The 144,179-nt window shown below is 35.4% G+C and overlaps 1 long non-coding RNA gene across 1 annotated transcript; it reads right to left on the reverse strand.

Moving 5' to 3' along the window:
* Positions 1–12,216: 12,216 nt before the first annotated feature.
* On the reverse strand, positions 12,217–51,656 carry LOC125118672 (uncharacterized). Its single transcript, XR_007132869.1, has 3 exons — positions 51,602–51,656; positions 16,952–17,123; positions 12,217–15,271 (listed from the first exon to the last, which is right to left on the reverse strand). It is a non-coding gene; the product is annotated as an uncharacterized LOC125118672 (long non-coding RNA).
* Between the last annotated feature and the right edge of the window lie 92,523 nt (positions 51,657–144,179).

Below are 144,179 nucleotides of genomic sequence, written 5' to 3' on the forward strand. Positions count from 1 at the left end.
TTCAATCCCTGGCTTCACTCAGTGGATTAAAGATCTGGTGTTGCTATTAGCTGTGGCATAGGCTGGCAGCTGTAGCTCTGATTCTATCCCTAGCCTGGGAACTTCCATATGCTGTAGGTGTGGCTCTAAAAAGAAAAAAAAAAAAAAAGATTAAGAACCAATGTTCCAGATTCCTATTACTCTGTACTAGGATCACTGCAGTAACCTTTAGGATTAATAGGCTTACTCTCTAAATTTGGCTAATCCAGAAGATGAATCTTTAAATATTCTCATCCATCCAACATTCATTCACTTAACAAGCATTTACTGGGTATCTCCTATGTGGCAAATACTATTCCATGTGCTGGAATCACATTGGTAAACAATATAGAAAAAGTTCCTCCTCTCATGGAGTTTACATTTTTGTGGACAAAGAAAAATAAAAGAATCTATTGTTAAACAAAGAATCAAGGAATTACCAGTTAGGTATATTTGCTTCTCACATAATTAAATGGGGAAGATTTCATAGTTATTAGTGGCTATTAAGTTGGTTATTATTTCAGAAAAGATGGTCATTGAAAGCCTGTCTAAGAACACAACAGCTCTAAATGACAAGAAGAAACCAGCTATGTATAACCAGGGACAAGCATTCCAAACAGAGGAGCACATTAATGCAAAGGCCTAACAATTGTAATGAGCTTGGTACTTTGTAGGAACAAAAGAAAACAAAAGGCCAGTTTTGCTAAAGCACAGTGAGCAAGAGGGAAAATTGCCAGTGAAGTCAAAAGGATAAGCAGAGCTACATAATTTGGGACTTTAGAAACTAGAACAGGAAGCTTGGATTAGGACTAAGCATAATGGAAACTTAAGCACAAGAGAAAGAATCTGGTTTCTATTGTGTAAAGAATAAACGCATTTTGATAAAAGAAGAAGAGCAGCAACTAAAGGAGTCCAGGTGGGAGGGAGACTGTGGAGTTCAAGATGCTTGTCTCTGCAAAACCTACACTATTGTCCTCTTATGTCCTCAGTTGTAGTCGTACTAACTTTACCTGTGTTTTATCTATCTCATCTCATTCTTTCATGTGTTACCTCCTTTACTCTTCAAAACAACTCCACAGCATTAAATACATTACACAAAAACTAAAAAAGACACTGAGAATCATTGAGATTTATTTTGAAACAATCAAATAACATATTAAGTTGGTTATTATTTCTAAGATGTGTTCTTTAAATTACATCATAGCTAAACCCTTAGGACAGACCCTGCCCTCTATTTTATTTGTACCCAATAGTGTTACTAATACATATATTAGGCACTATGATAAAATATAAAGTTTGGGTTTTTGACATAATTAATTTATAAAAAAATAACATTCAAAATGTTGTTTTAGACTTGTGGTTGCCAAGGGGGAGAGGGTAAGAGGAAGGCTGGAGTAGGAGGTTGAAGTTAGCAGATATAAACTATTATACATGGAGGGGATAAACAACAAGGTTCTATGTATAGCACAGGAGAACTATATTCAATGTCCTATGATAAACCATAATGGAAAAAGAATATTTTTAAAAAAGAGTGTGTATGTATAACTGAATCACTCTGCTGTATAGCAGAAATTAATACAACATGGTAAATCAACTATACTTAAAAATGCTGTTTTATCCAGATCCACCTCTTAGAGTATTGACAATAAAAACAGAAATAAACAAATGGGACCTACTAAAACTTCAAAGTTTCTGCACAGCAAAGGAAACCCTAAAAAAAACAAAAAGACAACCCACAGAATGGGAGAAAATCTTTGCAAGAGAATCAACTGACAAGGGATTCATCTCCAAAATTTATAAACAACTTCTGCAGCTCCATACCAAAAAAACAAACCACCCCATCAAAAAGTGGGCAGAAGATCTAAACAGACAGTTCTCCAGAGAAGACATACAGATGGCTGAGAAACACATGAAAAGATGTTCAACATCACTCATCATTAGAGAAGTGCAAATCAAAACCACTATGAGGTACCATCTTACACTAGCCAGAATGGCCATCATCAAAAAGTCTACAAACAATAAGTGCTGGAGAGGGGGTGGAGAAAAAGGAACCCTAGTACACTGTTGGAGGGATTATAAATTGGTGCAACCACTGTGGAAAGCAGTATGGAGATTCCTCAGAAAACTAAACATAGAACTACCATTTGATCCAGCAATCCCATTCCTGGGCATTGATCCAGAGAAAACCACAACTCGCAAAGACACATGAACTCTGATGTTCACTGCAGCATTATTTACAATAGCCAAAACATGGAAACAACCTAAATGTCCATCGACAGAGGAGTGGATCCAGAAGATGTGGTACATATACACAGTGGAATATTACTCAGCCATTGAAAAGAACGAAATACCAGCATTTTTAGCAATATGGATGGACCTAGAAACTATCATGCTAAGTGAAGTCAGCCAGACAATGAGACACCAACATCAAATGCTTTCACTGACATGTGGAATCTGAAAAAAGGACAGATGGAACTTCTTTGCAGAACAGATGCTGACTCACAGACATTGAAAAACTTATGGTCTCTAGAGGAGACAGTTCGGGGGGTGGGGGGATGTGCTTGGGCTGTGGGATGGAAATCCTGTGAAATCAGATTGTTGTGATCATTATACAACTACAGATGTGATAAATTCATTTGAGTAATAAAAAATTAAAATAAAATAAAATAAAAAATGCCGTTTTATCTTAAAAATGCTAATGGACAAATTGTAAAAAGGAAACAATTTTTAAACAATATTAATCCATGTCATTTTGTAAATAAGCAATTGTTGTACATCATGAATTATGATTATAATTATATGGAAATTGCCTTCAGCTAATCAATAAGCAGGATTAAAATTAAAATATTTTGAGTGTCATCCTGATCTAGCTATGATAACTAGTTTGTATTACTTCTTATCCTAATTCTTTTCTTAAATGCCATCTCTTCAAATTTATTCCTTATATGCCTTTTAATCCTTTTTTATTTCAAACATTAGTGTCCAACCTTGTCTCTATTCATATATTTTAAAAACTATTTTAGCTATCAGAAAAGTTTAAATATTATGTGCCTTTATGGTATATTAAATACTAAAAAATGATGAAAGAAAGCAATATGAGATTCTTATACTATGCTGATTCTTAGCAGAAGATTTTATAAAATTTGCGATTGCAGAAATTTAAGTTCACCAAACACATTTAATTTTACTTATATCAAATTTCTACTTTATCTTTTTATAAAGAAAATAACATTAAAAGGCCTTGACAAATATAAAGCTTAAAATGTCCTTAAAGCATCAGGGAGAAAGTTAGTTGGTTTTTGTTTTTGTTTTTTTGGGTTTTTTTTTTTTTTTTTGCTTTTGAGGGCCACACCTGTGGCATATGGAAGTTTCCAGGGTAGGGGTCAAATCAGAGCTTCAGTTGCCAGCCACAGCCAAAGCACAGCAACAAAGGATCCAAGCTGTATCTGCGACCACAGCTCACAGCAGCACCGGATCGCCGCCAGCCCACTGAGTGAGACCAGGGATCAAACCCACATCCTCATGGATACTAGTCAAGTTCACTACCATTGAGCCACAACGGAAACTCCCAAGAGAAAAGTCAGTTTTATGTAGGTAATACTAACACATTATCTTGAATGTACAGAGGAAAGTTGCCAAAACAAGTGAAAATTCCATCAAAACCACAACAAACCTGAACATTCCTGACTCCCACACTCAAACCAGCTACTTCAGATAAAATTCAAATCAAGGTACAGTTATGCTGAACTTGTGATTATCAGAAAAAACCAAGTCAAACCAGTGAAAACCATTTCTCACCTCCCTCACTTTCCAGCTTCTTTTTTCCCACTTTTTGAGCCGCCCCCATGGCATATGGAAGTTCCCTGGCCAGAGATTGAATCCAAGCCAGAGCTGTGACCCACACCACAGCTAGATTAATTATATAATCCAGAAACCCCACTTCTGAATATTTATCTGAAATAATTGAAGTCGAGATCTCAATGAGATATTAGCATCCCCATGTTCAGTGTGGTACTATTCAAAATAGCTAATTTGTAGAAACAGAAAAACAAATTTTAAAGTATGTGATATATACACACAATGAAGTAACACATAGCCTTAAAAAGGAAAAAAATTCTGACACATGTTATAATATGAATGAACCTGGAGAACATTATGCTAAATGAAATAAATCAGTTACAGAAGGCAAATATTGCATGATTCCATTTACATGAGCTATCAAAATATTAAAAAATATTCACATTTGTAGAATCAAACTGTAAAATGGTGGTTTCCAGGGGCTGAGGAGAGGGGAAAATGGGGAGTCATAATCAATAGGTATAAAGTTTAGTAAGATGAATAAACTCCACTGCTGTCTGCTGTACAACATAGTGACTATAGTTAAAACTTGACTAAAGTTAAGTGTATTTAGCACTTAGATACATGTTGTGTTCTTACCACAATATAATCTAAAAAATTAATTAGGCATGTATGAAAATTGACCATTCCCAGAATTCCATTCCTAGAGCACATGGGGTTTAGTTCTACTTTTTACTTATTTCATTATAGTTCCTAGTTCATACTCCTGTTTTGCCAATCAGGTGAAAGGTTTCAGCCATTATGATTTGTCTCAACACTCACAATATCCCTGTGAAACATAAACAATTAGGATCCTAAACTATAGATTAGGAAATCAAGGCTACTTCCTCCTCCTGTAAAGAAGACAGCTGTAATATGAATCTACTATCTCCAACTCCAAAGTCATTTTTTACTCATATGAAAATATGCCAGCAGTCCTTGTGTTAAGTAATTTTACCCCAGGTGGAGAGAGGGCCTACTTTTGCTTATGAAGTTCCTTAATATCCTCAACCAGTGGGTCTAGAGGTTATTAAATGTTATCCAAAGTTTCAGTGGTGGATCAATATAACAGTGTCTTATACCAGATTCAAGAAAAAAAGTTAGAAAATTATATGTATGTAAGCTTCAGAAACTGTGCTTCATCACCTGCTCAATTATTCTCAATTGAAAAGGTTGATTTAACTACTTTTCAAGATACACTTGTGATGAGGCTATGACAAATGAATTATAAATAGAAGGGCACCCTCTTAAATGAATAAAGAAATCCAAATTGAACAACAAAAAATTCAATTATGTCAATTGATGGGAACTTTTCTTAAAAATCATATGTTATGTACTAAATACAAGCTCAGTTTTTAAAGCAACTTCTTGATAAAGATTAAGTGTCAAGACATTATTTTTGCCTTAAAAATACCAGTACATTCACATATACGCATGTAAAACAGTGATGACTCTTAGACAATATTAATCAATGTCATTTGTTTTTTTTTTTAAAAAGAAATGGGTACATGTCATGATTATAAATTTATGCAAACTGCCTTTGGCTAATAAACAAGGAGAATTAAAATAAAAATGTGCTGAGTGTCAACTGGATCAATGCTAACTAATTTGTATAGATTTAAATTATATCTATCTACCTCAGGCAATCACCGATTTCTTTAATAACTGTGTTGGAACATACTTTTAAGCAATTAGAACTCAATTGCTATCGAATAGCTTAGATTTTAAAATGGCATTTAAAAATTACATGTTTGAACATTTAGAAGAAATTAAAATCCTATTTATTTCTGACTGCTTATTATATAGGTCAAAGAATATCTTCTGAGTTTAATTTCAATAATTTCATGTGATATTTTCCAACATTCTTCAAATTTCTGGGTTTTAAGTATGATGGTTAAAATAAAAACTTTGTTGGAGTTCCTGTTGGGGCGCGGCAGAAATGAAGCTGACTAGTATCCATGAGGATGCAGGTTAGATCCCTGGCCTTGCTCAGTGGATTAAGCATCCAGCATTTCCGTGAGCTGTGGTATAGGTAGCAGATGTGGCTCAGATCTGGCTTTGCTGTTGCTGTGGTGAAGCCAGAAGCTGTAGCTCCAATTCGACCCCTAGCCTGGGAACCTCCATATGCCGCAGTTGTGGCCCTAAAAATACAAAATAAATAAATAAATATATAAATAAATAAAACCTTTGGTAAAAAAACATATAAGCAGGATTTTTTTTTTTTATCATTTATTTATGTATATATTTTTTCTACTGTACAGCATGGTGACCCAGTTACACATACATGTATACATTCTTTTTTCTCACATTACGTGTTCCATCATAAGTGACTAGACAGATTTCCCAGTGCTACACAGCAGGATCCCATTGCTAATCCATCCCTAAGGCAACATTCTTCATCTATTTACCTCAAGCTCGCAGTACCTCCCACTCTCCCCCCTTCCCCCTTGGCAACCACAAGTCTATTCTCCAAGTCCATGATTTTCTTTTCTGTGGAAAGTTTCCTTTGTGCTGTATATTAGATTCCAGATACAAGTGATATAATATGGTATTTGTCTTTTTCTGACTTACTTCACTCAGGATGAGAGGCTCTAGTTCCATCCATGTTGCTGCAAATGGCATTATTTTGTTCTTTTTTTAATGGCGGAGTAGTGTTCCATTGTGTATATTATCACATCTTCCTAATCCAGTCATCTATCAGTGGACATTTGGGTTGATTCCATGTCTTGGCTATTGTGAATAGTGCTGCAATGAACACGCAGGTGCATGTGTCTCTTTTAAGTAGAGTTTTGTCCGGATATATGCCCAAGAGTGGGGTTGCTGGGTCATATGGTAGTTCTATGCATAGTTTTCTAAGGTACCTCCCTACTGGTCTCCATAGTGGTTGTACCAGCTTACATTCCCACCAACAGTGCAGGAGGGTTCCCTTTTCTCCACACCCCCTCCAGCACTTGTTATTGGTGGACTTATGAATGATGGTCATTCTGACTGGGGTGAGGTGATATCTCATGGTAGTTTAGATTTGCATTTCTCTAATAATCAGGGATGCTGAGCATCGTTTCATGTGCTTGTTTGCCATCTGTATATCTTCCTTGGAGAAATGTCTCTTCAGGTCCTTTGCCCATTTTTCCACTGGGTTGTTGGCTTTTTTGCTGTTGAGTTGTATAAGTTGTTTGTATATTTTAGAGATTAGGTCCTTGTCCATTGCATCATTTGAAACTATTTTCTCCCATTCTGTAAGTTGTCTTTTTGGTTTCTTTTTGGTTCCCTTTGTTGTGCAAAAGCTTGTCATTTTGATTCGGTCCCATTGGTTTATTTTTGCTCTTGTTTCTGTTGCTTTGGGAGACTGACCTGAGAAAGCATTTCTAAGGTTGATGTCAGAGAATGTTCTAATCAAATAAAAAGTGACCAGCTTATGTATTTAGTCTTAATTTGAAAACTGCTAAGCTCAAATGAAAGAATTCTTTTGACTAAGAAAGGTCTGGGTTAATTTTTTTCTCTAAGTTTCTGGCAAAAATCATAAGATTATGTCCTATAATATGCGTAGGGAAAGAGGTCTTCTATTTAGACCATGTTCTATGCTACAGTCAAGTCAATTTCAGAAAAATCACTTAAATCTGTACTGATCATATCCAGCTAGAGATCAGACCTAAATGGTTTGGAAAGTTCAGGCTCTTATGTAATATGAAAAATATCTCTCCCTCTTCTTTATATGTTCTTTCAAGGCCAGCATTTTTATGCCTTAATTTGAGAGGATGACTAATAGGACATGCTCTTCTTCCACATAAATCCATGAAGAAATAATGAAACCAGATCTTGAAACATGATCCCTTATAGTGCTCCACAAATCTGTGGTGAGAGATGACCATGAAATTTTGTTTGTATCAAAAAGAAATTCTCATTCAAAATGTAATTTAAAAACCAAGAGTATGAGATTTTCACTTCTTGAAATGGCAAGTAGATAACAAACAAAAGTTTTTAAGTTGTTTCTCAAAAAACATCAAAGGGACAACATGACAGTCATGAAAATAAAGGAAAAATTAAAAGCCTGGAAAGGTTAACTAAACTTCCAAAGCTGTATTGCCTTGATGACATTTTCTAATATAGAAAAAAATCTGAGAAATTAAGCTGCAGTTTGGGTAATCTCATAGGGCAACAGGAAAAAAACAAAGTCCAGGGCCTTTCTAATGTAGGAATCTGACAGTCTGCTCATTGAGAAAAAAAATATGCTTAGGTATACGCAGAATGAATGACAAAAATGATAAAAAGAGACAGAAAGGAGGCATTAGAATTATTTTGTTATGATAAGGTATTTGCACTACCCATGAAATTGTATACTGTTACATGAAAATGGACTAGATTCATTTTAAATATATATTGCAAATTCTAGAGAAACAACTTATAAAAGCAATAATGTACAATTGATATGCTAGGCTAAAAAAAAAGAAAATAGGATCATAAAACATGCTCAATTAGAACCACAAAAGGCAGAAAAGGAGTGAAAGGCAAAATTAGGAACAAAATACAAGCAAATATGGTAGGTATTAATCCAACTATATCAATAATTACTTTGAACATCAATGGTCTAAATGCACCATTTAAAAGAGATTGTTAGACACTGAAAACAATCTTATGGTTATCAAAGGGGAAGGGGAGAGAGATAAATTAGGAGTTTGGGATTAAAAGACACACACTACTATATATAAAATAGATAAATAACAAGGACCTATTGTAGAGCACAAGGAACTATAGTCCATATCTTGTAATAACCTATAATGGAAAAGAATCTGAAAAAGAATTCATACACTCACACACGTGTATATATATATATCTGAATCACTTTGCTGAACACTTGAAGCTAACACAATTGTAAATCAACTATACTTCTATTAAAAAAAAAAGAGACTGCCAGAGAGGATAAAAGAATAAGACTGAGCTGTGTACCAGAAGCCTACTTTAAATATAAAGATACATACAGATTAAAAGTAAATGGATGGAGCAAAATACATCATGTTAACACTAATCAATAGAAAGCAGGAATAGGTATATTAATTTTAGGCAGAGCATAGTTCAGAGTAAGGAAATTTATCAGCAATAAAGAGGGACATTTTGTAATGATAAAGGGTCAATTCTCCAATAAGACATAACAATCTTAACATGTGTGCCCCTAACAACATAGCATGAAAATAAATGAGGCAAAACTGATAGAACTCCAAGGAGAAATAGATGAATCCACCATTATAGTTGGTGACTTTCAACATCCCTCTTAGAAATGGGCAGACTCAGCAGGCAAAAGTCAGTAAGGATATAGTTGAATTCAACAACACAATCATTCAACTGTATATAATAGACATCTTCAGATTATTTCATCCAACAACAACAGAATACAAATTCTTCTCAAGCTCACATAGAACATTTGTCAAGACAGACCACATTCTGCACCATAAAACAACTTCGCAAATTAATTAATTATTCTTTATAGGAATGCACCTGTCCCATATGGAGGTTTCTGGGTTATAGGTCAAATTGGAGCTGCAGCTGCTGGCCTTCACCATAGCCACAGCAGTGCCAGATCCAAGTCATGTCTGTGACCTACACCAGACTCACATCAATGCCAGATCCTTTAACCCACTGAACAAGGCCAGGGATCAAATCTCCATCCTCATGGATACTAATCAGATTCTTAACCTGCTGAGCCACAACAGGAACTCCCAACTCAACCAATTTAAAAGATTGATCATACAATGTCTGCTCACAGACCACAATGGAATTAAACTAGAAATCAGTAACAGAAAGATAGCCAGAAAATCCAACAAACTTGAAGATTAAACAACATGGTTCTAAATAACATATGGGTCAAAGAAGATATTTCAAGAGAAATTTAAAAGTATTTTAAATTAAATGAAAATTAAAAACTACTTAAAATTTGTGTGATCCAGTGAAAGGAGTGTTTAGAGGGAAATCTGTAGCCTTGAATAAATATATTATAAAATAAGAGGTCTAAAATTATCCTCTAAGCTTCCTTTTAGTAAACCAGAAAAAGAAGAGCAAATTAAATCCAAAGTAAACAGCAGAAAAGTGGAAAAGTGAAACCAATCAGGAGTTCCTCTGTGGCTCAGCAGGCTAAGGACCTGGAATTGTCACTGCAGCTGCTCAGGTTGCTGTTGTGTTGCTGGTTTGATCCCTGACCTTGGAACTTCCACATGCCATGGGTGCAGAAAAAAAACAAAAAAAAAGTGAAACCAATCAAGAAAAACAGAAAAACAACAAAACTGAAAAGATCAATAAAATCCATAAACCTCTAGCCAGGCCAACTAAGAGAGAGAGAAAACACATTAATAATATCAGAAATGAAAAAAAAAAGGACCTCACGAGAAAGAGTCAACAGACATTAAAAGTATAATCAAGGAATACCATGAACAACACTGTGCCCTCAAATTTGATAACTTAAATGAAACGGACCACTTCCTTGAAAGAAACAATCTGTATTAACTTACTCAATAAGAAATAGAATAACCTGAAGTGAAGTTAGTTTATTCACACAAGAAGAAATAGTCTGAATAGGCCTGTATTTATTAAACAAATTGAATCAATAATAAATAATCTTCCAAAACAGAAAGAACCAGGCCCAGATAGGTTCACTGGTGAATTCTACCAAACATTTAAGTAAGTTATATCTATTCACTATAATCTTTTCCAGAAGACAGAAGCAGAGGGAATAATTCCTAACTCAATAAATGATGCTGGAATAAGATACACACACACACAAAGAATCTCGACACAGACCTTACACCACTTATAAAAATTAACTCCAAATGGATCACAGACTTAAATGTAAAATGCTAAACTATAAGAGTCCTAGAAGATAACACAGGAGAAATCTAGATGACACTGAATATGGTAAGGACTTTTTAGATACAACATCAAAAGCATGATCTACGTAAGAAAGAAGTGATAAACTTCACTTCATGACAAGTACGAAGTTCTGCTCTGTCAAAGACAATGTCAATAGCATGAAATGACAACCCCTGGACTGGGAGAAAATATTTGCAAAAGACACATCTGATAAAGGACTTTCATCAAAATATACAAAGAATTTTAAAAACTCAACAATAAGAAAATAAACTACCTGATTAAAAAATGGGCCAAAGACCTTAACAGAACCTCTCACCCTCATAGATGGAAAATAAGCATACGAATAGATGCTAAATATAGTATATCATCAGGGAAATGCAAATTAGAACAAGATAGTACTACAAACTCACTAGAATGGCCAAAATCTAGAACACTGACAACATTAAATACTGGCAAGGATATGAAGCAACATGAATTGTCATCCATTGTTTCTAGGAATGCAAAGTGTACCACCACTCTGAAAGACAGTTTTATAGTTCCTTATCAAATTAGACATACTCTTATGTAAGACATACTCTTACGATCATGCTACGACGCCCCTTGGTATTTACCCAAATGAAGTGAAAACTTATATCCATACAAAACCCACACATGGACATTTACAGCAACTTCATTCATAATTGCCAACATTTGGAAGCAACCAAGACACCCTTCAGTTGGTGAACTGATAAATGAACTGTGGCATGTCCAGACAATGGGATATTTTCAGCATTAAAAAGAAATGACCTATTAAGCCACTACAAGCTATGGAGGAAAATTTCCTGCATATTACTAAGTGAAAAAATCTGAAAAAGGTACATACTACATTATTCCAACTGTATAACATTCTGGAAAAGGCAAAACTATAGAGACAGTAAAAAGATTTGTTTTTGCCAGGGTTAGGGAAGAGGGGTGTGTAAATAATCAATGGCAATCAGAGTACTCTGTACAATAGTAAGATGGTAGATACATGTCATTATATATTTCTTAAAATCCATAGAATGTACAACACCAAGAGAGAACTCTTGTGTAAAGTATGGACTTTGGGTGATCATGATTTATTAATCTATGCTCATTTATTGCACAAAATGAATCATTGTCATGTGGGATGTTGATATGAGGAGGCTGTGTGTGGGGAGGCTATTTATAAACTCTCTGTACTTCCCACTCAATTTTGCTATGAACCTAAAACTATTGTAAAAATAAAGTGTATTCATTTAAAAAGATTACATTATTTTTAAAAAAGATTATACGTGAAGAAATATTTGTAAGGCTAACTTTTTTCCTGTAATAAGCAATGTGCTTATAGCTAGTTAGTAAGTAATCCAACTAACTCCCCTCCAAAATGAAGGAATAAAACATATTCATGTTCAAAAAAACAATGTAGGAATTGATTTTTCTGGATATAGAAGAAATACGCTGCATTTTGATAATATTTACTTATTGCATTTTTATTGTAATTTCAACAGATAAGACTGACAAACAGCATCTTAATAAAATGTTCAGATTATACACACATGTTGTAAAATATAAGCGAGAACAAACTGAATAAGTAGATAGCCCACAAACAAAACCACAAAATTTTCAGCTATTGGAATTGGCATATGCTATGGGAGCTTCATATGTGTAACAGAAATGAAATCCAAGCTGGAAAGTATGTATGAGAAACAGAATTCTAAAAAGTGATGAAATAAGTATGGAAAAAAAACTAAGTAGCTATTTTAAAAATTTAGATAAAATAAATGAAATTAAAAATTCAATGGATAGTCAGGCATACCTTGGAGATATTGTGGGTTCAGTTCCAGACTGCTTCAATAAAGTAAACCACACAATTTTTTTGGTTTCCCAGTGCATGTAAAATTATGTTTACACTCTACTGCAGTCTATCAAGTATGCAATAGCATTATGTCTAAAACAATGCATACACCTTAATTAAAAATACTTTATTGCTATCACCTGACCATCATCTGTCAAGGCAGGGTTGCCACAAACCTTCTACTTGTAAAAAACACATTATCTGCAAAATGCAATAAAGCAAGATGTGATAAAAAGAAGTATGCCTATAGATAGATACAACTGAAGATAGAGTTAATTATTAAGAAAATAATCCATACTTCAGTCAAAAATGACAAAATAGATAGAAAATATAGAAGAGGAGACATGGAGATAAAATGAGAAGACCTAACTTATATTTTGTTGCTGTCTCAGAATGAGAGAAAAATAATGGAGCAGGGACAACTTTTAGGACATAATGACAAATATCCAAAACTTAGGAAAGACAGTGATCTACAGCAAGAAATCCACATCAACGCACACACACAAACGTTCATAGAACCATTTTAACAGGCTCAAACAGAAAACATCACAAATGTCCATCAAAAGTAGAATGCGTAAACAATTGAGGTATATACAGTTAGTGGGTACTACAAAGCAATACAAATGAATAGATATCTACTTCAAGCCATAACCATTAAGGATCTTGTAAACACAATGCAAATGAGAAAGACAACCATACAATGTGATTAAACTTGCACAAAGTTCAAGCAAACAAAACTTACTTGTGTATAGAAGACGAAATTACAAAGTAAAGTAAGTAGGTATTTTAGCCAGCAAATGGGGTTCAAATCCTTCTCTCTGACCTCTTCCATTGCCACATCTCTGACTTTCACTTTTAGAGACCTATTACACTTTTGGTTTTTTGAGTTTTTTTTTTTTTTTTTTTTTGGTTTTTCAGGGCCACGCTTGCAACAATTGGAAGTTCCCAGGATAGGAGTCAAATCAGAGCTGCAGCTGCAGTCCTATGCCACAGCCACAGCAATACAGGATCTGAGCCATGTCTGTGACTTACACCATAGCTTAAGGCAATGACAGATCCTTAACCCACTGAGTGAGGCCAGGGATCAAACCCGTATCCTCATGGTTACTAGTTAGGTTTGAAACCTACTGAGTCACAACCAGAACTCCCTATTCCACTTTCAGGGAGCCTTCTGATTACACTGGGCCCGCCTGGGCAATTTAGGATAATGTCTTTATCTTAAGGTCATGAGATTAGCAAACTTAACTTCATCTGCAATTTTAATTCTGCTATGCCATTTAACATATTTATAGGTTCTAGGGGTTAGGATGTGGTTATTTCTGGGAGGGCTGTTATTAATCAACAAGTTACATTATTTATTTAAGTTCTGAAATACATTTTTATGTTACTAAGTCTCTTTTCACCTAAAGTCACATTTTGACTTGGAACAGATATTTATGTCACTAAGTCTCTTTACAATTCACCTAAAGCCACATCTTGAAGTTAAATTCATATTTGAAATTGATATAAAATATAATGCCAAATTTCATTATCATTCTTCCAGTGGTTTTACACATTTACTATGCCAATGTGGAAATTAAGTTAAATAATTTTCTCTTCCAGCTCAAAGCCAAATATAAAATCAAATTAAATATGTAGATATTTTGTAAAAGCATAGTGAAAATCTGGCATAGGTATAATACATACTGATATTATTATGATTCCTTAATTATAATCAAATTCTATATAGACAGTCATTGAACCAATTCAATAAAGAGTTTTACTATGAAAAATGAAAGCAGTGGGACATAGGTATATACCTACATACATACATACATACAAATACACACAATCCAATGCTTATTAGTTTATAAATCTCCCTACATCCGCTATTCTCAAACAGCTGAAGTTCTTCTAGTCTTACTAAAATGAGTTAGAAAGTAACGGCCACATTATAATTTAAGACTCTAAGTTTAGAATCAGTTTGTTTCCCACGTTTACTATGAATAATCATTGCAATAGCACTTAAGAACCCATCTCATTTGATAGTTCCAATCAAACAGATTTTATCAAAAGCCTTTTTCCACAAAGTTTATGATTCTTCATAATAATATGAACTGCATCTCTGATTACTGATGAGACATCTCTAATATTATCCTACATAAAAATATTAGTGCAACCCTAAATCTGAAATTCCTGATATTCCCAAATCCTTAACTAGCATTTAAAAAAATCTCCCTTTTAATATACTTGTACCTCATTTAAAACTTTATCACCTCTCAAACAAAAATATCAGTTTGTAGTTGACTTAGAACTCCAATTTGATAATGATTTTCCTCTTGAACTTAGTTTGAATCTCACATAAAAAAATTGCAAAGATCAGCAATTTAAATACACATTTTAGGTGAAAAATTCCATTTCTAGACCTTGTATTTAACTGTCATTCATGCTTTACTAAGTCATGTACAGAAAACAACAAATAAAGATGCATGTTTCCATGGATGATGGCAACAAGTGTGCCATGTTCTATTGTTTGCAGTCTGGGTTGGTGTATTAGGCTGCTTGGGCTGCCATAACAAAATACCTTAGAATGGGTGGCTTCAACAGCAGAAATTTATCTTCTTGTGGTTCTGGAAGCTAAAAGTCCCAGATCAAGATGCCAGCATGATCAGTTTCTGCTGAGAGCTCTCTTCCTGGCTTGTTGATGGCTGCCTATTCAGGCCTTTCCTTGATATGTGCAAGCAAAAGGGTGGATGCAAGGAAAATTATTATATATAATTTATATAATGTATAAATTCTTATATATAATTTATAAATTATTTATAATATAAAAGGGGAAGAGCTCCCATTATGGCAGAGTGGAAACGAAGCCGACTAGTATCCATGAGGATGTGGGTTTGACCCCTGCCCTCACTCAGTGGGTCGAGGGTTCTGCGTTTCTGTGGCTGTGGTGTAGACCAGCAGCTGGAGATCTAATTCGATCCCCTAGCCTAGGAACTTACATATGTCATGGGCGCAGCCCTAAAAAAGCAAAAAAAAAAAAAAGGCAGGGTAGGGAAGGATGGAGAACAAGTGCATGCCTGCTAGCTTTCTGGTGTCTCTTTCTTATGAGGACACTAATCCTATCAAGATCAGGGCCTCACCATTATGAACTCATTTAACTTTACTTCCTCAGAGGCCCCATCTCTAAATACAGTCACACTGGGCTTAGGGCTTCAGCATGTGAATTTTGGAGGACACAACATTCAGGGCATTAACAGTCAGCCTAAATGGCCATATGTAATGGTAACACATCTTCTAGCATAACCTGGGAGTCTTTTGGAATTATGGCAGGCCCAGGATTCTCTTAAAGTGATCCTGAAACACTGATTCATTAAGTCAGTTGTAGGCATAGTTTGTTAGTAAAGTATATCTCAATAGAGGGTCTCATCCAGAGAAAAAGGCTTCTGAAGATATGTCTCTCCCGTAGGCCTTTCCTTCTGGCATGCAATCTATGACAAAGACAAGTCACCAAAAAAGAAGGTGACACACTGTTATGTGGAGAGTCTCCAAGTCCATCAAATTTGTTCAAATTGTATTGGCCTGAGTCACCAGAGTACACAGCATTTTGTGGTCACATTAGTAAACTTTTAAGATGGGTGTGATACACAGAAATTCTCATTCTAACAGGATAATTGCTGTTTCTGGAGACCAGCAAGTGAAGGAAATAGGCACCAGGACAGAGGTCTGAGGAGCTGGTACTGCCTGGGTCCAAGAGGCTTAGCTGCTGCCGTCAGTTTTGAAGATAAGGATCTAGGGTGGTTTGAGATGAACTTCAGATTTATCCTGGATATAAAAAGAGGTCTTCAGATATGTTTTCTATAGTCAAGACCAAGCCTTTCTTTTGGCAGGGATGTGTGACATTAGAACTACCATATGTACAAAGCCCTGGGCAGAAGTCCCACTAAACTCCTACTGTAATGTGTCATCATCAGGCTTAAGGGAAGCTGGGGCTTCAAGTTTGTAACAGGAAGTGTACCAGCTTAAGGACTCATAGGCCCCTGTTACAAGCTCCATTTTACAGCTGAAGTGCAAATGGCAAGGAGAGAAGGAAAACTTTCCCAAAGCACTATTTTTATCTTTCCAGAATCTTCAGGGAGTTGTGCTGTGATCTGCTTTGTCCGCCAATCAAGAAAGCCTAAAGACTACCTGAAGGTAAACTGTAGGGAATTTTTGAGTGTCTATGTGGGGCTTATTGACAACATTCATTACATTTTTGTATCATACAATTATAAGAAAAATGAACGTAAAATATTAAATAAAATATTTTTTATTAAACCTAAGGACAATCTATACTGCCTCCACTGTGAACCTAGAGCATAATCTGATCTTATATAAGTACATATGGAAGGAAAGGAGGATTGAGACCTTAAGTCACTGGTTGATTTTTCCATGAGTAGTTTTCTTGCCATGGTGAGATGGAAGGGAATTTGGTCCAGATTCTGAGACTGTGGAGTTACTCAGCCTGCAGTTGGATTCCTTACCACGGGGAGGCACTGTTAAGCTGTGGCAGTGCTCTGGACTCCACTTTTCAAGGATGCTGGAAAAAGAACCTGTTAAGTACTCTGTTGGGAGCCCAAGGAGCACAACTGCAAACAGTATGCTGCACCCCCACCCCCCAAATAAACCAAAATCAGCAACATCTGGGAGGCAGGTCCCAACAGAAGGCCCTTGGAATCCTTGTGTATTGTCCCACATATAAATAATCACTTAGCACTCATGGATAGTTCTAGGCACTGGAGGTTTGTCTGAACAAAACATACCACAAGTCCTGACCTTATGAAGCTTCCATTTATCAGGACAAACTTCTGAACCTAGATTTAGCTTTAAGAAAAATAACTCAAACACATATTAGAAGTAGGCAGTGGATTTTAGGGCCGACGTTCACAAATTAGGGTTAGGAAAGTGGGTGGAACTGGGCCATAGCTGCAGGGTTTAGGAAAAGAGGTACAAGTTCATTGAGGTTGGCTTGAGAAACATCTAGAGTCTCAGAAGCATCAAGTTCTAAGGGATGGACTGTCAGGTAAGAACAAGATCAAAAGCTGAGTATGTACATAATACAGATACACAAGATGCAGTTGGTGGGATGAGGAGGCAGAGCCAGAATAGAGCCTGAGAGAAAATACTGGAAAATAGTTTTTGTTTAATTAGCTATGGCCTTACCATAAGCGGGGAGTGGGGTGGGGGGATGTCATGAAGAAAATCTTGCTCATTTATGCAAGTACAATATTTGTGATTACATTTTATGTTAAAACTGAGCAGCTGCAGAAAAAGAATCTGACTTAGGATCCCACACTTTGAAATGTTCCCAGAGCAAGTTCTAGCCTTAACTGTTCACCTTTATTTGTTCTTTGTTTTGAATTGGATGACTATATTGACAGGAAGGTCCTGTACTTTCTTTATCATAGGACTTACCACGGGTTCCTTTAATTATCAGCCTCCCTTCCTAAACTATAAGTTCTAAAAGAAAAACTGCTTTGATGTCATTGTCCTTATATTCATGGCTGGCACACATCACAGCGCCTGACTTCATATTAGGCAGGGCCACCTTATATAGCTGTACAGGTTGTGCACTGCCCAACTCCAGGGGCACCATACTCATAAATATGATGTGAATGGCACCCCTGAAGTCATAGAGTTCACAGCCTCACAAGCATTTATGGTGGCCCTGGACCTCATCAATGTTTATTAAATTAATGAAAATATTTTTACTGCTTATGATTTGTTGTCAAATGTCAGATAAATACGCCAGCTGGTGACACACATAAGAGTACATGGCAAGGACAATGTCACACTGTATAATAAATAAAATGGATTTCTATTTTAATCTTATACTAAAAGAGATGCCTTTGAAAATTTGTGATTACTGAGTGAAGTGACAGAACAAGAACACTTCATTTCAAAAGCTCAAAGTTCTAGTTTGAGAATAAGTAGAATCCAGTTTTCTGTGAAATGTATGATTTTAAAAATTAGAACTTCTAATATAGTTAAATGAGCAAGCTAGGAGATTCATTTACTTAGATGAACAAAAAGCCTGGGGAACAAAATTTATTATATTTTAATAGAATTTGATCTCCCTAAAACATCCTTACAAGGTAATTTTTATAGTTATATATACTTTGACAATATGGCCACCATTCTTTTCCCCACATTACACAGGCTACAAAGATAATGTAAAATACTTCATTCATCTAATGAACTTCAAGTTCCCTTTAACAGAAAGAAAATAGCAATGAGGACAAAGTGATAAATGTCCATATGTAATCTTACAAACCATAAACTAGATGAAGTGACTGAAAACATAATCATTTCTATCTGTGCATGAAGTTTGGAAATTTTGATATCTTACCACTTTGGGCTATGATTTCTGGCTCCTTTGATAATTCTAAGTTCATGCAAAATGTTAGCTGAGATATGTGTATCTTTTAAAACAATATCCAGAATTAGTATATTAATTTAATCCAGTAATGCTTATGAATGTTTAAATCTTTCCAAAATAAACCTTCATGATCTTTTCCAAAATTGTGATTATGAAATGTAATGAGAATAAACTGAAGTTATTTTATTCATAAACACAATATCTGTTAGAACAACTTGACATGGGGAGCTCTTGAAATGTGGTGGCCTCAACTGGCCTATTTGGTGTTGAAGAGAAGTCAAAATATGACTGTAACATTGCATGAAACATTTTCTTTAGTGAATAAATGATGAATGTTATTATGGCTCTAAAATTTCATTTAAAGTACGTGCCTTTTTCAACACAAGTAGAGTGAAATTTAATTACTAAAGCAATACAAGTAACTGGGAATGAAAAAACTTGATCTCATAGCAAGGATCACTTGAGGCACTGGTGAAAAATTTAGACTTCAGCAATCAAATCCAGAACAAAATCTCAAATGGATGCTGCTGTGATAGGAATGCGATTATCAGGCAAGCTTTTAGGACATTACTGTACATGCTAAATCTTCAGAATTACTGACTTAAGAGAACATTTTTCAAGTTCATTTAATAGTTTTATTTATTTCACATGGCCTGGGAGGTTGACACACCTGCTTTTCAAACGTGAAAATTCTAAGGCAGCCATGTGTACTTAAAATTAGACTCAGGTTTAGCTTTATTTAACTTGCAGTTAGATATGTTTGCTAAAATGATTGAATTCAATTTCCAAATGAAGGGTCAGGGTTTCAGGTCCTAGGAAGGGTCTGAGGTTTTACTCTGCTTGCAAGCTAACAAGTTAGCCTGCCAGAGTTTCATGGATGCTGGGAGATAGGGAACTGATGGGTCAGAGACCTCGAGATGGGGAGGCTATTCTGGCTTATCTGGGTGGGCCTGTTCTAATTCCAGGATCCTTAAAGTGAAAAAACTTTCCTGGCTGGGGTCTGAGAAAGGGATGTGAGAATGGAATCAGGGCCAGAGAGAGGTTACTTTAATGGCTTTGAAAATGGAGGAAGGGGATCATGAGCCCAGGAATGAGTTCAGACTTTAGAAGCTGCGAAAGGCAAGGAAATTAATTCTTCCCTTGAGTGCTCAGAAAGAGCACAGCCCTACTGACACCTCGATGTTAGCTCAGTCAGACCTTGGTTGATCTTCTGACATCTAGAACTCTAAGATAAGAAATGTGTGTTATTTTAAGTGACTAACTCTATGGTAATTTTTAAATTGCAACAATAGCAAATGAATACAGGCAGTACCCAGACTGTCAGCATTTGGGTAACAGTTCCCCCAAATTCTAGTTCCCACAAGGCAAAGTGGGGAAAGCTAAGTGATACTTACACACTGGGTGGCCTTCAGTAGAGGAATCCTGAGTTTAGGAAACCTGTATGCCTGCCCCTAGCTCCAGAGAAACACACTATCTGTATCTCAAGGTCATGTGCTCTATGGCATCCTTGAAAATATTGTCTGAAAAGATTGTCTGTGTCTCATTTGCAAGATATGCAGAAACACAAGCAACCCATAGAGAACCGCTCCCCAACACAAGGTACTATCCAATTCATTACTCAAGCATTGCTGAAATATCAGAGTTTTCATCATTCAAAATGAGGGACATGGTGATCTCTTGTATAACAATAGGTGGTAAAATTGATAAAGATTGATAATAACTGTATAAGAAATGTCTGCTAATGTGATCTTCAAAAAATAAAATTCGTTATTCTAAAACCAAAATTAATATGAGGCTATGCTGTGTTTGTTATATTTATAATGTTAAACAGACACATACAAATATACCATCATTACTGAAACTGATAGAGGGAAGGCAATTAGTATTGCCAGTCTGGAATTTTATGGCCGCAAACCACTTTCCTACTTGAAACAATTGCTTTTATTATGGAGTTTTTTTTTAAATAATGTGAAGTTTTTGAATAGTCTCACTACCATTTTATAGCAAAAGCAGACTGTGCTTTTTTATATAAGATTTATTTTTCTGTACAATTAAAAATATATTTTTATTGAAATTTAGGTTAAAGTGATCAAAGTTGCAAAGGATATGAATTGTGTTTTCCAGTAAAAGCAGCTGAAAATATCAGTGTATGATAAACTTTTATGTTCTTCTCATGTTGATAGGATAAATTAAACCTAATAATTCATTTAAAGGAACTACTTTACATCCTGTAGATATTATTAAATGAAATAGTACCTGTAAATGAAGATATATTCTCAACAGAGGTAGGAAATACACTGGGTCGTGCAGTTTGCCTCATCAACATTATAGTCACCATAGTTACCACTATGATCCCTAAGTTACAAGGTGCTCCATTCTGCTCAGTTTAGCCAATGTTTGTGAAACTCCTTCTAACAAAATATATTCCCTTATCATCCAGGTTTGCTCGTGGGGATGTCCAGGCAGCTCCATGCCCTCTATGAATTTAGGAGAAAACTTTCACTTGTCACTTAGTCTCTCTGAAGACTAAAATATTTCTCAAGAGAGCAATTTAAGGATTGACCCTTTCTCACTTTAGAAAAGATTAAGGGGGTTGTGTTTCTGAAATTTATTTCTGATACCCGACCCCACTGCCACCATGCTGGTTAAGCCGAAACTCAAAACTACCCCTTGGTACTCTGCTTTGTGTTGTTCCCGCTGTGACTGCAGAGCCCATTTCTGCAGTTTTGAGCTGCTCCATGTGAGGATTTACTAATGAAGAGCGCTATCAGGAGACTGCATGGCTCAAAGTAGAAGGAAGAAAGAAGTTTAGAGAAGGAGGAAGGGACTGTTCTGTGGGAACCCACCCATGAGCCTCTATATTATAATATTACAGCCTCTATCTTTGTACCCCAGCCATAAAGACGAAAGCTACTTTCTGCACTTACTACCTCTCTGACACCTCAGGTTCCCCTTTCAGCCTTTTCAGTTTTCTAATTATTTAAAAATAATGATTCTTTATTTTAAATTCTTTCTTTTAAAGTAAGCGGTCTACTTCTGTGTTCTGACTTGATCCCAACTTCTACAATTTCCCTATTCATATGAAACATCCCAGAGTTCACCGTGGGTGGGAACGCATAAAATCTTGGGGGAAATGGGCTCCAGGCTAGAGCTCTTCCACAGTCCACAGATTACTTCATGCTTGATACAAGGGGGTCACATGTTCAGTAAACATAAACTGAATACCGACTGCTTCTCAGGCATGATGTTTAATGAAAGGTGGAATTTGTTCCCAAGCAATTCACATCTAGAATAGTGATCAAGGCAAATCTAACAAGGCTATAAAATATAGTAATGTTAAGTTGTTGAGAAAAGCAAAAAGAGTCATGATATGAATACAGGAGACACCTAAAATGATAGAAAGCACCACCAGAGACTTCCCACGGAGTGCGGCCAGGACATAATCAGGCAAAAGATGAGCAGAAGCAATTTCTGGGAGAAAGAACCATGCATGCCTAAGCCAGGAGGTTTGCAAAAGCATTACCACTGAGAGACCTGAAAATCATTTCGCACAGGCTATGAGCTATAAGGCTTTTCTAAAGATGAGTCTGGAGGAGTGGGCAGAGACCAGATTATGAGGGGGCTTTTCTGTCTTCCATGGAAGTTTGGTTTCAAATGGACACTATTAAAGACATTCAAGACAACTATGACTCCATTTTACTAATGCTGTTTCAATGAAACTTTTAAACAAAGTACTGTATATACCGAAAAGTATACAAATAATATAAATCTCAGATTGTCAAAAACTGAACATGCCAATATAACCAGAACCCACAGAAATAAATCAGACATTACCAGTATATCCAGAAGATCTCTCCTATACCAAAACCTAGTCATTGTCACCACCAAAGGAACCATTATCTTAACTTCTAAAACCATGGATTAGCTTAGCTTCCTTTTGAATTTCGTGAAAGTTAAATGAAGCAGTATGAAATTCTGTTTCTGGCCTCCTTGGCTCAACATTGCTAGTGAGATTTGTCCATGTTTTATTTATTCATTCTCATTGCTATGTAGTCTTCTATTGTATGAATATTCCACTATTTATTTACATTCTCTTGTTGATGGACAATTAAGTTTTTTCCAGTTTTTAATTATTTTTAAAAAACTGCTATGAAAACTTTGGTCCATGTCTTTTTGGTGGATTCGTGTACACATTTCCACTGGGTGTCTACCAAATAAGTGGACTTTGTGAGTATACATATGTTCAGCTTCAGTACATATTGCCAAAGAAGTTGTAGTAGTTCACATTTCCACTAGCTGTGTTTACTCCACACACTTGCCAAAGTTGCCATTGTCATTACTTTGCATTTTAGCCATTTGACAGGTCTTTAGTTATATCCTATTGTGGTTTTAATATGTGTTTCCCAGATGAATAATAAGGCTGGGCACATTTTTATGTTTTACTGGCTATTTGATTACTTGAATATCCTTCTTTATGAAATGACTAGTCAGGAGTTTCTTATTTGCGAGTATTTTTTTTAATCCATAGATTATTTTGAAGTGTTGTACTTGTCCAAATATTTGGTGATTTTCTAGATATATTATTGTTACTGATTTCTAATTGAATTGCATTGTGATTATAAAATGTAACTTGTATGATTTTCATCCTTTGAAATTTATTGAAACTTCTTGTATGGATCAGAATATATCCAAGTGCATGTTCCATTTGCATTTCTTAAAATGTGTGTTTTCAGGAAAGGAAATCATAAAGAAAACAAAAAGACAACCTACAGAATGTGAAAAAAAATTGCAAACATTGTGAGTGACAAGGCCTTAATCTCCAAAATATACAAACAGCTCACACAACTCAATAACCAAAAAACAAACAACCCAGTCAAAAATTGGGCAGAAGATCTAAATAGACATGTCCACAAAGAAGACATACAGATGGCCAACGGGCACATGAGAAGATGCTCAGCATTGCTATTAATTAGAGAAATGTAAATCAAAACAACATTGAGGTATCACCTCACACCAGTTTGAATAGCCATCACCAAGATGTCTATTAAAAACAAATACTGGAGAGGGTACGGAGAAAAGGGAACCTCCTACACTGTTGGTGGGAATGTAAATTGGTGCAGCCACTATGGAGAACAGTATGGCATTTTCTTAAAAAACTAAAAATAGGCATTCCCTTGTGGCACAGTGGGTTAAGGATCTGGCATTGTCAATACAGCAGATCAGGTCACTGCTGTGATACAGCTTTTATCCCTGGCCCAGGAACATCCATATGCCACAGGGGTAACCAAAACAAAACAAACAAACAAACAAACAAAAAACAACTAAAAATAGAGCTACCATATGGTCAAGCAATCCCATTCCTGGATGTATATCTTGAGAAGACAAAAACTCTAATTCAAAATATACAAGCACCCCAATGTTCACTGCAGCACTATTTAGAATAGACAAGATGTGGAAGCAACCTACACGTCCACTGATAGCTGAGTGGATAAAAAAAATCTGACATATATATATATATATAATATTTTATATATATATATTTTATATATACTCAGCCATAAAAAGAATGAAATTAAGACATTTGCAACAACATGAATGGACCTAGAGATTATTATGCTAAGTGAAGTAAGTCAGAGAAAGACAAATATCACGAGATCACTTATATATGTAATCTAAAAAATGATACAAGTGAATTTATTTACAAAACAGAAACAGACTCACTTCAAAAGAAACTTATGGTTATCAAATGGAAAAGTAAGGAGGGGTGAATTAGAAGTTTGTGATTAACAGGTACATACCACTATATATAAAATAAGTAAATGATAAGCAGTACAGGGAATTATATGTTATATAATTTATGCAATATCTTGTAATAACTATAATGGAAAATAATCTTAAAAAGAGTTTATATATATGTAATTTATATATATATATACATATATATATATGTGTATATATATATATATATATATATATATATATATAAAGTTCACTTTGCTGTACACCTGAAACTAACACATTGTAAATTAACTATACTTCAATTTTTTTTTTTTTTAAGGACCGCTCCCACGGCACATGGAGGTTCCCAGGCTTGGGGTCCAATTGGAGCTGTAGCTGCCAGCCTATGCCACAGCCACAGCAATGCAGGATCCAAGCTGCCTCTGTGACCTATGCCGCAGCTCACGACAATGCCAGATCCTTAACCCCCTGAGCGAGGCCAGGAATTGAACCCGCAACCTGATGGTTCCTAGTCGGATTTGTTTTTGCTGCGCGACAGGAACTCCTTCAATTTTTTTGTTTAAATGTGTGTTTTATGGTTTCTGGCTGTAATGTACAAAAATATCGATTAGGAAAAATTTGTTCATAGTGTTTGTCATAGATCAGGTTATCCAAAACCAGATCCTGAGAAGTTTTCAATGTAAATTATTTATTAGATATCAATATCTATGAATAGGGTTAGAGGTGGGTTAAGATTATGCAAAAGGAGAAGTTAGATTGTACTGCAATCCCAACAAAGACTTGGACAATCCCAAAGTACTGCTTGGAATGTACATGTCTCATCAAGATTGTCTCTGGTGGACTGAAAAGACTCAATCAGCCATTAAATGTAGAACCCTTCCATGATCAATTCTTGGATATGGGCTACCTAGGATAACAGATATGCTCTTAGAGTTTCTGTAGCCAAGGTGAAATATGAGGGAGCTAAAACCTGAGGAAACAAGTCTTTCCTTGAATGGGCACTTGGGTGTTGAATCCTTGCATCTGCCAGTGTTGTTTAAATCTGCATGCATTCTTACTGATTTTTTATTTTACTTGTGTTAAGTGTTTATTTCATGTGTTTTGAAGTTCTGTTGCTAGGTATATACTACTTGATGAATTGGCCCCTTTATCATTATAAATTTAAGTTTTTAATCTCTAGTAATGCTTATTTTCTTGGGATTTACTTTGTGAATAAAGCCACAACGTCTTTCTCATATCTAAAGATTGTGTGGTACAGAATAGGAGAAAATCTTTGCAAATGAAGCAACTGACAAGGGACTAATCTCCAAAATATACAAATACTTCATACAGCTTTATATTAAAAAATAAAACAGGAGTTCCCATTACGGCTAAGTGGGTTAAAAACCAATATAAACTCCATGAGGATGTGGGTTTGATCCCCCGTCTCATTCAGTGGGTTAAGGATACAGTGTGGCCACAAGCTGAGGCATAGGTTGCAGATGCAGCTTAGATCCAGCATTCCTGTGGCTGTGGCATAGGCCTGTAGCTGCAGGTCCAATTTGACCCCTAGCTTGGGATCTTTCATATGCCACAAGTGCGGTCTTGAAAACAAAACAAAACAGAAAAAAAAACAATAAAAAATGGTCAGAAGATCTAAATAGACCTTTCTCCAAATGGATGGAGATGGACAGCCAAAAAGCACATGAAAACATACTCGCTATCACTAATTATTAGAGAAATGCAAGTCGAAATTACAATGAGCTATCATCTTACACTAGTTGAAATGGTCATTATAAAAAGTCTACAAATGATAAGTTCTGTAGAGGGTGAGGAGAAAAGGAATCCTCCTATACTGTTTGTTGGAATGTAAATTGGAGCAGTCACTATACAGAACAACATGAAGGTTCCTTAAAAAACTAAATTTAGAACTACCATATTATCCAACAGTTCCACTCCTAGGCATATATTCAGAGAAAACTCTAATTCAAAGGGATACACACACCCCAATGTTCATTTCAGCATTATTTATGATAGCCAACAGATGGGAGCAACCTAAATGTCCATCAACAAAGGACTGGACAAAGATGTGGAGCATATATTCGATGGAATATTACTCAGCCATAAAAACACATGAAATAATGCTATTTGCAACAATGTGGATGGACCTAGAAATTATCATACCAAGTGAATTAAGTCAGAAAAGACAAATATCATATGAGATCACTATGTAGAACTAATAAAGAATGATAGAAGTGAACTTGTTAGAATCAAACTCAAAGATTTTGAAACCAAACTTATGGTTGCCAAATGGAAAATGATGGGGAAAGGTATAAAATAAGAGAATGGAAATGACACAAACTACTGTATAGAAAATAGATGAGTAACAAGGACCTACTGTACAGCATGGGGAAACCTACTCAATACTCTGTACTGAACTATAGGGGAAAAGAATCTGAAAAGGAATGGATATATGTATGTGTATAACTGATTCACATTGCTGTACACCTGAAACCAACACAGGAATATAAATCAATTATACTCCAATGAAATTTAATTTTAAAATATTGTATAGTGTACCTTTTTCAGTTTTTATTTCAACTAGTTTTTGTCTTCAAATTTAAAATACGTTGTTTGAAAATATGTAGTTTTGTCTTGCTTTCTTAGTCTGAAAATTGATCTTTTGAGTTTTTAGACCATTAATAGTTAATGTAATGATTGATATGGTTGAATTTTAAGTCTACCATTTTACTATTTTTTCTACATATTCTATATATTAATTCCTCCTTTCTTTTTTTCTCTTTTTTTGGATTAGTCAAATATTTTCTTAGTGATCCATATGTCTCCTCTACTGGTATGTCTAAATGCTTACTTTAGTAATAAGTTATAGTCTATATTAAATTAAGAGTATAAAAAACTTATAGTAGTATAATTCCATTTATAACCTCTTTAATACATTGGCCTGATAATTTTTTTTTTGCTATACTAGACTTTGTATACGAAAAATTGTAAAAGCTCTGGCAGCTATTATCTTTTTCTGGGAGAGTTAAGCATATTTCACAGAGGAAGAAAGAATAAAAGCATATTACCCTAATCCAATCACAGGCTGAATTTACTGACAACAAGACTGTTCTTTTTTGAGGTTCCATCTTTCTCTGTTTTATATTAATTTTTTTTATTTTTTAGGGCCACACCCATGGCATATGGAAATCCCCAGGCTAGGGGTTCAGTTGGAGCTGCAGTTTCTGGACTACACCACAGCCATAGCCATAGCAATGCCAGATCTGAGCCGCATCTGCAACCTACACTGTAGCTCATGGCAATGCTGAATCTTTGAACCCACTGAGTAAGGCCAGGAATTGAACCCACATCCTCATGGATACTAGCTGGATTCTTAACCTGCTGAACCACAACAGGAACTCTCTACATTAATTTTTAAAGAGTAGCCCAGTGGGGATCCCAAAGTAGAAGCTAGTGGGTTTACTAGTGTGGGCTGCCCCTTTTATAAGATATGAACAAATATCTAAGTGAAACACTGTCAAGTATTGGGGGTCATTGCTCTGTCCCACTTTTCACCAGGATCTCAGCTCCATAAATACTGGCTGCTTTGTCAGTCCCAGACTCCAATTTTTGTTTCTCAAATCATAAGTTGCCAAACTCTCTGTTGGCTTCTCTGCTTCTTTTGTGTGTGTGTGTGTGGTGGGGTGGGGAGGTGGGGAGGTGAGGTTGTAGCCTGAACTTCAGGATTTTTATTTTTCCCCCAGCTTTATTGAGGCATAACTGACAGTTAAAATTCAATGTGTTTTTCTCTGCTTCTTCATTATAACTTTCTGACAGAATTTTCAGTCTTTTGCATAGTGCCAAGAAGTGGCAGATGTCCAAGGAGGGATAGGAGCTTGTAAAATGCTGAGTTACCACTCTGTACTTCCTCTTGCTCAGTGATCTTAGCTACTTAATGAATATTTCTCATGAATTTTTTTAATTTTTTCCCTGGTTGTTATCAGTGGCAACATTAGTCTTCCACAATTGCTCTATCACAGATAAAAGTGGAAGCTCATATTGCATTTTTAAAGATCTCCCTCGTGTTACTATAGAAAATGAATTTAGGGGAAACCAACTTGGAATAATAGGCAATAACCTGGGTGACAACCGGTAATGGATAGAGCTATAATACAAGCAGCATGGCTAGAAAAATTCATTAAAATTATTTAATGAATGATTAGAACATGTAATTTTCATGGTTTGGTATGGGTAGAAGAAAGAGAGTCTCTGGGAGCCTTGTAGGATTCTTGCATGAACACTGGGGTACATTCAGGTTTTTCACTATGGTAAATAATATTTCACATCTGGGGGTGACAATTACTGTTTTAAGTATGGAACTTGCTATGTTTGAGTTGTCAATAGGATATCTAGGTGGACATGGCCAATTGACAGTGGATTGAGAATTCAGAAAAGAAACTTTGACTAGAAATAGATTTTATTTATTTATTTATCTTGTTTTTTAGGGCTACACCCAGATATAGAAAGATAATGGGGAGACCAGAGTATGTCAGTATCATTTTAACATACAAAGTAGATTAAAATACCCAGGAGGAGCACCTACAAAGAAGGAAACAGATCAGCCTCAGATATAACTAACTTGCTTTGGAACCCCTTGGAAGAAAATAAAATGAAATAAAACCACAAGCATCAATTTCATGGTTTTACTTCTCTTAATTTTCTCATATTGCTGTCCTTCTCCATTACAGATTTCGATGACTGTTCCCCAAAATGTAGAACACCCTTTTTTTAATGAAAAGAGGAAAAAAAATCTCAAAAGTGATGTGAGTCAAAGGAAAAGGGAAGAGTTTCCCATGGTTCTCTATTTTAAACAAAATAAACTGGCTGATATCACTTGGATAAACCATTACATCCCCATATTACAAGCCATGCTTATGACTTGGATTGACAGGGAAAATCAAACACTCTAGAAAACACACTACCATAATTTCAGGAGATTCATTTTAAAAAAGCAAAACTAAGTTAATAGAAATTTCATGAAATATATAGAAAGCAATAATGGCAAATATAGTAAGAATGTGTGACATTATAAAAAAGTGTATTGGTAACAAAAAAAATTAAAACTTTTTGGTAAATAACAATATAGACTGCATCCCTCAGTGGAGCCAACAACCTCAACCATGTGCTGTGAATTGCTTGATGAAAAATAAATTCTATTTTAATTCTATTCATAAGGACATGTGGTAATTCTACACAGTACAAAGATGAAAGAAACTACCATTTCTAAAAAAAGATAAAAGTATTCAATCAAATTAGTAGGTGATAAATAGTATGGAAATATATATAGTATACTGTGGATCTCTTTGTTAACCAATTACCTTCTTTTGATAATATAATCTTCATTTTCCTTTAGACAACAAATCTGCCCACCTACCCATTTCTGGAATATGGTGGGCTTATATTGGCCCTAGAGACAAGCAAATGTCCTAGGCTGGCCTGCCAGTGTACTGCATCTTCTCTGCCACAGCTTCTGATTCAGGAATGCTCAAGTAACCAGAAATAAGAGTCAATTACATTGTTTCTCTGGAATATTAGGGAAGAATTATTTCTAGGGAGGCTGCAAAATGGAAGTACGTAAGCCTGGTTTCACTTGTGTTCATCTTGTCATGGCCCCTATGCATTCCAATTACCCAGGACAGTCCTAGTTCACACCTGTTGTCCCAGCATACTTAGCAATAACATCGTCCGGGTTTGGGTTAACAAATAATATAATAACTTTATTATCTGAAGGAAACATACCTATGAATAAATTTTAAATGTAAGAAAGCAAGCCTGGGAGATAAAAAACAACCAGCAGATTCTTGACAGCATCATTCTTGCCTCCCTGAGCCAGGTATACCTGAGAATAAGTCTACCCTTAGATTATGCTGTTGTGTGTGTGTGAATAAATAAGTAACTCATTTTAGAATGTGGCTTAAATTGAACTTCTGACACTTGCAATGGAAACAGGACTAATTATTATTATATGCTATGCTAGAAGTTTGCTTAATGACAGGACAAGGTGTACATTTAACACAGAGATTCACTTACTCTTATCCCCAAGAATAAGAGTCAGAATCTTCTTTATTCTTAATTTCTTTACAAGAAAGTTCTTACAAGAGCCTAGAAACACTAACCATTCTTCTGATATAAAAATCACTAAATTCGGGAAGTTTCCATCATGGCGCAGTAGAAACGAATCCAACTAAGAACCATGAGGTTGCGGGTTCGATCCCTGGCCTCGCTCAGTGGGTTAAGGATCCAGCGTTGCCATGAGCTGTCATGTAGGTCAGATGCAGCTTGGATCTGACATTGCTGTGGCTCTGGTATAGGCCAGAAGCTACAGCTCCGATTAGACCCCTAAGCCTGGGAACCTCCATATGCCATAGGTGCAGTGCAGCCCTAAAAAGACAAAAAAAAAAAAAAAAGAAAAAAGAAAAAACCCACCACTAAATTCAAGTTTAAGGGTATTATTTATTTTTAGTGATTTTCAGCAATCTTCTGCCTGAAATATCACTCTGTCTTTCATTATTAAAAACCTATACTCATCTTTAAAGATTTATAAAATAAACTTTATCTCCTCAAGGATGCCTATTTCAACAGCCAGGTGGGAGAACATGAACTCCTCTGTGCCTCCAAGAATCAGAGTTCTATGATCTCTATCATAACACTTACCATGTTATTTTTTAAATCAGCTTTATTAAGATATGGTTTGCATATATTAAAATTTACCCATTATAAGCATATAGTTCTGACAATACACATACAGTTTTGACAAATGCATAGAGTCATATAAGTACCACCACAATAAATATATAGCACATATCCATCTCCCCAAAGTTTCCTCTGGCCTCTCTGCATTCCATCTCCTTCTTCCACCCCAGTCCCTAGCAGACACTGATCTCTATTTCAGGATGCCTTTTTCCTTCTCTAGACTTCAGATAAATTGAATGAGAAACTACATAGGCTTTTGTGTCTGGATTCTTTCACTTAGCATAATGCTATTTAGTGTTATCCATGTTGTTAAATGCAGTGATATTTTTTGTTCTGAATGATATTCTTTTGTATGGATATATTATATTTTATCTCTTTACCTACTGATTCAATGATGGACTATTGGGTTGTTTCCAGTTTGGGTGTGCTTTACAGAAAAGTAGTTTGCACACTTGAATATGACTTAATTTTTCATTGCTGAATACCTCATATATGGTACAAAAATGTACCATATTAATAGTAGGGAACACCGAATACAGAGGTATACGGGAACTATCAGTATTATATTCAGAACGTTTATGTAAACTGTTCTAAAGTAAAACATTCATTTAACAAAATGGGTCAAAGATTCAGACATACACTAAATAACATTTAATGTATGTGTATATGTATATATATATACACACACACACACATATATATGTGTGTATATGTATACTTGTATATATACACTTGTATATATACATGCATATGTACACTTGTATCAGAAGAATGACTAGTGTCTCTAGGTTCTAGAAAGAAAGAGAGAAACTTTCTTTACAAACTGCTGGACTCCATTAGCTGAAATTTTGGTAAGAATTTTTGCATCTAGATGTATGATAAATATTAATCTCCAGTTTTCTTTCTTGTAATATCTTTTTCTCATTTTAGTAACAAGGTAAATGTGCTATGGTTTCAACCAAAGAATCTTCATTATATCCTTGAGAAGATAAGGGCCTCTTTTCACTTAAAATTTACCATAAAAAAAAACCACATAGCAAACAATGTAATACAATAACTTCCCCCAAATACCAACTTGTGTAACAAACTTTGTGTAACATCTTACATCAATTTAACCTGAAGGAAAGTGCAAAAGTTAAGCTGCATAGGTCACTGGCAGTATATAAATTATCCACAGAAGGACTTAGACCACTTGTTTTGTTTTGTGTTTCCTCGTTGCTCTTTGCTTGTGTTCACCCTGCTTCTTCCCTGTTCTTTTTATCATCCATTACCTTCTAAATATTACCAATCTTACATGTAAATTGAAAAAATCATCATGTAATTATTATTTTTAAGGAACTCTTTTTGTTATATCCTCTTTGCAATAGGGAGATTAAAGAGAAAAAAAGAAGAAGAGACCTATTCAAATAATTGATAGTACATCTGTTGGTTACAATAGTATCCAGTTATTTCAACTGTGAGTTTTGACTATAGCTATGTCAAATCTATACTACTGGGTGAAGACTGGAAGGGGGCATAAGAAAATCTAAAAATCTGCTGAGGTTCAGTGTGCTGGGAGTTAACACCATTTATATTTTCTCTATTATTATAACCTTGCCTAATAAATGTATACAAGAAAAAATTGAAAAAATATCCTACAGTTTACAAGTGATTTCATCTTTAATCTAGTTTGTTCTTTTCTAATGATGTTTTTGGCTCATTCCCTTGTTTTCACATCATTTTAAAAAATATCAGTTATAAGGTTAACTATTCTTAACACTTCTTTGATAATTGCATTGACATGAGTCAACAATATGCTTGGACTGATGAAACAACTGTGCACTGACAATGATTGGGTAAATCAAATAAGGTTTATTTATCATGAAAGGAAATCAGTGCAGAGTAAATGGCCAAATTACCTGAGCTCTAAATCCTTACTAGGCAAATGCACACTAAGGATGAGAATATAAAAATGACAGTAGGTCCCTTCAGACATTACGGAAGTCTACAATTGCCTGTTCTGTGCGGGGTTTTATATACAAAACTTGAACTAAATCTGAATGTAGTTGTGTCTGGATATGTAAGGGTTATAGACCCACTGAGGTCAGGAGTTCCTCATCAAACTTGTGTAATACACAGCAAGTTCAAAGAGACCACTGTAGTACAGGATACTCAGGAATAGACATCTCTGCTACTCCCAAACTCCAGAGAATAATTATAGCCATGCCCGAGAATATCCCTCAATTTCATATGCTATGTAATTAAAATAAGGATCAGTTATCTCTGTGTGACATGAACCTGTTCTTAGACCTTATCAAGTATACATCCTCAAATATATTATCTCAGAGTACCCCAATATCAATATTTTTAATTTTTCCTAGGTCAATCCTCAGACTTCATGTTCTAAAAGTTTTTCCTCCCACTAAACTGCTTGATAATAATTCACTTTCTCAATTTCATGATAGTCAATTAGAACAGTTACAGTTTCAAGTAAGCTGAGATAACCAGTTAACATGTGACTTACAAAGACTTCCAGAAACATAAACAAAGGAATGTCAGGTTTCTCTTGAGTACTAAAGCTTCAGCTTATGAAAATGTTGAGATTTACATTTGGTTTTTTAAACAACTAAGCATAACACAAGGACAACCAGTTTTGCTTTTAGTTCACCCAGGGATAGATTCACCCAAGATAAGAAACTCATGCATCAGTTCATACAAAGGATTATTTGGAAAAAAAATGTTTAAATCAATAAGTTTCAAAATATTCTTAGAGCAATTGTCAGTGAGGTAGAAAATCTGAATGAGTAGATGCTGAAAAGTATATAAATATGCATAATCAAAAAGCTTTCAATAATTAATTATAGCAGAGCTGATTAGAATAAAATATTTTTCTTTCTATATAAATTTTATCTTCCTATGTGCATGATTCAGGAGAGATTGTTGAATGGGAATACATAAAATAAAGAAAAACCACCGTAGGAAATGTGAATGTAATTAATTCATGTAAGAAAAAAAAGTAACTTAAAAAAACAGGCACATGAAAAAATGCTCAACATCACTAATAATTAGAGAATTGCAAATCAAAACTACTATAAGGTATCATCTCACACCTGTCAGAATGGCCATCTTTAACAAGTCAACAAATAACAAATGCTGGAGAGGGTGGGGAGAAAAGGGAACCCTCCTACACTGTTGGTGGGAATGTAAATTGGTATAAACACTATGGAAAACAGTATGGAGGTACCTCAGAAAACTAAATATAGAACTACCATATGACCCAGCAACCCCACTCTTGGGCATATATATAGCCAGACAAAACTTTCGCTGAAAATGATACATGTACCCATATGTTCACTGCAGCACTATCCACAATAGCCAAGACATGGCAACAACCTAATTGTTCATCAACAGATTAAGAAGATATGGTATATATACACAACGGAATACTACTCAGCCATCAAAAGAACAAAATAATGCCATTTGTAGCAACATGGATGGAACTAGAGACTTTCATAGTAAGTGAAGTAAGTCAGAAAGAGAAAGACAAATACCATATGATATCACTTATATCTGGAATCTAATATACAGCACAAATGAATCTTTCATAGAGAAGAAATTCATGGACTTGGAGAATAGACTTGTGGTTGCCAAGGAGGGATGGGGAGGGAGTTTGCGGTTAATAGATGCAAACTATTGCATTTGGAGTGGATAAACAATGACATCCTGCTGTATAGCACAGAGAACAGTATCTAGTCACTTGTGAGGATAATGTGAGAAAAAGAATCTGTATATGTATGTGTGACTGGGTCACTAAGCTGTACAGGAGAAATTGACAGAACATTAAACCAACTCTAATGGAAAAAATAAATATTTAAAAAGAAGAAAAGCTGGTATTGCAAATATACACAAATAAAAATAAATAAAAATGCAAAAAAACCCCAAGAATTCATGTAAAGTTTTGCTTATCACAGTAGACGCTCAAAAGATGTATTTTCATGAGCTAGGATTATCAAATAAAATATTCTATAGTCTGTCGATTAAGTTGACATCAGGTTGGGAATGTGGAAAAGCAACAGTTGAAACTGCTGAAGTCTTATCTGACCACAGTGGAAAGAATGTCTTGCACAGTAAAGGATTTTGATTAGAGGAGTTATGAGGTTAGAGTATTTGGGAAATTCATCTTAGAAAAAAGGTTTTTATTTAATTAGTGAGAAGTAGAGAGGCCAAAAAGAAAAGAACTACACATGATTAAGCCCTTGTCTATCTTGTCTTGAGAACTGAAAAGTGACAAGCATTAGGAAACTTACAGATACAAGAGGAAGCACTTTAGGAAGTGTACATAGAAAATATGGAAAAATGTAAGATCCTGCCAAGGTTGCCTGAAAACAGGCAATATTGAGGCCATGGAGTCAGTGAAAATGTATAGGAAAAAAAGTATATCTGCATATCTGCTGAAATGTTAAAAATGCTGCCTCAAAGTACCTCAAAGTTGTTATCTTTTTAAATATTGCATCATTCTAAGTGTAATGTAGGTCTTCATATTTTTATATTTTATCAGTAGGACTTGTGTATATTTTAATGAATCTTATAACTTGTCTCTTCAGTCAAATGGACATTATATTAGACAAGTTAATTATGAGAGAACTAAAATGCTTCTTCCTTGAGACTTACATTCCTTAGTGCTTTTAAATAATTGAAAAGCATGTTTTCAATATTAATGGCATTTCTTTATAAAAGCCAAAAGCAAATCAAGTTGCAAAAGCCTCAAAAGGAACCAGTGGACAAAAACCATAAATGACTTGGTCAAATTGAACTCCTGGTTGTTCCTGGGATGTTATTAAATTAAATTAGTCCAAGGAAAGAACAAAAGTCAAATCCAATTAAATCAGCAAATATTTCTTAAGTGTTTGTTTTGTACCAGACCCTGTACTGAGCACTAATAACTTCTATAATGTAGAACATTCATTCAGAAATGAGTTGTACTAAAGCAATATTCTGCAAAAGATGCCACTTAACAAGTTTGCTGTTTTGAGTCTCAGATTAAGAACTGCCTTAGCAAGGTAGGAAGTACAGGTCCAGATCCAAAGGTGCCCACCTTCACACTCAACTAAACTATACTTAATTCCTTTATGACTTATAAGACACTGCTAGCATGTACCACAGCTCACTACATTAATTTTTACTATGACCAAATATAAGAAATATTATTTATTCCAAAGTTTTTTAAAAGTGTGAACATAAGGATGAATAATTTTTTAAAAACTTGCCTATGTAACACATACTGTACACTTAACCTTAGAAGTAAACTCTACACTATGGTTTGTTAACACTGACTTTTCTAATACACCATGTTATCTTCCTGACTATATTGAGTGCTTAATATATGCCACATCATTAGTGAAAGAGGAATATGGAATATCCTGAAACAAGTATACTTATAATTGTCTCTCTTTAGTTCTTACCAATTATTTCTCTCATTAGCTATCTCAGTTCAGTTGCTCCTCTTCTCTAGTTTCAAAAAGGCTTTGAATTAGGATATTTATTTATTTTAATAAATATTAAAATATGCAAAAGTTGTACTTTCTACAAATGCAATTTTTCATGTCGACTTTTAAAATAAAATGATAATCAATGGTACTATTAATAAGGCTTTACTTGTCTATATTATGCTCTGCACAATCCTTGCTCCAGTTCATGACCATGGAATGAATTCATCCTACAAATATCATAGCATAGTTGCTATGCTGTGTTGTATCTTCATCTGCTTATGTAATATGTTTTGTATGTTCTAATCAAGATCCTTTGATAAGATTGTTTTTATCATACTCTAATTTGGGGGATAAAGTTTCAACTGCAGACTGAATCCTGGGTAAAAACAGATAAGCAGATATACAGAAATGTGAATGTTACCATACTTCTTGGGTACCATAATGTAATATTCCCTCTGGCTATCAGAGCTTGGGTGTTCTCTATTTTTCTGTTTCAATTCCAATATTATGTGAGCCTTGCTATTTCAAAAAAGAACCCACATACCTCTAGGTAAAGATGGCTGAGTATGTACATTTATCTCTGTTCCCTCCTGAAACTCCATTAAAATGACAGTAAAGGAATTGAAAATTCTATAAACCCAGAGAGAAATTGAGAATGGGAGAGGGGATAACAAAAGATAAGAAATGGCATCAAATTTTTGAAAGGGAAAGGCAGAAGAAAGTTATACCTCATTAAAGGAAGCTAAGGAAGGTAAAGCCTAAGTGTTATAGAGGGATATATTGATGAGCAACAAGTTTATTTGCAGCATGTTGGAGGATATAGGACTGGGCACTAAGAGCTAGTGCAGAGGACTGAGGTAAAGCAGTCAGGTGAATACCCCAATCATAAAACTTTCAGATGCTAGAGGCTTTTCTGTGGAGAAAACAAATATCAGAGAATATACATTCTTAGAAGATAGGAAAGGCATGTAACTTGAACCTGAGAGATGCCTACAGACTACAGATTGAGAAATATAGCTGCTGCTATGAGGGTCTCAAAATACCACCCAAATACTATCAAACAGGAAACTAGACTTTTCTGGAGAAACTGAATATACACAAATACAATGCTAACTGATGAGGAAAACACAGTTCCTCACCTAATTACTCCAGAACTCTGTCCAGTAAACCAAATCTGGCCTGAAGCCTGTTCTGTATATAAACCTTTACTGGAGATCAGTCACGTCCATTCATTGGCAACTGTCTATGGCTGTTCTCATATTACAACAGTATAGTTGGAGTGGTTGTAACAGAGAACATGCTGCCCGTGAGACCTAAAATATTTCTCTTTGGTACTTCTCTGAAAATGTTCGCCAACTGCTCTAGAGGAAAGCTCTTTCAATAGTTCCCGGGTATAACAAAATAACAACTGATTTTGTTTAATGCCTTAATATAAAGAGATGAACAAGGATCACCATACATCAGAAACAATTTTCTAACACAGAATATGTAGATTAAAAACAAACTACCTGATTGAAAAAAAGAAAAACTTACCACAAAAAAAGCAAGATGTAAGTGATACAAGAAGAAAACTAAAATTAAAATGCTATCTATATAACATTGTGCTAAAATAAGAGGTGGCATTTCATGAATTAAAGAAGTAGAAGTTGAGCAAAAGGAATATCAGAAAATAATAAAGAGTTAAAAGTTTTAAATCTGATAGCTATATAGTAAGAGTATTGCTTATCATTCTAAATGTAATAGTTTACATCTACCAACATCAAACTCCCTCTCCACCCCACTCAACACTGTAAATCAACAATACCCTAATAAATAAAAAAAAAAAACTGATGGCTAAAGTAAGACAATAGCTTTTAGTAGATATTGTTTTCTCTCCAAAATCTTTTTTTATGTATTTTCTCTTTCACTATTTAGGCTGGGATATAGGCAAGGTCTCCATGCAAGAAAACTCCTTTGTTCTCATCTTCTTGCCCTTCATTTCCTGCTCTACTCTGTCTACCTTCTTCCTTTTTTCCTGTCTACAAAACAGAGTAGGGTCCTCATTTTAAGAATTGTACCCAAAGAAGATGGAAAAAGCCTCTAACCTGATGACATCACTGAGCTTGTTTCAGTTTTGGACTGCCTAGACCCAGACCTCATGCACCATGAGACAGAAAAGGAAAAAGAAAGAAAAACAATTTTTGTTTAAGCTACTTTGTTATTTTATTTTATTTTATTTTATTTTATTTTATTTTATTTTATTTTATTTTATTTTATTTGTCTTTTTGCCTTTTCTAGGGCCGCTCCTGCGGCATATGAAGGTTCCCAGGCTAGGGGTCTAATCAGAGTTGTAGCTGCCGGCCTATGCCAAAGCCACAGCAACACAGGATCCAAGCCATGTCTGCAACCTACACCACAGCTCAGGGCAATGCCAGATCCTTAACCCACTGACAAGGTCAGGGATGGAATCCGCAACCTCATAGTTCCTAGTCGGATTCGTTAACCACTGAGCCACAAAGGGAACTCCCTAGCTAATTTGTTATTTTTAAAAGAAATGAAGAATGGGTTCCTAAATCATAGATACAGGCTAGAAAAGAAAGTCAAGTAATCTTCTAAAAAGCAAAAGAGAAATACCATGACATGGAAAAGAGAGGGCAAGAAGCTAAGAAAGTTCAAGGATCAATGAGGCTGCTCGATATCTGTTGAATGGGTGTACTACAAAGAAAGAAGTGGGGAAAGTGGGAGATAAATTATTAAAGAAATAAACCAGGGAACATCCCACCTGAAGGGTATGGTCTTTCAAATGAAAGAAGTATTTGACTGCCCAGAATAGTAAATGAAAATTTCCATAACATCAAAAATTAAATGAAATAAACAGAAAATTCTAAGCGTATGAAACCAGAGAAATAGTAATAAGGCTGGAACCACGCTTTTCAACAACACCTAATAATGTCATCAAAATGTTAAAAAATTATTTTAAACTATGAATTTTATACAATATGAACATTAAATCATTTTTACAGTTGATTTAACAAATAGTATGTACCAAGTTAATTACACTAAAGCTGCAAACAAATAATTTTAAAAGTCTGCTCTCATAAAGATTTTATTTTAGTGGGCAGAATATAATCAGTAAACAAAATACTTAAGTAAAGCACAGAGAATATCATAGGATGACAGATAATAGAAAAATCAATCAGGGAATTGAGATTGAGTGGTTTGAGGAATGGTGTGCAGGTTTTCAGGATGTAAATTTATTGTTCAGGAAGACTGTTCTGAGAAGATTACGCTTAATCAAGGATTTGAAGTAAGTGATAGTGGCATGAACCCTGAGGTGGGAACATGTCAGAAATGTTCCATCAAGTACAAAGAGGCTGGTATGGCCTAAGAAGGGTAAGCCAGAGGGAAAGGTGTTAGCAGACAAGACCAAGAGCAGATCATGCAGGGCACTGTAGGCTACGGGTGGGATTTTGGCTTTTACTCTGAGTAAAATGCGAAGCCTCTGAAAACTTTTGAACAGAAAGACATATTGTGACTTAGGTTTTAAAAGGATTACCCAGCTGCTTTTTTTGAGAAGTGACTGGAACAGAACAAGGACAGAAACAAGTAGAAGGTGATCAGAATAGTCAAGGTGAAAAATAACAGTGGCTTGTTTGTATCAGAACACTAACCAGTGGGGATGGCATGACATGGTCAGATTCAAGATCTCTTTAGAAGGCCAGTGGGGTTTGTTTATGGATGGATTGCATGTGGAGCATTAAGACAGAGTGAGAGGAGTCCTACATGTATGAACAATGAGAAGAGTGGAATTGTCTTTTAATGAATTAGTGGGGAGCACATTTAGAAAAGGCAGATTAATGATATACCCAGATATGTGAGGATTAGAATAGTCTACCTCCTGGAAGATGTGCTAGAGCAAAGGGGAAGAAGTAAAGTGAGAAAGATGGAAATAGGAAATTAGTAAAAAGGAGATTCAAAGTCCCAGAATGACACGAAGCAGAAGCATTTGAGAGCAATAGTTGAACCCAAAGAGAAAGGCTAGACAACTGAGGGAGAAAGGAATCTGGGAAAATAAAATGTAATCTATCAAAGTACTGAGAATTATGTTTGATCCCTAGGAGTAAAAAATGAGCAATAGACTCTTGAAAAATCTGTTGAAGCATTTTGGAGAAAAATACTGATATATATTCAGAAAAACAAGCAAATGTAATAACAAGGCCATTATCGGTGTCAGAAAAAAAAAAGTGATATGAGAAAGGATGTTAAAATATACTACTTGATTTAGTTGACAATGTTTTGATTAATTTTATTGAGAAAACGTGAAAAGTATAAACTTCCCATTTCCACCACATTGTGTCCTGTCTACTGCTCTTTTATCATCTGTAGTCCTGTATCATGTATTTCCTCAACTAGAATGTAAGTGTCATGAGAAGACAAGGTTTTGTCTTATAAGTTCCCAGAGCCTAGAAAATACTCAGTACATAGTAGGTGCCCAGAAAATACTTACTGAAAAAAAAATGAGTAAAGAAGATGTTAGGAAAGCTTAAATGTTAATAAAGTGATGCTGGAAATGTCTTAATGTGATAAATTAAGAAACAGTGTAAGCATATTAATTAGAAATTTGAAGACAAATTCTAGAGAGAATATGGAAATGGATTAAAAGTGCTGTTTCTGGGGAATGTGACTGCAATGAGAGGTGCATAAGGAAATGAGAATGGGAGAAAAATGAGAACACAGTTTTCATTAAAATATATATTTGATTTTAATGATATGCGTGCATTAACTTCTAAAAATAAAATGAATTTGGAATTTTTTTAATTTAAAATTTACAAGAGTCTAAGTAAGTTGTTAGATCTATAATTATCTACAATCTTCCAACATGGAAAGTTTTCTCCTTTTTTTTTCCCATGAAAATTCAATTAAAATAATAACAGTAGAATAATCAAGAATTTATACCATTAAGATCTAATTGTTTCATGCTGTAAAATTCTATGGCTATTCATTTAGGATACAACATAATTACTAGGCAAAAGTGTGTAATCGTATGTGTTTATTTTCATATTAGATTGAGTTTCAATCAAATTTATTGGAATTTTTGGTTCCTAAAATTATTCCTTGATACAAGAATTCACTTAGAATTTTGTAGCTTTCAAGCCCTTTTAAATGCAATACCTAATTAGATTAGACTCTTTGACCAATCGTAGGGAGACAGTGTAATAATATTTTGTCACACGGGATTTTGAGTAAGAAACAAGTCTAGCGTTAAGGCTTGCACTTTAAGCAACTTAACATTGCTGTCTTTGTTCCAGATTCATCATTAATAACATGACCATAATACATGTATATTTCTGTTGTAGGGATTAGATGAGAAAATGTATCAAAGAGCACACAGTAGTTATGCACAGAAAACATGTGACAAGTAATATCAAAGAAATTTTTTCAAAAGTTGATAAAGAATGTAATACATACAAATGATAGATGAGGACACTGAATCTCAGAAGTTGTATTTGGTCCATCCTAATGATCTCCCATGGCTAAAGGAAAGCCATATTGTTTTCACTCTTACTGAGCTGTTCCTGTCGTTACAAACCTCTTACAGAAATTTCAATCTAATGGAAAGAATAAGTTTTGACACTCACAAGAGGTTGAAACGTGCTGTGTGGGTCAAATAATTTGGTCCACAGAACTGTTTTATCCAGTTTGTTATTATGTTTGTGTAATTTTTAACTCCTTTGGATGAAACCTATTAGTCTCATATTTACCACAGTCCCATTATCCACTTGAATGCTGACTTGACCTTTCTGTCATCTGTCTGGGCTCTGAAGTCATTTAAAATCGTCGCTTACGCTCAAGCAACAGCCCACTTTTATTCTTCTAACTCCGATGCCACTGCTCTTTTATGCCTGTTACATAAGATACATTGGAAAAGTATGCTGCTTTCAAGCCTTCTTGTACCCAAAACTGACAGAAATATTTAAGATATGGGCCAGGAATTTTTATCACATAGATAAATCAATAACTTGAATTACCACTAAGTGAAATTAAGCCTGAGGGAAACTTGTTCCCAAAATACTATCAAAATCTTGACCTCATGATATTATTTTCGTTACAGATTGTGGTAGTTTGGTAATGAAAGGCAGCTGTGCTACAATGCTGAGGAAAGCAGAATATAAAACACTTTACCAAATTATCTGCAAATGTTTCTCTTAGTTGTGTGTGGCACTGCTCTGATGTTCATGATACTAACAGTATTTATCAAGAATTCATTACATGTGCTAAATACGTCACATAAATCCTCTCATTTAATCTTCTTAACAATCTGAAGAGGCACACACACGAGTGCTATTAGTCCCATTTTAGAGATGAGAAAACTAATGCTTACACAAGCTAAAAAACCTGCATATAATCGTACAGTTGACACGAGCCTCAGTCATTTGAATTCCAAGCCTGTACTTTAACTACTGTGCTAACTTGAAAATATAACAGACATTGTTTGGAGATGTCTATTGTTCACAGTTTCTACAAGTCCAATTTAATGTTTTACTCAGTTGTGAAATGACTAAAGTTACTCTGTGAAAAACGTATCTAGAGAAAATAATATCCTATGCTACTTAGTTGAAGGATTATCATCTGTCAACAGCTGTGAAGGATCAGGGTTACTATATTGAGGACTTGCTACAAGATAATGGAACCAATGTAACAAAGAGCTGCAGCTTAAGAGTCAACTTAGTACCTAAAACCATTATATGTGAAACAAAACAACATCCTACTGTTACACACAATCCTGCTACCCTTGGACTATTTCTTGCAGTGATACCCAAATAATAGAACTGAAAATGCTTTCAGGTTCCCCAGGCTTTTCTGAATAAAAAGCCTAAGGAAAACTGCACTGTGGCTTTTGCAAAAAATAAATTAACTTTTTATTTTTAATGTCCACCCAGAAAAGATAGATTTATTGCAGTAGAGAAAGATTATCAGGAAAATATTCCCTCTTTTTTTAAATTGCTTTAATTATTTTTTAATTGTTATTTCCCCATATTCCCTTTCTTATTGGCAAAATATGTCCATAAAGCCTTCTTTCAGTGCATTCTTGTCATATATATATATATATAGAGAGAGAGAGAGAGAGAGAGAGAGAGAGAGAGAGAGACTTTATTTTAATAAGGAATTCAGGAGCCCACATTTTCATCCTAGTACTGCCACCAAACAGCTGTGGGAATGGCAGGTGTCTCTGGGAATTCCTAGACATCAGTTTTCTCCACTTTTAATTACAAGGTGACTTTGATACCTCTTGGATTCTGTCAATCTCTAAAGGTCAAAGATTCTAATTCCTATAAGAGAACCATCAAAATGATTTAGTAAATCATGATAAAATGATAGAGTAGTTTTTACCTCAGGTTAGAATAAGTTAATCAGGACTCTGGAAGGCTGGGGAGGATATCATTAAAGATTTATTTGAATCATTAAAAATACAAATAAATTAGGAGTTCCCGTCATGGCACAGCAGAAACAAATCTAACTAGGAACCATGAGGTTGACAGTTTGATCCCTGGCCTTGCTCAGTGGGTTAAGGATCTGGCATTGCCTTAAGCTGTGGTGTAGGCCACAGATGTGGGTCGGATCTGGCATTGCTGTGGCTGTGGCTGTGGCACAGGCTGGCAGCTGCAGCTCCAATTCGACCTCTAGCCAAAGAACCTCCATATGCTGTGTGTGCGGCCCTACCAAGCAAAATAATAATAATAATAATAATTAAAGTATAAAAGACATTCTCAGATGGTCCATCCACACGCCCTGCATGGATACGGATATCCAATGCTGTACATGGCTAGGGCTTCCTACCTCAAGCATGTTGGTCTTTCCAACCAAGGACTTCTGACAACTGGAGTATGCCAGACAGAGGAGATGGAGAGTTAATACCTTCAGAGATATATATGGAGAGAGGATAAACATCCCAATATCTTCATTCATTGGTGGGACAATTATGAAATGTGTTCTATACAGGCTCTTAGAGGGTACTCAGGGAACTTAAGAACTACTTTCCCATAAGAGTACGCCACTCATTAATACATTCTTCACTGGATTTCCTCCTTTGCTTGTTTCCCTTCCCCATGCTCTCTCTGCCTTTCCTAGGATCACATCCCAAATGAATCATTTCTACCCACATCTTTATCTCAGGATTTACACTGAGGTCAACTTCATCTAAGATACATGCTCTGAAAGGCAGTCCTTAATTCCTTAAATGTTGGACAATGTGAGAGAAAAGTAATGTTTCAGATCCAAGGTATAAATCATTAATGGCTGCTAAAACCAGTGTATGAAAGTTTGGTGAGTAGCAAGATATTTACATCATTCTAAACTATCTCCTGCAATGCAATGATCAAATGAAAAGGAGAAAATAGTAACTGTACAATGAAGACATGGCAAACACCACCTTGAGGATGGTAGGTATAACAATGTCCCTCCAAAGATGTCTATGTCCTAATTCCCAGAACCTCTGTGTGTACCTTATATGACAAAGGGGATTTTGCAGATGTGATTAAAGTTAAGAACCTAGAGAAGGGAGATTATACTTGACCCTTGAACAACATAGGAGTTAGGAGTGCTGACCCTTTGCACAGTTTAAAATTCAAAAAAATTTGGAGTTCCCGTAGTGGTCCGCAGATAACGAACCCAACTAGTATCTGTGAGGACATGGGTTTGATCCCTGGCCTTGCTCAGTGGGTTAAGGATCCGTCATTGCAGTGAGCTGTGGTGTATGTCACAGATGCAGCTTGGATCCAGCATCACTGTGGCTGTGGTGTAGGCCAGCAGTTGCAGCTCCAGTTGAACCCCTAGCCTGGGAACCTCCATATGCTGCAGGTGCAGCCCTAAAAAGACAAAAAATAAAATGAAATAAAGTTTAAAAAAATCAAGTATAGCTTAACAGTCAATCCTCCATATCTGTGGTTCTCCATCTGCAGATTCAACCAACTGTGATTCATACAGCACTGCAGTAAATACTTACTAAAAAAAAAAATCCATATATAAGTGGACCTGCTCAGTTCAAACCTGTGTTTTTTGAGGCTCCGCTATGTGTTGGATTATCCAGGGTACATTCAATCTAATCATACAAATCCTTAAAAGTGGAGAATCTTTCCCAACTATAAGAAGGAGATATGACTATAGAAAAAAGAACAGAGAGATGCAATGCTGCTGGCTTTGAAGATAAAGAATGGGACCCTAAACCCTTTGGAAGGAAAATCGCCCTACCAACACCTGACTCTTAATATACAGAGTTGCAATATAATAAATGTGTATTGTTTTAAGGTACTTATGATGTTAAAACAGCAGTAAAAAAACAAACATATTAAGCGACCAAAGTCAGAAAAAGCAGGTGTGGAAAAAAATCAACATCATGTGAACCCCAATGTGATATTACTACTATGGTCCTTGTGTTATAAAAGTCATAATGTGAATCTAATCGTAAGAAAACAATGACAAACCCAAATCTAGGTACATTCTATAAAATGGCTGATCTGTACTCATCCAAAAAAAAAAACAAAAAAAAAACCCAAGGTATTAAAAGACAAGGAAAGATGGAAACTTTTTCATGTTAAAGGAGAGAAAAAGACTTTATAACTTTATGTAACATATGATCTAGGGGTTGATTTTTCTACACAGGATATTATAGGGACTATTGGTGAAATATGAGTAAGGTCACCAGAGGAACTAATACTGTACCAGTGGTAATTTCTTTTTTGATAATTATAATTGTGAGTGTCCTTTACCCCTAAATATTTAAGTTTTTATATCTACTATATGAATACAGAAAGAAAGAGTACATGACAATATTTGGGGATTAAAGGATATACAATAATTCTCTGTACTATTGTTGCAATTTATATATCTGAATCTATGTCAAAAATTTTTTAAATAAATTTTTAGATATATTGATTATAAAAATACATGAGATAATATATAATGAATATTTAGAGGTAATCAAGATGTCTGCTAACCCTAAATTGTCCTTCTACAAATATTTAGTACCTGCATGTACCACATTCACTTCTGTATTAGAAATATAACTATGAAAAAAAAATATCAAAAACCTCAGCCTTTATTAAACTTACATTTTGTGAGATATTATGTTGTCAGTGCACTGAGCAAGTCATTTATTCAAGTGAACAAATCTCAGGTTCTCAATCACATATTCAGTAGTTTTTAATATTCTTCCAATGAAAATGGAAAGAAATGTTTTGGCCTGAATATTGTCCCTCAACCCGATTCCCACAGTTGTGATCTGTATTTGAATCATTCAAAAATATTTCTGGAAATCCAGAGTTCCCATTGTGGCTCAGTGGTTAATGAATCTGACTAGGAACCGTGAGGTTGCGGGTTCGATCACTGGCCTTGCTCAGTGGGTTAAGGATCTGGTGTTGCCATGAGCTGTGGTGTAATTCACAGACAGGGCTCAGATCCTGCATTGCTGTGGCTCTGGTGTAGGCCAGCAGCTGTAGCTCCGATTCGACCCCTAGCCTGGGAACCTCCATATGCCGTGGGAGCGGTCCTAGAAAAGGCAAAAAGACAAATATATATATATTTTTTTCTGGAAATCCAAATTGTGATCTTTTTTTTCAAATTGATTAAAGTAAGAGTATATGTTTTATCATGGTGTTTTCTGCCTTGCATCAAACAGCTAACCCCCAAGTGCATTTGTTCTTCTTCTTTTTAATGGCTGCACCCATAGCATATGGAAGTTCCTGGGCCAGGGATTGAATCTGAGCCACTGCTGTGACAATGCTGGCTCCTTTAACCCATTACACTGGGCCAGGCATTGAACCCCCACCTATGCAGTGACCCAAGCCACTGCAGTCAGATTCTTAACCCACTGGACCAGAGTGGGAACTCCCAAAGGCATTTGTTTCTAATTCTATAATGTATTATATATATCCTGGATTTTTAAAATTAATGTTATTATTAGTTTAGTATTGTTACTTTATTATTACTATCTTTCATTGTGGAAAAAATTGCCTCACCATCATGTATAGTTTAAATATTATCCACTTGGTTAAGGAAAAAAAAAAAACAATGCAAATATAATTTTTAAAATGTATTTTTGGGGAAAAGTCATTGCTAGGTATGGAAGAAGCATCCACAACAAAACCAGTGTTACAGAGGGTTCAGAAAAGAAATTGTGAAATTAAGGAAATTATAAGAATAGGTTTTTAAAAGGCCAAGCATACCACAGAAAAGTTAGCTATATATATGTATGACTGGGTTACTATGCTATACAGCCAGAAATTGACACAGCACTGTAAATCAACTATACTTTAAAAAACATTAGATGTGTGAAGCACAAAGTAACTGTGGACAGAAGAAATGAACATGGGCTCTAATAGGTAATGAAAAATGCTTATGCCATTCCTGCCAGGTTACTGCTGAAACCGTTGCTGCCTTCTTTGGACTATGGATGGAGGAGCAGAAGCTATTGCACTTAAACACCAGACAAGCACCTAATGTCTCTACTTACAGAGTGCTTGCATATAAATGTGTATTTAGGGGTAAGTGTGGTAGGGTACTGATTTCTCTAGAAAGAAATATGCAACTTCCTACTGTTGACACAAAGGTGAATGCCATTTCTCTGTCCACATCGTCTCCCACAGGACACAAATCTATCTAAATCCTCAGAGTGACATCATCAGAGCCATTATCATCACTGCCACGATTTGGGAGAGATTTGACAGTCACTGTGTTCAGCCCTTTACATGTATATCTTTGTATTATAAAGCTGAAGAGGACACCAACTTCCATTTTTTTTTTTTTTTTTTTTTTTTGCTTTTTAGGGCCGCACCCATGGCATACAGGGGTTTCCAGGCTAGGGGCTGAGTAGGAGCTATAGCCACTGGCCTATGCCACAGCCATAGCAACATGGGATCTGAGCCATGTCTGTGACCTACACCACAGCTAATGGCAACGCCAGGTCCTTAACCCGCTGAGCGAGGCCAGGGATCAAACCCGCAACCTCAGATTAGTTTCTGCTGTGTCACAATGGGAACTCCACCATCTTCAGTTTTGAGCAGAGAAACCTGACCTGCAGAGAAATTAAATAATTTACCCAGTGTCACACATCTACTGAGAGCCAGAGTCAAGAGCCAAACAGGCATCTAAGAGGTATAAAGAGATTCTTCATACACTGCCCTTCAACAACAGTGTGTTCTGAAGGTATTAGAGGAAATGGACCAGGTGAATCTCTAAGCCACTGATCTGGAGCCCTGGCATACCAAGCCTTGAGTTGGGCCTGTATATGAGTTCCACATCACGTGAGACAGTAAATTTGCTTATTGTCTTCCTTCATTTGCATTTTATGCAAGGTTTTTAATCACCTGCAGCTGAAGATAATTACTCTTCCTAGATTTCCCTCATCATCCTTTCTTGCCTTCCCTCAACTCTTCCTTCTCTGTAGAGATGAAAATGTAGATATGGTCTGGACATCCAGTCAGGGTTACCCAGAATAATTTTGATTTCTTTTACCCATGTTTCAATTCCCTTGTGTATTAATAGCACATAGTAATATTTTACAGCATTGGAGCATGTTCTTCACTTACTATGGACACCATCTGCTCCTGCTCCCATCGCCAATCTGCATGCTGCTCTCTATAATACAATGCGCATGGTTCACTTTCAATATTGTCATTATTCCCTTCTTATTTTATTCTCTGCAACATGGTAAGATTTTACAATGTTTTATCATTCTACTAGCACATCTTGAAAAATGAGAAACTCCTTTGAGTAAGAGCATATAAAGTTTTAATGCTTTTAAAATTTTTATTTTATTTTGATTTCTTGGCTGACATTATCTTACTGGGTTTTATTATAGACTTTAGTCTTATTCAGTGCTGACACACATTGCAGTGTGGAGACTTTTCATTGCAGAATCCTAGTTAACGACAGAAACTCACCATACATTTCATTAAAGGATTACAAACATTTGCATGCTTCATATAGTTCACTAACTTTTCCAGGTTTCTTCATAAACACATAAAATGTTTACAGACAGATCTTTCAAAGGATTTTGGTTGTGGGGTGATTTTTTTCCCTAAATTTTCATAACATCTTATAAACATATAATTTTCTATATTTGGTAAACAAAGTAGAAATATATGGGCTGTTATGCAAGTAGTAGAGTCATGCCAGACAACTGTGTAACTTTTAAAGCAAAATCACACCACCTACCTACTACTAACACCTTATAAGTAAATAAAAGTATTATTTTTTCATACTCAGCAAACACTGAAAATTAATTTCAAATTATTTATGAACAAAAGCATGCACTGATAACTCAAACCCTGAGTAATTAGATGACAATTCTGCAAAAAGCAACCCTCAAACTATTTTCTCTTTGTGAAACTTCATTCTGACAAAGATAATGATTGATCAAATTCTTCTCTTCAAAGGTGAATTCTAACAACACAATTGTTATACAGTGAGGCTACACCACCTATTCGAAATTCTAAGCTCAAGATCCAAACATGATTTTAAAGAATTATTGTATAGTGTACCTCGACCATAGGGTATTTACAACTTCTTGCTTGATTTTTAAATAGCCTTTCTGATCTCCCTGTGAGAGTTTAAAACCTTTAGAAAGCGAGCTGTGAAGGCGGTGCTTCTCGGCTCTTCCCAGCAGACTATGGTTTTCAAAGTGTGGCCCCCAGAGAGTGTCATCAGTGTTTCCTGGAAACTTGTCAGATATGGAAATTCTCTGACCCCATTTCAGACCTATTGAATTTGAAGCTAGAGGATGGAGCCCAACAACTTGTATTTTAACAAGTCTTCTAGGGATTATGACGCACCTTCAAATTTGAGAACCTCTGATGTTAGACAACTTAATTAGTCTTTGTCCATTGTCTTGAATTCCAAATCTGTTTAACTCCGAAAAGCTGTTAGAAATCTGCAGTCTGCATTCAACTTGAGGTATTGCTGACTAGTTAGATTTTGATTATAGTTTATTGAGTTTTAGAGTATTCTTAGTAAATGTCATCCCTATCCTTAATTACGTGTATTATTTAATTGCTTCTTATAACTGCCGGCAAGAATCAGTCTCAAAATTTCCTTTTAGAACTTTTAAATTATCCATATGTTGCATATTCGCTTGTGCTGCTACATAAATGGAATAAACACACAGCAGATAAATCTGCCTTTTCTCCCTACCGCCTATTTCTTAAAGGCAAATTCATCTGCCATTTTTCTACAAAAAATAATTCAAAACTGCTTTGCGTTACAAGTTACTTTTACTTTGCTTCTCACCATATTCCTAATTGCCCAACAGTGCAGGATTTGGAGTGATGTTACCACATTTTGAACCTCAGCCAGGCTGCCCACTTGAGCTCTGAACAGTAAATTCTTTTTAATCAGGTTTTGCTCCTTGATTTCAGTCCATAGTATTCTACATTCTGAGAGCCTCACATATTTTCATCGAATTACCAGTTTTAACATTATAGACATTGATTTTACTTTTCCCGGAATGATTTGATCATAGTAACAATTTATGAGTGTAGAATTAAGGACAAATTGCCTCTCAAAGCCACAAATTAATATAGTCATACCTATTGAATTTAGGCATGTTTAGAGAACTTGAAATCAAGTATGTATAGATTCACAAGGTTAATGTACTTTACTTCTTATTGGAGACTTCTACTTCCATAAATAGCTACTTGCTAGTAAGGGGTGTCATGTGCTACTTACTAGTAAGAGGTGTCATGTGTTTCAAAAGTCCATATTTTCTTTTTTCTTCATATCCTGAATAAAAGAGAAATCAAAAGAGTAGCAAACTTGGAATCCAAATATCTGATTGTTCTTCCATATTGTATACACATGTTTAAGTACACACACACTCAAAGAAAATTTTGCAAAATACTGCCACCCTGGAATTTCCTTTAAATGCTTAGTCACTTATATTAACTCACTGCTTACAAAAGAATTTAACCAAAAATAAATAAACATTGGCATGGACAAGAAAATCATAAGGACATTGATACAGTCTGTAGTTTCTTTTTTTTTTAGATTTACCTTCAAGGTTCTCACACATTTCTTAATCAAATAAGGTAGAGGGATGCTGTCAAATTAAACTTGTTAGGAATTATTCAGCTAACTTACACTTAACTCAATTACACCTGCATTACTACTGAGTAGTGAAATGACCTGTTACTTTTGCTAATAAAAGAGGGGACACTTTCAATTCAAAATGTAATGGAGTTAAATTTCATGAGCAGGAAAGTATAAAATAATTATTAGAGAAATGCAAATCAAAGCTGCTATGAAGTACCACCTCACACCAGTCAGAATGGCCATCATTAGTAAGTCTACAAATAACAAATCACAGAGAGGGTGTGGAGAAAAAAGTGTACCCTCCTATAATGTTGGTGAGAATGTAAATTGGTACAATCACTATGGAAAACAGTATGGAGGTACCTCAGAAAACTAAATATACAACTACCATTTGATCTAGCAGTCCCACTTCTGGGCATATATCCAGACAAAACTTTCATTGAAAAAGATATATGCAACCCCTATGTTAATTTCAGCCCTATTCACAATGGCCAAGACATGTCAACAACCTAAATGTCCATCCACAGATGAATGGATTAAGAAGATTTGGTACATATACACAATGGAATACTACCCAGCCATAAAAAGAACAAAATAATGCCCTTTGCAGCAATAAGGATGGAACTAGAGATTCTCATACTAAGTGAAGTCAGAAAGAGAAAGACAAATACCGTACGATATCACTTATATTTGGAATCTAATACATGGCACAAATGAACCTATCTATAGAAAAGAAAAAAACTCACAGACATGGAGAACATACTTGTGGTTGCCAAGGGAGAGGGGAAGGGAGTGAGATAGACTGGGAGTTTGGGGTTAGTAGATGCAAACTATTGCATTTGGAGTGGATAGGCAATGAGGTCCTGCTGGGTGGCACAGGGAAATCTATCTAATCACTTGTGATGGAACATGATGGAAGATATAATGAGAAAAAGAATAGTATATGTATATATAACTGTGTCACTTTGCTGTACAGAAGAAATTGACAGAACACTGTAAATCAACTATAATAAAAATAATAAAATGACATTTATGTTTATGTATTATACTTATATTTTTATATTTTATAAAGTGACATGCACACATGACTAACATATATTACATATCAAACACCTGAAACTTAGGAGTAAAGGGTCCTTTTATAATTTTTTTAGTTTTTCCCCAAACACATTCATCCTTAGACATTAATTTATCCCTTACATGATTCTCTCACCCAATATTTATTATTGATCCTTAAAACTTGGACATGAATTCCATGTGTAGTACTGACTAGTTAGTCATCACTATTTAAAAATAGAATAAAAACAAGGAAAAGTATCACTTTAAGATGGAACCAGTGAAAACACGTAGAATAAGTTTAGAAATGTCTTAATGGTATTAACATGATGCTATGTCTTTTTACCTTTGTTTCTAAATGAGATAAACTTCATTTTAAATTATAAAAAAGGAAACTGAATACAAAAGAAAACTTGTTTCATGTCAAATAGATGATTCTTTTCTATAGGAATTATCATATCCTGAAAGAGTCCTCTAAACTTAATAGATCATGGAAAACAGAAAGAGGCTGGAGTTATGTATTTTTTAACTGTGCTTCAATTAAGATGATATTGATCCACTCCTTGCTGTGAAAGATGAGACTGCTAGTGTTGATTTTCTCCCACATATCCATGATATCTATATTATTCTTATATTATAATGATTTATAAATTTTACGTTTTTCCTGTAACTATAACTCCCACAATTTGGTATTAATTTCATGATAAAGTGATTTAATAATTGTATTTATTTATCCACTTCTTTTCAGGAATCTTCATTTTAATCTTTTCAACTGTCCGAATTTCAAAATTGTAATGAGATGCAAACTATCTCCCCAATACATAACAGAACAAAAAGGACTTACAGGTATTCTACTTAGGTGTTTTATGATTGAAACAGCTGCTTGATATTGAAATGATCCCTTGTACCTAACAATACATTTTTCAGTTAAAACTTCCTTCAGAAATGTGTGGGCACTGGTCTGAATTTTTCTTCTTCAAAGTGATTTAATTTTTCTCCCTGGATGACAAAAAACTTATTTTTTATGCTTCCATTTCAATCATTTAACCAGGATATGTGTTTCCTAGAATATGGTGCTTTTTTCCAACTTTAGATTGTTCTTTCATTTCAGGGGGAAAAAATTATATATTTAAATCCTTGTTAATTTGGATTCTCTACTTTGGTATAGAAATTATTTTTATTTCGAATCATAGTTATCTACCTTCTCTGTACAGCAAAGGAAATCATAAAAAAAAGACAACCTACAGAATGGGAGAAAATAGTCGTAAACAAAGCAAACAACAAAGACTTAATCTCCAAAACATACAAACTCATACAACTCAACAACAACAAAAAAAAACAATTGGAAAATGGGCAGAAGATCTAAACAGACATTTCTCCAAAGACGACAGATAGTCAAAAAGCACATGAAAAGATGCTAAACATCACTAATAATTAGAGATATGCATATAAAGATTACAATGAGGCACCACCTCAAACCAGTCAGAAAGGCCGTCATCAGAAAGTCTACGAAAAATAAATGGTGGAGAGGGCATGGAGAAAGGGAACTCTCCTACATGTTGGTGGGAATGTAAATTGGTACAACCACTATTGAAAACAGTATGGAGGTTCCTCAGAAAACTGAATATAGAACTAACAAACCATCTAGCAATCCCACTCCTGTGCATATATCTGGACAAAACTATAATTCAAAAATATACATGCACCCCTATGTTCATAGCAGCACTATTCACAAAAGCCAAGTCTTGGAAACAACCTAAATGTTCATAGAAAGATGAAATGATAAAGAAGTGGTATGTATATGCAATGGAATACTACTCAGCCATAAAAAATAATGGAAGAGTGCCATTCACAGCAGCATGGATGCAACTAGAGATTACCATACTAAGTAAATTAAGTCAGAAAAAGAAGGACAAATATAATATGATTTCATTTATATGTGAGATCTAAAATATGGCACAAAGGAACCTATCTACAAAACAGAAACAGACTCATAGGCATAGGGAACAGACTTGTGGTTGCCAGGATGGGGAGGGAAGCGGGATGGACTAGAAGTTTGGGGTTAGTAGATGCAAACTATTACATTTAGAATGGATAAGCAATGAGGTCCTACTTTACAGCGCAAGGAACTATATCCAACCTCCTGTGATACACCATGATGGAAGATAATATATAAAAAAGACTGTATATACATGAGTAGAAATTTGCATATTATAATCAACTATACTTTAATAAAAATAAAAATAAAAAAGTTGTCTACTCTCTACATCTACTAGGTTTTCTGTAATTGTTGTAATCTTTTTGTAGTTTTATCTGCATTGACTAGGATTCTTTCAGCCACCCCTCCATGTTAGTAATTTCATTTTTCAGTCATTTTGATTTTCTCCCTTTAGGATAGTTATTCTTAATTTAATATGTTCTGTTTGGTTCCCAATATGTTTATTTTTTTATGATCTGCAACCTTTATTTATTTATTTATTTATCTTTTTAGGGCTGCAACTGTGGCATGTGGAAGTTCACAGGCTAGGGCTTGAGTCAGAGCTGCAGTTGCCAGCCTACATCACAGTCACAGCAACATGGGATTCAAGCCATGTCTGTGACATTTACCACCACAGCTCAGGGCAACACCAGATCCTTAACCCACTGAGCAAGGCCAGGGATTGAAACCATGTCCTCATGGATACTAGCCAGGTTCATTAACACTGAGCCACAACAGGAACTCCTGCTACCTCAATTTTAATCATGTATTATTTAATCATCTCATCTCTGAGATCTAGTTTTTTGAATACATAAATTTATAATGTAAAACATACATGGGGAATGATATTCCCTCCTTGGGTTATGGTTTATTCTAAGTTGGTTAACTTATTTCTTGTGTCACCTCTTTCCTGCCTTTCTTCCTTCCTTTTCTTCCTTTTTCCCCATGGTTACCATGCCATTTCTTTTCATCTTTTTAGTACTCAGTTTCTCTAGATGTGTTTTTTTTTCCTAGTATTGTATAGGTGACTTCTTGTCTGTCTCTGCTCTCACCATGCCAAAGACATATCTATTCAACTTTGAGCAGCTGCAGTCACAAGACAGGTTATATTCTGCCTTCTCACATCACTCTACCCCTTACCTCCTCCTGCTACCATAACTTGAGATCATAGAAGAGGAAGAAAAGTTTAATTCCTCCAGTGATCTGCTTTTGTTAAAATTACTCAGCCTCCACTCACTCTTGGGAGAGTTTGTTAAATGATGCCTTGTTAGGGTCCACTCCTAGAAGACAAAACTTATCAAAGATAAGCAAAGCTGGACATCTGTTAAAGCAGTAAAAACATATTTATTATCTACTGACAGTAGGGAAAAGAGCTGAGCTCAATTCTGATTTGTGCAAGGGTGACTGGGTCTTTTAAATAGAGATTGAGGGAGAGGGAAGGGGAACAAATGAAGGTGGAGGCAGGCACAGGTAAAATCACAGAAGTAAAATTATAAAGGGTTAGTAAGTGAAAATGTGTGAGGGCCTCTTTAATTGTTACCTGGCACTTATGAAAGTGAGGATTCTACCCTCCTACAGAGGCTGGGAGACAGAGTCCCTATCCTTCCTAATGGTCACATTTCAAAGAAATGATTTTCAGGTCACTGATAAAGATACTTCTGAGGCATAGGAGACATATATACATTGCCAAGGGATAGAGGAAGGAATCACAACCACATATCCTTTTTAGTAAATGTTCTAAGAGAAGTAGGTCAGGGGCCTACCTTTAGGTATTGGCTAGGACAATCCATTAATTCATTTGACAGCCCTGAGATTTCTAAGACTAAAACTCAAAAGGGGGGTTGGGTCATTCCAGGAACCACCTTGGGCTGCTAGAAGCCAGGGTTAGGGTTGGCCAAGTCTTTTAGTTTGGGGATTTGGATGGAGGGCTGTGCTCAGTGTTTTTGCAGTTCTCAAACTTCAGAATTCAAACTGCTCTCAGTTTAGCAAGGCCTGGAAATTTCATTCCCATTAAGAAGGGTCAGCTCTCTGTTTCTCTTTCCTCTCCTTGAGGAGCATTTTTCCTAAGTCCATAGTCACAAGATGGTCACAATAAGAATACTCACTTTCTTTATTTCCAATCTGGGGAAAAATATTTCCCAGAATAGTTTTCAACTTACCAGTGTATATAGAGTGCCTTCAGGATGGCGGATGGGTTTCTGGAATAAAAGTTGTCCCCCTCAGAGCTGACCCAGAATTCTCTTTTTCTTTCTTTGGCTAGCACTGGATTATGCCTCAGATAATACTGAAATTTACCTGATTCTTGTTCTCCCAGAAAACAATGCTTAAGAAACCCTCTATACTTTTGGGGCCCTAGAAATGGCTAACTGCAAAGTACCAAGCAGCCTTTGACTTTCAAAGGTAAGACTCACCTTCATAAAGACTTTCCTTAACAACACTCCTGTTTTATAGAAACCCAGGTTTTCTCTTGGTTGAGAAGGTCCTCTCTCATACATGTTTCCCCATTGCAAAAGGGTGAATACAATTGTCTTAGTTCATTTTGCCTTTCACATTCTCAACTTATACATAATACTATTTGTAACTTTCTGTTCTTAAGGTTTTGTATTTTACCTTAAATATTTCAGGGAAAGATTATGTGCAGAGGTAACCTGGAAATCTAGTTGTAACATTTGAATTGTTATGTTCTACACTGGCAAACAACCTTTGAAGATGCAATGTCAACCAGCCAGGCAACCCTAACTGTTAGCCTGGACCATGTGCTCTTAATACATACTTAAATCTTGTTAATGATGAGTCACTCAGGCATTCAATTATTAGAAATAAAAAAATACACTGATGTAACGCAGTGAGTGTCATAAATGAAGGGGCAGGAGGACTTGGGGAGAGAGCAATGAGTATCATCAATGAAGGGGTTTCTTTCCCATATATTATGAGAAGCGTGATTCACATTTGTCTCCTCTCCTCTCCCCCAGCTTATCTTGCTCCTACTGCAGTGGCTTGCTCAATGTAAGTACCACAAACATATTTCTAGCTCAGATATTCCCCATTTGTTGTTCAGCTCCTGGAATTCTCTCCCCTGGATATCTACAGAGCTGTGCTCTCTGAATTTCTATACCCAGTTTAGAAAGACATTTCCTTATGTCATAAAGAAAATAGAGATATTTCCTTACCATCAAAATCCCTTTCTCATTTACCCTGACTTTTTATCTATTCCATAGTAGGCTCTAAACGAATGTTTGTTGAATGAATACTTCTTTTGTACTTACCATCTGTCTTTTCATCTCCATTAAAACTTCTTGAAGTCAAATAAAGGACACTGGGGTGATTATGCATTTAAATTGGAGTAGTATTTCTGTATCCTATAAACCCAATTAAAAGAAAAACTCTAGAAACTAAAAGTGATATGTAGTGAGGATCTATTCTTAAGGATGATTTAAAGCTTACACCAAAAATCTAATTTTAACCCTACGCAACTTTTATATAATGACAGAAAATCTGGGTTTGTAGGAAAGTATTTAGGTAGATAAGAATTTGATAGAGGGTTCTAGTCAGTCTGGCTTTCTCTATTTAACATATTTATTTCTCCTTATGGAATTATTAATATTTTAAGATTAACAAATCATCAATAAAATGAAAAGGCAAGCTACTGAATGGGAGAAAATATTTTAAAATCACAAATTTGACAAGGAGTTAATATCCTAAATTTATAAAGAACTCATATAGCTCAATAGCAAAAAAAAAAAAAATCCAATATTTAAAATGTACAAAAGATCTGACACCTTTTTAGATATTTTTCTAAAGAAGGCATACAGGAGTTCCCGTTGTGGCGCAGTGGTTAATGAATCTGACTAGGAACCATGAAGTTGAGGGTTCAATCCCTGCCCTTGCTCAGTGGGTTAACGATCCGGTGTTGCCTTGAGCTGTGGTGTAGGTTGCAGACACAGGCCAGCAGCTACAGCTCTGATTTGACCCCTAGCCTGGGAACCTCCATATGCCGCAGGAGCGGCCCAAGAAATGGCAAAAAGACAAAAAAAAAGAAGGCATATAATGGCCAACAAGTACATGAAAAGATGCTTGACATCAATAATCACCGGAAAAATGTAAATAAGAAGCACAATGAGATATTAACTTCATGGTCTTTAGAACGGCCATTCTCAAAAAGACAAGAAATAACAAGCGTTGGCAAGGATGTGTAGAAAGGGAAACCCTTATGCACTGCTGGGAATATAATCTGATGCAGCCACTATGGAAGAAAGTATGGAGATTCCCCCAAAATTAAAAACAGAACTACCATATGATCTAGCAGTTTTGTTCCTGGATATTTATCTGAAGAAAATGAAAACACTACATCAAAAAGATATATGTACTCCACGTTCACTGTGGTACCATTTACACTAGCAAAGACATGGAAACAAAGTAAGTGTTCACTGATGGATGAATAGATAAGGAAAGTGTGGTATATCCATATAATCAAGTATTATTCTGCCATTAAAAAAAAATGAAATCTTGCCATTTGTGACAACATGGATGGACCTTGAGGGCATTATACTAAGTGAAGTAAGTCAAAGACAAATATTATATCACTTATATGTGTAATCTAAAACAAAACCAAAAGTAAACAAACAAAAAAAACTCATATATAAAGAGAACAGAATGGTGTTAGCCAGAGGCAGGGAGTAGAGAGTGGGAGAAATGGGCAAAGGGGGTCCAAAGGTACAAACTTCCAATTATAAAATAAGTAAATTACGGGTATGTAGCGTATAGCACAGTGACTATAGTTAATAATACTGTAGTGCATAATTGAAAGTTGCTAAGAGAGTAAATCTTAAAAGTTCTCACCATAAGAAAAAAAAAGTTGTAATTAAGTTTATGGATAGTAACTAGATTTATTGTGGTGATCATTTCACAATGTATACAAAGATCAGATCATTATGTTGTACACCTGAGACTAAACTAATACAATGTATAGTATAATATCAATTATACCTCAACTTTAAAGTAAATAAATAAATAAAGGACAAAGGACAACAATAAACATTTTGAGAAGTAGGGTTGTTCAGCTTTCATGGCATTTCATCCCAAAATAACACTCTGGGGTATCTCATAATCACAGACATCCTTGATTAACTCAGCAGTGGGCAATGCCAAAGATTTGGCACTGCAACATCACTAAAAGGGATGTTGTAAGCTGTCCTCCCTCATTCTACATTTACAGAGAACTGTCTATGATTTAAAGTTTATAGCCAAAATCTAATTTTAACCACATATAACTTTCAGAAAATAACAGAAAATCTTTGTTTCTAGGAGAATATCCAGAAAGCCAAAAGTGTGATAGAGAATTCCATTCAGTCTCTTTTTCTCTATTTAACATATTCATTTTTCCTTCTGATATTATTGGTATTTTAAGATAACTTTTTTCTAAATCTAGGAAAAAAATCATAGTGAATGTCAACTAATTTTTGGAGAGAAGAAAAAGTAGGTGACATTTTTCTTTCTTCAAAGACAGAAAGACATGATCACTCATATTAAGTGTAATACATTTCTAATCACAGTTTTCCTTGATGTAGGCTACCTGATGCAACTAAATTTCTTTTATTTATTTATTTCATTGGCCATGGCGTGCAGTTGCTTGATGTGGAATCACAGTTCTCAGGGATTGAACCTAGGTTGCAGCAGTAAAAGGCCTGAGTCCTAACCACTAGACATCAGGGAACTTCCATTAAGACCATTTTTAAACTTTATGGTAAATTTCACATATTTTATGAGGAGTAAAAATGCATCATAAAAAAGTTTTACTAACAGAACACTTGCCAAGATAAAATTGTTGAATGATTCCTTGTAATTTCAATGTTGCTATCAGTATTAACTGAACTCCTGAAATCTAAGAAGCAAGGAAGATTTTGAAACAGCAGTGCGTCCGTTTTAAAGGACATAATTTTAATTTTTCTCTGAACAAGTCTGTTGTAGGAATTAATGAGGACATTTGTAATGCAATTTGTTCTTCCTCAGAGAAGGTATTATCTCTTAAAGGAGCAAGAATAAGATGTAACTCTATTCATTAGTTCCAATTCTCACAAAAGTTGTGAGAACTCTCTAGACAAGGGCTTACAGAAAGAACATTACATGGATAAAAGATTTTATATCCCAAAGTGATTGAGGATATAATACAGGCTATAATTTTCATCCCTTAATAGGACTTGTCATTCAGGAATATAAATTCTATACAAATATGAACTAACTAAAACTTTTAAGCTACTCTTAGGGGATCCTCAAGTGCTTTGGCCTTTGTTTAGAGCTATGCAAACTAATGATATTAAGGTAAGAGAAAAATCCATGGCTACTTACTATGCAGCTGCCAAATATGGTCTCCATTATGTTTTATTAACTTTAAGGAGGCACAGCTTATATACTATAAAATTCATCCATTTAATATGTATGATTCCATGATTTTAGTAAATTAACAGTGTTGTATCCAATCATTTGTGATAGAACATGATGGAAGATAATATGATAATATAACTGGTTCATGTTGCTGTACAGCATTAATTGACAAAACATTATAAATCAACTATACTTCAATAAAAAAAAGTTTAAAAAATGCTATATAACCATCTCCATATTCAATGTTAGACATTTCTATAACTCAAGGTTTACTTCATTCCCATTCACAATTAACCCCCACTCCCATTCCCAGTCTAAGGTAACCATTGACCTGTTTTCTGTCTCTGTCAAATTGTTCTTTAAATATTTTATATAAATTCAATTATACAACATGTAATCTTTTGCACCTGCCTTCTTTTACTTAGCATGATGTGTTTGAGGTTCATTCATGTTGCATGTAAGAGTAGTTTCTTCCTTTTCATTGTTGAGTTTCATTGTTCCATTACATGAATATACTACACATCTGTCTTTTCACCGGTCTGTGGACATTTGAGTTATTTCCAGTTGTTGCTATTATGACTAATGTTTTGAACACCTACTTATATATCTTTGTGCAGATTTTCATTTCCCCTGGGTAGATCCTTAGGAGTGCAACTGCTAGGGTATATGGTAAGTTTATGTTTAACTTTTTAAGAAATTATTTTCCAAAAACTGGAAACCACCAATCACAAAGGTTCCGGTTTCTGTAAATAGTATTTTCTGACTTTCGTGCTATATGCATTCTAGAAGGTGTGAAGTATTATTTTGTTGTGATTTTAATTTTTATTTTCCTAATGAGTAACGATGATAAGCACCTTTTCATCAGCCCATTTGTATTCTTTGGTGAAATGTCTATACAATGTTTTTGCCCATCTTCAAATGGGTTATTTGTCTTGGTATTAAGTTCTAAGATTAGATATATAAATACAAGTCCCTTATCAGATATATGATTTTCAAATATTTTCTCCCAGCCTGTAGCTTGTCTTTTCATTTTTTCAATGGTCTCTTTTGAAGCAATAAAGTTTTGATTTTATGAAGACCAATTTATGATTTCTTTTTCTTTTATGGATTAAGCTTTTACTGTTGTATTGAGAACTCTACCTAATTTAAGGTCAAACATTTTTTCTATGTTTCAGAGCTTAATAATTTTAGCTCTGAAATTTAGATATATGTTTCATCTTGAATGAATTTTTATACATGGTGTGAAGTTCATTCTTGGCATGGGGATATTCAATTTTCCCAGCCCTGTTTATTGAAAATATTTTTCTTTCTCAGTGAAATGTCTTGACATCTTTGTTAAAAATCAATTAGCCATGAATCTAACAGTTTATTTCTGAAATCTCACTTATATTCCAATGGTCTATATGTCTAGCCTTATGCTAGTACCACACAGTTTTGTTTTTTTTTTTTTTTTAAGGCTGCATGTGTCACAGGAATGCCAGATCTGGGATCTGAGCCGCAACTGCAAACTACACCACAGCTTACAGCAATGCCAGATCCTTAACCCACTGAGCAAGGATTGAACCCATATCCTCACAGATACTATATTGGGTTCTTAACCTGCTGAGCCACAACAGGAATTCCAACACAGTCTTGATTACTGCTGTCTTGTAGTAAGTTTTGAAATAGAGAAGTGCGAGTCCTCCAACTTTGTTCTTTTTCAGTAATGTTTTGGCTATTCAGGATCTCTCACATTTCCAAATGAGTTTTAGAATTAGCTTGTCAAGTTCTAAAATGATTCCTGCTGAGAGAGTCATAAAGACTTCACTGAATTTGTAGATCAATTTGGGGAGAATTGCCATTTTTACCATATAGAATATTATCATCCTTGAATGTGAACTGTCTTTCAATTGACTCAGATATTCTTTGTTTTTATTTTTTTATTTGTTTTTTAGGGCCATGCCCATGGCATGTGGAAGTTCCCAGGCTAGGGTCGAAACGGAGCTACACCTGCCGCCCTGCACCACAGCCATAGCACCACAGGATCTGAGCCACGTCTGCGACCTACACCACAACTCATGGCAATGCTGGATCCCTTACCCAAAGAGCAAGGCCAGGGACCAAATTCACCTCTTCATGGATACTAGTCAGGCTCCTTACTGCTGAGCCACAATGGGAACTGCCTGATTCAGATATTCTCTCTGCAGTGTGTATGGTTTTTGGTCTACAAGTCTTGTGCTTTTTTTGTTAAAATTTATTTCTATGTATTTTATTAACTTTGATAATATTGTGAATGGAATCATTTTCTTAATTTCATTTTGTGTTGTTTGTTATTAGTATATAGCAATACACTTCAGGTTTTTATTGAATCTTATATCTGACCGCCTTGCCATTCTCATTTCTTAGTTCTAGAAGTTTTTTGTTGACTCCTTTGGGTTCTATAGAGAGAAAATATTTTCTACATAGACAATTATGTTACTTGTGAATAAACATAGCTTTTTAGCTTTACTTCTGTTCCAATCTGATTTTGTTTTGTTTTGTTTTGTTTCACCTTATTGCATTAGCTAAAACTTCTAGTGCAAAGAAATGATGAGAACAAGCATCTTGTTCTGTATCTCCTCTTAGAGAGAGGGCATTTTATCTTTTACAATTAAGGATTATGTTAGCTATGGGGTTTTCATAGATGCCCTTTATCTCCCTTATTGTTTGAAGCCGCCATGGCACATAAAATATATATTCTTGTCTAGACTTACTTTTCTCTCTTGCCCTTAAAATCATCTGTCAGTGCCAGCCCAGGCAGTTATCATGGGCTTTTTGAAAACATGGGTAGATATTTGATGAGAAGGAAAAGGGATGTTGCTACAAGGCCAATGGAAAAGATTACTAAAGCCCAAATGTTTTTTTTAATATATTTTGGTATATATCACTGTAACAACTTGCTATATTACAAAATCTGAATGATTTGTTAAGAACTTGGGGCTTTTTAGAACACTATCCATAGCATTGTATTTAGTCATGTGCCTCAACTAACACTTCATTGAATATTACATAAGCTGGATTTACTTAGCTTTTTCCAAAATTTATAGTTATAAGTATTATTTTAAGATATATAAAAAACATTTATTATTATAAAGCTGAAAAACAAGGCACATATGTACAAAAACAAGTATAACTTCATTTACATTTGTAAAACTAGGACCCTTAATACACACAGAGACATACACACATGCATAATAAATATCTATAATAATTTTTTGTGTTATTCTTTATAACTATGCTTAAAATGTATAATTTATTTTAAATGGCTTTAAATGACTTAACACTTTAAAAAAATCAAACAAGATATAAGTACATACTGTGAAAATTAAATAGACAGTGCTAGTTGTTTATATTACCCTGACTCTCATACTTTTCTTGTGAAGACAAACTCTTTTATTCAAGATACCCATGTATACTTTAAGAATGCATACATCCCAAGGCTCCTTTGCAGCTCAATGAGCCCTTGTGGCTTACCTCCCACAAACAAGACAAAAGCAGAAGTTACTGGGTGGGTTTCCAAGAAATTACTTCCTAGATAAAAAGAAAGAGTCTCAGAGAGGAGGCAAATTTGCCCTACAATTTCACTCATTTTTCTGCTGCTTGGAATGTAAACTAAATTTGGTGAGGTAGCCATCTTCATACTGACAAAAACTAAGCCTGCACTTCAAGAGATGCAGAGCAGGGAGGAAAAAGCATCTCAGTTCCTTGAGCAGATGCACTGGCTTTTGCTTGCCATTAATCAGCTCCTGTTTTGTGAAAACAAAGAAGCAAATCTACTTACAAGAAATAAAATCTTGCCTGCCCTATCAGTAAACAAAGGATCATTATAGTCACCTCCAAGCCAGTGAGCCCTGAGGGAGCTCAGGAAGAAAACAAAGAATACCTGCCATCTTGCAGCCACCAGACTGCAGCCACTCCCTATGGTGTACCCTGAGGGAACTCAGAATGTGGAAACACAGGACACTGGCCCCAGAGAGCTGAGGTGCATATCAAAGGAATGATTTCAGTGAGCCCAGACTCTTGGATCTTCCCACAACTAGAAAAGAACTAAATTCCTTAATTTGAGATACCTGGTTTCTTTCAGTAACAGTATTTTTTTGTTCCTACTATTTGCCCTTTGTTACAAAACCCATATATTCTAGTGCCTCCCCTGACCCCCTTGCCTCCTGGGAAAGGTTTCCTCAGGGTTACCTGAGATGCTGCCTCCCAGGCTTAAGTCCTCATCTTTCCCCAAATAAAACTTAACTCTCGACTTTTAGGTTGTACATGTATTTTTTTTTTTAGTGGACATACTTCAGATTTGGTTAAGGAACCATACTAAACTTCTGTTACATGCAATTGAATATTCTCCTTAAATAAGACACCTTCCGTCAACTGGCCCTCGGTACCCCAGTCTCCCTTCCCAGAAATAACTGCAACTATGTGTTATTACTGTAGTCTTCCAAAGAAATTTTATGCATTTTATTTCATTTTAAAGTGATGATAAGAATTTTATTTATATCTTCAAATTCATGATGCATTTTGAGGACACTGGATTACCTCCCAGAAATGTTTAATATAACTTAAATCTTATTTACTTTCTATATAAAATTTAAAATGGAAATATATCAGGCAATTATATCTTGATTTGGAATATGATCAATGAGTTTCCTAGTATTTTTTAAGTCTTCCTTTTTTAATCTAAAAGGAAGGCCTAGTGAACAACTCAGAAGAGAGTTAACAACACAGAGAACTTTTTTCAAGACCAAAATCTTTGGGAAGAAAAATTTAGTACTAAGGACTTGAAGAAAATATACTAATTCTGTAATATTTAAAACTTTAAAACATTCTAGAAACAAAGATTTCTGCTACCGGCTATGCAAAATACCTGTGTGTCAGACTAACCTTCCAACAAACTATACAAGCTAGATAAAATATATAGAAAGCAATTTTATGAAAGCATCAAAGAACAATCAAGACAGACAAAGAGGAATCAAGATCCAGGAAACAAGAGACAAGGAAAGAGACTGGACATGCATTTACTACTATTTTTCCTCTAGAGGACTTTGCTTATCTTCTTTGGGTCTCAAGGCCTAATCAAACTGCGGTGGCAACTTGCATTAGTCTCACTAGGATGAAGAGGCAAACAGTGGAGTTCAGACCTACAAAGACAATCAATACTCCAGATGCCAAGACCCCAGAATTTGAGAATATCAAAGAATTCTAATCCATAAGGTTGTTGATCTGCACTCAACTTTTCCTTGAGAAATGAGTGGAGTGAGAGTCCTTAAAAACCAATGAAAAAGCAGAGGCAAAGATGATGTCAAGCATATATGTGGGCACTCTCACAGTGCTTGGGAGACAAATATGGGAGTCTAGGGCCTCTGAAATGTTATACCCTAAGAATAAGGCAAACAAATGTAAATCAAAATTTCCAAAGCTTAAAATACAGCCTTGAGTCATAATGATATATGATGAGATTGAGATTGAAACAGGAGATAGATGTGTCCCAGGCTGAACAAATGTAATCTGTTCCCTGTGAACAGATACCTTCAAGATAAAAGCTGCATCCTGCTTGGATAAAAGATAGAGACCATCTATTTTTCACTCTTGAGGTCAAGGAGATCCCTGGAACTACACACTCACAGAAAGGTTCCTCAGGGGTCAGAGAAAGGAGGGGCATCAGACCATAGTACATCCTCTTAACCTCCCAGAGACCCTTGTGCTAAAATCCATCCTTAGGGCAGGGCCCTGAGGCAGGTCCAAGCAAGATGAAGAAAGAAGACAGACTAGGAAGCCAAGAAGGACTGCCCTCATCCAAGTGATTTAATCCACTTCCAAAGTGTATGTAGCTCTCTCTCTCTGTTGCTTTTTCCATCTCTTTCTCTCTATCCCCCTCCACCATACCCCCCAGCCTGCCTGTGCGTTCTTTGCACCTATCTTCTTTCTTATTTCTTTATAAACCTTGCCTGTGCAATTTCCACACCTATCTTCTCTCTCTTCTATCTTTAAATAAATACTTATTTGCCTCACTACCCTCAGTCTTTCTGCCAAGTTCTTTCTCCAAAGGGACAAAGTTCTGTAGACTTACATCAAGTGGTTAGGGTTCAGCATTCTCACCTGACAGCCACCCAAGAACAAGATGATATGCTTTGATTCTAACTGCATGTTAGAAAACACCAAATTCATTGAGTGGCATTTCACCCAATATTATGACTCATTTTAAGAAATAAGACAAAAATGACCAAAAGCCAAGAGAAGAAATTATATACAAACAAATAAAAGTGATATTGACTTTAGCAGATACAGATTTTAAAATAACTATGATTAATATATTCAATAAAATAAAGGAAAATGTGGAAATTTTCACTAGCAAGCTGGCACATATAAAAAGGTGAATCATATAGCAGTTTTAGAACTGAAATATACTAAAATTAGTTAATAGATGGCTTAACTACAGAATAAACAATCCAGAAGAAAATATAAGTGAACTAGGAGATAAATCATATTTTAGATGAAAGCACAGTGAAGTATGTAAACATGGAAAAGAACATGAGGCATAAAGGATATCATTATTTCAAAGAAAAAAAAAGAGAGAATGGAACAGAATTATTATAGACAGGATGTTGATTTTCCTACCCTGTTTCATAAACTAACAAATGAGGCTCAAAGATATTAAGCATTATTCCAAAATTACATAAAATTAGCATCTGAAACAGTCTAGTTTCAAAACAAGGTCTTACTCCAAAGTTATGCTCTATTCTAAGCCATGGTACTGTGATAGATTTGGAAGTGATTTTTGCAGTTTTGCATTCTATCAGACTCCCTGATGTGTCATACTTTTAAATAATTTGCACATGAATATATGCTTTGGGAAAAAAGCATACACACAAAAAATATCTCCCCCCCACCCAAAAAAAAAATTCCATGTCCTGTTAGGGTCTACCCCTCTCTTGGTACTTCCCTCTAATTTAGCCCTGACAAACCCTATTGCCATGGAATCTCTTCAATTTACTTGAATCTAGTGTTTCCCAAGCTTGTTTGAATTCAGATTTACCCTCTGACCCCCTACACAAATTTTAATGACATAAATCCAATAAGTAAACAATGTATCATGAAAGTTAAAGGCTTATTTTTTCTTTTAATCTATCTTGAGACTCCCTTAACAGCAACTTCTTTTTCAGTGTAACTCTGTCACTTTACTTCAGAGACTCTCCAAATTTCTCCAATGAAGCAATTTTTATTTTCCCAAGAATTATGATATCTTGGGGTAAAGCAAAATGGGGGAGAGGAGACAAGAAAATAATATTGACTAGAAAATCTATTTAGGCGGAAGCCATGGATTCATGACTCTCTCCACTGATAGTCTTGACAGCTGGTAAGGAAAGAAGATTTTAAAAGAACAGTGTCAAGTTAGACAAGTGGATTGCAATTAACTTGATGGTTATGTCTTTGCCAGTCTTCAAACTGCCTATGTCTCTCTGTCCCACCCTCGATCTTTCATTGTAATTTTGCACAACATTTTACCTCCTCTGGAAAAATATACCTGAATAATAGAGATGACCTAAGATGTTTCTGTACTCATACTACCTCTCTACACAAACACACAGCCAGCCTTGGGACTCCCTTTTAATTCATTTGTTTAACAGAGGAAGAAATTACTGTAAAAATCTTGACCATGTGTCAGAATTTTTTAAATTAAAATTTCAACTATTTTCTTACAAGTTAAAGTTATTTATAAGAGAGATTACATTTTAAAATTCAATTATCACAAAATAATCCAAAGCTTCAAATGAGAGTCATGAAAAAAGAAAGTATGGTCTTGCCGAAATGAATTTCAATAGACACACATTAAAAAGTCTAAATTAAAACCTGTCTAGGTAAGACAAAAGGTCTAAATTAAAACCTTTCTAGGTAAAGAGAAAAGTTGATATTCAAAGTCAGAAAAGGCAGTCTTTCCTCAAACACACTTTTAAAAATGTATCAGTCAAAAAAGAGTCAAATCCAGAAAATAACTTCAAATGCATTGTTATCCACAGGAAAATCATGAGCAGAATCATTCAAATTGACTCCCTTTCAACTCATAAGACAAAATAATTATTAGTGATGAATAGTCTGAGTCACCTGTTCTCCTAAATTAAACACAATGGCCTACTTAAGGGGTACATGCATGCACGCACACACACACGCACGCACACGCGCGCACACACACACACACACCCCCTAGCAAAAAGATTTGAAATTTTTATCTGCTGTTGAAAGACGTAGTGAGGAGGATAATATATAATTGACAGTTAGGAAAAGTCAATGAACCATATCATGATTGTTGGTAATGAAACCCCTCTGCAATTCATTCTTTCAATTTAATTATGTGCACTTTCTCAATAAATACTAGTTTATTACCCACATCTAGGAAACAAGCATTTCTCAACTAAATTAGATTCTATACTGAGCTTTCTTTGCATCTCTATTATATCAAACTCATTCAATAATATTTAGAAACAGCTATGTTTCAAGCCCCATGCTCTCTGTTGGGGGATTCAAAGAAAAACAAGACATGGGTGCTGCCAGCAAGGAGTCCTGATCTGCTGAAATCTACTGAGTTAATCTTAATTGGAATTGAGGTCACACTGCATTAGAAAATGTTTTAAGAGGATGTTAAATATAAAAGGAAACCTTCACTTTTAGAAAATTTTTATTTCATGAATATTGCGTAACAATTTTTTTTTAAAGATGTTCATGGGCTTTCAAAGTATGAGTTGGTGCAAGTATTTAGTATATTTTGTAATCTGAATTACAGAGGAATGCTTGATTCTTACTTTTTTCCCCAGCTATCATGGAAAAAGGCATTTGAAGGTGAATGACTAGCATCATGAATAAACTCAATTGTTCAGCAGACAGTTCTTTAATTATAAATCTTTAAATGTTTGGGAGGACTGCATTTTACTTGAGTTCCTTTCACACAAAGACAAATTATAAAAATACAACTTTCGTGTCCTAAAATTAGGGGAAGATATTGCTAAAGAAGGCCAAATAGCAAATTCTTTTTTAAAAAGTATACATAATGGTACATTTTTATATGGTGTCTTTTCCATAACATTTAAAATCATATTTATGCAGTGAAGATGGCAAAGTGTCTGACTATTAAAAATATATTCTTTCTGCAGTACAAACCACTTCTACAAAGTAATGCTGGATATGTTTCAAGTCAGTAACTCTAATGGCATTCTTCAATTTCTCATATTACCAAGCCCTCAGAACAAAAGTGCCACTATCAATAGGGTGCAGATTTTCTCACCAACTCATTTTGATTTCCACTGAAACTTTTTCTTCACACTTTCATGGACTTTCTAAAAAGTCTTCAAGCTTTTAAAACATTGGATGTGAAGACTAAAGCCAGCAGCTATTTATTTGGGAAATAAATTATCCTAATCTCTTACAGCCATTTCCACACCACAAAAATGAAGAGAAGAAATGAATAACAACAACGAGAGGGACAACTGAGCAGTGAAAAAATGAAGCCCAGTTTGGAGGGAGATAGTTTTAGATGTCCAAATGAGGATTTAATGGAAAATTCAGGAGTGTCCCAAACTAGGTATCTAGTGTGCAGTTGTTAAAATGTAATAGGCTGGCCTAGTGATACTAGCTTAGGAATATATAATATCAGTCTTAACAATGCAAACTTATATAGGGAACACATATTTCTAACCAAAGTATCAAATGCATTCCTCATATCCCTCAATACTTACTAACACATACTCCCTGCTTGCATCAGAGTCCCTAGAAGGGCATGTCACAAAACAGACCCGTCATCTTCAACTCCAGAGCTTCTGTTCTGGGATGGGGCCCCCAAACTTGCATTTCTAACAAGCTTCCAGGTGTACTGATTGGTTGACATTACAAAATACTACCGTGAATGGGTGGCTTAAACAAATAGAAATTCACTTCTAGAGGTTCTGGAGTCTGGGAAGTACACATAAAGGTGCCAGTAAGGTAGGTTTCGTTCTGAGACCTCATCTGTTGGCCTGTAGGCAGCCACCATCTCACCGTGTGCTCATATGACTACTTTGGGCACATTCAGACAGAGAGAGAGATAGATCTCATCTGTCTGTTTCTCTTCTTATAAGGACACAAGTTACAGCATATTAGAGCCCCAACCTTAAGACCTAATTTAACCTTAATTACTATCTAAGAATCCCACCTCCAAATAGAGTCAGAATGGGTGTTAGGGCTTCAAGATATGAATGGGGGGAGGGGGACATGGTTAAGTCCCTAATACCATATGATGCTGTTGCTACCATGGTTTAAGAAACCACACTTTGAGAATACGTTAGGTACTGCAATGAATATAAAAGTATGTTTGCAAAGGATATTGCCCTCAGTAAGTTTCCACCACAGCGTTTTCAGGACACAGGTCCAACAAACATTAAATATTTAGAAAGCACAGTAAGACCATATAAAATACTTAATGTTGTGCATGTGTCAAAAAGTAAATTATATATATGAAAATACCCAGGTTATTACTCTTTCTTGGGTGTGTTCTCATGGATTCTTTCTTGGGTGTGTTCTCATGGATTCTAGTTGGATTCGTTAACAATGGGAACTCCGAGTATTTTAATTGCTCTAAAAATCCTATGTGCTCTGCCTATTCATCTCTCCACCTCACCACTCCTGACCTTTTTACCATCTTCATACTTTTGCCTTTTCCAGAACGTCACGTAGTTGGAACCATACAGTACGTAGATTTTTCAGACTGGCTTCTTTCACCTAGTAACGTGTACTTAAGTTTCCTCCATGTCTTTTCATGGTTTGATAGCTCATTTCTTTTTTAGCACTGAATGATATTCCATTGTCTGGATGTATTACAGTTTACTTACACATTCACCTACTACAGGACATTTTGGTTGCTTCCACGTTTTAACAATTTTGAATGGTGCTGTTATAAAGATCTGCATGGACCTTTTTGTGTAGACATAAATTTACAACTCCTCTGGGTAAATACAAAGGAGTGTGATTTCTGGATCCTATGATAAAAGTATGCTAGCTTTGTAAGAAACCATTCAACTATATTCCAAAATAGTTGTGCCGTTACATGTGGAGCAGCAGTGTGTAAGAGCTCCTGCTTCTCCATTGCCTCACCAGCATTTGGTGCTGTCAGTGTTCTGGAGTTTGGCCATTCTAAACAATGTGTGGTAGCACTGAATTGTTGTTTTAAGTTATATTGCCTTAATGACATATGATGTGGAAACATCTTTTGATATACTTATTTGCCATCTGTGTATCTTCTTTGATGAAGGGTCTGTTATGGTCTTTGGCTCATTTTAATCAGGTTGTTTGTTTTCTTACTGCTGAGTTTTTAGATTCCATTGTCTATTTTGGATAACAGTGCTTTATCAGATATGTCATTTGCAAATATTTTCTCCCAGTCTGTGGTCTGCTTTCTTCTCTTGACATTGTCTTTCACAGAACAGACATTTTTAATTTTAAGAAGTCTTTCTTTTATGGATTGTGTCTTTGGTGTTATATCTAAAATGTCATCACCATACCTAAGGTCATCTATCTAGATTTTCTCCTATATTATGCCTAGGTATTTCATAGTTTTATATTTATGTCTATGATTTGCTTTGAGTTCCTTTTTGTGAAAGGTGTAAGGTCTGTGTTTAGATTCTTTTTTTTTTACACTGGATATCTAGTTCTCACAACACCATTTCTTGAAAAGATGATCTTTGTTCCATTGTACTGCCTTTATTTCTTTTCCAAAGATGAGTTGAATATTTATGTTGGTCTATTTCTGAGCTGTCTTTTCTGTACCATTAATTTGTCTATTCTTTCATCAATAGCAAACTTTGATTACTATAACTTTATAGCAAGTCTTTAAATGGGATAGTGTCAGTCCTCCAATATTTTCTCTCCTTCAATACTGTGTTGACTATTTTGTCTTTAACCTTTCCATATAAACTTAAGAATCAGATTATCAATATTTGTAAAAAACTTCTTGAGATTTTTTTTAGATTACATTAAATCTATAGATCAAATTGGTAAGAACTGACATCTTGACAATAACAAGTATTCCTATCCACAAACATGGAACCTATCTTTATTTCTTTGATTTTGTTCAGAGTTTGTAGTTTCTTTTATAAATATGACAAAATATCTAAGATCTACATGTAAATACTTCACTTTTGGGGGTGCAACTGTAAATGCTACTTCATTTTTCATCAAATTCCACTTGTTCATTGCTGTTTGGGGGGATTTTAATTGTAAAATATTGGTGACCACTGACATTAATTATTTCTTAGAATCCTAATGCAGGAAAATCTTTAATTTTTGGCTTACAAAAAAGAATCTATAATCACCCTCCATATTACAAACTGTTAGTGCCAAATAGCAAAGCTCAAATGAGTTATGGACAGAAGTTTTTCTAGTTAGATGTGTATTCTGTGCATTTATTCAATATCATCAAGAAATCATTTGTCAGAATTTTGCACTTTAGAAGATTATTTAACTTAATTTGTATAACAGTTTAACTGTAAGTACTTCTGGTGTATAAAAATATGCTCTTATGATGCTTTATTTCCCTTTTGTCCACTCTTAGCAGAAAGAATGGATATGATTTTCCTTGCAGTATTATTTTAATGTAATAAATAACATCTATGATTTTATAGTTATGACATACATATACGAATTACTTTTTTAAGGTAAACCTTAAATATATACTAATGTACCCCAAGGATTATATCAGTAAACTTTATTTTTGTAGCCTTAGTTCATAATGAGTAAAAGTAGGTATGTCTTATTTATTCTACTTCATAATTAAAAGAATAACCTATCTTGCAAATGACATATAAAATTAAAAAAAATGACACTCAAGACTTTTATGGGGTGGGGGAGGAGAGGATAATATGTTAATCTATGTGCTCAGAAAAAATCCTCATCTCATTTTAATGGGAACACTTTTACAAGGCATGAAGAAAACCTGTGCTTCTTGGAATTCCTCCCGGAATATATTTCCTGAGGTGGTTAACTTCTATAAACAAGTTTCTACTGAAGATGCTATCATAAGCAAAATGCTTGTGAAGGGAGCCGTGATGGTACAAAAATGTATAGATGTTTATTCAACATGAGAATACAACTGATAACATTATTGCCAGGCAAAAGCATAGGGACTAACATGTTTAGCACCAATACTGACTGAGCTTGTTCACTAGGAAGGCATATTGTAATGATATGATAGTAGGTCTATGAAATAAAATATGAAGTGTCTCTTGTTTTCAGCTGTGAGATTGTAAGAATGCCATTGGAATTATCTGTTTCTAAAGGCTAGGAAGATCTCATCCCTGGATATCCATTTAAGCACTATTCCCTGAGGGTTTTTTCTTAGAAATCTCACTCATTTTCTGCTGTAATATAGAATTCTGCATTTTGGGGTTTTCTTCAGTCAGTTTTATTAATTTTTTTCCCTAGAAAATGTCATTGCTAGAAAGAGGGATTCAAATTTGTTGCCATAAGAACTTCTTTTCATATTTAAAAACTCCTTTGTATATGTGGTTATATATTTTTCTTACTCATAATCTCATATACTTCAACTTTAGTTCTTTATTCTAGGCCAGCACTGGCAGTTTTGTATAATTTATTGTTCTTTTAAAGTTTTAAGTTCTATTAATTTCCCATTTTCCAAGTTATTTATTTTAATTCTATCATAGCATTATCTGCTCTTTCAAAAAAATTTACTATTCTTCTTAGTAATGTATATTTTAACATTTTCAAAAATTTTGGAATTAATTTTTTTTACTTGGGTCAAAAATTTAAATTTGCATAGGATAGAGTTGTACAGTGAAAAATCTTCCTCTTTCCCATGTGGTTCACAACCCACTTCCTCCCTGAATGCCGCTGTTAATAATTCTTGTGTATCCTTCCAAAGATTTAAAGGCAAAGAGTAATAAATATAATTATCTCCTCCCTTATCTAACAAAAGAACTTCAATACACTGTTTTTCAGTTTGCTTTTACTTAAATTATTTCTTAGCGATCTTTCTGTATCAATATATAAAGAACCTCTTTATCCTTTTATCCAGTTTTATATTACTTATGGGTTTTCCATGATTAGTTTAACCAGTATTCCATGGACAGATATTTTTATTGTTTACTGTAAACAATGGACAAATAAAATCTTTTAACATAGTATATCTGTAGGACAATTCAACAAAGTGGGGCTTAATCTCCAAAATGTACAAACAACTCTTACAACTCAACAATAAAAAAAACTACCCAATCAAAAAATGGGTAGAAGACCTAAGTAGACATTCTTCAAAAGAAGACATACGGATGGCTAGCTGGCACATTAAAAAAATGCTCAACATCACTATTAGAGAACTGTAAATCAAAGCTGCAATGAGGTACCACCTCACACTGTTCAGAATGGTTATCATTAATAAACCTACAAATAACAAATGCTGGAGAGGATGTGGAGAAAAGGGAACCCTCCTATACTGGTGGTGCAAATATAAATTGGTAAACCACTATGGAAAACAGTATGGTGGTTCCTCAGAAAACTCAGTATAGAACTACCATATCATCTAGCAATCCCACTCCTGGGCATATATCTAGACAAAACTACAATTCAAAAAGATGCATGCATCCCTTCCCTATGTTCATAGCAGCACTATTCACAATAGCCAAGATGTGGAAACACCCTAAATGTCCATTGACAGATGAACGGAGTAAGAAAATGTGGTACAAATAGAATACTATTCAGCCATAAAAATGAATGAAATAATGCCATTTGCAGCAACATGGATGCAACTAGAGCTTATCATACTAAGTGAAATAAGAAAGAGAAAGACAAACAGCATATGATATTACTTATATGTGAAATCTAAAATGTGGCACAAATGAACCTATCTACAGAACAGAAACAGACTCACAGTCATGGAGAACAGACTTGTGGTTGCTGAGGGGGAGAGGGGAGGGGTGGGATGGACTAAGAGTTTGGAGTTAGCAGGTGCAAACTATTACATTTAGAATGGATAAACAATGAGGTCCTATATAGCACAGGGAACTATATCCAATCTCTGGTGATAGAACATGTTAGAAGATAATATGATAAAAAGAATGTATACAGAAGTATGTGTGGGTCACTTTACTGCACAGCAGAAATTGATACAGTGTTGTAAACTGACTATAATTTTACAAAATTAAAAATTCAGAAAAGTGAAATAGCTGATATTGTCAAATTGTCCTCCAGTGAATTATATAAATTCCAACCAAAAATGAATGAGAGTGTATATTTCCAAATAGCCTTGCCAAAACTATGTATTTTCATTTTTTCCAAACCAGGAGGTAAAATGGATATTATTTCAGTGCATTTTAATTTACGTATCATTTTAGTGGTTAAAAAAAGAGTATGTTTCCATGTATTTAAAATCCACTTGCATTTCCTTTTCTATGAATTATCTGTTTAAGTCCATTAGCCATTTCATGGCAGTGGTTAGGATTTAGATATTAAGGAGAATTCCTGTTACTTGTGAAAATAACATGCAAATATTTTTCATAGTCTGCTGTCTTTTAACTTTGCTTATGGTATTTTTTATCTGTTATGCAGATATTTTAACGGTATGTACTTGAATTGCAGTTCATCATATGGGGTTTCTAAGATTTGGCCAAAGTAAAAATAGCGTACCCAATGCTTGGTTGTAAAAGAATTCTCCCAAGTGTTTGTCAAGTTTGTTTTGGGTTATATTTTGCATATTTAAAACTGTTTTCTTTCAGAAATTGGTGTATAGTATGAGCTAGAAAGTTATTTCTTCCTCCACAAAATTGCTGCCTTATCAAAACATAATTTTTGCTTCTTTTATTTTATATGAAATCCCTACTGGCATTTTTGTCCTCCTCCTCCATTTTCAGGCTGTATCTGGCTCCTCTGGTAATAAGGGAGGAGAGGGCAAGAGTAATAAGGGATCCAGAAAGGCTTCACTTGACAAGTACCCATGTGTCACTGGTTTTCCCCGGCCGTGGCAAGTACTTAACTCTGACTCTATCTAGGGTGTATTTTCTGTAGCTCTCCTTTAACTTTGAAGCTGGTAAGTGCTTCTTCACATTTGTCATCTTAATATCTTTCCCATCCTCCTATACTGTATTTCTTTTTTCTTTTTTTTTTTTTTTGGCTTTTTGGCTTTTTGGGCTGCACTTGTGGTATATGGAGATTCCCAGGCTAGGGGTCTAATCGGAGCTACAGCTGCTGGCCTACACCACAGCCACAGCAACACCAGATCAGAGAAGCATCTGTGACCTATACCACAGCTCACAGCAATGCCGGATCCTTAACCCACTGAGAGAGGCCAGGGATCAAAGCCATAACCTCATGGTTCCTTGTCGGATTCATTTCCACTGAGCCATGATGGGAACTCCTATACTATACTTCTGCTTAGGTTTTCTTGCCTGTCCAGAAGGTTCTTTAAATTCAGAAATTTTGTTCTCCTTATGTTGCCCATATCTGTTCCTCTGATAAAGCAGATGGGTTCAAAAGCAAAACATCAACAATTGTCTTTTTGTTTTTTTAAAAAAAAAAAAAAAGATGTGGATGAGAGGCTACAAGTAATACAACTCATTTTTTGAAAGTTTCTTCTCCCCAAACCCTGTGTGCTCATTTTGAAACTTATTTTGGGAATAAGTGACATTGAAATTGCATAGTTCCATTTAATGACCTTTTAATGTCCTATAGTATAAACTATTTATCATCTTATTTCCTGTATTACCTTTTTACCTGAGCACTCAAAACTTATTGATACATTTTAAATATTCTACCGTGACTGTGGTTTTCTCCATTTTTATCTTCTATTTATTTACTAGTTCCCTACTGCCGCTGTAACAAATCACCCATGAACTTGGTAACTTAAAAAAATACAATTTTATTATCTTAAAGGCTCAAAAAACTGCTGTTTTTTCAATTCTTTCCTATTCTCAGAAGACCTTTTCCACTTGAAGTTCAATTTTTTCCTATGTTCATGAAACTTTTTTTTTTGCTTTTTCCTTTCCTTTGACTTGGCTTATTCTCTCTTTATGGAATTATTATACATATTGGATTTCCTGGATCTGTCCTCCAGCTCTCTTATCTTTTCATTCATCACCTTCATTTCATTAAATTTTTCCTCTGACTTCTGAGAAAATGTCTCAGGTCAACATTTTAAGTTAATTACATGGACTTCTGCAGCATTGAGTTTGTTGTTTCCTGCCTATTGTATTTTTAAATTTAATCAGCATGTCTACTGATTTGTAAAGGCTTACAGAGGTATATTAAAATCTCTCACTGTGGTTGTGGTTTTGTCAATTACCTTGAAAATAATTATTTTGGATTTCTGATTGATTCCCTTCCACAGTAAAAAAAAAAAAATAATAACATGGTTCATTTTAAGGCTAAAAATTAGAGATTTGTTTTTCCTCTTTTCTCATAGGAGAATATCATGTTGGACTCAGCAACATGATGGAATATTTACACTTTTCCTTTTCTCCTTGCTCATGCTTCAGATGAGAGATTTTACACAAAGTCTTTGTGTCTATTATTCAAATGTTGTAGTACTAGACAAATGAGAAAGAAGTTCATGTTTTGTTACTGTTTTGCTTAAGTGGAACTTCGAAAGAAATCTAATGCAGATAATTGTATTACTGTGGAGTGCAATTTATTTTCAGTATTTTATATGTAGGCACCAAGGGATGAAATTCCCTAAAACTTCTTGGGATCAAGATTTCCTCTTTGCCAACCATTCCAGGTGAAACTGTCTCTTGGCTCACCTAAGTCTGCGTTTAGGAGACCTGCATTTGGACAAAACGCCAATATCCTTTAGAAATGTGGAGGTAGTAATCACACAGGGGCAATCTTTTATTTTATTGTGTGCATTTGTGTGTGTATGTGTAGTTTTGTTATTGAAGCCTCACACTGAAACGGTCTCATTGTCTGGGTTTCTACAAGGGCTCTTTGAACAACGTGACTATCATCTTTGTGAGGGAAACAATAGCATTCTCTGTACCATGCGGACTTGAGAATGCTATGCACTCTTGTTTTGTTTTGTTTTTGAGGGCTGCACCTGTGGCATACAGAAGTTCCCAGGCTAGGGGTCAAATTGGAGCTACAACTGCCAGCCTACACCATAGCCACATGGGATCTGAGCAGTGTACGTGACCTACACCACAGTTCATCCTGAACTCCCTGAGCAAGGCCAGAGATTGAACTCACATCCTCATGGATTCTAGTTGGGTTCATTACCACTGAGTCACAACAGGAACTCCAGAACACTACCCACTCTTTTTGTGTGGTACCTTAAAGTTATTCCTGAGGGTGTTCCTTTATTCAAACTAATGGCTAGAAGCAAATTCCTATGCTCTGCTGACTCCATTATGGAATCTTGTCCAGTCTATATATTGGCAAAACTTTGACTGTATTGAAATTTTAGCTCATTACTAACCAAGCAGCATCAAATCTTCAGAAATTACTCAATGTTTCTGGCCTTTAAATGGCAGAATTTTCTGTTTTCATATTTCTTGTATAATTTAAGCAGAATTTTAAAAGGGAGGCGAGGTAAACATGGGCTCAAATATATACTGAAACCTAAACTAATTTGTTTTAAAAGTTTAAATTTTCTTCACAAGTGTGTTTTCATGGCAATAAATATTTATTCTAATATTTTAATGGTGTACAGAGAATCTAATTTGTCATTTAAAAAATCCAGGCTAATGAGTTAATGATTATTTTTATGAATTTTCAACAAGCCAAGAAGGACTTGGATAGTTATAAACAATGTATCACCTCTCTGCAACAGTGTCAGCAGAATAAAAAAGTGACTCACACAAATTGTTTCCTTCCACAACAAATTTCATTCTCTTTCTATGCAACTGTATGTTTGAGTAAAGCTGTAGCTAGAATATAAGTTGTATTGGCCCTTATTTTTAAAAATACTGCTCAGAAGGAGAAATTTGAAATAATTATCATTAACAGCAACAAACGTATATTGCCCCAACTGTTATGGATGTGCCACTAAGGTAGAGGGACTGCATCTGGATGAATCATCTTGCTACAATCAAATGTATTGAGAGCATAAGCCATTAATCCAAACTTTCTTTGACAGGTTAAAAAAAAAGATATATGCCAAAAAAAATCATCTTCCCAATGCCTTCTAAATTAAAAAAAAAAAAAGGATAGCAATAGAGGTATTTGGAATAAACAATGCACACTGGGATTACAGCACTGTGACTGTTTGTAAAAGAGAAGATTTCAGACTGATTAGGATAGTGGGGCTGAGGAAAGTGACCTGTTTGCAGATACTGGCTCATTATGGGAGTTGAAATTGGGATCACATTATAAAGAGCTAAGAAAAGAGCAGCTTGGCAAACTGTTGTGTGCATGTGTTGCGCATGTGTATATGCATACTATGACCAGGCCTTATGGTAAAAAGAAAAGGGGTAGGGGCAGAGGAGGAAGAAGAAAAGGAAGGGAAAGGGTAAAAAGGATGGAGGGAAGCAATACTTATCTCCCTTTATTTACATTGCAAAGCATGTTTTACTATATATATTTATAATGTTTCTAACATGTTTGATTAATTCTACTTTTTTATTATATCTAAATTTTAGATACAAAATATCCAATCAAAGCAGAGCCTGCATTAGAGAATTTGAAATAGATATTTCTTGTAGCAGTTGCCTGGATGAGCTTCCAGGACTCTGCTTTCTTTAAAAACTGACTGACTGCTGGCAACTTCCCCATATCTTATGACCTCAACTTTTTAGTAATACTTGAATGATCTTGGGGTGGAACCAGAATCAAAACTAGGCCAACCAAATACTTTTCCCATGGTGGTTACCAGAGGGAAAGAAGGTACAAATTAGTTGAGTTACGCAAATTGAAGCACTCATATTGATGAAGTGCCTAAACTCTTTCTGCAGGGGTCCACTGTGCTCCATGGTTTTGCTCTAAGCTCTTTCTGCATCCTGCTAATTAATTACCTTCTATTGGTGATGCTAGCCAGAGTTATTTTCTGTTACTTTTAACTGAAAGATTCAGAATTCAATTTACTTTATATCACTGATGTTCAGAACATTTTGTGGCAAAACTGTAGCCTGTATATAGTTGTAAATTATAAAATGACAAAGAAATCAAATGGTAAGATTTGGTTCAAAGAAATATATAAACTCTAGAACATATCGCTAAACTAAGAACTTCCAAGAATCTCAAACATTTTGCTTTGTTTCTCTCTGAGGATTCAACACCTACTTGTAAATCAATGACTGCTGGGGACCCAGTCAAAATGTATTTCAAATATGTTATCACTGGATTTTTTAGGGAAAAAATCCATCTCTTTAGGAATCTTAGGACATCAAAATACATTTTTGTATTACTTCATATTTTCAAAACCCTTAACCATAACTTATGTTAATAAGTTATGACTGTGCTAGTTAATATCATCTCAAATAAGTAACTGCATACACAGAAACCCTTAACCATAACTTATGTTAATAAGTTATGACTGTGCTAGTTAATATCGTCTCAAATAAGTAACTGCATACACAGAAACAAGAAGAGAGAAGTGTCTTTAACCCAGGTTTTTTGTTTTGTTTTGTTTTTTGTCTTTTTGCCTTTTTAAGACTGCACCAGATGCATACGGAAATTCCCAGGCTAGGGGTGGAATTGGAGTTGTCCAGGCTCAGGGGTTAACGAACCTGACTTAGCCCAGGTTTTTAATCACGATCACTGCTGCCAAGAGAACTCCTAGCATGTACCTGCTAGACCTGTTAAATTGAATCTCAATTATAACAGCTTCCTTAGAACTTGACAAATACCCTCAGTTAAAATTCAAGAGCACATAATATCATGGGAGTCACTTGTCCAAATGTATTTTAACATGACCTAACACACAAGGTGCTCTGAAGAACATGGGGGTGGTGAGTCAAGAGCAGATACAGTGTGTGAGAATTACAGGCACTCCTTTGTCTCCAGCACTGACTTGTTCTCAGAGAAAAATACTCACGAGACTCTGCCTACCTATATCCAGCATTATACTGGGGGGAGTTACCAAAGAGTCTCTAAAAGAGCTTGCTTCCTTTGTGATTTGGTATTATGGGCTTTGAAACTAGAGAAATGAGAAAGGGAGGGAGGGAGGGAGAAGGAGAGAGAGGGAAATTTTATTAAATACTTGGACTAGTCACACAAATAGATAGCAAGGCCATTGTCCTTTTACCGTATATAACTATTTCCACTTTTCTCAACTCGTGAAGAAAACATTACTTGTGTGACATATCCAAGCTCTATGTAACTGCTAGTGTGACTGTGGGAATTCCAAGATCATCCTTAGACTGACACTCCTCACTCTCCTTATATTCTGTAAAAGCTTTTGCTATTATAATTCTGAATAATATTCAACTCAAAAATCTCACTGTTTCACAAGAAATGTCTATTTCCTGACCATGAATCTACAGGTTAGCTAAACGTAGTTTTCAGGTTCAAGTGACTTATCTGGGGACCCAGAGTGAAGAAACATCCCCTACCTATAATGAAGTGTTCTCATGCAGAGGCAGGAGTATAACAAGGCTGACAGAAACTCTCGGTGCCTCTTGAAGCATCCCTTCAGGACTGCCTTCACTTAAAACTGGCACATTGTCATTCCCCTCCACATTTCATTGGTCCCTCGGTCAAAGTAAATGACATGGTGAACCCATCATCAATGGGGCAGTGAAATACACTCTTCCTACAATGGGGTGAGGGAGAAGAGAAAAGATCTTCTAAACAGGAATTCAATCTGTCATAGATTTTCTGCCCAAGACACTCCAGAAACTTAATATCCTGCTGAATTTTCAGGTGAAGACCGGGAACCATAGGCAATTGACAGATGTGAAATGATACTTTCCAACAAATGAAAATGATAAGAGGATTTGGAAAGTTGTGTGAGATTTGGTAAGATTATGAAATGTCACAAGTTGAAGGGATCGGTGTACATGTAAATGACTAAAGCCTCCTCTCATTCTGGTATCCCGATCTGATAGCTCCTCAATGTAAAGTTTATTTTCTTTAGCATATTATCAATGGTGTTTATCGAGTACATCCTAAGTAATAACCCAGAGTATTTTGAAACTTGAAATTTAAACAAAAATAAGTGACATGTGTTCAGCATCTTATCATGCCTCCTTTCTGAATGATCAAATGGACATTGGCATTCATTTCCTCAAAAGGTGATGTTCAGGTCCCAGGCGTTTTTCTCGGAAGTGTGTCAGTTAACAGGACAAGCATACAGAGCTGAAGTTTAGTATGCCACTTATTGCCATTTTTATTTTTCCCTGGTTTAATTAAAGCTTTCATTGATGGTGAAATTATTGGTCCTGGAATGATCCTTGACAATGTCTGAAAAGAACACTTAAATGCATTGTTACATAGAGCTTTTGCACTAGCTAGCAAGAAAAGAATAGCTATTACATTGCACACGACAACTAAAATTTTATTTGGTAGCAGCCTCAAGGAATCTAACTCAGAAGATACTAAAATGTCTTTAGAGTCCTAGTTTACTGACAATTTATCTTTCCCTTTTTGTGTGTGCAGACTACTACATCTATCACTTTATTATACGTTTTATATCTACAGAAGAGAAAAAAATACTGTGCATTATCTCTACTTTGTTAGTAGAATTTTTAGAGTTATTTTCATTTCAACAACAAGGCAGTGTTATTGAATTTTATTTTTTGTCATTCTGCAGTGTTTTTGTTTTCAATAACAGATTTTTAAAAATTTGTTTGACTGGTTGAGGGTTTTTTGGATGTTGTTACAGCCCCTCCACCCCAAGGTGCTACTTTTTCCTTTGGTGAGCTTAAAAAATATTTTCTGGCTCAGATTTACATTCAAAACCCCAGTTATCTTCCAATTCCAAGTATATTGTTATTAAATATTTCAGTGAATTTCTCTGAACTCTACATATTGTCTCTTGAGACTGGAACATTCAAAGCAAAGTTAGAGTTTGCTACTGGATTTGTAGTGAAGCAAAGCAGAATGACTGTGGTTTAAAAAGACACATGGAACGCCACCAAATTAAAAATGTGAAGCTGCCAACCTCCTGCTCTCCTTTTCAGAAACATGTGCGGCAGGATTAGATAAGCTACTGTCACCTGAGTGGTTTCTTCTAATTAAGGCAGAAGTTCCCAAAGGCCACAAGTGGCCATTTCTGTAAGGAAACCAGGAACAGAAAAGCTCCATCATATCTTCAGAGTACTGACTTCCTTTGTGTTCCATTAATTTATTTGGAGACCCAGCTCGGCATGTCCAGAGAGCTTGTCTGACAAACCTACCCCTTGTTCAAACTACCTTGGCTGGTTTTCCTAACACATCTTTAGTCAGAAAGAGAGGCAAGAATGTAAAGTTTAAAGTAAGGGGTTTGGGTTGAGATCTTAACATTTCCGCTTTACATATCCGTTTTTAGAAAACATGTTGGGGCAAGGCTCACAGCTGCAAAATCCAAACGTCTGCCTTGAACGGCTGTTTAACGTATGGAGTATAGAAAATAGATTCTAAGCTTGACTGTGAACTCTGCCAATGCGTGATCTTTATCATATTGCTTATCTGTGCCTCAGAGTCCATGTTAATAGAAGCAATGTTTTAACAGTATTCACTTTATAGAGCTGTGATGAGGATTCAATGAAATGTTATATAAAGCATTTCAAATATGTGAAGAAGTCAATAAGTCCTAACTTAGATTAAGTGAAATTATAACCCATCCAGGAAGGAAGAACAAAATGCAATAAACAACAAAAATATTTGTCTCTAAGTTATATATTTCACTTAATGAGAATTGGGTTGGTCAGGGTAAAGGGAGATAAATTATATTCTTGGCTGACCATCTTTTCTCCTTTGAGTATGCTGTTCATAACATCATGCATGAACTTTTTGACAAGTTTGCAGCTTGCAGGTGCTTTTATTCTGAAAAACAGTGAAAGGACTAGAGCCACGCAGTTCAACAGAAATATAGCATGAGCCATGTAGGCTCATGCTGTATTTTAAATATTTTAGTAGGCACATTTAAAAAAGTATAAAGGAGAGGTGAAGTTTATTTTAGTGTATTTTGTTTAATCTAATATATCTAAAATATCATACCTCCATGTAACTCATAGAACTCATAAAAATTGTCAGGGTATTTTACATTTTTTTCCTCTTCAGAATCTTATGTGACAAGACACTATCAAACTCCTGGAAGAGAACATAGGCAAAACATTCTCTGACATCAACCTTACAAATGTTTTCTCAGGTCAGTCTCCCAAAGCAACAGAAATAAGAGCAAAAATAAACAAATGGGACTGAATCAAAATGACAAGCTTTTGCACAACAAAGGGAACCAAAAAGAAACCAAAAAGACAACTTACAGAATGGGAGAAAATAGTTTCAAATGATGCAATGGACAAGGGCCTAATCTCTAAAATATACAAACAACTTATACAACTCAACAGCAAAAAAGCCAACAACCCAGTGGAAAAATGGGCAAAGGACCTGAAGAGACATTTCTCCAAGGAAGATATACAGATGGTCAACAAGCACATGACAAAATGCTCAACATCCCTGATTATTAGAGAAATGCAAATCAAAACAACCATGAGCTACCACCTCACCCCAGTCAGAATGGCCATCATTCATAAGTCCACAAATAACAAATGCTGGAGGGGGGGAGAAAAGGGAACCCTCCTGCACTGTTGGTGGGAATGTAAGCTGGTACAACCACTATGGAGACCAGTAGGGAGGTATCTTAGAAAACTATGCATAGAACTACCATATGACCCAGCAACCCCACTCTTTGGCATATAGCCAGACAAAACTTTCCTTACAAAAGACACATGCACCCACATGTTCATTGCAGCTCCATTCACAATAGCCAAGACATGGAAATAACCCAAATGTCCATGGACAGATGATTGGATTAGGAAGATGTGGTATATATACACAAGGGAATACCACTCAGCCATCAAAAAGAACAAAATAATGCCATTTGCAGCAACATGGATGGAACTAGAGCCTCTCATCCTGAGTGAAGCAAGTCAGAAAGAGAAAGACAAATACCATATGATATCACTTATATCTGGTATCTAATATACAGCACAAAGGAACCTTTCCATAGAGAAGAAAATCATGGACTTGGAGAATAGACTTATGGTTGCCTGGAGGAAGGGGAAGGAGTGGGATGGAGCTTGGGGTTAATGGATACAAACTATTGCTTTTGGAATGAATTAGCAGTAAGATCCTGCTGTGTATCACTGAGAACTATGTCTAGTTACTTATGATGGAGTATGATAATGGGAGAAAAAAGAATGTATACATGTATGTGTAACTGGGTCACCATGCTGTACACTGGAAAAAAAATTGTGTTGGGGAAATAACAATAAAAAAATATAAAAAAATAAAAATTAAGACTTCATGAATGGTAGATTTATCAAAAGCAAAACATAATAAATTTTAATCAGATAAACACCTAAATTATTAATTTATGCAATAATAAATATTCAGACTTTGTATTAAGCTCATTTGTTATCAAGAACCTTAATTCATAAATGGTCAACTTTGTATCCCTTGTCATAATATTTTGCCTTCATGTAGACCTAAGGAGGAGTTCAACATTAAAGATGAGTGCTGTAAAATTTAAAAAAAAAAAAGAATCTTATGTGTATTTTCCACTTATAGCACACCTCAATTCTGACCAACCAGCCTCACTGAAATGAGGCTCACTCAAATGAGGCTCACTGAAATGAGGCTCACTGAAATGAGGCTCACTCAAGAGCCACATTTGGACAATGGTTACCATATTGGACATTTAAGCAATGGAAGATGAGGAAGAAGAGTTGGGGTGAGAAAAGGAATATGAGCCCATCCAGTGGTATTCACATAATTTTGTAACCAAATACTTGCTTACAAGCTGACTAATATCAGAGGATCACTTTCAAGGTTGCTGTAAACCATATTGACCAAAGATTTATGTTTATCTCCAAAGAAAATTTGACCATCTTATAAGACACTGATTAGTTGCAAGGAAAATCGGAGAATGTTGCCTAGTTAATAAAATCATTTGTAAGAGGTATAACAGCTTGAAACTCCTCACTTTTACCATGAAGGGTCTAATTAAAAGGGAAGACAGTTCCTTCAACACAATTTATTAAAACTGTTGAATTCTCTTCTAGCCTTATCTTAGCATTCTATTCAAAATGTACCAATGAGGATGGCTCTGTATCTGAGGCTGTGTACTGGGTGTTGCATATAGGGATATTGATCAGTTTTATCTTGTACTCTTAAGAATTGCACATTTTATTGTATTAATGTTTCTTACAGTAACTATCATATTAAATCAGAACTTTAACATTATGATTCATAAATAGTATGAAACTTGGCATCCATAAATCACAGCACTAAATTGGAAGTTTAAAGATAAGATTTATAAACTAACATACTAAATCACAACTTTAAAATTTAGGATTCATTAATAAGAACTTTTACATGCATGATATATAAATCAAAGCACTGTACCTGATTCTTGGAAGTTAATGCATGTAAATCAGAATTCTGAAAGTTAATATTAATAAATCAAGGAAATGCATTTTACTTGGTAAATTCCTTTTTTAATGGAATAGTTCCTACATTACATAATGGACACTATCTTCTGAAAAATATGTATCTCAAGACTTCCTTTGAGAGTCATTTCCAGAACATCTTTCTTGTTTTATTTAAGCTCCTTTCTTTTGTGTGGGCATGGAAATATCTGATATGTGTCTTGTTTTTACAAATTCTCATACTCTAGAAAACAGTAATTAAGTCATACTACAAGTTTTACATCTCTAGGCTAAAAGTAGTCACAAAATTTAGCCTTTGTCCACAGGAGTTTTTTTATACATCTTTGGTCAATTTTAACATGTGTCTGTAAGGCCTTTTGAAGGTAATGTGAGCAAACCTGGACAAAATGTTCTTACGCGGGCCCTATTAACACAGAGTGTAGTGGGTGAATTACTTCTGGACCCTCATATGTCATGGCTGTTTGTAACAGTCCATTTATATCTCATGGCCAAAAAACAGGAGCAGCTTGGGTCTCCTAGAGTAATGTGTTATTGTGAGCTCAAAGGAAGTATTGCTTCACTCTCTTCATGCTTAGATTCCCTGGGCTTGTGAGCAGCCCAAAGCAAACTGAATTATATCTTTCCCACTCTATTATAACAGTTCTTATTAAAGTTACTAAAGACCTCCATGCTGCCAAAGACCAAAGATCATGTTGAGTTATCTTAACATGAATTTTCACCAACAGTTGGCACTGTTGGTCCCTACATCATCAATATCTGTGACACCTCCTTCCTCCTACCTCTTAAGCAACTCCTAATCTTTATGGCACCTCCTATCATAAGACCTGTTAGCTTAAGTGTTATTGATTCACATCTCATTCTCTCACTCTATACATCTTCTCATCTTGTCCCATAGGATCCACTACCACTTACATGTTGATTACTTATGGAGCTGTTTTCTAAAATCTAGGAATATTTGCTCAGTATTTCTTCCTTGATATACTATTGGCCCTTTGAAATCAACACGCTCAAAATGAGATTCCTTATTTCTTTCACCAAAGCAACTTCACTTTTTAAAATCCTAACACCAATCCTTAAGTCTAATCAGCTAAGATTTTCTGATTTCTTCCATCCATTCCAGCTCTCAGTTTAGGTCTCCCCTCCCTACCCCACCCCCATTAATTCTTCCTTGGACTATCCTAAAATTTCATAACTGCTACTTGGCATTCCAGAATGGAAATCTGATCACGTAACTCCTTGTCTAGACATTTCCTCTTCCATCCTCTGCTTCTTATATAGATGGCCCTAATGAGCCATCTGCTTCCCACCATTTTCTACACTTGAGTGGTTTTCAATCTGGGGAATTTTGCTCCCCAGAGAATATTCGGCAATGTTGGAAGATATTTTTGGTTGTCACAACCAGGAGACAGTAGTGCTATTGGCATCTAGTGGATAGAGATCCTTCAGTATACAAAAGAGGCCCCCACAGCAAATAATAATCCAGTTCCAAATGTCAACAGTGCAGAGGCTCAGGAATCTTGAGCCTCACCAATAGATTGGAACTACTGTGTAGATCTGAGACTTTGAATATGATATATATATCATATTATATATATATATATATATATGCTATGTCCTTTGCCTGAAATGCCCTTTTCTCACTTAGACTCAGATACAGTTACTACCTTCTACAAGCATAAGTTCAATGTTTCTTTCCAAGCATTAGTGACCTGCCAACACAATTTTGTGGAAACAACATACATGGGATTCAGAGTCAGAATGATGTTGGTTTGAAATATGAATCCACCTTACTAGTGGTATGTACTTAGGCAAACTAGCCCCTTTGAATCTCAGTTCCTTCTTCGGAGAATTGAGAGTAGAAAACATCAAACCAACAATTTTATCATTAAGATTTACTCAGATATCGATGCAAAGGAAATCTAGCTTCCCATAACCTAGTTTTACAGGTTATCATCTACACATTAAGTAAACAGGAAGGAGCAGCTCACAAAAAGGAAGAGCATTCTTCAATAAAGGGAATACAAATAACTGGACTCCCAAACTAGACCCTCCTAAGATGCTTTCAAGGTCTATTTGCAGGTCATTACAAAGTAAGGGACTAGTAAATTGTGTCTAATATCTATCATGAGCTATACTTGGATAATTGGGTTGTTCCAGCAAGGGAGCTGCATGACATCTGATACATCTACTTTTGAAAATATGCTAGTCTATGTGTATTATATAATGAAACATAAGAATTCACAGTTTAGTTGGAAACCCAGGACTAGAATTCTAAAATAAGGAGAAAATAGAACACTATAGCTTATAATCAGCTGCTAAAATGATGGCACAGAAAAGTACTATACACTTTTCCATACATTTTTTTAAGGTGAAAAGGTAGTACTTGCAACTAGTGCATGAAATGGAAGATAGTATAGCCATCATTATGTCATTACTTGAGTGTGTTTGTGTGTTTGTCTTTCCTCTCCAACAGATCTTTTTCCAGCTAATCTTGTAGCATGGAAGATGCAATATGCACACTTTAGAGCATTCTTATTTACCAGAGTTACAAATATAAATTAATCAGAATGATGCAGAACTACTAGCAAGACATGTACAAGTGTATTTGAAGTAATTCTCAAAAATGTGATCATGATTAATTCTTCCACTGAAGCTCCCACAACAAATATCTACTTGAGAATTTTGGAGCTTTTTTTTTTCAAAAAAAAAAAAAAAAAAAAAACTTGTGATGAATTCAACATTACAGTAAGCAGAGCCGTCCTGTCTGCAGTAATGCTCTTGCATCATCTGAGCTATTCCCAGAGGAAATAATGGGTGAAAGGAAAACCAAGTAAAAAATAACTTTTTATCAGATCTACTGTAAAAGGCTTTCCTGACATCAAGGGCATATGCAGATTTCCTTGATAACTAAATCACTTGGAGTTAGGCTTAGTAATTTTCTTTCTTCCCACCACTTATTTTCTCTAAGTAATTTGACATCTGAATATATACTTTTATGCATAAAATTACACATATTATAAGGAAATACAGCCTTTTTACCATTTTGAACACATCACAAGGTATGCCTCTTGAGAGTTTAATAACATATTTGTGACTCCAAGATAATCATTTATTATAAAATTTGAAAAAGGATCAGTTCTCATACTGAAGTACTTTTTATTTTATATCAATTAAGTAATGAAACTTTGAAACATGTATAATATTACTATGTGAAACTGTCTGAAGCTATCTGATTTTTATCTTTAAAAATGGCATTTCTTATCAAATGAGAAAAAAAAATTAAATTTCCCACCCTGAAGATTTTTTCATTTAACAGATTCATACAGTCTAGAATTTCAAAATATAAAGTGACATGCTTCTATATAAATTTATAAAAAGCCTTTTGCCATAAACATTATTTTTAAATGAAAGGTGAATTAAAATTCAGGAGAAAAAATTAAGTATTATTACAAACAAAGGATTACTAGTTTACTACATAGATGTTCTTAAAAAATAGATGAAAATTACATTTGTAGAAATACTGTATGGGGATATGAATAGGTAATTCAAAAAGAAAATAAATACGGATGGTTAATAATGTAATAGTCTTAAATTTACCACTTATTTAATAAGCTGCAATTGAAGCAATAACATCATTTAATCTTCCAAATTGTTAATTTTTAAATTCAATTGTACTACTCAGTATTGATGGGGATGTGAATATAAGTGAATGGTAATTTTATGTATTTCTGATAAGCATATAAATTAGTACATCTTTCTAGGGAGAAATTTTTCTTTAAAATGATCATATCTTTTGACATACAAAGTTCCTAGGAATTTATCCTAAGAAAATAACGATATCTACAAGATGTTCATTGCAACATTGAGTATCCACAATCACAATGTAAATATCCAAGAAAAGGTGATGATTTGAATGAAATGGTATATCCATGAGAAGAACTACTATGCAGACAGGAAAAAAGATATTATAGAAATTAACTGACATAATAAGATGCTCATAATTCACAGCTATATGTGTAGAAAAATATCCAAAAAATGTGCTCCATGATCTTGTGTTAGAATCTTTGAGTCATAAGAACTGCTTAAATTTAGATAGGTAATAAAATGGTATTACAATGCATTCCCAGTGAAATCAAGAGTCACAGAAAACCTCTCTTCTCAACAGCTCCTGTTCAGGACTTAGGAATTAACTGGACAATAGTCCTTTACAACTCAGGACGGGCAACCAGCTTCAAGGAATCAGTTATTGCATCATTCCTCCAGAAGTAGGCACCTATTCTCTTCTGTAATAATTCTGCCTTTCCAGCCTTCCCTCTTTCTCTTGTTGATATTCACTTTTATGTGTAAATTATGAATACTGTAATTCACTCAAAACTAGTTTGTTTTATTTTTTAGATTCCTCATGTAAGTAATATCATACAATATTTCTCTTTCTCTGACTTACTCCACTTAGTATAATACCCTCCAAGTTCATCCACGTTGTTGCACATGGAAAAATTTCATTATTTTTTAAATAGCTGAATAGTATCCTATAGTGTATATATACCACATCTTTATCCATTCACCTGTTGATGGACACTTAGGGAACTTCCATCCCTCTCTATTTCTATTTCTTATTTGTTGTTTCATTTTCTATATCCTCTACTTCTATTGCTATTACTGATTTTGTTTATGTGTCACTTGGTGTGTATATTTTTGTGTTACAAACAAAACTCCCTAAGTGAGAGGATCCTACTGAGCCTGGCAGTTAGCAATCAGGATAGCATGCCCATATAGGATAGAGTTCTTATGGCAAGCTACCTATTCAGCTCCTGGTCCAATCTTTAGCTGGTTACCTTTGGTTTCAGCATTAATTTGTGATTCAATTAGTTTTGTCTAGGACAATAAAGTCACATGACTCAAAGCATGGTGGTTTATGCAGAAGAAGCTATTTTTTCTCTTTTTCTTTTTCTTTTTTTTTCTTTTTTTGCTTTTTAAGGCTACACTTGTGGCATATGGAGATTCCCAGGCTAGGGGTCCAATTGTTGCTACAGCTGCCAGCCTACACCACAGCCACAGCAATGCCAGATCCGAGCTGTGTCTGTGACCTACACCACGGCTCACAGCAATACCAGATCCTTAACCCACTGAGCAAGGCCAGGGATCGAACCAGCAACCTCAGAGTTCATTGTCGGATTTGTCTGCTATGCCATGATGGGAACTCCTAAGCTATTTTTTCTTGCTTCTTTCAAAAGAGAGTTGTAGACCTGGGGACACTTAGAGTTATCTTTCTGTGTTAAAATTACAGAATCCATAATATAAAATCTATAACACAGATCAATTTTGTTCTTATTAACGGTACATTTTTCTAATATTAACCATTTTCATTATTTGCCTTTACAGAAAAAAACATCAGTAAAAGTAAGTTTTGTTTTAGATTTTAAATGAGTTGTTCTAGTCTCCTGCCTAAAGGCTACTACATACCCACTAGCAATTATTTGCAAATACATGCTTCTTCAAAAAACATCCACTCTTATCTCCCATGTCATTCTATCAGCTATATCTCCCTCCCTTTCCATCCTGATCCCATTAAGAACCTTGTAATTAATTCTTGGTAATGTCAGAGACTTCTAAATCCTAAAACACTCCCTTTATCTACTTGTATTATGTTTCATTCTTCCTTTCTCTAAAAAAAAATGTATGTATTACAACTAAGCAATTACCTAGGTTGTATGCATAATCTTAACAGAACTCAGTTTTGAGTCCGTATGAGCTAAGAGTACTTTATCTTTTCAAAATTTGATGGTGCTTTTCTATTTTAACTGTTTCTTCATTCTCAGAACTTGGTATTTCTAACTTTCTGTCCTGGCTTCAGAAATGTCTCTAAAAATTCCTTTATCTGTAGGGATATTATTTAATGTCCTACTTAATAACTACCCTAGTCTTTTTGTTTGTTTGTTTGGTCTTTTTAGGGCCGCACCCACAGCATATGGGAGTTCCCAGGCTAGGAGTCTAATCAGAGCTGTATCCCCCAGCCTATATAACAGGCACAGCAATGTGGGATCTGAGCAGAGCCTGTGACCTACACCATAGCTCAGGGCAATACCGGATCCTTACACACTGAGCGAGGCCAGCAATGGAACCCATATATTCATGGATACTAATTGGGTTCATTAACCACTGAGCCACAACAGGAATGCCTATTTTCATTTCTTAAGCCTGCTATTGTGGTTCATTTTCTTCTACTTTAGCATACAATGAGTGGTGGGTTTTTTTTTTTTTACCTTTTTCCCCCAATTAAATTGATCTTGATCTTTATAGACTTTCCATAATTCAGATCACATATATTAGCATCAACTCTACACAAAAGCAACACTTTGTACTAGAAACTCTGAGGCATAAGGGTCCTGCTCCCTGCCCATTAGAGGCGGCAAGGAATGTATACAATTATAATGGGGGAAGGGGACAAAGAAGAGAACAGAGAGCTAAGGGTGTACTAGAAATACCAGGAGAAAGTGGCAGAATTAGTGAGGGAGGCAGCATAGAAGAATCTGAATACAAAAATTATTGATAAGGAATATTGTATTTCTTATTTATATCTCACGTATATAATGAGAGGTATTAAATAAATTACTTTAAATTGAAATTCACTGATCCAGAAAAATGTCTTATCAGAATGTCAGTATGGGGAGAGAGTATAGAAAACTGTTTAGGATGGAATGAGTCATAGTCAAATGCAACAGAATGAAGACTAAATAAGGAAAGCTCCTCAGAGAAGCCATTAAGAAGAAACTTCAGGAATATACATTCAGTGGAATGCAGATATACAAATGCCATGTTGCCATGTTGTAAGACAATGAGGGAAGAATTGTTCCCCAAGCAACTGAGTATATTGATAGTGAAAAGAGACAAGAAAGCATAGGGGAGGGAGTAGATAAATGGCATGAGAATGCCCTAAGAATAAGAATGATGAAAATCAGGGTGACCAACAGTTTTGGATAGCTTAAAGAACGAACTGAGGTTTTTGGAAAAATACTATCAATAATAAAAACTTTGTTTATCAACATATTCAAAGTATGTATATAAACAAAAATAATAAAGAAAATTAATAAAGAAATGAAAGAGAGGTGATTTCAAGAATCTTCATATTTATTGTGAAATAAAATTAAAAACTTCATCCTGGGGAAAATACAGTCTTTTAAACATACATTACTGCAAAAGCTGGACACCCACATGTAAAAGAATGAAAAGAGAGTGCATCATAAAAAACTAAGTTGAAATGGATCAAAGACTTAAATGTAAGAGCTAAAACTATAAATGTCTTAGTAGAAAAGATAAAAGCTTCATGACAATGAATTTGGCAATGATTTCTTGGCTAGGACACCAATAACAGAGGCAACAAGAATACAGAGAAGCAAATTGGACTATATTGACACCAAAAACTTTTATGTTTTAAAGGACACAATCAACAGAGAAGGACATGCAAGGAATGATAGTATTATTTGCAAATTATATATCTGATAAGGAATTAATATGCAAAATATATAAAGATGCCTAGAAAAAATTACAATAGGCAAATGACTAGACATTTCTCCAAAGAAGGCATATAAATGGCCAATAAGCACACAAAAAGAAGCTCAACATTATTAATCATTAGGGAAATGCAAATCAAAACCACAATGAAAACTATCTCATTCATTAAGATGACTATTATCACGGAAACAGAAAACAAGTTTTATTAAGGCTGTGGAGTAACTGGAAACTTAGGCACTGCAAACAGAAATAAGAATGGTGCAGACACTATAGGAAATGGTATGATATTTCTTCAAGAAATTAAAAATAGAATTACCATATGATCCAGCTATTCCACATAGCTGTGTATATATATAAAACACAGCTGTCTGTGTGTATACATAAAACATGTGGAGAAATTGCCACCCTTGTGCCCTGTAAGTAGGAATGTAAAATGGTGCAGCCATTTTGGAAAACAGCTTGGTAGTTCTTAAGACAGTTCGACACAGAACTACTGTATGTGTATGTGCACAAAGTAATTCTAAGCAGGATCTCAAAAAATAGTTTTACATTCACATTTATGGCAGCATTATTATACAATAGCCAAGATGTAGAAGCAAATCAAGTGTTCATCCGCTACTGAATGGATAAGCAAAATGTGGTATATAAATACAATGGACTACTACTCAGCCTTTAAAATGAAGGAAATTTTGACACAGCTTACAATATGGATGAAATGTGAGGATATTATGCTAAGTGAAATAAGCCAATCACAAAAGAACCAATAGGTAAAATGATGGTTATCAGGGCCTCAGAGGAGGGGAGAATGGGGAGTTGTTTTTCATGGTCTTAGAGTTTCAGTTGGGAAGATGAAAAAGTTCTGGATGTTGGTTGCATAACACTGTATGTATTTAACACTGCCAAAGTGTACACCTAAAAGTGGTTAAGATAGTAAATTTTATGTTTCATGTATTTTACAATTGAAAATAAAAATCTATGAAAAATGATTAAGATGGTAAATTTCATGTTCTGTATATTTTATAACAATTGAAGAAAGAAACAAACACAATTCATCACACCTTGGAAAAACCTTTCCACCCTTCCTTAGCCAGAGATCTCCTTATAATCCCATCAAAATTCCAGAATTTTTTTGTCTCCAGACTTCCCTCTTGTTCTCTTGGCCTACAAACCTCTTTCCCCCAGTTCACCCCCTTGGTGTTTTCGGAACTTCCAGGTCATGTTACTTACTAAAAAAAAAAAAAAAAAAAAAAAGAACTTTTCTTGCCCACCCAAATCAGTATTACATTTCCATGTTGTGATTTTCTATCATACATCCTACTTTTCCCTTCAGTAATTTAAGCACACATTTTGGGATGGTCATTTCTTACAGACCATCTTCCCTGATAGACTGTAAATTTCTTGAAGACAAGTAGCATAGTATACTCAACACAGAGCTGTATCCTCAACAGCTATGAACTAGCATGGCACAGAGTTAGTTTCTGTTCAAGAAGTAAGGTAAGCTAGTTACTAATAATACATATTTAGTATTTAGGTTAAATATAGTTATACAATTTATTGTCAAGGCTAATCAAATCCTAGGAAAGTATTAGTAAAATTAGTAAAATACATTTGAAAAATAAAAGTGAAAACAAAACTGTTTATTGGTACCTATCATTTATTTCCATTCCTTTCTATATAACTTCATATTTTATAATGTAGAAAGCTAAAATTATATTACTATATTCTCTTCAATCTAGGTCTTTTAATGGTAATTAGTTTCCATCAGTGAGACCCTCTCTGAGGATCAAATGGCTTGGAGGCTATCTTCCTGCTGTGACTACTTGTCACTGCTTGCAAAGCATTCATAAAAATATGTCTGTCTGTGGTCTGACTGAGGGTCCTGGCGACAAGTCATTAACTTGTGGGTATGAGAGACAGATGTGACACAGCAGGTATAGTGCCAACAACATCTTCCTTCTCTTTGAAGCTCAGCTATAGTGAGCCCAGTTTCAGGTTGCTAACTTTCATTCCTCCATTTGTAAACACTTAAGTCCCTATATTAAATCCCTTCTGCTTAAAATACTTAAAATAATTCATTATTACACATAGACTTTTGAAAAGACTAGAACTGGAAAAATGGTAATTTTTCATGTTATTGACATATAGCTTTAAACTCAAGATTGACAGAGCAAAATTCTGGAATAAATGAAGTCATTGTGAAGATTTTAAATAGAACAAAATTGATCACACAAAGTTAGCACAGAATCACTAAATGAATGCTATGGCAAAAGTTAACTTTGTTTCTTGGTTGAGACTTTTCACTAGAAAATCAGTATGATCCCATACTTAATAGGTGTACTTGCATCTCAGAGAGCTTTTACAAAAATCCTTTATGTAACCTCCTCTGATAATCCTGTCCTAGATCCCTCAAGTACACTTGATAACTGTCCTCTATGCTCCTATATCATTTTATTTATTCTCATATGACAATTACTATTACATCAGTTTGCAGTTACATTTTCACACACCTCTCATCTCCCTACATTTGGAGCTTCTGAACATCAATAACCATATATTATTTTTCTATATAGCACTAAGACCTAGTACAATGCTTGTCATACGTAGGTGTGCTCAAAGAAATGGAATATTTGATACTGAATTATGACATACTAGGTAAACTCATAAATGACTGAAAAATATTAACCTCAAATGCACTGATTAATGGGTCTATATAAACTAGAGAAAGGTCTCAATTGGAATCACTTGAGCCTTTTCAACTCTAATTGAATAATTTTTTTAATCCTAGAAAGAATTGTTGCCTTATCCTGTGCATGTCTCATAATATATTAAGTTGGTACAGTGTCATTTTTTATTCTGACTTGCAATTGAGCTCATCATTTTGTTTGGATGGTATTCAGCCTCATCAATTAGATTAACAAGTTTCTTAAAGGTTCAGGCTTTTATCTAACTCTTTCCCTCTGTCCACACCATTACCTTCAGTGCTGGGACCACAGTGGGTGTGCAGGGGGACCATTTTAGGTGGCCATTTTGTTCTAAACAGGTTCCCTTCCTCTTAAGCTGATTCATCTCCTGGCCTTCAAGCCTCTATGGGAGGTCTTTTTCAATCCAAGAATTAGTAGAGGATCAACAGAAGCTATTGTTTGTTGCTTCTCATTTCATCCTTTAGAAATAAACTGACTTTTTTTTTGGACAACACCCATATATTTAAGACACCCACATATTTGGAGTAAATCACTGTAAATAGGCCATCAGCAAAAAACAACAGCCTGTAGAACACATTACCAAGGAGTAACAAGCAGCCAAGTTTTTCGTAACTGGGCTACTAGCCACCAATTTAAAGCTTTCCTATGAACACACTTTCACCACACAGAAGTCTGTTTTTCTGCACAACATAAATGGAAGGGGACAAAACACTGCTGCTCTAAGTTATATTAAATTGATATTTTTAAACACAATTCTGGCTTTGAGTTGGTAAACATGCTTAGGAAAATGCATATCTCCCCCCAAGAAAATGCTAAAGATGCTAAAAATAAGAGAATTATGTAAATAAACGTGAAAAGAAATCTTTTCTTTTTTTTTTTTGGTAAATTATTTTCACTAACATCATTACCTCATCCCAGCACCTCTTAACATAAGATTAACTGACAACTAATTGGCTCTGGAGATATGAGAGTCTGTCCTTACACAATGCCACTGCTTTCTCTGTTCAGTCTCCAATAACACTATCTGCCAAAGGAAAGGCAAACAACTACATTCTACTTCATCTGAATGCTGGAAGAGCCTTTTTAAATTTTGATATTTTCAGTTCCCAACAGAAAATAAGCATTTTCCAGGGGGGAAAAAATACTATTTTGGGGGTGAGTTATTGAGAGTGTTCTATTCTACTAAGGCTATTCTATCACAGAGCAATGAATGTGAGCTAATAGTCACAACAAAACTTGATGATGCCTTTCTATCCGAATATTCCAGAGCATTAAAGGAAATTAAAACTCTATACATTTGCATGCTACTTCTGACAGAGAATAAAATAAACTGGCAGAAAATTGTTTAAGGAGTTTCTGAGCAATTAGTAGTATCAAAGTCATCGACAGGATTATTCCTGATTCTCTGCCACTAAATCTAACCAAACAGGCCATTTTTCATCGAAAACTTACATTCAACCTAAAATCTACACTCCGACCTTAGTCGTCAGCTCATTATGTCCATTTTGCACTTAAGAAAAATCCTTTGTAAGCATCATTCCTTTATACCTCTTTTTCTATCCCTCTACTCTCACAGTTTCTAAACCTTCTCCTGAGATGTACTTTCATTGGGCTTTACATACAAAACCTTCGGAGACTGCAAAGAAGCGGTTAACCTAGTCCACGTTACACCCATACACAAGTAAAATCTTTTTAAATTAATGAAAAGAATGACTTAATTGGCAAAAAGAGTGACATCATAAATTATAACTTACTAGTGTAGAGGAAGATCAATGCCATGGGAATGAGGTGGCCCTGGCTCTGGTCCCACCAGAGACTTGCCCTTCGTTTGGTTTCTAGTCCCTCCATCCACAGAAAAGAGGTATCCGTAGCTCCCAAAGCCAGGAGGCTTGCACAAACACCAAGATCTGCAAAAACCACTGAAGATTCACACGCTAATCATGAAGCTCTTTCAGGCTCATGGAGACCACTTGTTCCCTTCAGCTCCGCTCTAGGCCGTTGTTCCACAAAGTGTTGCCAGCATCACTGGCATCACCTGGGAACTTGTTAGAACTGGCCCAAATTCTGACCTCTAAATCAGAACTGGATTTTTAACAAGATCCCCAGGTGGTCCAAATTCACGTTAAAATTGGAGCATCACTGGCGTCAAAGTACGGTCAGCTTTTAGTTGTACAATTTGGCAAAATGGTCCTTTTTAAAAAAGTTTTATTGAAGTGAAGTTAATTTACAAGGTTGTAATAATTTCTGCTGCACAACAAAGTGACCCAGTCATACATATACACATATCCATTTTCTCTCAGATTCTTTTCCCACAGAATACTGGGTAGATTATCACAGAATACTGGGTAGAGCTCTGTGCTATACAGCAGGTCCCAAATGGCCAATCATTCCATATACCTCAGTGTGCATATGCCAATCCCAACCCTCAGTCCATCCCTCCCCTTGTTAACCATAAGTTTTTCAAAGTCTGAAGACATTTGAAGAACTTTTTAGCTCTGAGAGATTTGGGCTCAATACATTCAAGTCCTAAATTGTGGCAAACTCTATGAGGCTTAAAGGGTTTTGGTTTTTCAATTCTAGACATAAGGATTTTTACCTTTGTTTTCTTTTTTTTTTTCCTTTTGACAAAATGTCATCTTCATTGCTTATAAGGATTTCAGCCAATGAAGCTGAAGTGTGAGGGCCAAATGGGCTTGTGAAATTCCCCTGGCCCTGCTTCTAACTCTCTCCTCTCCAGTTCACACTTCTGCACAGTAATTTTAAGAAACATTTTCAGACCAGAAACACCAAGAAACACAGTCTCACATGATGGAAGGAAAGAAAACAAGGCCCAAGGCTTACATATGTCTAATCAATTATCTTCATTAATTAAAAAAACATGGAGTAAAGGTTCAGCTTTTTCAACTACTGGGGAGAAAGGGGTCTGGGGGCATGATTTTGGAAGCGTTACCTGGGAAAGTCCTTCCAAGTAAGCTTACTGATGCCCTTTAGAATATCTTCCTCTTTTTAAAAAAATCATTTGTCAAACTATATTTTTGAATGCACAAAATTCCGATTACTACCAGAAATTAAGGACTGCATAACAATTTTTACTTAGAAATGTATTAGGAACACATACACACACACACACATACAGATGTGTAAGTTTCACAGAGTTTAAAACATCTCTACAGAGAACAAAATACATATTTTTGAAACTAAATAGGTAATAAATGTTTCTCAAAATGAACTATTGTAGCAAAACACAAGTGTAAAAGATGTTGGTATATTCTTGTTTAGAGATTTAAAATACAAAATTTTAGATTGTGTTGGGAAGGTCTTAAGAATGGAGTTCAAGTACTAAGAATCATTATGATTTCTCAACATCTAAGTTGGGCCTTTATCCTGCGAATCAAAAGAACAATGGGTTATAAACGCAGACATTTTAATTCCTGTTCCGCCTTTGCTGCTTAATGACTGTCTAACCTCATCATATCGGCTGATTTCCCATCTGTGTCTGAAGAAGGTCAACTAGTTTAAGAGACCTTTCACGTCCCAGCCTGATTGAAAATTCTGCTCCCAATGGCTTAGAAGCCATAACTATTATTAGCTGTGTTATACATAAAAAAGTGATTTTTTGGATTAGTAAATTTCTTGGGTTGCTTTGTTCATTTGTTTTCAATTTTTGAGAACTAGCAACTGCCACAAAGTTAGCATTATGGAAGGGGATGCTTAGATGATGGCTCCATCTCATTAAATTCCATGAGGCATTCCCTCATGGGTTAAGGAGCAGACCTTATCTCTGTGAGGATGCAGTTTCAATCCCTAGTCTCACTCAGTGGGTTAAGGATCCAGCATTGCTACAAGCTGTGGCATAGGTCACAGATGTGGCTCTTATCCAGTGTTGCCATGGCTGTGGTGGAGGCTGGCAGCTGCAGCTCAGATTGGATTCCTAGCCCGGGAACTTCCATAGATGGCAAGTATGGCCATAGAAAGAAAAAAAAAATCAGAGTTCCCATTGTGGCTCAGTGGTAATGAATATGACTAGTATTCATGAGGATGCAGGTTCACTCCCTGGCCTTGCTCAGTGGGTCAGGGATCTGGCGTTGCTGTGAGTTGTGGTGTAGGTCACAGATGCAGCTTGGATCCCAGCTGCTATGGCTGTGGTGCAGGCTGGCAGCTGTAGCTCTGCTTTAACCCCTAGCCTGGGAACTTTCATATGCTGTGGCTGCAGCCCTAAAAAAGCCAAAAAGAAAAAAAAATCACAGCGAATTTTTAAAAGCACATTTTCCAAGCTTTCCTTAATATTGTAATAAATGCTACGTGTAAAAAAAAAAATGGATTCCGTTATCAAATCAGTTAGAAAGTACTGGGTTAAACAAGTGAAAAAGAGCTATCGTTATGCAATGCTAATTAGGAATTTAGCATATTAATGAGAATTGGGAATCTACAAGAATTGAGGTTTGATACAGTTGCAAAGTTGCCCAAATTTATTTGGCTGTGGGATGCTATGGGGGTGAAATATCCCAGGGGACTGGTGTTCTAAGGGAAGTGCTGAACTCAAAGTGGAAGTTGGACCTTTACACATACAGAGTTTTTTAGGTGGAGATCTAACAAAACAGAGAGGAAAAAGGTATCATAATTGAAATCCACTTATGCCTGGAGAAGATTTCTTGCCCATGTCAGAAAACCTGACCTTTCCAAACATGAAGAAAAGGATTACCATGGAGAATTTCTTGCCTATATAAAGGGCCATGCTGCAGAGGATTTATCCCTAGTGGCTAAACCAATGCTGTTCCAATACATAAGAAGGATGACCTGCAGATTTGGGGCTTTAACAGTAGAGAGATTTTTAGATATAATTCAATACTTGAATTAAACACAAAACATAGCTGACTATATAGAAGTGTTGAAAACTCAGCATTTATACTCAAGTAAGCGAATTGTAGCATTCTGCACCAGCATCAAATTCTGAATGTGTTTCACCCAGATATTCTTTGGCAATCCAGCTTAAAATGGTAGAAAATTAAATGTTACATCTTCCCAGATAAAGGTGAACACATGAGAAGGCAAGAATGCCAAAGAGATTATCAGAAATCCATGAGGACCAATAGGTCAAATTATACCAAAATTTTTATTCTCAAACATATGTTTAGATAAATATTTGTGTCATGCTAAACATTTATGTACTCTTTTAGAAAGTGAAGAGATTATTTACCGGAAAACCTTTTGAAATGGAATCGTATGTTTTGATCTTTGCAGGGGAAAAAAAAAATTTAAATTAAAATGTTGCCTTAAGGCCCTAAAGACGGCCATATGCTTTTGCATACATTTTCACAACTCAGCAGCTGCTCACTGAACCTCTTCCATTTCAAGTTTTCCTGTTGACCACTCTCTTCTGTAAGGCTTCTGTGACTGCCGGATGGAAATATTTATGAAAACACTGGGGCAGCCAGGATCGTCCAAGTGTTTTCAAAATGTTTGCTTGGCAAAGAGTTGCTGGCAGGCAAAATGTGCTCCTACAAGGGCTTCAGTAAGTGTTTATGCCTCCTCAGTGTATTCCATTTGTAAATGTGGGCAGAGACCTAAACTGTGATCTCTACAACTTTAAATGAAGAAGCTCAAATTCATTTTGCCTTAGAGAGCCTTTGCACCTGCCAATCCTACCCTTTCCAAATCATTTTAATGGATTCATAGGCAGGCTCCTTTTAAAATCACTTCCATAATCACAGACACAAACTGGGAAACTTGAGGATCCCCATGATCTCTCTGAAAAAAATCAGTGAATTTGTTTCAGAGGAGTTGTTTCTTGAATGCTTGGCTTAGAACTCTAAGTGCTAAGAAGGACGATGAGGTGGTTGGGGAGGGATAAGGGTTTTCAGACAAGAGGGAAAGACATTGAAGAGCTGGAGAGGACAATGAATGCAAGGAATGTGGTGAGGACTATTAGAATGTTGGTGATCAGATGGGTGAGGCAGGGGATTAGTCTGGAGAAGTAGCAAGACCCACATCATAAAGAACTTTCTAAATCATATGCAAGACTTTTCAGAATCATTGAAATGATTTAAGCAGCTCTCTGGTATGATTTGATTGTTGCTTTTAAAAAAACCATTTGATTCAAAATGCCTGAAGCTATATTCAAAACTGGAGCAACACTGGGCTTGAAGTAAATAGGAAGGGATTAGAAAATGCTAGCAAAGAGTGATATGATATAAATGGAATCATACAACATGCAACCTTTTGAGACTAGCCTCTTTCACTCAGCACAATGAGATTCGCCCAAGTTGTTACTTGTATCAGTAGTTCCACCTTTTTTATTACAAAGTAATATTTCATTGTATGGATGTATTTACTTTGTTATCCATTCACCCATTGAAGGGCATTTGTGTTACTTCTATTTTTTTGAAATTGTGAATAGACTGCTTTAAACATTCAGGCACAGATGGAGATATATTTTTTTTTTTATTATGGTGGTGGTTTTACAAATCTACATATGGGTGAAATTTTGTAGAACTATAGACTATAAATGTTAATTTTACTCAATGTTAATTTAAAAATAAGATTTTAAAAAGTGATAATGAACCGAACTGCAGAAGAAAGATTTGAGTTAATCCCAAATTTGATTCAACAGATCATTTAAGTTTTACTATGAAATAGAAATTTCAAGGGAGTAGATTTTTAGCAATTCCAGAGACAATAGTGAGCTTCATCCATTCATTCATCATTTGTTTTCTAAACTTGATGAGATCTTAAAGAAGAAAACAATAAAAGATAAATAAAACCAACACAGACAGAAAACACAGTCTCTTCAATAAGGGGTGTTGGGAAAACTGGACAGTTACATGTAAACCAGTGAAATTAAAACACTCCCTCACACCGTATGCAAAAATAAACTCAAATGGTCCAAAGACCTAAATATAAGACATGGCATCAAAAATTCCCAGAAGAGAACATAGGCAAAACATTCTCATTCATAAATCAGAGCAATATTTTCTTAGATTTCTTAGATCAGTCTCCCAAGGCAAAATAAACAAAAGGAAAAATAAACAAATGGAACCTAATTAAATTTAAAAGCTTTTGCATAGCAAGGGAAACCATAAACAAAATGAAAAGGTAAATGGGCTGGGAGAAAATATTTCTGAGTGATGCACCTGACAAGGGGTTAATTTCCAAGATACACATACAACTCAATATACAAAAAAAAAAAGAAGAAAAATAAAATAAATGGGCCTTAGACCTAAACAGACATTTCTCCAAAGAATACATACAGAGGGCCAATAGGCCTATGAAAATAAGCTCAATATCATTAATTATTAGGGAAATACGAATCAAAACTACAATGACATATTACCTCACACCAGTCAAAATAGCCATCATCTAAAAGTCTACAAATAATAAATGCTAGAGAGGATGTGGAGAAAGCAAACCCTCCTGTAATGCTGGTGAGAATGTAAATTGGTGCATCCCCTATGGAACGCTGTATGGAGTTTCCTCAAAAAAAAAAATAAAAGTAGAGCTACTACATGATCTAGAAATTCCATTTCTGGGCATATATCCAGAAAAGATGAAAAATCTAATTTGAAAAGATACACGTACCCCAATGTTCACAGCAGCATTATTTAAAATAGCCAAGACATGGAAACAACTCAAGTGCCCACCAACACATATATATAAAACATATATACATATATATATAAAACATATATATAAAACATATACACATATATATAAAACATATATACATACAGACACACAATGGTACATTACTCAGCCATGAAAAAGAATGAAATATTTCCATTTGCAACAACATGGATGGATCTAGAGAATATTACACTCAGTGAAATAAGTCAAATAAAGACAAATATTATATGGTATCATTTACATGTGGAATCTAAAATATAATACAAATAAATCTATATAGAAAACATAAATAGAGATGTCTTCTGTCTCCAGCTAAGGCCTCCCTTGATCAGCCAGCACACATCAGCCAGGTAATACTCTGGCATTGTGACCTGAGATGCAGCAGGAAGCCCATATGAGATCACCTATTCCCAGACCTGATCAGCAGAACCCTACAGCTGATCCAAAAACCTGGGAGGTAAATAAATACCCATTAATCTTATGATTGTTAATGATTTAGGGCAATTTATTACACGACACTAGCCAGCAGATACAGACCTCAAATATCATCTCTACCTGTATTAGTTTCGTGTTGCCACTGATTGACACAAACTTAGTGGTTTAAAACAACATAATTGTATTCTCTGCCTGTTCCATAGGTCAGAAGTCTGAAATAGTTTCACTGAACTCAAGTCTAGGTGTTGGCAAGGCTGGTCCCTTCTGGAGGCTCTAGGGGAGAATTTATTTCCTCGCCTTTTTCAATTTCTAATGGCTGCCTATACTCATTGGCTTCTTGTACCTTCCTCCACCTTCAAAGCATATCATACCAGTCTCTGCTTCTATCATCACATCACCATATGCTCTAAATCTGACTCCTCCTTTGCCTTCTGATAAGTACTCTTGTGAGTACATCTGGGTACTCCAGGATAACTCCTCCTGGCAAAGTCCTTAATCAGATCAACAGAGTCCCTTTGGCCATAAAGTTAACATATTCAGATTTTGGAGATTAGGACATGGACATATTTGAGGACCATTCTTAAGGTGACACACTGCCTTATCCGTAAAGCTACCACAGCCATGTTCTTTTCCTTTTATAAATTAGTAGTGGAAAGTTCATACATGGGAAGAAAAATGAATACGGAGTTCAACTACAGCAAGATGGGGGGAAAGTAGAGATTATGATACCAGATTTAGTTGGAAGAAAAGTAAACAATGATTACAATATTAACTACTATTTATTGACCTTTGCTGCAAGCTGGAAGCTTTGCTAGGCATTTTACATTTTATTTTCATATTTAAGTCTTTCAAAGTAGTACCTTGCCTACCTGAGGCTAATGCTGCAGCTTCTAAGTGGCTGAGCTGGGATGTGACCTCAGATCCTTTTTGCCTCCAAAGAACATTATCCACATTACTCAATTAAAATCTCTCTTACTCCTTGATACTGGTCCCTTAACTTGCAAATCTAATAGTCTACAGGCAAGATTTGTACAATAGAAATCTCTCAAGTCAAGAATGAAAAATATTCTCCAGTTTTAGGGTACAGAAGGTTCTACTCTAGCTCTGTATAACTAGAAGTCAAATGTTTCTTAAGTCAATTTTTAATGTTTCTGGATTTTGGCCTAATAGTCTATCAGTAACTAAAACTCTTTGGGTATTTTTGAACAAATTTTTAAATTGTGACCCATGGCAGAACTTGTTTTAGTTGTTCTAGGAATCATATTTATTATTATTATAAAATTTTACTATGCTTAATTTATTTTGACATTGGCCTAATTTTTATTCAAGCAACAACTTCTAAGTTTGGGTTACTTTATAATTTCTCTGAAACTTTTACTTTGAGAAATAAATTTGAAGAGTCTTTCTGTTAATGAGGAAAAACTGCTGCTTCACTGAAAAACATTTCATTTGTAACTGAAAAGTTAAGAGCTTTTCTGACTGGATATGTGTCAGTGGCAAAGAACACAAAGGGCAAATGCATGGTTAAGTGAAAACAATTTAAATATGTGCAAACCAAATGTATCCTTATTTGAAATATTTGTTAATGAAATATTCATGCTCTATTGTTATCAAATACCTGACTTCAGTGTATCCTTAGGACTTGAAGCTATTTTGGAACTTCACAAGATCATTATAAGGGAAGGGGGTACCTTCTGCTACATTGCAAACTAAAGCCCACTGATTTACTTTGAGGTAAGGTCAAATTTCTTCGCATCTCTTTGTATATAAGTATGCTACAGCTACCACAACAAAGTACTACAAATTGGGTGACTTAAACACCAAATATTTATTGTCTCACAGCTCTGGAGGCTGAAAGTCTAAGACCAAGGTGTCAGCAGGGTTAGTTCCTTCTGAGGTCTGTGAGGCAGAATCTGTTCCATGACTCTGCCCAGCTTCTAACAGTTTGCTGGCAATCTTTTGGCATTGAGTGGCTTGTAGACACATCACCCCAATCTCTGCTTTTTCCTTCCCCACACCTACAGCATGTGGAAGTTCCCAGGCCAGGGATCAAACCCATGCCACGGCAGTTACAATGCCAGGTTCTTAACCACTAGGCCACCAGGGAATTCCCCAGGTCTCTGCTTTTATGTCCATATGATACTTTCCTTGTGTGTATGTCTATGTTCCAATATCCCCTTCTTATAAGGATAACAGTCATATCAGATTAGAGGCCCATGCTACTCCAGTATGATCTCAACTATTTACATCTGTATCTGAAACCAAGTCCCCCTAAAACTAAGTTCCTCTGCCAAGTTTATGATTAACCTCTTTATCCAAACCTCTATTCCCTTTCTTGTCCCACACCTTTTTTGCTCAAGATCAAGGAGTGCCAACGAAAAGGGAGAGGAGTTCACATCATGGTTCAGTGGTAACAAACCCAACTAGTACCCATGAGGGTGTGGGTTCAATCCCTGCCCTTGCTCAGTGGGTTAACGATCCGGCGTTGCCGTGAGCTGTGGTGTAGGTTGCAGACGCGGCTCGGATCCCGCATTGCTGTGGCTCTGGAGTAGGCCGGTGGCTACAGCTCCGATTGGACCTCTAGCCTGGGAACCTCCATGTGCCGTGGGAGTGGCCCTAGAAAAGGCAAAAAGACAAAAAAAAAAAAAGAATCTGATATTGCCGTGACCTGTGGTGTAGGTCAAAGATGCAGCTAGGATCACACGTTGCTAAGGCTGTGGCCGGCAGCAGCTGCTGCTGCTCCAAATGGACCCCTAGCCCATGAACCTCCATATGCTTCAGGTGTAGCCCTAAATAGCAAAAAAAAAAAAAAAAAAAGAAAAGAAAAAAAGAAAGAAAGAAAAAGAAAAAAACAGCAAAAAGGGGGGATTGTAACTGAGCAGGAACTGTGGGGCCTTGCCAGGACAGATTCCCATGTCCTCTGCCAGTCTCTTTTTGGTAAAGATTTAGTCTCCCAGACCTTCCCTGAGTCACAAAAGGCTAGCTCAGGAATTAATGATTGAAAGAAAATGAACATGTAGTAACAAAAAATAGCAGTTGGACCATGAGAACTGGTAAGAATTTAAACAATAGATCAGCCATATAGCAGTAACAGTCTTTAGTTCCTCCCTGAAGGACATAGATAACAGTGTCTGATGCACATTCCCGAGGGTTTTTCTTCCTTTTTTTTAAGGGCCACACCAAAGCATATGTAAGTTCCCAGGCTAGGGGTTGAATTGCAGCTACAGCTGCCAGCCTATGCCACAGCAACAGCAACACCAGATCTGAGCCACATATGTAACCTATGCCGGAACTCATGGCAATGCCACATCCTTTAACCCACTGAACGAGGCCAGGAATTAAACCTGCATGGATACTATTTGGATTCTTAACCCAATGAGCCGCAGATGGAAGATGCTAACTGTATGATGACCAGGAACACATGGCCCCCAGATCAGCTGGAACCCAAGGACTGATAATGTTAAACCATATGATATCACCCTGTTACCTCTCCATAAATCAAGTGGAGAACTGTGCAGGATCACCTACTTTCTGATTCTCTCCCTCACCGTGCCTTTAAAAATGCTTCCCTGAAATCCATTGGGGAGTATGGGTCTTTGGAGCATAAGTCGGCCAGACTCCTGGTTTGGCCTTGCAGTAAACCCTGCACTTTCTTTCACCACAACTTGGTATGGGTAGGCTGGTTTTACTGCATGCAGACAAGTGGATCCAAGTTTGCTTTACTCATACACTATAGCCAAGGAGGGTCACATTTTGCAGTACTGGGACTTCAAAATATGAATTCAGGGGAGATAAAATTCAGCCTATGGCACTTAGCATTAAATAAGTTTCAAAGCTGTCACTTATGTGTGGCTCTAAAAAAGTAACCAGAAATACACATGGAAGCATTATAATAGTGAGAAAAAGACTGTCTGCCTTTGAAAAGGGAAGGGACATTTCAGAAACAAAAAATTTTAATTGGGGCACAAAAAGAATCAAAAAGGGAGTTCCTGTTGTGCATCAGCGGGTTACAAACCCAACTAGGATCCATGAGGACACAGGTTTGATCCCTGGCCTCATTCAGTGGGTTACGATCTGTCATTGCAGTGACCTATGGTGTAGGTTGCAAACGTGGCTCGGATCCTAAGTTACTGTGGCTGTGGTATAGGCCAGCAGCTATAGCTCTGATTTGACTCCTAGCCTGGGAACTTCCATATGCCATGGATGAGGCCCTAAAAAGAAAAAAAAAATCAACTTTTTTATATAATGATTTTTATTTTTTTCCATTATAGCTGGTTTACAGTGTTCTGTCAATTTTCTAAGCTAGACTTCCAAACATTTTTTGACATAACAGGGAAATAAATTTAAATTTATAAATTTCTGTGGCCCTAGGTTTCATACAGGCTAGATAGTACATCCATCTAAACTAAGAGGAGGAGTACTAATAAGGAACAGAACAATGGCAGAGATAAAGTAACATTAGAATGATTAGCTCATATATTCAAAGTCTTTAGCCCTCAACTTCTATTTTACAAAAATCTATAGCTACCTGTTAACCATTAGCAAATCTCCCACTTCTGGGCATATATCCAGACAAAACTTTCCCCGAAAAAGATACATGAACTGACATGTTCACTGCAGCACTATTCACAATAGCCAGGACATGGAAACAACCCAAATGTCCATGGACAGATGATTGGATTAGGAAGATGTGGTATATATACACAATGGAATACAACTCAGCCATCAAAAAGAACAAAATAATGCCATTTGCAGCAACATGGATGGAACTAGAGCCTCTCATCCTGAGTGAAGTAAGTCAGAAAGAGAAAGACATACACCATGTGATATCACTTCTATCTGGAATCTAATATATGGCGCAAAGGAACCTTTCCACAGAAAAGACAATGGTGGACTTGGAAAATAGACTTGTGGTTGCCTGGGGACAGGGGGAGGGAGTGGGATGGATAGGGTGCTTGGGGTTAATAGATGTAGACTATTGCCTTTGGAATGGATTAGCAATGAGATCCTACTGTGTAGCGCTAAGAACTATGTCTGCTCACTTATAATGGAGCATGATAATGTGAGAAAAAATAATGTGTACATGTATGTGTAACTGGGTCACTTTGCTATACAGTAGAAAATTGACAGAACACTGTAAACCAGCTATAGTGGAAAAAATAAAAATCATTATATAAATGCTAAAAAACAAAAACAAAACAAAACAAAAAACCCCACATCTCCCACCAATTCATGGTACTAAAATGCAATAATAGAAAGTCTTCAAGATGTGGGGACTTCATAGAAAAAAAAAAAAATGTTTGATTTGAAAGAAGCATGAAAAACTATCTAGTTCAAATTTCCTCCGGTGCCAAAATCTTCTTAGAGCACTTGTGACAAAGCTACAGTTCTTCCAAAGCTGATTATTGCCAAAGACAAGTCATTTCATTTGTGACAGTTTGTATTCTGCTTTGTATTCTGTTTACATTTTATAAACGTACCCATTGGAACTTAGACGGCACTCCAGAACACGTTAGAGTCAATTAAGTCATGTTCCACACAGCGACACATAAAACATTTGAAAACAGAGGGCATGTGCCTGTAAGGTTTCTCTCCTGGAGTTAAGCATCCTCATTGCCTGCCGACCATATACTATTCCATTTGCTAATGTTCCAGGAGTATCTCCCCAATGCAGCATATACTAGGATGATCACTACCATTGATTGCTAACACTTTGTCAGTGCACAGCAAGACTGAAATAGCTATTGTATATCCTACATTAAATTCTTGGCTCAATCTAATTTTATATACGAGAGAAAAGAAATGTCAGCTGAAAGAATGGTTACAATTTAAGCTGGGAACTCTAAAAGTGGGAGAAAGGCAGTTAGATGTTCTGGTCTTTAGTTGGAAGATGACCTTCATAAGGCTTTCGGAGAAGATTCATTTAGAAGGTAGGAAATATAACAAAATGAAAACTAAATCAGTTTTCATGACCCAGTAACTGAAATGTGGAGCTAGTCCTTTGGCACTTTAAGAGGAAGATCATTAAGCTCATTGTGGAAAGATAACAACTAAGATTGAGAACAAAAAATCAAAAACAAAAACTGTAAAATCACTTGGGAATGCTGGCTACAACAACAACAGCAAAGTAACACGCCGGATTTCATGCGAAAGAGTCATCTCCCATCCTGGTTGTCAGAAATAAAGAGGGAAATGAAGTGCTAATTGTTTCAGGTGTTATTGCTGTTGCTACTCTGAGAGAGGGTGATTGGATGCAAAAACCAAGGTCTTAGGCTCTATGACACATAGAACATGACATGAAGGACATGTATGAGATCAGAAATTAGAAGGGAAGCCTCAGGAAATATCTAAGACATCTACAAATCTGCATCCTCTGTTAAAGTGAGTACTAGGGAAAAAAAGTCACTAACCAGCAAGGAAATTTTGGCTGTCTACTGGGTGTTACAAACAAACAAACAAACAAACAAACAAACAAAACTCCTCTAAAAAGTTAAAACCTCTTCCTTGGGGAAATACAGATATGGAAAAATAAAAATGAAACAGATTTACAATTTTGTGATACCAAAAATATGATCACAATTAAATGCCCCTTTGTGTTCAAAAGCAAATTAGACTCAGCTGAAGAGATAATAGTGCTCTCGATGGTAGGTGTGAGGAATAATTGCTCAAGATGCAGTATAGAGAAAAAAAGAAATGGGAAATAGAAAATAAAGCTTAAGAGCAATTGGGGGTGAAATGTAAGTTTAATGTATTTATTTATTTATTTATTTTTAAATTTTTTCTCTTTTTGCTATATCTTCGGCTGCTCCTGTGGCATATGGAGGTTCCTGGGCTAGGGGTCGAATTGGAGCTGTAGGCGCCAGCCTACCCCAGAGCCACAGCAATGCAGGATCCGAGCCGGGTCTGTGACCTACACCACAGCTCATGGCAACGCCTTATCGTTAACCCACTGAGCAAGGCCAGGGATCAAACCTGCAACCTCATGGTTCCTAGTCGGATTCCTCAACCACTGAGCCATGACAGGAACTCCCTTAATATATTTTTAGTATTTGTTCCTGAAGAAGAGTATAAAGACTGGGCATTAGGTGATACTAGAAGGGAAAATGGCTGGGAGTCTTCCAGTACTCACTGAAGATATTAATGCTTAAAGAAATAAAAGCATAAGTCCTAAACAGAATACATAAAAATTCCTTGGCAGCAATATGAATAATATGAAATTCCAGGCTGCCAGTGCAAAATCCACATATCAATACTTTGATGATGAAGCTAAAAAGCACATAAAGGCCCATTTTAAAAATTAAACACATTGGAGTTCCCATTGTGGCGCAGTGGAAACAAATCTGACTGGTAACCATGAGGTTGCGAGTTGATCGCTGACCTCACTCGGTTGGTTAAGGATCCGGCGTTGCCTGTGAGCTGTGGTGTAGGTCACAGACATGGCTTGGATCCTGTATTGCTGTGACTACAGCTGTGGTTGGCAGCTGTACCTCTGATTCGACCCCTAGCCTGGGAACCTCCATATGCCATGAGTGCAGCCCTAAAAAGCAAAAATAAATAAATAAATAAATAAAATAAAAATTAAACACATATATTAGAAAAAAAGAAATGTCTAATAAACAGCAACTAAAAGTTTGAAAAAAGAAAAACAAAAGCAGAACAAAACCAACAAAATAAACATTAACAAAAGAGAAAACCAATAGAAAAAATTAACAAAAACAGTTGGCTGTATGAATAAGCTAAAAATATAAAGAGCTATGAAAAGGTTGATAAATAAAGGAAAAGAGTGTGTGTGTGTGTGTGTGTGTGCATGTGTGTGTGTGTGTGTGTGTATGAGAGAGAGAGAGAGGAAGATGGTACATATCCAATATTAAAAGTGAAAAGGAATACATGACGGGGAGTTCCTGTTGTGGTGCAGTGGTTAACGAATCCGACTAGGAACCACGAGGTTGCGGGTTCGGTCCCTGCCCTTGCTCAGTGGGTTAACGATCCAGCGTTGCCGTGAGCTGTGGTGTAGGTTGCAGACGCGGCTCGGATCCCGCGTTGCTGTGGCTCTGGCGTAGGCCGGTGGCTACAGCTCTGATTGGACCCCTAGCCTGGGAACCTCCATATGCCGCGGGAGCGGCCCAAGAAATAGCAACAACAACAACAACAACAAAAAAGACAAAAAAAAAAAAAAGGAATACATGACTGTGGTAGTTATGGAAAAACTTTTTGCACATTATATTTGATAAGGGGCTAATATGCAGAATATAGAAAAACTCCTACAACTCAAAAAAAATCAACCCAGTTAAAACATGGGCAAAGGACCCAAATAGACACATCTCCCAAAATGATATACAAATGGCCATCAAACATAGAAAGTATGCTCAATACCACTAGTCATTAGGGAAATACAAATCAAAACCACAATGATAAAAAACAAACAACCAAACACGAGATACCACCTCATACCCATTAGGACAGCTACCATCAAACAAAATAACAAGCAAGCAAATAAAAACAGAAAATAAGTATTGGTGACGATGTGAAGAAAATGGAATACTTGTGTACTGCTGGTAGGAATGTAAAATGATGCAGCCTCTATGGAAAACCGCATGGTAATTCCTCAAAAAAGTAAAAAATAGAATTACCATGATCCAACAATTCCACTGGATATATATCCAAAAGGACTGAAAGCAGAATTTTAGAGATATCTGCACACCCAAGTATGTAGCAGCACAATTCACAATAACCAAGAGTTGGAAGTGCCCCATAATGCATAAATGAATAAGCATAAAACACAATGGAATATATTCAGCCTTATAAAGGAAAGAAATTCTGACACAAACTACAGCATGGATGAACCTTGAAGACATTATGCTAAGTGAAATGAGCCAGTTACAAAAAAGCAAATACTGGCTGATTCTACTTAAGTATTCTATCTAGAGTAACCAAATTTGTAGAAACAGAAAATGGAATGGTGGTCGCTGGGAGCTGGGGAGAGGGGGACTTGTTTTTAATGGATGTAGAGTTTTAGTTTTGCAAGATATAAAAGTTCTGGAGATTGGTTGTACAATAATATAAATACACTTAACACTACTGAACTGAACACTTAAGAAACTTATAATGGTAAATTTTATATTATTTGTTTTTTACAACAATAAAATTATAAATAAAAAAGCAAATTTAATAAGAAATTTTTAAAAATCTAAAAAGAACTATAACTCTTAAAGAAATTGAATCACCAGTTAACTTAGTAGATGATGGGTGAAACGAGCCCAAAATTTTCAAATGACAGTCTAACAAATCTTCAGGGACTAGATCTTTCTTATTTTAAACAAACAGTTCCAAATAATGAAAAAGAGAGAAACCATCCAGATCATTGTATTTAGTGAGTAGAACCTTCATATCAAAATCAGCCATGGCAATATGAGAAAGAAAAATTAACACAAATCCTGTTTATGAAAAAAAATAGAAAACCAAATTTAACTATATATTTTTAAAGAAATCAAAGTTTTAAATTGGAGGATGGTTTTAAATTGGAAAATGTGATCATAATTCACATTCCTATCTCAAAATATATTGAGTCAAAAATTTGCACATGGATAAAAATATAATTTGCCAAATTATGAAATGAAGAATTACAAAGGATATATTTTTGCAGGCACTTACATTAACAGTAAAAGTACAAAAAGGTATTTGGATAGAATATATAATGACTTCACTGTAGTAGTATTTTTTGGGTAAGAAGAGGATGGGAGTAGAAGGGTTTGACAATTTAGTTGTATTTATTATAATTTATTTCTTTATAAAAAGGAGATCTAGAATAATAAAGATATCATTACCTCTTTTGTGCCAATTACATGCATGTCTACTGTGGGAAAACAACTGCATTTAAATGGAAAATTATACATTTTATATAGTACATTGTTCGGAGTTATCAGATTCTAGCCCTGCTCATTGTCTCTATACCTTTTTATAACTTGTAGGTAACTGATAGACACAGAGCTCAAATAAAGTTCAACAATGTCACATTAAATTTCTGCAATCTATGAAACTGGACTAGCTGATAGAGATTTAATTGCCTCCCTCTCCCATAGCCCAAAATAAAAACCGCAGTTTGCTGGCATTCACGATTAATCTCAACTTTACTTCACTCCATACAGATGTGTGCTATTTTGACTTTTCCTTTTTTAAAAACCACTTTATAGAGGTATGATTGACATAGAAAAAGCTGTACATATTTAATGTATAAAACATGATGATGAGTTTAGAGACAAGTATACACCCATGAAAACCATCAACACAATATATGCAATAAACAAACTTAGGCCTTGAACTGGTTATAACATCTGCCTGGTTCCCTCGTAACATAGGAATAAAATGAATTATTTAACAAGTGTTCACTTTTATATCTGTATAAAAGTCATGATTTTACCTTTTCTGAAAATTGTCTTTTAATACTACATTCTGTGTGTTTGTCATATTTCACAATTTTTAACAATTAAGTGATAGAAGTTTAGAAAGGCCTAAGATCTGGAAGCAGAATAGCGAGGAACCAGAGTTATGCTAATGGCAAGGAGCACTGCGAAGTAGCAGCACAGCCGGCAGGGGTTTCCCAGAGTGTGACCACAGAGAAACTATGGAGCAATGATTTTACTATATGTTTTAAATTTATTTTCCTTTTTCTCAAGTGAAATTTATTTTAAAAATTTTATTGGAGTATAGTTGGCTTACAATGTTGTATTAGTTTCAGGTTATAGCAAAGTTAATCAGTTATACCTATATATATATATATCCATTCTTTTTTCCCATATAGGTTATTACAGAATATTAAGTAGATTTCCCGTGCTATACAGTAGGTCATTGTTAGTTATCTATTTTATTTTATTTCTTCTTCTCTGTTTTGTTTTATTCTCTCTCTCTCCATTTTCCCAAGACTTTAGCAAATGCTTTACTCAAAAGAGATTTGTAGTAGTGCTTTTAGGGGAAACAGAAGGCCAAAACTAGTTAGAGAGACCTGCAAACACTACACAAACATTCCTGAAAGCCCATTGGTAATTTCCCCATGGTGAGTTCCCCAATTTTCAGCTATTTGTAGTGATGATCACTTCCTTTTTGTCCACTAGGATGATTAAAGGACAGGTAAAGTATTTTAAGCCACAAGCGGAAAATAATTTAGTTCATACTTTAGTGAATTATTTCACAATACTTATTAGATCTGTTGGGTTATTACAGACTCCTATGAATATTTTTTCTGATAAACCTCATGGCCCAAATTAGTAAAGGTATTATTTTCTACCTAAGAGTCTTCACTCTTGCTTATGAAATAAAATGACTGTCACTTTATTGGATCCTGATGGAGATGGAGAGTGATTTTATCTGAGTCATCGAGGAAGACTGGAGGTGGGTCTTATCTCAGAATATGGGAAAGCAAGGAGGTCCTTTGTGATTAGCCCATTCTCAGAACACATAAGGGTGGTGTATTTTTTAACCATCACTGCTTCCCAGGAGCATGGGGCTCAGATAAATTTCAACAATATTAGTCCCCTCTTTTGTTCATGATGAGTAAGTATCATTGCTGTTGAACAACTCAGAATGTTCATAAGCCTCCTGAGTGGGGCAAATCAATGGTTAAGAAACAGCCCCTCAAGGATTCTTGTTGGCCTTGTTCCTGTAAAACCAGTTGAATGATCTCTTGAAAGTTAGTGGCAAAGGTCAGTTGTTTTAGAGTTCTGAGGATCAAGCATATTAAAAGAAGTTTGTCAAAATGAAGAATGAGAAATATATAAATGGTCATTAAAGTATAAAGCCATAAATTGAACTCTGAGAGTGACTAGTCTAGTGGATTCGAAGAGATTGGTGGAATAAAAGTTTTCAGTTATGCAGAACAACTCATTGAATTTCCTAAAACTCTCAACTAGGATGTCAAAGTTCTTAGTAGTGTTCACAGTCCTCATTACATTTTACATAAGGACATGAATGATCCAAGCACTTTGCCAGACTTCCTTGGTGGCCCAGGCAGTAGTTTTCCCTGAGAGAATTCTAGACCATGCATAGTCTGCTGTGGTGATGAATTCTTAGAAGCTTGTAGAAAGTTACTAAACTTTAGCTGGCAAGGTTTCTTTCAGATCTTGGAGGAAATGGTCAGCTGTAAGTTACCCTAGAGTTCCAATAATGGTCTGGGTAGTGAGGTTTTAGTTCTAAGTGATTCCAATTCAGATGGTTGGGAGAAAAATAAAAAATTTTGGTTTGGAGGATTATAACCAGATAGTAATGGAAACATGAAAAATTGAAAATTTGGTTAGGGTTTGACAACTTGGGTAAGATAACAGAATCCAGTCCAATTTGGAGATAGATTCCAAAACTGGGGTTTTCATGGTAGGAGAAGTCAATACAGTCTCTACCAGGCCAACCAGGAGAGTATCCATAGTTACCCACAATTTACAAAAAGGAGCAAAATAGTTCAGAGACAATGAATATAATTTAAACCTGATAACCCAGAAGGTTATGCTACAGATAATGCATAATTTCCCACTGAAACACAAAATTTCTCTCTATACACCTTTTTCTCCAAAAATAATCTCAAAGAACGATTATTCTTAATCACAAAATAAGATTGGTCTAACTATATTTGGCCTAATTACTTACATAGGTATAGCAAGAATGCTGATCTATGATAAAGGTCCATTTAAGTTTTTTTCCTGGAAATTTTCATAAGGAAACCCAGATTAGACTCCCCCCCCAAGCTTTATTGAGAAATAATTGACATACATTACTGTATAATATTAAGGTATACGGCATGATAGTTTGATTTTGTGTATCATGAAATGACTACAACAATAGGTTCAGCTAATTTAAAACATAATAAAAAGCAATGAAAAAGAGAAAAAAAATTTTTCCTTGTGATGATAACTCTTAGGATTTACTCACTTGACATCTTTCTTGTATACCATTAAGCAGTGTTAGCTACAGTAATCATGACGTACATTACATCCCTAATATTTATTTATAACAAAGTTTTTACCTTTTGACCACCTTCCATCAATTCCTCCTCCTCCCCACACTCCGCAAGGTCTAATTCCACATGGGTTATGGTATTAAACTTTCAAAGACTAAATAAACTGGACAATTAAGGAGATTATTTTATACAGGCTATTGCAATAGGGAGCACATCTCTATTGCATTAATGAGGCACATCTCAAAGAAAAAGAAGAAAACCTAAGGTTTATGGAAGCAGGTAAACAAAGAAGACATCAGTAGATCTTATGGGAGCCATCAAGAAGGATGGAGATGGGTCTCGTATGAGTCATTGAGGAAGAGTGGGAGTAAATCTCATCTCAGACATTCAAGGGCAGTGTGGTCCTTTAAAGGTTTATCAGAAAAAAAAATAGTAAGGAAATTTCTGAACCACCTCTACTTTTTGGGAACACAGGGTTAAGTTCAGCCTTGTTACATTAAATCTCTGCAGCTTATTAAAATTAAATCACATAAATACAGATTACTTTGACCTGTAATTTGATTTGTAATTATCATTAAATGTTCAAATATTACTCTATCAGATTAGGAGGTGCTATCTAGTGAAAATTACAAATACCAGAGTTCCCGTCATGGCTCAGTGGAAACGAATCTGACTGGCATCCATGAGGACACAGGTTTGAACCCTGGCCTTGCTCAGTGGGTTAAGAATCTGGCATTTCCATGAGCTGTGGCATAGGTCACAGACATGGCTTGGATCCCGCATTGCTGTGGCTATGGCTGTGGTGTAGGCCAGCAGCTGCAGCTCCAATTTGACCCCTAGCTTGGGAAGCTCCATATGCCATGGGTGCAGCCCTAAAAAGACAAATAATAAAAAAAATTTTTAAAAAAGAAAACTACAAATCCCTTAATGTCATGTTATGTACATCGTATAAGATTAATAAATACTATGAGCTTATCTATGGGCTAAACGCTTTAGTTTCTTCTTAATGATCAACTTTGACCAATTTTATGGATTTTCAACTCCATAAATTGGCTGGTTGGTTATTTTCTTGTTAATAGAAACCATACTTTACTTCATATATGTAGATATAATGCAAGAAGATTCCTATGTTAGTTTTATGGCAAAGAAAAGCCAATGTTATATTTCAAAGTAGGAAATCATTCTATGGAAACTTAATATATAAGTTGGCAGGTCAGACATGCATATATGGTTTCTTTCCCCTTGAACAATACTAATACTGTGCTAAACTACTAGCAAATACCTTTTCCTGCCAATTACTTTATAATATGCCTTACCCAAGAAGACATCATTTTTGCCCATTCCATGGACTTTATAGATCACCTAAGATGAAATTCTGCCCTAAGAGCAGATCTCAGTCTTTTCAAAATTTGCAATTTATTCTGGTTCCTAATTATAGGACACCATTCAGTCCAGGAACAGAAAAATGCTGGAGGACATTTTTTTCTACCTATACATATATCATTAAAATTAATTGAATTAATTTTATTTAAAAAAAGGGTTTACTTGACATATTTTCTTTATATAGGAGACTAAAGAAGGATGATTAAAAAGTAAGAAAGTAGAGGGGCAAGGGAATCCAAAACATAAATTGCCAGTCCTTGAGGAAATAATGATACATATAAAGAAAACTCTTATTTTCTAGCTCTTCAAACAGTAATTAGCTTTATGAAAATCTGTTTTATTCAGTTATGAGTCTTCCAATTGACTCTACTTGAATTAATTCAATTTGTGATTTGTTCATCTGCAGTTTAATAACAACTTATTTTTAAAGTTTGCCAAGATGTTCTCTTGATAGATAAATTTGGAATTTACAATGTTATCTTAAATGTAAACATTTAAGTTTCAGATGATTATAAAGATTTGTGGTAAAGCCCCATAGTATTTTCTGTCAAAAATCTTTTGAGCACTTGTAATGATGAATGAAATGTAAGACTCGTGTGGATATTCATTTTTTAATGCATAGGTACAATATATACTTTATACCCATATTAAAATTTGTCTTTTAAGAAGAAAATATACAATAGACTGGTATTTTATTTTTTTATTCTATGGGAAAATTTTCCCTAAGAATGTTCTTAGAGATTCTCGCCCACCTAAATGTATGCTTTAAGGACATAATGGACGCCTTGTGGTAAGTCACAAACTCCCAGAACTTTCCTTTTTCATGACTTCTATTTATGCCTTTGCATTAATAAACTTTTCTTTTGAAATTTCTGAGTGAATGGTGAGTTTTACCCCTCCCAACCAGTCTAATGAGTTAATTTAAAATTTTCTCACCTCTTTGGCTTAGTGGCCAAGATCCATAAATTTTGTGGTGATGTGATTTGATCCAATTAAAAGGTCCCTTCTTCCCTACTGTGAGGTAAGCTGCACCTCTTTTTTGTTCCAGTTTTTTGGTATTCTTCCCAAAGGGTGCCAGCCCTAGATTAATTAACAACTTTGTAAAGCCTTCCTTCACTGATGCGACTTCGGGACAACATGCTGATTCTTTCTAAGGTCAGTGGACTAAGAATCCAATCTTTTTTTGTCATATTGAAAATTTGGAGTTATGCATAGGTTTTTTTCCCCCTGTCATTAGATATCATAAGTCTGTACATGAAGATTATTCAAATATGTCATGGAGTATCTTTCCTACTTGCCACTAAACTTATTCAATAATACTGGGAGCCAATTATGGTTTATGATGATGAAAGAGGATCTTCCCAAGAAGTGACAGGGAAGTATTTTATCTACACTAATTTGCTAAGTTATAGCTTTGGTGAGAAATGTCTGCTGGCATTCAAAAAGTCAAGAATGTGGTTGTTTACAGTGATCTATTTATTCTAACTGAAAGGAAGATACAGCTCTACAAGGCACAAGATTTGAAGAGTTGCTAAATCTCTGCTCCCTAAGAATATATGATCTTACCTAAAGTGGTAATCCTTAGACAAGGATAAGGACTTTCTCAAGTCTTGTCAAAGGTGAGAGTGCTTTATAAAATGTATCCCCTACTCATAATGTTAAAGTTAATGCTTTTTGTTTGTTTGATAATGTTAAAAGATGATGTTGAGAAAAAGGTAAAATTACGACTCTCCTACGGATATAAGCATAACCATGTGGTAAAGGTTTTCTCACTCCTATGAGGGAATCAGGAAGATGTTACAATGAGGTCAAAGGAAAAGTCAAAAAGCACAAATATATATGGTGTAGAGGAATTGAAATGCAAGTGGAGGCAAAGCTAGTTTGTCTAGGGCTGAGGGTATGTATATGTGTGGTGGGGATGGGGACGTCATTTAAACCTCTATCAGAGGAGTTCCTGTTGTGGCTCAGGAGTAATAAACCTGACTAGTATCCATGAGGATGCAGGTTCAATCTCTGGCCTCACTCAGTAGGTTAAGGATACGGTGTTTCTATGAGCTGTGGTGTAGGCCGGCAGCTGCGGGTCCAATTCAACCCCTAGCCTGGGAGCTTCCATATGCCACAAGTGTGGCCCTAAAAAGAAAAAATAAAAATAAATAAATAAATCTCTATCAGAGAGGATAAATTTTACATATATATCAGTTATCTAAAGCTTAAAAGGTTGTAAAATGGCTCAAAGGTAAGGAACAAGGTTAAAATCCAATAACCTAGAAGTATGTATGGTTTTCCATGGAAACATACATTTTTTCTACAGTAACTTCCTGATCCTACTTGCTTTTGATAATTTTCTTACTGGGTTTATATATCATGCTCCACTTATTGGAGTTGGAATGAAAAGCAAGAATTATATATTCAATACTGGGCTCTAATCCCTTATGTTACTTATTAAACCTAGCATAAAAAGGAGAGCTGTTTCCAGAGATTATGACAATTCCTTGAACAAATCTTTTTATAAAAGGATTAATACTATGAAAATAATATCAAGAAAAAGAAGCATGACATAAAGGAATACATTCAGTATGATTTCATTTTTATAGTTCTAAAAACAGGTAAAAGAAAACTATTTTGTTTATCAATGCCCCTATGTGAGATTTAGTTATAAAGACAGCCAAGGATATCAGTATCATAAAAACCATACATGAGGGAAGTTCTTATTTGACAAAATTTTCCTACTGATAAAATATTATTTTTAAATAGTATATCAAACTAAAGTGGCATATGAACAACACAGATGAACTGCTTCCCATTTCCATACCCAGGTACCATGGTTTCCTTAAGTGTTTTTATATTATTTCAGATCCTATGCATGTCTGATGCTTAAGCGTTTGTGTGTAGGGATAGAAGAGACATTTTTTCCCCAGTCAAGAAGCATTCTAAAGGCTTCCCCTTTCCTCACACATTATAACAGACCATTATAACAGAAATCATATAAATGCAAATGCCCTAAAGCTTTTGTGCTGTAGACTTTTCCTCTACAAAGAGTAGCAGCTTAGATCCAGGTATATAGGTAAGGGCCTTATCATCCACGTTAGGTGAAGACCAGCTGCATGCTGGCTTTAAAATTCACCGAATTCTGGGGGAGTTTATTTCAACACATTAACAACCACTTGACTTATTTAGAATTTCTCAATGGGGGTGCTATTGGCATTTTGAGCAGGATAGTTCTTTAATATGAATCATCCGTGTTCTAAATATTGCATGATATTTAGCATTCTCGCCAGTTGGGCACAAAATACCAGTAGCACCCAAGTCACTGTGACATCCCAAAACCTCCCACATATTTTCAGTTGCCCTTGGGGGAATGTATCACCTCTTGTAGAAAATACTACCATCTACATAGCAGCATTAATCACAATAGCCAAGAGGTGGAAGCAACCCAAATGTCTATCAACGGATAAACAAACAAATCATGTTATATACGTATGTTATTCAGCTTTAAAATGAGTGGTAACTCTGATACAGGCTACAACATGGATGAACCTTGAGGACATCATGTTAACTGAAATAAGCCAGCCACAAAAAGGCAAATATAGTATGATTCCACCCATATGAGTTGTCTAGAGTATAGGCATACCTCATTTTACTGTGCTTTGAAAATACTGCTTTTTAAAAAAACAAATTAAGGGTTTGTGACAACCCTGCATTGTCAGATGATGGTTAGCATTTTTAGCAATAAAGTGTTTTATTATTTATTTATTTTAGTGATAAAGTATTTTAAATTAAGGTAGGTATGTTGTTTAAATGCAATGCGATGGAACATTCAAAAGACTACAGTATAGTGTAGACATAACTTTTATATGCACTTGGAAACAAAAAAATTCTTGTGACTCACTTTATTGCAATATTAGCTTTATTGAAACAGTCGGGAACCCAGTCCAGATACGATTATAGTCAAACTCACAGAAAGAGAAAGTAGAATGGTGGTTGCCAGGGACTAGGAGAGAAGGGGAAATGTGGAGTAGTTGTTTAATGGGTATAGAGTTTAAGTTCAGCAAGATGAAAAGGTTCTTGAGATTGGTTGCATGACAATATGAATATACTTAACACTACTGAATTGTACACTTAAACATGGTTTGGATGGTAAAATTTATGTTATGTGTATTTTATCACAATTTAAATACTACCACCAACCTGAAATTCTAAGGAAAACATCATTTTAATATATGTGATATTAAAAAGCATCATGTAATGCATCACCAAAATGGTGACTTTTATGAATAAAGTACAACTTTAAAATTTGCAAAGGAAAATGATTACTCATATTTTCAATATGTGAGAAAAAATCTTTTAAAATATATTCTTTGCAATTACAGTTCTCCACTTTGTGGAGCAGCTGGGAAAAATATTTTATAAAGTCCTGGGGGGTTTTGATAAAAGTTATTTCACAGGACTTTTGCCAAATAAATGTATGCAGGGCTAGATCTGGGCAGAAATGTGAAGTTACATTAAATTTAAAATCTAATAACATAATTTTCAGAACTTAAAATAATTATTAATAAGGTTTTAGACCTGGACAGTCCTGGATAATTTTTTTTTCATGCCTCAGATCTTATCACAAGTTGTTCTGTGTACTTACAAGCCAGCTCTGCATGCATAATATTGCTTGTAGGGAAACATGCTAAGGAGTAATATTTCTTTAGGATGAAACTTACTCATCAATTCATTGCCAGGTCTCCCAATTAGTATTTCTTTTAACCAAATAATGTCAAATCTTGAGTTCTTTATATGTCACATTATGAGAAAAACAGAGCGCATTTAAAAAAACCATTAACTGGCCTCAAGAGATTCAAGTTTGCTTAAGTAAGATTAAGCTAGGTTAAGGTTTAGGCTGAAAGCAAATTAAAGGCTAACTTAAAATATCGGTGTCTGAGAGAGATAGAGCCAAGATAACTCTGTTGTGTCCAATATTGATATATGAGCTTGGCCCTAACAAAGTACTAAAACATGTACAAGGTCTTCTGAGAGAAAAATTTTTATTTGCTCTATCTGGGTCTTATCCTCCATTGATGTATAGAATATCCTTCTTCGTGTTTACCCTGATTCTTTCTTTTGCTATATTCCTCTCTTCAAGGAGTGATGCAAAAATGTGGATGTAGGGGAAGGTGGCATGTGATCATAAATGTTGTTATTTATAAGAAGTCATTGAGTTAAGAACAGAGAGCCAATGTAGTGTCAAATAAAAAAATTCTGAATTTAGGTAAGGAGAGATTTTATTTGGAAAAAACAAGAATGTTACAGTAGGAGAAGGGGAACTATTGCATTATGGAACATACTGACCGAATGATCTGTGAGCATCTCAAATATCAGGCACATGGCTTTTCTTTTACAGGGAGAAAGAAACAAGTCTTCAAACAACTGGGTATGGAGACATGGGATAAGCTGGTGGAATGAAGGGGCAATTAAGCAGGAAATGTTTTTCTTGAGGTCAGCTGATTCCCTAGGAGGGACCATTAAGGGAAATGGGTTATGCATTCAATACTTGCTTAAGCTCGAAAACAAGCCAAAATTCAGGGGCCTGGGTGAAGGAGAGAGGCCTAAATAAAGTATGGTCATGTCAAGTTAGTAAGCGTTTGTCTATTCATCAATGGGGACCAATAGTTCAGCTAGCTAGTCATTTCTGAGATTAAAAAAATGGGAAACTGGAGGGTCTTGCTATAGGTGAACAAGGGGAAGGGCATCTGGGAGCCTTATCTAAGTGTCATGGAGGGTGGTCTATGTAATAAGCTTTTCGCAGAACACAAAAGAAAGGAATTTCTTTTCTTCTTTTTATGGCTGCACCTGCGGCATATGGAAGTTCCTGGGCTAGGCTCTAATTGGAGCTCATACGCAACCTACGCCACAACCACAGAAACACTAGATCTGTAACCTACTGAGTGAGGCCACTGATGGAAACTGCATCCTCATGGAGACTATGGTGGGTTCTTAACCTTCTGAGCCACAATGGGAACTCCAGAAAGGAATTTTTTTAACTGTCATTGTTTTCCCTAGCACAGGCCCAGGGAAAAGTCAACACTGTCAGTAGCATAGAGGAAGGTATACAGATTGTTAAATCAGTGGGGTGAAGTCTTAGTTCTCCAATCCACTGGGAAAATTTTTAATAGTCTTTATGGGCTTAACTGTAGCACATGTCACCTGTGGATTAAGCATTCTTTATTCCTTTAAAATGTGCTTTATCCTTACTCAAGCTGCTTACTGACCTCCAATTTTTGGTCCAGTCTACTCTTATAACTCTTCACCACATAGATGACACAGGCATAGATCTTTTTCTCATTCACAATTACATTCCTGAAACTTCTGCTAACCAGGTCTAATTGAAGCCTGGTCTGGTATGCAAGTTATAGTGTTTATAACATCATAGAGTGTTCACCCACAGCCAGAACCGATCAACCTCAGAAACCTAAGTGTGGGGTTCAGGAGAATCTCCACCTTTGTTGCTTGTTTTCCTCTTCCTTTTATTTCATACACCCTGGATGGTTAGGTCCTGCCCAATCTACTTGCTATTTTTGGGCTTCAGTCTCACTAAAGATAATGATACATGCTCAACTTAATTCCACAATTGTTGAAAGGATCAAAGGAGAAGAAAAGCAGATGCATTTTAACGGGCTAAATATAGCTGCTACTATTAAGTCATGCCTTTTGAGATACAACTGCTTCACAGTTATCAATTGTATCTGAAAAAATCAATTTGCACTTGCTCAAGCTCTATACTGCTGCTATGAAACCCAATCCAGACATCATTATTATAGACTACCAGTGTTTCGGCTAATCCCACGTGTTCACTGTGCAGTGAAACACTTATAGGACTAAAACATTAATCATCCATCATTCAATTATCATACTTATATTGTTTCTGGGGAGAAAGGTCCCAGACACTCAGGAAAGAAATGAGCTCAACATCTCATTGGTATGGGAAGAAAGAGCAGCACTATAGGTTTAATGGTGAGAACTCGCCATATCCATGGGATAAAGTTTTGTAAAATTTGTACATAATATTTACAGCATAACACCTAAAAGGAAGCACTGTAATAATTTGAGATGAAAATATCTAAGATCATGATATCTTTTAGAGTAAAATCAAATCCTATCAAATTTTAAAGTAAAAATTAGTTTGTTTTCTCTGCAGAACTGACAGAATTTTAGTAATCAATTCACTCAAAACTTAATCTAGTGCTATAAAAGTTAATTATCTCAGTATATCTTGGGTCACTTGGGGCCCTATTTTTTTTTCTTTCCTATCAGTAAGCACCAATAAGTCTCTTGAACGTATTATGCGCCGGAAATAAATTTTATGGAAACTTGGCAATGCAGGGTAGCAGAATATGCCTCTCCAAAATATGCCACTTTGGCATATTGATTATTTTGAGACAAAGACAATGGAGAAAAAGCAGATATAAGAAAAGCTCTTGCCCCTCTTCTATTTGCCTAAAAGCAAGACATAAATTTGTAAAGATGTCCTTCCTCCTTTTTCTATTATGAAGTACAGAAGTTAATTACCAGAGACAATTTTAGTCCTTTGTCAGTCCAGAAACATCATCAGAGAAATGTACATAATAAACCTGCTAAAACTAGCCCTTATCTACCATTAGTTTTCCCATATATTTGCCTTCCCACAATTCGCCACCCTCAGAAGCCCAAAGTCCTTTTCCTCTGTCTTGTTACTTCTCTACAAAGTAGTTTTTCTTTGTGAGTTCCCACTGTGGCACAGCAGGTTAAGGATCCAGGGTTGTCACTGCCACAGCTTGGGTTGCTGCTGTGGCACAGGTTCATTCTCTGGCCTGGGAGCTTCCACATGTTATAGGCATGGCAAAAAAAAATATATATGTATATATATACATATATATATATATATGATTTTTCATTGATATGACGCTAAAGAAGCTCAAGTTCTTTCTTTTTTTTTGTCTTTTTTAGGGCCACATCCACAGCATATGTAAGTTTCCAGGCTAGGGTGTTGATTCAGAGCTGTAGCTGCTGGCCTACACCACAGCCACAGCAACACCAGATCTGAGCTGTGTCTGCAACACTACACCTCATGGCAACACAGGATCCTTAACCCACTGTGTGAGGCCAGGGATCAAACCTGCATCCTTATGGATACTAGTCAAATTCATTTCCGCGGAGCCACAAAAGGATTTCCCAAGAAGCTCAAGTTCTAACCCCTCCTTCAAGTTACTCATCACAGAGTATTTTCATGCATACATGTAATGTGTACATTAAATACACTTCCGTTCTTCCGTTTGTTTTTCTTCTGTTAATTTTCATTCAGCCTAATTTTCAGGGCTCCGGCCAATAAAGCTAAAATGAGTAGAAGAAAAATACATTTTTCCTCCCCTACAGCAGAAAGAGAGCTCAGAATAATGAGAAAAATTACATATGTGATCATGATATACTGTGGCACTTTTGGCATTCACTACTGGATCAGCCACCTCCAGGTATATTCTGCCTTAGATCTTGAATCATCAGCTCTTCCCAGAAGGGATAATCTGTCTCTTCTTCCTATGAGTCATGAAACAACCTAGTGCTTCTCCCTCCTCAAACCCATTCCAAGAAATGAGAAAGTATTTTTTCCTAAATCTTAATATGACCTTTTCTGTACTTTGCCCAAGTCAAAATATAATTGCTATTTCAAAAAGAATAAAAGGAAAGTCAAGTCCATTCCAAACATCTCTCCTTATGCAGCATGGTTCCTACAGCGCATTATTACAACCGATTTCTTAAATATGCTACCAACTCTGTTATGCTTTCTCACTCTCTTAAATACTCTTACTTGGCATATCAATCTCAAGCCTTCAACTATTTTCACCCAAGTAGCTTAAAGTTTCTGGGAAAAATAAAATCCACACAATAATTTTGCTGACCATTCCTACCTTAAATTTATAATAGCAATCCAAGAAAGCCTAATATACTGAAGGCTCATATATTTTCCTACTAAGTTTATTTTCCCACTTTCCAAAAAGGCCAGTTTATAGATCCTTCTTTATCTTTAAAACTCCTACTCTCACAGCCCACCACATTCTTAGCTGCTAAGGTTGCCTCCTACTTCAAGAGTAAAAGAAGAGCAATCAGACAGTATCTTATTCATCCTCTGCATTGACCAACATCTCAGTGTCTTCACTCTTGTTACAAGGCAGCAGTGCCTCTGCTCCCATTCAAAGTCATCGCTTCTACTTGAGCATTTAGTGGCATCCCTTAAGCCTTGCAAGTCAATTCGTGCAAGGTCAATCCCATCAATATAAAAAAGACTTTGTATCTCCCTACTTATAAAATGGGTGAATTCCCTGTCTTATATCCTCTTCCAACCAACACTCATTTCCTCTGCTCTTCTTCACATTAAAACTTGTCAAATACATTGTGATTTGGGGTGCCTCCACTTTCTCACCACCCATCCCACCAGCTCATCAAGACATCTGTCAAGGCTTCTGACAACTTCTATACTCCTTTATCCAAAGGTTTTCATCTTACTCAACCTCTTTGTATCTCTTAATTCTGCTGACCTTTCTTGAAATAGGTCTATCCTTCTTAAAACACTTTCTTTTCTGGAATCTGCACTCTTAGCTCTCTATCATTGTTTGCTCCTATTCCTAAACCAGTGGGTCTCAAGGCTGGCTACTCTTTTAAAGAATTTAGAGAGGTATTTAAAAATATGGTTCAGGGTTCATCTCCTCAAAGATTCTAATTTAACTGGCTTGAGATAGAGCATGGAATCTTTATTTTTGAAAATCTTCCTAGATGAGTCAAAAGTACAGTCAGTATTGAGGAACACTGCCCTAGAAAACATCAACGTTGGGAGTTCCCACCATAGGTCAGTGGAAACAAATCTGACAGGAATCCATGAGGATGCAGATTCTATCCCTGGCCTTGCTCAGTGGGTTAAGGATCCGGCATTGCTATGAGATATGGTGTAGATCGCAGATGTGGCTCAGATCCCGTGTTGCTGTGGCTGTGGTGTAAGCCAGCAGCTACAGCTCTGATTTGACCCCTAGCCTGGGAAACTTCATATGCCATGCGTGCAGCCCTAAAACAAGACAAGATAAAGAAAACATTGATGCCCATAGCTTTAATCACCAATTACAAGCTAGCGATTCCAAATAGATCATCAGCTCAGACCTTTCCCCTGAGCTTTAGACTGCATCTGTCTCTTTGATATCGTCTCTTAGACATCAAGCAAAAGGATCATATTCAAAATAGAATGATCTCTTGCTTAATCTTCAGTCCTACACAGCCAATCAATCAAGTATCACTGACTTACTATCCAAAAGATATCTAAAATATATTGTTTTCTTTCCATTCCCATTACCACTGACATAGTTCAAAGTGCCTTGATTTCATTCCTTGACTATCATCATAGTCTTTCAACTGTTCTTGCTCCCATATCCCACTCCCCTTCATCCCCCATACAGTAAGTAGACTTTGTTAATGTCAATCAAATCATGTATCTCCTTTGTTTTAATGTCCTCTGATTGCTTTGTATTGCTCTGACAATAAAGTACAAACCTCTTATTATTGTTTAAAAGGCCCTATGTGATATACTTACTGCTAGATGCTTCTCAAAGTAATTTTTACATGACTTTTTAATTACTCACTATAATCCAACACTCCTACCTTCTGTTCTGCAAATACATCATGATTTTTCTTGCCTTAAGTCCTTTTCATGTGTTGTTTTCTCTGTCTCTAATTTGCCCCTTCCTATGCTTTGTAACTCATCTATCTACCGTGAGGCAACATGCAATTTCCTCAAAAATAGCATAATGGTTAATACTACTACTTCTGTGTCAAACCACATAGTTTAAAATCCCATCTTCATAATTTCTTAATAGTGTGACTTTTCAAAGAGTAAGGTAAATTATGTATTTCAGTATCTGCATACTTAAAATTAAGATGACAATGGTACCTATATCATAAACTTATGAAATAGCCTAATCCATGTGAAGGTCAACAGAGAAGTACTTGGTACATAACAAGCATTCAATAAATGTTAACTATTATAATTCTCTGTCTTATGTAACTGTAGGATACCTAATCTACAGGGCTTCTAGTCTATCACTTTTTTTTTTACTTCAAAAATCATTTCTTTAGGTAATTTTATTAATTTTTCTTTTCTATCTTCCCAAACCACACCTACCACTACAACCCAGGCCCTGAAAGAGCTTAAGTTCCATGAAGGCAGGGATCTTATCTGATCACACAGAACATAGAAATGAACCTGGCACAGAGCACACATTCAGTAAATATTTATTAAATTAGTGGTGACTGGTACAAATAGAACATATTTTTAATTCATGTTCTTTTTAAGAGAGGAATATGTGGGAATGAAATCTGTAAATATCAATGAGCACAGATATTCTAAAGATTGACAGCTAGTTTTTTGAGTATATACCCAACTGTGTACATATTTATAAGAGAAGACTTTCGATAACTTAAAAGTAGAATATGACATATTATCTCCACAGGGAAAACATAAATTTTTCAAAAAGTCATTATATTATTTTCCACAATCACAGTAAAACCAATTGTACTTTATTTAAAAGGAACAATATTGGGAAAAAAAATCAGTTTGGATAATCAAAACGAAGTATTTGTAAAATAATACTTTTGTCTAAAAGTTGTAAGATCAATTCATTTTTGAATACAAATATGTTCATCCAATCCACAACCATTTCATTGGAAGAGAATGACCTATAGCTTTTTCTTCTTAACAATATCAAGATAAATGTAATCTTTAAATGTCTTTATAAAGCATTTTTAAAAAATAATGTAAATTTATTTTGATTACCACTATTTCACCAATAGAAACCATATTTTATCTGCTTAGAAAAGGATATGAACAGAATAAAGCAAGTTCAAAGACTCTCAGAAGTTCAAATGAATAGAGAATCAGTCAAGCTGAAGGGGGCACATAATGCACAAATGAGTTTTTAAGAGACAGCATATTCTTCATCATATTCTCACCATTTAGTTTGAGTATATTCTGAAAAATCATAAGCAGGGAGTTCCCGTCATGGCGCAGCAGAAACGAATCCAACTAGGAACTATGAGGTTGCGGGTTTGATCCCTGGCCTCACTCAGTGGTTTGAGGATCTGGTGTTGCTGTGGCTCTGGCGTAGGCTGGCAGCTGTAGCTCGGATTGGACCCCTAGCCTGGGAACCTCCATATGCCATGGGTGTGGTCCTAAAAAGACAAAGAAGACAAAAAAAAATCATATTGGAATTTCAAAAGCAAATATCCCTTTTCATACTTTGTAAAAAACCTATAGATTCATTCCAAAACATCATTCTATATTTTTATTGAACTTGAAAATGTGAAATAAAAGAATAAAAATTTATTTGTTGTGGTGCTAATATTTCAAACCTAGGCTTATAAACTGTTACCACACCTCAGCATTGAGACTAATGAATCTCTGCCCTCCTCAGTTCACTCTTTGTGAAATAAGGTTGAAAATAGAAGTAGCCTCAACTGTTTATTTATTTGAATCACAATAGCTGCCTAAGAAAATCCCTAAGTAAAGATAAGTTAATGCATAGGTTTTCTGTTCCCATATTGTTTTCTTGGATTCTCAGTGCTCCAGTAATTTTTGCTAAAAGGAAAGCACAAAAAGAGTTTGAATCACATTGCAGATTTCATTTCATTTCAAGGACTTGTCATCTCACTAAAAGCCATGCAATCCTACCTTACCATTAGTTCTGTATTTCTAATGACCCGTGAAAGGTGGATTACCCATTGTGTACATACATGAAATGATTCTCTTATATCAAAGTTGTTTTACAAGCTTTTAAAACACCAGACTTTACTGCAATACATTGATGACAGTTGAGAAGAGACTAGTTCATACAGTTTTGGGTATTAATTTTCCAACAATAACAATTAAATGTTGTTCTGGAAGGACTCATTTATTAGAATAACTTTATAAGTGGGTTACCTTTCTAAATACTCTTTTGAGAAGAAAATCAACTTTAAAATAACTAAAAATTTTACAAATATATATATATAAAATATTTGCAGGGGAATATACCATTCACTTTATTCTAAATATAGCTGATACTTGGGCAACATGGGTTTGAATTGAAAAAATAAACAGATTTTTTTCACTAAATACATGTTACTTATTTAGTAGTTGGGTGAACCTACAAATGTGCAGCTGCCGATATAGAGGGCTAACTATAAAGTTAGACACCACAAACCCACAACTTGTTTAAGGGTCAACTGTAATGAATTGACTAAGTTCCTCACCCATCTCCCTCCACTTGATCCATCTACTATTTAGCAAATGTGTACTTGAACATCAATGTTAAATAGCACAAGTCAACCCATAGCAGGCTTTACATGTGAGCAGACTTAATGGAAAGATGCCAAAAGACATGTTCTGCCTCCAAAGATAATCCCATTTTACCTCATCTGAAGCATGAATTACTGATAGTTTAATTTTGTCTACAAAAGAACTTAGTTACATTCACTTATTGCCCTTTGAAATCAAGAACATGACTTAACTAGTTTAAAAAAGGTACATCTCTCAAATTAGTTAATTTGAAAATCCATGGAACCAATCCAAAAGATGTGATACTGGAATAGCAAAGTTTCCAATATGGATAGCATGATGGAAGGTCAACATTCCTGGTTTACATACTGAGTTCTGATCCAGAAAAGAAAACAGAATGGAGCATTCCAGGCCATGCTAATATCCATTGGGGAGGTTTACAAGAGTTTCTTCGGTGACCTAATTAGAAAAATGTTACCAGATATTCAGTAGAAACAAGTGTAAGTATAGGAAGGAGGGAGCAAAGAAGAAAAGGCTTGGGTGGGAAGAAGGAACAGAAAGAAACTAAAAATCTGGACGAGTTCAGAGAAGAGCTGTTTCTGGAAAAGTTCAGAAAAATCAGGAATCTTGCTGACATTGAGTTTTAGCCACCCTACTTTTGAGTACTTGTGCATGCATCTCCTGAAAAGGAGAAGAATTTTTTTTTTTTTTTTTTTTTTTGGTAAGGAGGAGATTTCTGGGAGGGACAAACTTTTTAGAGAATTTGGAGGTTATGCTGGAATATTGATTCCCAACATTTAGACTATGGACTCTTGGGTGGGCTTGAGTTAATTTTTCAATAACTGAATCCTAAAATCATCACTATATCAATTGGGAAGCTATGAACAAATTTGATATTAAGATCAAAAATATGCACAATCAAGGAGAGGATTTCTAAAGGAACATGGCAAAAATAAAGACTGGGTTGACGTGCTTGTAGATACATAGTGGGCTAGGCGTTACAGATATTTGTCAAAAGTGAGTTAATGGCCCACAGACACAATATCTAGAAGAAAATCAGCATATTTGTTTGAAATGTTTAAAAACTTGAACTGTGGCTTTGTTATGGGTTGAATTGTATCTTTCCACAAAAAGTGATGTTGAAGTTGTAACTCCCAGTACCTCACTGAAGATATATTAGCTAAGGTGATGCTGGAGTAGCTTAGGCACCTAATCCAATATAACTGATGTCCTTATAAGAAACCTTATAAGACAAGAGACCCATGGGGAGAATCCCACGTGACAATACAGGCAGAGATTGGAGTGATGCACGTACAAGCCAAGGAGGACCAAAGACTGACTACCAGCAATCACCAGGAGGTAGGGAGAAGTGAGGAAGGAATCTCTCCTACAGGTTTCAGAGGTAGCGCGGCCCTGTCAACACCTTGATTTTGGACTTTTAGCCTCCATATCTGAGGGATAATAAATTAATGCTATTCTAAGCCACCTCGGTGTGGTACTTGGTTAAGGCAGCCCTAGGAAAGGAAAGCACCCTCCTATGCTGGAGAAGGAGAGGTCTTCTGGCCCTCTGCTCCAAGCACCTTAGCATATCTTCCAGATTCTGCTCACAATGTCCTTGAGGTTCTAACAGAATGAAAAAGGTAGGGAAGTAATTTTCAAAAGGTCATCATTTTCTAAGTAGTCTCATCTTGCCTAACTCTTCTCGCTCACTTTATGCTCCAAAAATCCCTCTCTACCTCTGGTTCCTGGCCATGGGGTAGGTTCCTTCATGCTTTTCAACTTTGTGCATATTAATCCTGCTAAATGAAATGTCCTCTGCATCCACCTGGGTCTCCCCCAACCCAATCTTACCACAACTGAGTCTTCCCTTAAGGCTCATTTCTTCATAGCGTTTGTTGAATGAAGAAATGAATATATCCTGTCAAAATCTATGATACTCACATAGAAAGCCTTATAGTATAAATATTCACTGTTTATGAGCCAGTAAAAGTAGAAATAAATCAGAAAGTGACTAAAATAAATTCTTGGATTTTAGGAAAAAATGGAAAGGAAAAAAAACAGAAATTAAAAAGCTATCTAGGGGAGTTCCCGTCGTGGCACAGTGGTTAACGAATCCGACTAGGAACCATGAGGTTGCGGGTTCGGTCCCTGCCCTTGCTCAGTGGGTTAACGATCTGGCGTTGCCGTGAGCTGTGGTGTCGGTTGCAGACGCGGCTCGGATCCCGCGTTGCTGTGGCTCTGGTGTAGGTCAGTGGCTACAGCTCCGATTGGACCCCTAGCCTGGGAACCTCCATATGCCGCGGGAGCGGCCCAAGAAATAGCAACAACAACAACAACAACAAAGAGACAAAAAAGACAAAAAAAAAAGCTATCTATGGAGTTCCCATTGTGGCTCAGCGGAAACGAATCCAACTAGTACCCATGAAGATGAGGGTTAGATCCCTGGCCTTGCTCAATGGGTAAAGGATCTGCGTTGCCATGAGCTGCAGTGTAGGTTGCAAAGGTGGTTTGGATTTGGCCATTGCTGGGACTGTGGTGTAGGCCAGCAGCTGTGGCTCTGATTGGACCCCTAGCCTGGGAACTTCCATATGCTGTAGGTGTGGCCCTAAAAAGCAAAAAATAAAATAAAATAAAAAAATAAAAAGCTATCTAGGAGTTCCCACTGTGGTAGAGTGGGTTAAAAATCCCACTGCAGTGGCACAAGTCATTTAGGATCCCCAGCCTGGCTCAGTGAATTATGGCATAAATGAACCTATTTACAAAATAGAAACAGACTCACACACATAGAGAACAGACATATAGTTGCCAAGGGGGAGGGGAGGGATGGGATAAATGGGGAGTTTGGGGCTAATAGATGCAAATTATTACATTTAGAATGGATAAGCAATGAGGTCCTACTGTGTAGCACAGGGAATATACCCAGTCTCTTGGGATACTGTGATGGAAGATTATACAAGAAAAGTATATATGTGTGTGTGTAAGTGTGAGACTGGGTCACTTTGCTGTACAGCACAAATTAACACAACACTGTAAATAAACAATGTTTTAATAAAAATTTTTAAAAAGGAGAAATTAAAGTGGCCAGCACTGCCACAACTGCAACATAAGTTGTGGCTCTGATTCTATCCCTGGCCCAGGAACTTCTTACGCCACAAGTGTGGCCATAAAATTAAAAAAAAAAAAAAAAAAAAAGCTATCTAAAAGGCAAAGAAAAGAAAAAGACTCTGTATAAAAATAAATGGGAGTCATTCTAAAGTCATACTCTCTTTCTGTGTATGTATATGCATATGAATGTGTGTATATATATATATATATATCCTTAATATCCTTAAATGCTTTCATTATTATTAAATTTCAATAATATTCCATTATTTTGAAAAACCTTTTTAAAGGACTATTAATGCTTATGGAAAGAAATTTAGGGAGTTCCCGTCATGGCGCAGCGGAAACTAATCCAACTAGGAACCATGAGGTTGCAGGTTCGATCCCTGGCCTCACTCAGTGGGTTAAGGATCTGGCATTGCCGTGAGCTGTGGTGTAGGTCACAGATGCGTCTCAGATCTGGCGTTGCTGTGGCTCTGGTGTAGGCTGGCGGCTACAGCTCTGATTAGACCCCTAGCCTGGGAACCTCCATATACCTTGGGTGCAGCCCTAAAAAGACAAAAATAAATAAATAAATAAATAATTTTAAAAATTAAAAAAAAAGAAATTTAAAAACAGAAAGGAAACACATGAACTAGAAAAAGGAAATGAATATAGATAAAATATAGTTGGGCTTAAATTAATTAAATAAAAATAAATAAAAACTAAAATTAAGGATAAAGAAATTCTCTACAAAGATTTTCTTTGTCTTACAAGTCTGAATAAAGAAAACATAGAAAGACATTATAGGTAAATTTAAGAATTAAAATGGTGATATAACACACAGATGAGTGATTAAATAATTATAATTTTATAACATGTAGTTCTATAGCAACAAATTTGAAAATCTAGAGGAATTACATGATTGCTAACAAAATATAATGTCAAAAACTTAAACAGACCTATTACTGTTAACATAAATAAAAATGCCATTAAAAATGACATCAAGATAAGTTAATTTATAACTTCTAAACTTCTGAAGAATAACTCACTTTAGTACTTTTTAAAATTTCCAATTTTTAGGAAAAAAATCTCAGTTCAATTTATTAGAACTGAAAAACTTTGAGAGCAAAATCTTTCAAAGATATCATGAAAGTATAGACTACAAATTATAAAATTGTGAAGAAAATATTAACATGTAGAATAAACGTGTAAAAATAATGATACATTATGACCAAGTACAGTTTTTTCCAGTAAACCAGTAATTATATGTGACTATTTAATATGGTTTGTAACATAATTTAATTTCTGGAAAGGTAAATCTCATCACTTTAATATTCATTTTTCAAAATTGCTTTGACTTTTCATGAACCATTACACTTCAATAAAAGAACAGAATCTATCTGTCACATTTTCCAAAATCTTCTACTTGGATTTTAAATGGCATTCCATAAAATATTAATTTAAAAATATCAATCTAGCTTTTACAATGCTATTTTATCATTCATTAACCTAGTATATCTTTCCATTTATTATTGCTTTTATACTCTATTTAGGAGAGGTCTAAAATTTTCTCTATAAATGTTCTGTGAATTCACGGCTAGATTAATTGCTGGTTACGCTTTAGATCTGCTTCTAACGTATTCTGGTTTTGATTATATTTTCTAGTTTGATGTTGCTGTTTTACAGGAATTTTTTATCCATATTATTTGAGAAAGATGACAAAGCTCTCTCTTTTAAATCTTTTTTTGGTCTTATTCAGTTTGCCAGAGGCACTAGATTAAGATGAACTGTAACACTTTATGTAGTACCCTTGTCTTTTTTTCTTTAAGATGTTTTTATTAGAGTTGATTTAAAATGTACTGTCAATTTCTGTTATATAGCAAAGTGACCCAGTCATATATATATATATATATATATATATATATGTATATACACATACTTTTTTTTCTCACATTATCTTCCATCATGTTCCATTCTTAATGACCACCGGAGAGTTGGGTGCATGTTACCTCGATCCATTAAATGTAATATCAGCCACTGAGTTTTGGAGTTACTATGCATTAGCTACTATCTAATTTAAAAATATCCCTCCATTCCTCATTATTTAAATAAAAATGCATAGGATTTAACAAATGCTTTGCCCGCATATATTGAAACTGCATGACTTTTTTTTCTTTAGTTCAAAAGGTGTTTAATGTGTATGAGAGTTTTTATGATACTAAACTATAAGATTTTTTAAAATAATCTCTATTGGATTCAGATGCCAATATTTTGTTTCCGATTTTTCAAAATGTGTTGCTAATTGAAATCAACCAATAATTTTATTTTTTGTACTTTTTTTGTTGTTTGTGAATTGGGCAGTGTTTCTCTTTGTATTTTGTGAAATAAATTATATATTTCTTGAAATTTTGGTAGAATTCACGTGCAAAGTTACCTATCTGAGGCTTTGGGGAAGAGGGATTATGAGTGAATGTAAGGGGAAAAGTAGATAAACATTTTCATTTCTTTACAAACTTTTGGTCTACGCACATTTTCTACATTTCATTAGATTTCCAACTATATTTGCTTATGGTTGTTTATAACATTTTAAAATGATTTTATTGTGTATTATAGCTGGAGTTATTTTCCTTTTTTATTCTATATTTACTTATTTACATATTTGTTTACTTTTATTAATCTCATGTAAGACATCTTTTCAGAGAGCCAGATTTTGGTTTTGGGTTTTTTTTTCGCTCTTTAGGGCCACACGTGCAGCATATGGAAGTTCCCAGGCTAGGGGTCTAATTGGTGCTACAGGTGCCAGCCTACACCACAGCCACAACGACGTGGGATCCAAGCTGTGTCTGTGACCTACACCACAGCTCCTAGCAATGCCGGATCCTGGCCCACTGAGTGAGGGCAGGGATGGAACCCGCATCCTCATGGATACTGGTCAGATTCGTTTCTGCTGCACCACAATGGGAATTCTGCTTTTGGGGTTTTGTTAGCATTTTCATCACTGGTTTTTGTTTCTGAAATTCATTAATTTATGCCTTTGTTTTTATTACTTCTTCTTCTGATTTTTCTTGTTTAATTCCTTTTTTAGGTTATTGAGCTGAACACCTAGATCATTAAAGTATTTTAGTGTTTACCAAATTTTTTCTTTACTAAAGGATTTATATAGCAATTTTTCTAAAAATTAGAAATTTATAAGCTTTTAAAAATATACTTTTGTCATACTTTAAAATTTTTATTTTATTATAGGCAGAGAACGTTGTCTCTGAATACAAGTCCTAGACATTAACCAAGGCTTCTATTGAAGCCTAGAACAAGGTTGAATTTTGTAAATGTTTCATGTGTGCTTCAAAAGAGCATGTATTCTCTGCTTTTTGAAAGTAAAATTCCCTCCAAGTATATGTATCTTATTCCAGGCTTAATAATAATATCTCAGTTAACCTTATTGCTTGCTTAATCTACCACTGTATAATAGAAAAGTGTATAATAAAATCTACAATCACAATAGTTGATTTCCACATTTCTTTGCTCAGTTCTGTCAAATGAAACCCTATATATTTTGATACTGTTGTCTATGTAAAGATGTTCAAGATTGTTTTATCTTCTTGAATTATGTTTTTTAATAAACATATTCAACTTAAAAATCTTTTTCGTTTGAGGTTAAAATTACCTCCCTAGCTTGCCTTTCTTCCTATATATCTGTTATATCCTTTTTCTCCATTTTTATTTCAATAAATAGCTAGATCTGACCTTAGTGCTTATTTGTTTGCTTTTTAATCCTATTTTATAGCCTCTATCTGTACATGAATTTAACATATTCATATATGCCATAATCTGTTATTAGGATTCATTTCTGCATCTTATTCCATGTTTTTAAATTTTTTTTTTTTTTAGGGCCATACCCACAGCATATGGATGTTCCCAGGCTAGGGGTCAAATCAAAGCTGTAGCTGCCATCTATACCACAGCCACAGCAACACAGGATCTGAGCTGTGTCTGTGACCTACACCACAGCTCAAGGCAATGCCAGATCTTTAACCTGGTGAGCAGAGCCAGGGATCAAACCTGTGTCCTCATGGATACTAATTGGGTTTGTTAACTGCTGAGCCATGATGGGAACCCCACATGTTTTTAATTTAAAAGTCATTTTTTAACATACAGCATCCTCCTTTTTATCTTTCATTGGACACCTCAAATTATTGTCTGGATTGAATTTTCAATGTTAGGGTTTTTTTCATCAGATAATTAATAACTAATATTTATGTTTACATTTACCAATATATTTCCAAAGCTTCTCAATATCTAGGGGTCCCCTCCTATAAATAAAATAAGCAGTTAAGCACAGTCTCTTCTCCCTCTGCTCTTTTTTCCTAAGCTAGCACCCTCCCTCACAACATTAGCATCTTTCACGGTAGCCGTATTCAAAGTATGGTCCACAGAGTTTTGGGGGTTCCCAAGATGCTTTCAAAACATCTGAAAGGTTAAAATTATTTTCACAGTAATGCAAAGTATTCATTTGTCTTTTGCACTTTGCTTCTTTCATGAGTATACAGATTTTACGGTAGATTTTGCAGAGGTCATGTGACATTGTATCACAAAACAGATGAAGTACAGAAGCACAGGTGACAATCTAGCTGTTTCTCACTATTCTAAACAATAGATCTGCAAAAACATAGAGCAGATTCGGTCCCAAATTGTTTCTGTTTTAGAATTTTTTTCATAAAAGAGATATCATTTAGGTGAACTTGTAGTAGCTCATTAGTCTTACTTTTAACAAAGTTTTAAATTTTCAGTTTTTAATATGGTAAATATTGATGGACAAAACCTACATAAACAAAAGTTCTTTGAGCATTCTTAACAACTTTTAAGAATGTAAATAGATCCTGTGACCGAAATATTTGAGAACTGCTGCGTTAGAATTTTGTTTCCAGATATATGAGAATTAGTTTTAAAATCCTTTTTTGCAGACAATAAATCATATCAAGTTATATGCTTCTAATCATATTGATCATTTATTTTTTCACTGAAATGCTTCCTCCAAGAGTGCATTGAAATAATGTTTCTGGGGAGTAAATGCTACAAACATTTCATTTCCAACAAATTTTTTTTTATACTTTTATATTTATATATTTCAGTGCAGGTAAAATTCTAGGGCCAGTTTTTTTCTTGAGCTCTTGCCCCTTATCACCTAGCATTTCTTCTGTGAAGCTTGATATCAACCTAAATTTTTATCCTTTAAAAACTTATATTATGCAAATAAGATCTTTAAAAATTGATCTTAATATTGTTAAAATACAAAAGTACTTATGTATGCATAAAAGATGGAGAAGATACACAAAGTTATCACAAGTTTTTGTCTTTGGTTGGAAATAAGTGTATGAATTTAATACTTTTTTAAGCTGTTCTTTAATCCAAAGTATATATAATGAATATAAATTTCCTTTATAATCAGAAAAAGTAAATTTCTCTACAACCTTCCTGAACAAGAGCAGAAAAAGAGAAGAGAGGAAAACAACCATTATTTACTGCATAGCTACAATGTATCTCATGCTCTATTCTGGATCCTTTTAAGTTTTACATCATTTCATCTTTAAGTGAACATTATGAAATAGACATTATGAAGTGACAGCACTGTCATCTCCTATACTTGGGATTTTGCAGGTTTTTGATGCAAAGTAATTATTTTTCCTTTAACTCACAAAAGAAGTGTAATTTTGGAAAAAAATTTTAAGACTGGTTTTTAGAAACAATTATTCTGATAATGATAATTTTAGCGATTGTGTTTCCTGTTTTGTATTTCTCTTAATCTAAGACTACTGTTTCCAGTGAATTATGATAATGTATATTCATGCCCCCAAAAGGGAAGTTTTAAAATACTTTGAAAATGACAAGGATATAACTGTTAAATACAATTTTGCATTCCTCAAACTGTAATTGTTATTGTGTAACTGAAAGGAAAAGGACTCAGAAAACAAGATCAATAACCCCACAAATGTAAATAGAACTTTACTAAATTATTTTTAAAAACATCAATGAATGACAAAACGGGGGTAGAGATGTAAAGCCCCCAGTCAGCAGTTATGGATCATATTTATGTTGGTTTATATATAGGATCATAAGATTGACAAAGAAAAGTGATTATAGCTGCAAAAATGCAGCGAAAACTTCTCACATGTCAAAGCAAACTTAGGAAATTAGCAGCTCTTAAAACAGAAGTAAAGGTTGCTAGAATCTTGAAGAGCAATCTTTACATGATAATTAGGCAGTGAAATACATACAGAAGAGGAAAAAAATTAAAAATTAAATTCTCTCACTCAAGTGTTAATGTATATTGGACATTACTGAAGAAAGTACAGGGAAAATAATTTTTTGGAGTAAAATTGAGCAGCCTTAAATCCAGAGTTCTTGTTCTATTCTTGCTAGGAACCTGAGTCATTGTTTTATCTCAGGCAAGTAAGTCATTTTGCTTCTCTTTGCCTCAAATTACTCATCTATAAAAAGCTATACTTTCAGCATTCTTACAGACCATCCCATCATGCCTCTTCTTTATCAACCAAGTGCCAGATATTAACCCAGGACGCAAATTTAGGAATTAATTCAGAAATAAAAGCTCCAACTCCAAAACAAAGAAATAAAGATGGAACATAATGAACAAGCGAACTCTCAAAGTTACTGATTGTATATTTCATTTCATAGATATGATTGACATAACCTTTAAAAAGTGTTATTTGCTGTTGTTCAGATTTAATATCACAGAGAGAGCCCACTTTATCATCATTGTACCCTGGGGAAAACTATTATATACTTAGTTCTAATGAATTTCGTAATTTTGTTTTTTGCTATTATTCTTATACAAAGAGTAATGAATCCTATTCTAATACATGTAAACTCAAACCTTTTTTTTTTCAAGAGGAGCTTTTTCTAAATGGAAAAAAGATTTTAACGTAATGGAAATAATTATTCATTTAGGAAAAGAAATACAAATCAAAACCACAATGAGTTATCATTTCATATCTATTAGCACTATTATCAAAAAACAAAAACAAAAAAACTAGTGTTGGCAAGGATGTGGAGAAATTGGAAACTTTATACACTATTGTGGGAATGTAAAATGGTGTACATTTTCTCTCTGGAAAGCAGTATGGTGGTTCATTTGAAATTAAAAATAGACAAGAAGTTCCCTTGTGGCACAGCAGGTTAAGGACCCAGCATTGCTGCAGCTGTGGTGCAGACTGCAACTGCTGTGCAGGTTTG

Source organism: Phacochoerus africanus, chromosome X (assembly GCF_016906955.1).
Source record: "Phacochoerus africanus isolate WHEZ1 chromosome X, ROS_Pafr_v1, whole genome shotgun sequence".
In the NCBI taxonomy this organism is placed as follows: domain Eukaryota; kingdom Metazoa; phylum Chordata; class Mammalia; order Artiodactyla; family Suidae; genus Phacochoerus; species Phacochoerus africanus.